Below are 121,896 nucleotides of genomic sequence, written 5' to 3' on the forward strand. Positions count from 1 at the left end.
AATAAAAAGATGCTCCTAAAATGATCAATAACTCTTTTGCTGTTAATTGTTTAACTCAAGTAACATTTTTATTAACAGTGCTTTGCTGGAGCTACTTTCACTTAACTGATGATTGGAGTCACAGTAACAGAAATGCATTTCCCTTAACACTCAATCTATTATCAATTCTTTTTAGATTTTTTAAAAATATTTTTCACGTATTCTTTGAAGACATGGCATCAGCCTTTTCATTGTTTTTCTTCTGTAACTGATGCTTATTGTTTTGTTTTGTTAGGCAGTGAAAATTTGATTCCAAAACTCTGGGATATTTTTGGGAATAGTATAGAAAATCTGAAAATGCCCAACTGCTCTACCCTGATAAAGGATGCTGAAGTCAGTGCATTTGTAAATTATAACACTTGGCTAGCAGCGTTACCTTTGAGTATCCCATCCCCAGGCCCCACCCAGCTCTTCCCAGCCAAGTCAAGACTCAACCCCACCCCGCGCTTCTCACACACAAAAAATAAATGAGTAATCGGCCACAAAGTGTCAGCCAGCCCTAATCCCCTTTTAATTTCCTTGTGGGGCCTGCGCCAGGGCTCTGGCTGCAGAGCGAAGCTGGCCGCCGATGTCAGGATGGCCGCAGTGACAGGCAGGCAGCGCAGGCCTGGGGGTCTTTACTGGGATCCAAGCAAAGAAAATACAATAACCACGCACTGCCACCACTGTTTGCCTTTCACTTGAGCAGGATTTAGGCTTCCCCAGCACACTGCCGAGAGTGTGTGCGAGCACACGCGCCCGAACACTCAATCGTCATGCAACCAGATTGCTCTATGGACATATGCATGCTCTTTTTCTCTTTGCTTTCCTCATGTTGTTGCAGACGCACACAAACACACACCTACATGCATATATTAAGCATGTGCTTGAACACTCAAGCACACCCATGGTAATACTGCACTAGATGAGGCTATTTATATCCTAATTTATACAGGATGGTCTCAGCATAGGGGTGCCTGCCACACAGCTGCCCATTCCTCTGCAATCCCACAATGCCAAGAGTTTTATCTCCTTTTGAACAGCAATTTATTCTCTTCACTGTTATTTAAAAGTAAAGGTCCCGTCATTAAAATGTATGCTTTCTCAGTGCACTGGCACCAGAAAAGGGCAGCCGGTGAACAGTATTCACCTCCCCGTTCACATAATGAAAGGCGTAACGGAAGAACGAGCTGCAGGCAACGGAGACGCCTCGCATCTTTGTAACACATTTGCCTGTGAGGTGGGTTCAGTGGAACAAAATGATGAAGGTTATTCTGGCAGATGAAGGAATTTTTCATGACATTTACACATAGCAGGGATTTTCTCCGTGGGTGCACCCTCATAACACTCTGTACGCAGCATATGAGCTGTGGCATATGCATTAAGTGTACAAAATATTAAAAGTGCCTCCGTGTTCCAGACGGAGCCCGTTTTCAGACGAAACTATAAACACTTTTTAATGTGCTACTTTGTGCCAATTATACTGTAGAGATGTTTGTAGGAAATAGTTAACATATTCAGACTTGCATACAAGTTGGCAATCAGTAAAGGCGCTCAGATAGCACACCCCAGCCAAGGCCAGTGCTCTATTTTGCAACATAATGAAAGAGATTCAGATGTGCACCAAATTTAATAATTTCTGCCTTTTTCCATGCACCACCTCTCTGCCGAGGTTAGAGAAATTTGGTTAGGCAAATTTGCAACTTTGTAGTTTGGAAACGGTGGTGCCATTACAACGCCTGACCCTCAGAGAGGAGGGACAGGTTTATTTTTCAACTGATAAGTGCACAAAATGTACACAAAAATATCCACATGGATATTTTCTACATCATTGGCTAATGATGTTGCAAACAATCATGCTTAAGCATGGTTTTGATTACCTTGGAGTCATGTCTGAATGTTAATTGGGGTGCCAGTAAAGCAAGTAAAGACAGAAACTAATATAATTGTGGGGCGGTTTTCCCTTCCTAGATTCACATGCTTTGATTGTTTGCTTTTTTTCAGCGGTAAATGTATGTGTCCTTCAACTTCTTCCATGATATGCCTTCACTAACATCGATTCTGGTAGCTTCAACAATTTCTATGTGACTCCTCATGTGGAAGCTATGATTATTATTCTTTATTTTGAGGCAATGATTGTTATTCTCCCTCTGATATGTTCAAAAACATTGGTGATAGAGTTACTGGAAATGCATAAGAGGAATCAGTAATACTAAATGAGCCAATAAGCGGTGCTGATGTCATGTGCAGTTACATTTCCAGACAGGTGCATGTTGGATCATGGTGTAGGGTTTTAGAGGAGTAGATTTAACATAGAAGTCTAAATCACCTGTCAGTTCTGGAGATAATAACTAGCAATATCTGCTTCTTTTGCTTAAAACCAAATGCTCTTTTGCTTTGTTTGTTCACAATGTCCCCCCAAAAAATATGTTTAAAAAAAGCTTTTCATGCATTTGGACCCAAAATATCCACAAACCTCTAGTGATATGAATTGTTTTACTTCTGCTAAATAGCTGTGCAAAAGAAAGCAGCTGCACACTTTCTTTGAGGCTTGTGCTCATGATAGCATAACAGGATGTAAAGATTAATGGCCTCATTCCTGGGCTGAGCTAGTAATGTTGGCTAGCTACACAACTTCTTTTGACGGGTGGTTAGACAGTAGAAAGAAAACATGAAACTGCAAAGTTTTTTCTTGTTGCAAAACAAGATGAGAGCCATCAATTTCCATAATATTTAGCAAACTGCAAACATCTCTACAGCTGATATCTCCAAAACTGGGCGATCCTTACCGAAAATGTACTTTTTCCTGCACTATTCATTACGTATGTCACAATAAGTAAATATTTAGGATTCATTTTAATTATGCAACATGAGGCAGATGTAGTTGCCAATGCAGATCTATCCATCTTCTATGCTATTAACCAAAATATAGATGAAAATAAAATGTTTCAATAATTTAGTCATAGAAAACTATTAGCTGTGAATGTTAGGAAATAAATGTGTTAGTCTCATAGCCCGAGGAACAAAACTGTCCTAGGAAGCTTTGATTACCCGCTACAGAGCTGTTTTGGTGTTTGTGATGTTTCCAGTTAGGATGTGTTCCATCGCTCTAGTGCACAATAAGGATTCTTTATCATTGTTTATATTTAACAATAAACAGCTGATGTACCAGCCTGTTTCAGTTCCCAGGGTGTTGAATACTGCCGTTTTGTCAAAGCTGCTGTCGTCTCACAGATTCGCAAAAGTTGTCCTTTGGTGTCCCGCTCCCTACTCAGCACATATGGAGGCTTAAAGGACGTCTTGGAAGCTCACTTAAGCTCAGAGATAAGTGTAATTTTTATAGAATGCAGGGTTAACTTTGTGAAGAAGTGGATTTTAGCACAAACCACAATTTTATTCTAAAGCCAAACAGGTAGCCATAACCAGCGAGTGAGACAAAGCAATAGCTCCCAAATTTGTGACAGAAATATAATGAACATAACTTTCACTGACAAATGAAAACATGGTTACGTCCCCGTATAGAGAAAATGCAAAACATTTACTTGTTTTTAAGATGCCAGCTTGGCCTTCGGGAGTTTGCTACGCATTTTTAGAAGGTTACAAACATTTACTCGGTTGATTAGAAAAATGATGATGAACTTTATTTGGATTTTTCATTGTTAGTTTAGCTGAAAGGAAGGGAAAAGAAAGAATGACACCACCTTGGGTTCTGAAAAGTTGTGATGGCAAATTTTCACCATTTTCTGACGTTTTATAAATTAAATGATTTATCAGTTTCTACTCTACCCGCCACTTAAATTTATATTTCAGCATCTGCTGTGTTTGATTATAAATAAAGCCCAGTAAGTGGAAAAGAGAATTTTCAATCATCATCTACTTTCCGTCTATAAAGGTTTTTCTAAGCGCCGGTTTTCACAGCAAAGGTCTTTATGGCAACATAAGGGGTTAGCCTAGATTTCCAGTCCAGTCTCATTTAAGGCTAATTCCTGTGTGGGTCTGGATGTTTGATCCCATTGCCCATCTGAAGTAATTAAAGGGTTATTAGTAAACAGATATTCACGCTCGCTCACTCTTGCCAACTGTTTCATGCCATCTGCTGCCGGCGCACGTGCTTTGACATTGGAAATATGCTGCTGAACTGACACGGATGTTACAACGCATAGGGAATGAACCGAGCTTTCATCAAGTCTAAACACAGTCAAACAGTGTCATTTTTGCTCTGTGTGTGTGTGTGTGTGTGTGTGTGTGTGTGTGTGTGTGTGTGTGTGTGTGTGTGTGTGTGTGTGTGTGTGTGAGGGCGTGTCAGAGAATAATAGAGAATATAGCCCTCTTGTTAATTTCAATCCCTTTTAACAGGCTCTACTTTGGATAGCAGACGACCACTATTCATATCATCTGTTCCTCCTCTTCTTCTTCTTCTTCGTCTCTCACCGCCTCTCTCGCTCTTCTCTCTCTCTCTCTCTCCTCCGGCACCAGCTCTGCCCTCCTGTCTGTTTTTATCCTTTTTTTATTTTCAGTAATATAGAAGGGATTAACCCTGCTGCCCCCTTGGTGGTTACTGTTTCATTTTATTCTTATTAAAATCTTAAGAACCTGCTTTATTATTCCTGTTTGATACTACCTCAATAATCCTCTGCCTTTCTGTGCGTGCGTGTGTGTGTGCGTGTGTGTGTGGGAGTGTGTGTGGGTGAGTGTGGCATGCAGCCACAGACCCATAGGTGTGCTGCGTGATGGATGTGTGTGCTTGTGTTTGGGCTGGCAGGAAGTCCAGGACACAAATTTGAATCATGGATTCGCAACATATAGATGGAAATACACAATTTTATACAAGGACTTACATCCAGGATCCCCCCCCCCCCACACACACACACACACACATACACTCACACTAGGACACAGACACACACACATTTAAGACCTTAATAATGGAGAGAAGCCTTGTAATATGACATGTTGTACATTTCAACTCATTGTCTCGTGTGTTTTCTGTAATTCACCGCTTCTGACAGATGTATTTTTTCTCTCCCTGTTACGTGTCGAGATGGCTATTACCGCTGATGGGTCTCTAGTGTTTGCTGTGATCTTTCTTACAGTGCGCTGCATTGATTTTGTGAAACCTCTGATAAATCTCAGACAGAAACTAGACAGGAGTTGTTGTCACAGCAAAGCTTCCCTGGATCATCCAGTGATTTCTCCTGCAGTTCCACTGACCCAGGAAGGTTTATTTAGAGAATCGGTGCAGAGTGGCACTGTAAGGTGCTATCTGGTAGTGTTTTATTGAATCCGCTGCTAAATATTTTAAATCTGCTGAACATAAATGGTAAGATGGTAGGGGGTATCGATTGATCTCATTTCTTTCGCTGAATCTTCATGCGTGTTTTGCAACAGTTAAGGTAAATGGCAGCCATGCAGTTGCTCTTGATTTTTATGAGCAGTCACACAGGAGGGGGATAAATTAAGATTTGCTTTCATCCTGGGTGAGGAATAGCTGATGTGACGTTAACCTATCATTTAGTATGCTTTTGGAGAGCATCTGTCTGAGTCCAGATGTAAGCTTTTCAACCCGGAGGCTGATCATCTCTTCATTAAAAAGTGTGATACTGTTCAAGCGTCTCCGCAGGCAGCACAGAAAGCACAGAGGATTACTCTATTGATTTAGCAAAAGGTCAACGCTATTTGATTTTCTTAAAGGTTACTATTTATACCCATTTATCGACTGCCATCTTCCTGTAACATGTTTGAGCGCTACGCGAGAACGTCACGCATAACTCGTTTCCCTCTCTTTTGTCCTCTTGTTTGAGAGTCGTCAGCAAAAGTGTGTGCATCCTAACTTCTCATTTACGATGTATTAAATTCAGATGAGGGGAGGATTGGTGGGGACAAAGCTGATCGTGCTGCGTGAGATGAATCAGGAACTGAACCAAAGTGTTTCATTAAGAGCTGCTGGCTGGCTGCTAGGACAACATGGGAGGGCACATCCTTCCTTCCCTCTATCCTTCTTTTCTTTTCCACCTTTTCTTCCCGCTCTCCATCCTTTTTCATCACTCTCTCTCACGTCCTCTGCAGGAACTCATTTTGTCATTTCAACCCTTGCTTCGTAAAAAAAACACCGCAACCCTCTTGTACTTTCCTTCCTCACCGCGTGCTCCTCTTTCCATTTCCCCTACCTCCTTTTCCTCTGTTTCATCAAGACCTGTGAGAGCACCTCCTCCTTGCAAACAGAGACATAACCAAATTCTTCTCTCCACCCATCCCGCCGACACCCCCCACCGCCCCACCTCCTCCCCCATTCGCCTGTGCACCGGGGTCACACCGTCAAAATGACTCTTTTTATTACAGTTCATAAACAGCGGCTCCCCGGTGGCCCCGGGAAATTTCACATAAACTTTGATCAAACAGACGTTAGCCTCCCTGGTCCTCAACCACCTCTCTCCACGCGTGAAAATAGCTTCGCTCAATCACAGGCAGAGAAAACACACCGAAAACAGTGCAAATAGCAAGGTAGTCACTGATATATCAAGTCATTATTGACCAGAACACCAGGGGAATAGATCTCATATAAAAACAATAAGTTACTCTTTGCCTTTTCTTTTTTCCTTTCCTCTACCCTCTCCTCTTTTAGCGGAGGCAGAAATGTGAGGCCAGGCACTGGCAGTAAACTTTGTGGCTTAGAATTAATAGCTTTGAGGGGAGCTCAGGTGAGCAATCCAAAGTGATAAAAGCATCCAAAATAAAAGCCAGCAGTTGATTTAACTGTGTGTACGCAGACACTAGGACCCGCACAGTTCGTGGCTTTCCCTCTTCTTGTCATCCCTTCCATCTCATTTAGTAGAGCTGTCAAAACGTTTTTTCTCAGCGTCGAGGGCTCGCAGCGCTCCCCTGTTAGTAATTGTGGTTGAGGCCCGCTGTAATGGAGATGAGCAGCAGCAAAGCAACACACAGTTTTGTTGTTTAGCCTGGTTTTTAAGACGCCATTTCACAGCATTTCACCCCGTAGCTCCAGATCTAAAGTAGCATCAGAGTTCAGTTCTTTGTCTTTTTTCTCGGGTCATGCTTCAATAGCCTCCAGCACTGGTTTTCGCTGTAAATGTTCAAAGGGACAGTTGACACCAATGTCAAAACACACATTGGCTTTAGTTTGAGTTGCCCAGTTTTGGAGATATCGGCTCAAGAGTCCACAGTAAGCAATCAGAATGCCAAAAAATCTGTTGGAAAAATTCACCCCTATCCAGAAATCATGACCTCGTGTTTATTAAGTGTATTGAAAACTCCAAGTAGTTTGGTATCATTACATCCAAGAGAAATGTCATATCTTCAAAACTAGGGAATCATGTTTGCCTGCTCCAGCAAATGTGATGCAAATCAAAACTTATATATGCATATTATAATTTAACTGATTCGTTTTTAACTTCATCAGAAGACTCACTAAACACTCAATTTATTTTTTTAAATTAGAATTTTCTGGCAATTACTTCATGGTTCAGGCTTTAAAGGGCTCAAATTCTCTCATATACATATATATTTTTCAAATTGATAAAAATTCAAGACTGCAGATTCAGAGCTGAAATCAAGATCATTAATAAACAAAGAAATCAAGATTTCTGTATCCTTGGATACTGTGCATCTGGAAAATATTTAAGGCCTGGATTGCAAATCCAGATCAGATTTCTGTTTGGTTTTCTTTGATAGTTTTTGTTAACCAAAGAGCTTAGAAGTGCCAGAATCACTCTCTTTTCACAAGGTCACTTCTTAAGAAAATTCCTAATTTTTGAGAACAGGTGCATCTAACATGCATCTCACTTTCCCATAGGAGCCTCAGCAGGTTGGTGTAGGTAAGCTATAGTTACTCCTCTGTGGTGTTTGTGTATCAGCCTCCTTGCCACACTGTGCTGGCTTTGCCTGGGTCTTCATATCAGCGGGTCTATCTTTCCCACCCCCTGCTGACTCCTCGCCTTTCCTTCGCCGCATCTTATAACTCAACCTCCCCTTTCTTTAATACTCCGTTAGCTGCGCCAATTACTCTATCTGCGCGAGCCATCTCCCCACTCCTTGCCTCCCCTGGCTGCTAATCCTCTCTCCGTCCTAACTGAAGGGGACAGCAGCTCTTTGAGGTCACACGCCAATGTGGTGTTAAAACGGAGAGCCTGGTTACAGAGTGACACATCTCTTCATCACGATCAGCTTCTCCTATGTATATATATATATATGTGTGTGTGTGTGTGTATATACGCTCTGTTGCTATTATTGTCTGAGCCTCTTCCCCGTTTCTGCCTCGTCTCCTCTTTCTGCTCCTGGGGGTCAGGAAGCAACCTGGAGCCAGAAGCAGTCTACAAATTGTCAGAGAAGCCCAGAAGAAGAAATGGAGGCTCGATGCCCCTAGTTCATTATGACTCAGGATGTGAGTTAGGCAGCAGTATGTGTTGACATTGTCATAGTTATCACTGGAACATCTGTGTACGGCCTGTCAGAGGTGTGTGTGCGTGTGTGGTGGCATGCATACACATATTGCAGACATGTGTGCTCTCTGTGCATTTTTTCCTGTTTTTTTTTTTTTGTGAGTCCATGTGGAGAATGATAGCTCCAGGTTTGGATGGCGGCGTCTTGGCACCCTCGGGTCTGCTGAAACCTGCCTCTGCGCAGGATCAAGGGGTGCAGGGGCTGCTGCCGCACCCAGCCAGCCTGACTGCACGCCAGCTGCAATCCCCAACGCCTCCGCCACATCCTTGGCAGGCTGCTCCCCTGCCCTTTTTCCTCCCCGCTCTGGCAACCTCCGAGCTTCTTGTGAATTTATTTTATTCCTGCTTCCTCGTCTTCACACCTCAGGATAGGTGACATACATTGAGGCTATTAGATGAGGGGGCTTGATCAGCGGGCAGTTGATAATTGCTCAACCTTTAAATGTGCTTAAATCACATATTTCTGAGTAGTTTCACTGTAAATAGTCCCATCATCTATTAAAAAAATCTCCAACAAGCACGATGGAGCACGGGTATAAATTATGCTGCAGAGCTGTGGAGAAAAATGTTTGATGTGATGGATTTTTATGGGGAGCCTGTTTATCTTTGTACTCATGTCAGTGTTTACAAATATGTTGGAATTATTTTGTATGGCTCACAGTATTTGTCCTTTACTGCGTGTAAGAGGATGCTGATATTCTTAGGTTAAAAAAAAAGTGTTATGAGAGCTGTCAGGAAAAGTTGATTCCCATAAACAGGCTAACTTGAGACATCTGTTGTGAGAAGCACTTGAATCACTATTTACTGTTTTGCAAATTTCCGCTGCACATCATAACTTGTTGGGGTGTTTTTTATATTGTTTATTCTCAGCCAAGTGGGAGAATTTGTTGTGTTTTCTTGGGATGTTATTATGGTTGAGTTCGGGGACTGTCAAAGGGACACGGCGCTGCGCAGTTAAACTGGGACTCTCAGTACCCATCAGGCCCCTGTGAGTCTTTCTGAAGACGACACCACAGAAGGCGCCTTCCAGTGAAAGCGTCACATCCAGTTAGCAGACACCCAGCTTGCTAAAGAGGTTAAACTGCTGCGCCTGGCACAGCCAATTGTATTGATAACCGTTTGAAGCTAGTTTTCTCTCCTACCTGGCATCACGCTTCACATGCTTTATTCAGCTTGCCACTCCAGACAAACTTCAAAATAGGAGAGTGTGTTTTCCCCCCACTCAGGTGTATACAGGTGTGGGTGTCTGTGGGTGTCTGTGTTTATGAGTGTGTGTGCAGAGCTAGGGGCCTTTGCTGTTGTTTGTTTGTGCTGCCTCCGTGCTCTAAACCGGGCCTCTGATCTCCCAGGCAAGATGCCTCCAAATTCCTCTGCTGTTCCTTCTCCATGTAAATATATCGGTGTCAGTTTGTCTGATGATGAAATGCGCATTACGATCGTGAGCAAGGCAGGGAAACCACGGCGCTTCTTTTGCGATTAAAGCCATCCTCTCGGCAGTGTGAGATCTCTGGCTTCTGCGTGATTCAGAGAATAAAGTTTCTGCAGCAGAAAAGTGTCTCCTCTTGACTTCTCGGCCTATTCCTACTTTTGCTTTACTCCTCTCGGCTGTCTTTCTCGACTCTCTATCTCTCACTCCACCACTCTTGCCTTATTGGCTTGTTAGCCCGAGGTCCTCGCTGTGGCCTGGAGTTATGGCTCTGTCGGGCAGGTGCTTGGCCAGCCCTAGGGGTCCTCAGAGGCAAATGGCATGTCAAGAAGTGGTCACTGAGGTAGATTGTCTTCCCCGTCATCAACATCAGCGCCACCGGTCTCACTTGTCCAATTAGGGGCTTTTTGGCTCCCCTTTAAGTCCCTGACCCGTCCACTCTTGACTGATTCTCCAACATCAGTGACCCCAAGACGGACACACCTGACACCCTCCATGAGTGTGTGAGATACACATAAATTCTGTGTGTGTGCAGACAAGTGGAAACAAACACAGTAAAATATTGACCTCTTGTTTTTATGTGTGTGTGGGTACATATACACACGAATATGTTGTTTATGGACAGCTGACATTACGCATACATAAATACTACTAAATTAACCCAAGAAAAATAGCATGTGGGTTTCAAATCCTCACTGATTCCAACTACTTAGAAAGTCATTTTATGTCATTGCTGCGTAAAAACAGAATGCAGTGATTTGCAAATCTCATAAACCCAGAATTTTTCACAATAGAAGACAGAAAACACATCAAATGTTTAAACTGACACATATTAGTATTTCATGGATAATATTAGCTTGTATTCAATTTATTGGCAGAAGCACGCTGCTGGGACGGGAGGAACAAAAGGCTGGAAAAGTAAGTACTACAATGAAACAATTAGACAAAGATTTAGCAACTAATTAAGTTCATTGGCAACAGATCAATAACATGATTGGCTATAAAAAGAGCATTTTAGGCATTTGTGGTACAGTTTAAAATTGCGAAAACTTTAATATCTCATAATCGACACTACATAATAGCATCAAAGAGTCCAAGAATCTGAAGAAATCTCTGTGCGCAAAGAACAAGGATCCCTGTGACCCAAGGGCCTTTAGTCAGCACTGCATTGTTCCTGTGACATCCACAAATGCAGGTTGAAGCTCGATCATACAAAGACGAAGACATATGTGAATATGATCAAGAAAGGCTACCGTGTTCTCTGTGCCAAAGCTCATTTAAAACAGACAATCAAGAAAACTGTTCTGTGGTCAGACAAATCAAAATGTGAATATCTTTTTGGAAAACATGAGCACTGGATTCTCTGGACTAAAAAATGAGAGAGACAATCCAGGTTGATCAGCGCTTATTCAAAAAACCTGCATCTCTGATGGCATGCGGGTACAGTAGTGCCTATGAAACTGGCACCTTGCACATCTGGAAAGGCACAAACATTGCTGAAAGGTGCATAGAGGCTATTTTATCCAGCTGGAGTCTTTTACAGGGAAGGATTTGCATATTTCAGCAAGACAATGCTAGACTGCATCTATTACCATGTATACAATGTTAAACACGGATGGTCCCAACTTTACTGCCATCAAATTCAATATTATTTTTCTTAAAATGATACATTTGGTATGTTTTCTGTGTTCTTTTGTTCAGTGTTCTTTTTAAACAGCATCCGGGTATTTTCAAGTTTATTGAACTCTGATATAAAATGGATGTTAATTTGTTTACTCTCAGTTGAATAGAGCTGAACACTAATGGGACAGTGCTGGTAGTCTTGTATTAGTAGCCTAACAGCTGCCTGCCTTTTGATAATGACAATAAATCAGTGGGATCTTTTTACATGCAAATCAAACTAAGGCTGTGCTAGTAGCCTTGCCTGCCATCGCTGATCGAATCGATTGTTGTGTGCTCGCTCGCTCGCTCACTCCCCTGTAGGCTGCAAGCGACATCAATTACTTCCATTCCTGACTGAAACCACGCCGTTGCTCCCTTGACGCATCTGCAACTTTCCCATAATTTATCCACAGCCACGACTCGAGTCAATCTGACTAAATCCTAAGAAGAAAAATCAGCTGATCTATACCAGCCTGTAAACCGTCATGCTTGGCATATTTAGTTCTCTTAGATGTAGATTTCATTTTGTTGCTTTTCTCTGTTTTAGCTTTAGGCGCACATCATCATTATATATATTTGGATGGTCGAACAGTATCAGATCAGTGATTTTTATAATGCATCTTTAAAGACTTAATGACAGAAACCCTGTAGGTGAGACACTTGATCATGATGACTGAATTTCTCCTATTTACCCTGTTTCCAAACTCTCTCATTTCACTAATGAAGCAATCAGCCCGCTGGCAAAGGTGGGTACCTGTTATCCAGCGACATACTACTTTTTGGAGGGGCTTTTTTTTGCCTCCACCCTTCACTTACCCACTTCTTTGTCCTCACCTCGACACGCAGACAGGGAGTGAGAAAGGCCTAATTCAAAAAAAAAAAAAAAATGCGTGGTCTTGCTCTGCTCTCTGCCCTCCACCAGGAGACAGAATGTGAGAGAACTGCCAGACATCACACAGAAGCAGCACTGAAAAATACATGTATACCACTCCTCATCTCTTATTGATGGCCTCTCCTCCCTTTATGTTTATGAGGTGAGAGGCCTCCCTGTGGCCCTGACAGTGACCCAGAGGATCCACTGGGGTGTGCAAGAAACTGCCTGTTCCCTCTGATTGAGCCCTCTTTCAAATCAAACCACAGTGTGCACATTCTTCCACATGTATAAGTACATTTATGCTGTGCTGAAGAGGGGAAAAAAAGGCTGCTTTTCCAGAATTTGAAGGACCAGCTTTATTATGAGATTGCTGACCTTGGTTGTTAGATAGAGGAAAAAAATATATTTTTAAAGGTCTGACCTGTTGTGATTAAATTTTTGCCACCTAATCAGGACCGTGAAACTTCCCAGTTTACAAATATGAAAATGGCAAATGTCTCCTGTTGTCTGGCAAGTGAATTTCTTATTTGTCTGCATCCGTTTTCTTTAATTTTGCGTTTTCCTGCTGACGTGTAACATGTCAAGGCTGAAAAATAGAAAGACCACCAATAATTTGTTTTGATTTATTTTTTATTTATTTATTTATTTCCCATTTTCTCAAATGTCTTTGTCTAGACTGAACAGTGTAAGATTTACTCACTGTTGGTCCCAGAGGCATTTGTAGCACTTGCTGACCGTTGGGGGTCAGGGCCTCGGGCTGTTTTTTTTTTCTCCTTTTGCCATGTTGTTTGACCGGAGTGGTTGCAGAGAGGGCAGTGTGGCAGGTGAAAAAGCCTGACATAACAAGGTATTGATTGGATAATCGGCGTCATCTGATAGTAGTGTGGCTTACACCAACCCCTGCTGAGAACAACACGGCTTTAAACACTGTATGGGAAAAGTGGAAATATATTCTAAAACTTGACTGGCCCTGGTTTCAGGACAGTTTGTTAAACATTAAAAAATAAAATAAAACAAAAAACTGTCATTTAAGAAATGTCTCACACTGATAGAATACAAAAACCCTGCTTTTTTTTTTGGGGGGGGGGGGGGGGGGGGTGTAATCTACATCATATTAAACTGAAACATAATTGGCATCAGGAGTTTACAAACATTTTCCCGCATTTATCAGAATAAATAAATAAAGCTCTATAAAGTTAATGCTAGCTATTATTATTATTGGGGTGTGTCATGAACTAATGAATCTGTCTTTTAAGAGGACAACAGGCTTAACATATTTCGAAACTAGTTTGCATTGATTATTTGTGTACAATTAAAAACAAAAGATTCAGATTCAGGTGTCGACTCAGACAAAGCTCTGTATGGTGAAAACTGTTCAGAGTTGAAGATATGGGAGAAATTTCCTGTAATATTTTCAATTGGCAGACGTTGACAAGAAGAAATAAATAGAACGCAACATTACCGTTAATTCATTTAATCCTGCTTATTTAAAAGCTGCTAGAAAGAGTTGACTCCATGCCCGGGCTTGCCTTTGTCCCGCTAGCCTTTGTTACCCAGTGAGCTCTGATTTAGCGCTTCTTTCATTGGTCTTTGTGAATGAAACAGTCGCATTATTGTGGGTGTTTCCATAATCTAAAAAAGAAAAGACGACTTTTCAAAAACTATTTGAAAGCTTTTACGAGTTACATAAACTTTAGCTAAAATTACTTTGTGAACACAAAAAAACTACAGCGTCCATCAAACTGCCACCATGCCATTGTTAATTTGTCTTGTGTACATTTTTTTCTTGTTTCTTGTTGAGTCAGGATGTTTAACACAAGAACATCCAGAGGTTGTGGGAAGTTGTCCTGAAAAGGCTAAAGAACATTTTTTTTGGTTCTTTTTCGAAAAAAGCTCTTTAGTTATGAGCTTACCGTAGTTGAAAATATCAGGATTGTGATTTTTTTTTGTACATCACACGAAACCATTTTTTGTGTGTTAGCGACCTTTTTGTTTTGTTTTTGTTTGTTTTGCTGACTAACCAGTGAAGGATATGTAACACTATCAAATAATGGTAATTTAGCTATTATAATAATGCTGGAAACAAGGCAATTTATTGATCTCTTACCAGCAGTACTTTAGTAAAACATTAGCTTGCGTTTTGATTACCATACTTTAGGACTAATAGCTGGCTAGCAAGCTAGGTAGCCTTCACCAGACTAATTAATAAGAAACTTTTGCTGACCTAACTCAAATAACACGATCCAAAATGTTTGCATTACTGTTGCTTTAATGACTGAAATCTTTGGCTGATACCAATGACGATGTTTAAAATGACAATTTAGCTGATACCTAATGTGGATACAGCTTTGTTGCTATTTATCTCTTTTTTTTTTTTGACAACGAAACAAGGACGTCTAAAAAGTCTCTCCCCCTTTTTTCATACTAGATTTGGAAGACAAGATTTGGAGTTCCTGGTGTATAGTGATTGCGAAATTGATGCTTCGCAACATTAAACATCATCCTGTATGCTAACTGGCTGATATTAGCCTATTGCTGGATCAATAAATTTCTGTATCTTTAACTTATTTTCTAAGCTTCATCCAATTTTAGTGAAAAAAAATAGAGAAGGAAGGTTTTTTAAATACACTTTCAGTCAGTTTTTATCAGTGGTACTGAAGTTCTTGGTGGTTTTAACAATGCCAGAATGTATCGTCCTAAAACTACAACATATGCCAGTTTCAGTCAACATATTGGCATGTGTGAGATATTCTTTCTCCTCTGCAGTCCAGTGGAAGAAAATACAGAAATTAGATGTTTCAACTGTAGACTGTGTGTGTGTCTTCACTGAGTCGATCCCCCAGTTCTCCTCTCCTGTCTTCCTCCCTAACCCTCCTTGTGATCCGAGAGGAAAGCTTTCATTATTTGCTGAGATTGGGATGTCAATCCCCGCGCCCCTGACCCAAGTTTGTAGTTCTCCGCAGTCATATTGGGGAAATGATTAGTGGGGTTATCTCCCCTCCACTCCACGAGGCTTTCATTCCTCCTCACGGCCCTCTGTACGTCCAGGCAAGGAGCGGATCTCTAACTGGGAGGCTGCTGCTCTCCTTTTACTCTTTCTCACTCCCTCTTTACACTTACTGATACTTCATCATGTTCTTCATCTTTTTAAGCGTCTCTGTTCATTGCTGTGTCAGATTATTTTAAAGATAACCTCTCCTTTCTCTTCAGCTATTGGGCCAAAGGAAATTTTAGTGGAGTGAATGAAGTCGTGGGTGACTCTGCATGGAAGCGAGGACTAGCTCAGGCTAAAGTGTGCCTCGTTTTGCTTGCTTTTTATACTGAAGCAACACGCATAAAAGATCCCTGCGTCAAGCTTTGGTTCATTTATATTTTTGCTGTGAAGACTAAAGCATTATGAGTCTTTTATATTTTTATATAATAGACTAGTTTGCCATGTTTTTGGAGAGATACAAATATATATTTTTAGATTTCTAATTTCTCTTTTATGTTCCAAAGAACAGGTTTAAAACACCACCCTTTGTGGAAAAACTGGCAGAAAAATCTTTAACATTCTTTGTTTTTAACAACCAAAGTCAAACACTGTGTTTGGATTATTACACACATGAGGATCTGTGTGTAATAAAGCGATTTTGCTTTGTTTTGAAACACTTGTGTGCTATGATGGCTTCAAACGTTATTCCAAAATGACCCAAATGCACATAGCATGTGGGATGGAGACTTTAGGGATGTGGGGATAAATTGATATAATTTCTTATCTGACTGAGCGCAGATATAATGGCCCAAATGAAAGCACATTTCGCTTGTGCGCACGAAACTGTAAAATTAGAGCTTTTCTTTTATGGCTATTGTTCGAGGGGGGGAAACACGGCAAATTAGGCCATGCGTTTCTTGAACATTTTAATTGATCTATTTTTCATCTTCCCTCGCGGATTTTTTTTTCTTTTTTAAAAAAACAAAACGCTGGCAGTGCATCGCAACAGTCTTACTGCAAGCTGCACATGTGCCTCATTGGTCCACTGAAAGAAATAAAAGGAAATATAAAAGCTTTCACATTACGAGCATAATGCAAATTACGCTTTGATTGTCTCTTAATTTCATCAAAAGGTTGATGGTTTCTTTTCTTTACTTTTTTTTCTTTTGAATTAATATTATTAGTGGGGTCCGTGGGATTAGGCAGAGTCACTGATCTTTTGGGTTTAAGCCTTTTTTTTTTTTTTTTTTTAATGTCAGTCGGGAGCTCAACGAGACTCCATCCGCACTTCATTAACCCTGAGCCCGGGACAATCCACGGTAAGAGCCGGGGGATTTACCACCAGCCTTTCACATGCAAAGAATAGAACAAAAAATCTCCGAGTCATCCAACAAGACACACGGGGGCTTTTGCTTATATAATCAGCTGTGCACTTTGCAAGTATACCCCCCCCCCCCCCCCCCCCACCTTTTTTTCCCTCCCCCCCAAAAATGTCTCGTTGTTAACTGAATCGGTCACGGATCCTTGTGATGGGACTATAATGATCTTTTGGCAAGTTGGGAGGTGATTTTTTTCTCCTTCTCTTCACTTTCCTAGTCGTCAAAACCCGCCGGGCCGGCTAACTGTATTTTTAATGCAATTTTACGCATCATGAAAGCGCACGTTATCGGGCCGTCAGTCTGATATTTCACGGCATGGTCAGCCACTAAGTGGAGCCCCCAGATAACAGGTGCCTTGCGTGGAGGACAGCAGGGGGAGCTGGCTATCAAACCCATTATCGACTTTCAATTAAAACCTATTAAAGTCTTTTGTCTAATCGTTAACATCCTACATGCCAAGTCGTGTCCGTCAGCCTGAACTCCTTTAACCCCCAAAGCGCCATGGCCGAATAACTTGGGTCCACACAGACTTGGAGGATGAGAGTGGGGTTGGTGCATGGGTGGCTGATTGAAATTTGTAAGGATGAAGGGAGGGGTTGTGGTGGTAGTTGTGGTGGAGCCGCTGACCAGCTGTCCCCACGCTGATCCCCGGTCTGCAGTCAGCTCCAGCCCGGTCACCAGCTGTTGGAGCCGTTTGGCAGAGGAGCTCGCATCCAGCACCCTCAAGGAAAAAAGAAGGATGGAAACAATCAATTTCCAAATGGGGATCATTTAAGGCACTTAAACAATTGCGCACATGACATTAATATTTCATCTCCTGCATTGTTTATGGAAAACGAATTGGAGTCGCTGCTGTTAATTTAGAAAAGTGGGAATGAGAGAGAGAAAGCGAGAGGGAGGAAGGGAGGGAGGATGGCAGGAGACAGGGGCTCCATTTTGGACAGAATACCCTTCTGCTTTGTTGGCCCTCCTTTAAAGACATTAGCTGGAATTGATCTTTGATTGCACTTTTGAATGTGTGTGTGTGTGTGTGTGTGTGTATGTGTGTGCACTGTCCGCGTGCGCTTTTGTTCCTTTTGTTTAATTATCTGTAAAGCCCTTTGCTGTCAAAAAAGGAAACGAAACACCCGATGAGCGCAACTAATAATAATATTAAGTGGAAAAAACCGCACTAACATTTCCAGAGACGTCTGCTTTTTTTTTTTTAAAGATTAGAAAAAGTGACAACTGTCCACCTTTCCATTAATTAAAATCAACACCACCAAACCAAACAGAGGAGGGATAGACAGTTTTTTCCTATAACTTCTTCATGTAAAGTGATTTAAAGCAGCAGGATGCATCTCCCCAACTTTTGCTCAATAACACTGACATTCCTTAAAATGTCTTTTTAATAAATCCCACTGACGTTTCGCTAAACATCAAACAGGACTCTGCTCATACCTTCATACTGCTCATACAAAATTCTTCTTCTTCTATGATTATTTAAATTTGCTAATATCCAGATTTCTATTTTCGTTTTTTTAAAAATGCCAAATTAAAAAAAAATAGTCAAAATAATTTTTTTGCTGTTTAAATAAGCTGTATTTGTTTAAAGATACTTTTTGCTATGTAAGCGGGTAATACGTTTTTTTTAAAAAAAACAAACAAACAAAAAAACGGCGCATGTGTACACAGCGCAATCCGAAATAAAGAGTACCCCCCCCCCCCCCCCCCCAAAAAAAAAGAAGCTAATTCAGCACAACACGATCCCCCAAAAAATCAGAGCTTCATGGCTGCATCAGACTGCACCAAGTGTTGCTGCTGTTTTTGTCCACCTCGTGTAGCTTCTTCTGCTTGATGCCCCGCGTCCACGTGTTGATTCCACCTGAAAAGCCCTCCCGTCACACACTCAAGCAGCCACTTGATTAAATGAAAGACTTTTATTTCCACATTTATAAAAGTAATTCTCTTTTACATCAAATCCCCCCTTTTTTTCTGTCCAACTTTTGCTGTGAATTTCACCAGAAAAAAGAAAAAGAAGAAAAAACAGAACTTCACGAAATTGGGGAGATAATTTGGGGGAAAGCTAGAGGAACGAAATTTTTATTATTATTATTATTAATAATAATAATAATAATAATAATAATAATAATAATAATAATAATAATAATAATTAAAAAATATATAATTAAAAACGATCCAGGAGATATACGAGAACCACTCCACAAGTTTGATATCTGCAATATACATTTTTTTCACCAAAGGAGAGTATTAACAATTAAGGGTTATCACGGGTTTCATATGAAGTAACATAAGTAATCCACAATGTTCAAATACATCTATAGCAAATCAACAGGCGGTTACACCTGTATGCGGACCCGAGTCCAATCATTTATCGAAAAAAATACAAAATGAATAATCACTGAGGTGATTGCCTTCCCCTCTGCGGGGATCAAACAGCTTTTAAATAAATTACTTGACAACTTTACTCAGCTAAAAACTTCAACTAAGAACAAGAAAAAGACTTTTATAGATTTCTTTCTTTTCTTTCCATATCTCTCCTGTATATGTGCCTACACGTGGGTCCGGGCAGGTAGTCCATCCTTTCTCAGACAATATGTGTTTTTGTTTTTTTTGTGTGTTTTTTTTTCTGTATAATTTCTGATGGCTAATCTAGCCGATTATGTTATACTGGATCACCGTGGTCTGAAAGAGACGCAGTAACAGATCAAACAAACGGGAAAAGTTTTCTTTTAAAATCAGTCTTTTTAGGTTAAAATGCAAAATATTCTTATTTACAGGTTCATGACGGCTTCACGTGTAAAGAAAAATCAATGACAACCTAGAAAATCAACGAAAATAGAAAGAAAATCCCTTCATTGTTCCGTTAGCTCTTCAAATAAGCTATTATTCAGATTACAGGGGTGGTTGTTCGTTTCCACCTTTTTAATAATAATAATAATAATAATAATAATAATAATAATAATAATAATAATAATAATAATAAAGGTCTAATTAGCATTGGAATGAAGGTCAAAGTGCCACCGACAAATGCAGTGTATCTGTTTTTTGAGAAAAACACTGAATACTGTAATTGGGTTCAAATAAATACATAACTTAGATGCTTTGATTCATATTGAAAAATAAATAAGTTATAAATAAAGTTCCTGCCCCCAAAGACACAAAGAAAAAGAAAAAAAACTTCCATACAGGCAGCGGGGGTCTCAGTCACAAAGGTCCGTCCGTCTGGGTTCATCGTGGATCAGTTTTCACCATTTAAAGGCCGAACAGTTTGTTTTAGTCTTAGTTTTCTTCGGGGTTTGTTTTTTTAAAACTCTTTCTGTCTTTGTTTCGTTTATTCTAACGAGTCCCAAGCTGCCAGGATCGGCGAAGGAAAAACCAAAAAAATAATAATAATAATAAAAATAAGGAAAAATAATATCTGCAGGGGCCCGCTCACCGCTGCTGAGCTGGCCGGGGAAGCACGCCGCTCATAGGAGGCAGGGGAGGCGGAGGAGGTGGCGGCTCGCTGGCCCCCTGCAGGCCGTGGAGCAGGATCCGAGGAACCAGGGGTCTCTGCAGGGCCGGCGGGGGCGCCGATGGGCCTCTGTACAGATAGAGGGCAGCTCCGGGGTCCAGGTTGGACACCAGGCTCTGCGGGTAGAAGTACGGGGACGGGAACATCCTCTGCAGGGCGGAGTAGTTTCCAGCTTCGGCCAGAAGCTCGAGTCCTACCGCCGTCTGCCTCTTCCACTTTGTCCTGGAAGAGATAAAAGATGTTTTTAGGTTTTAGCTTCTTTTTTTTTTAAGTGTGGAGCATATGTATATCTGAATACGTGTCTCGTGTTTGACACACCAAAATATCTCCCATCTGTTTACCTGGAATCCAATTAACATTCAAGTGAGGTTTTTTTTCTTTCTAAAATCACTAAAATCTCCAACCTGCCACATGTATTCACACCCAGCGATGTCTGTTAGGTTGCCAGTGTGCACTCCATGCAGGTGAATAATTCATACTAAAGATAATTGAGTAGATATAGTAGTTTGTTTGAATTATTAATATGCACACATGCAATGATACATTATTCATAGTCCAAAGTGTTGTTTTTATATTTATGTCATTTAGCTGCCTCAGAGACAGACTGCAGATAAATAAAGTTATCTGAACCCAAAAGTATTTTTATTTATTTTACATTTGTTTCCTGTGCAGCTTTGCTAATGTATTTGAAAAGCTGATATAGAAAATATATATTTTTGAGGTCAAGTGACACGTCTCCATTATGTGATGCCCTTTTAATTGTTTCTTAAGAGTATATAAAATACAAATATCCAGCACTAATCCACAGAAGTGCTGCCAGTCAGTAAGTGCTCCCGTAGATGTATACAAGTTAGAGCTGAAATTTTTATCTAATAAGAAGAACAACAACAACAAAAAAATAAAAAAAATAATAAAGCAATTTGTCCCTCTACTTCAAACGTGAATGCTGTTTTTATGATTTGGGATCAGATGTCAGATATATTTAGTTATTCTAACATTTTATGGACCACACAATAAATCAATTAATAGAAAAAGGCAGGCTGATCACTAATCGAAGTTAATGGTTCGTTGTCGTCCCGCATTCACTCAGATATGAGGTGAAATCTTGCCACCTTCAGTTGGAAAACATGGCGTCCCGGGTCATGAGTCGGCCGTGAGAAACGAGATTAACCCCCACCCCCCTCCCTTTTAGAAAACAGCAGCGTCTTTACCTCCGGTTCTGGTACCAGGTCTTGACCTGCGTGTCGGTGAGGTTGAGGGAGGCCGCCAGCTCCATGCGGTCCTGGACGCTCAGGTACTTCTGCCGCTCGAAACTGCGCTCCAGTTGGGCCAGCTGGTGGTCTGTGAAGGCTGTCCGGGCCTTCCTGGGCTTCTTCAGCCGGACCTGAGGGCTGTCTCTGCTGCTTGAGATCTCTCTGTCTCCCTCCTCTTTCACTGGTTGACAGAAACAGAGTGAAACCAGAGTTAAGGCCTCTCCCACGGCACACAGTAGAAATTTTTTGCGTGCAGCCTCCACAAGAAGAGGGGGCTAATAAATCTGTGCACGACTGTCCTACAGGGCAAACAACTATCAGTAAACACAAACAGAATAAATGGTTTGCCCTGTTACGTTGCGCTTACCTAATGTAGGATTTGAAGACGAAAACCACAAAAATACAGAAAAATTAATTTGACTTTAAGGATTTGTCAACATTTTTCTGTTTTTTGTGTGTAAAAGAAGCAAAAACTTATTTTGGAAAATTTTGATTGGAAATAAAATACATATCTATATCTATACAGATATATACATATATACATATATGTTTGTGTGTGTGTGTGTGTGTGTGTGTGTGTGTGTGTGTGTGTGTGTGTGTGTGTGTGTGTGTATTAAGCCGAACTTTTGACCAGAAGGCCTTGTTTTGTTTTTAAAGTTTCATTTTTAAATGAACACAACACAAAATCACTTTCTGCGGGCTCCAAAGTGCACCGTTTAATCTGCAGATATAAAAAAATCAATTTTAAAAACATTTCTAATGTGAAAATATTTTATAATTTATTTTTTAACCAGCGATGAGTTGTATCTACGTTTTAGAAGAGCTGTCATTTTCGAGTGAAATCGCGCCACTGGAAACTGCGCCTATAGGCTTATAGAGCTGTTTGATTTGGCCTTAAATTGTTATGAAAAGCTATTCCAATATTCACCCTTCCAATTTGATATTTTCCTGTTAGCAGATCCACAGCCTTTGTTCTTTGTACACGTGGTGTCGTGTCAGGACGAGCATTGATATGTAGTCCTTATAGTTAATTCTCTGATAGTTAAAAAAATATAAAATAAAATAGAAGAAGAAGAGAAAGAAGAAGAAAACAATAGAAGCGAGTAAGGCGAGAGATCTTGGTACTTGAATAGTTGAGTCGTCTCAAGAAGCACAATAATCCGCCTAATTGAGCCACAAGGGAAAGGACGAGCCTTTCAACCGCGACCGGAGAAACTTCACAGCACCGTGGACATGAGTGGAAATCAAGAGCTGGGCGGCCGGGCGCGGTTACAAATCTGATTAGCGCCGGGGACAAATTGCATCAAATCCCTGATATATTACAGAAGGCGGATTCGTGGAAATCAAAGTTACCGTGGCGGGAGCCGCGCGTGGGACCCGCGGCTTCTTCAATCAATCAGCGCGTCGCATCCACTCTGTGATGCACGTGAGCGCACGGGCGGAAAATGTTGAAGAAATCAGTGACTTTACGTTTAAATGAATAGCTTGCGAGAAAACACAATAATAATAATAATAATAATAATAATAATAATAATAATAATAATAATAATAATAATAATAATAATAATAATAGTTTGTAGGTGTATTAAGTGTGATTTTGTTTGTATTTCCTGTTGTAGCCCACAGCGGTGGAGTTCTTTCCAGGCACTGCTTCATTAAACTGTCAGTGGAGGTGGCACGTCTGTTATGGCTGACATGATTGGAAACAGAGAGGCCCTTGATGGCATTTATCTGGAGGCGACCCTGTCATCTCTACCATTCGTGCCTCACTGACATCAACAGATGCTTTACGGATATTCTGCTTAACGCAGAGCTTGAAGCGGACCCCGCGTGTTTGCGTGTACAGGCAGGCAGCCGTTTTTGTTTTGTCTTGTTTTTTATTTATAATAACTTGATAAAAGGCTCTGGTCTGTCACCATCCAGAGGTAACCAATCGCGACTCATTTCCACGTCGATATTTTGCTTATCGTTGGTCATCGTTCCGGTGACCTGCTACTAATCACATAAGAGCAGTATGTTTGTATGATCACCTGTGTCTGCATATTTTATTAGAAAATAGATGCCTCGATTTTTGTTTTTATAGTAAAAAGATTGATTATCATGAAATAATTTAAGACGTTAAAAACGGAACTTTTATTTTATTTTTAATCACCAGTCAACACTCCAAAATATCCAAATTAGCCTTTATTTTGAAAAGCTGATCTGTTGTTGTTCCAACTTTATGCTCTATATTCTTCCACATTACACTAGCTTACACATTTTGTGCCAGACCTTTACATGACCCTTTTACTTTATTTATGACTATCGTATGCAAAATAAAAAGCGAAGAACAATAAATCAAACATAAACATCAATCAAGATAAATAACTGAATAAAGAAATAAGTAAAGGTTTTAAAGTGTTAAAATATAGATTTGAAAAACTCATTCAGTGGAATTTTTAACTACCAAAAGTTTTTTTTTTTTTTTTTTTTTTGATGTTGTCTTGTTTGTGTGTCTGTTTGTGTGTTTGTTTGTTTGTTTGTTTGTTTTGAGCCAAATATGTATTATGACGTACAGCAGGCTTGCCTCCATTCTCCTCTGTAGAGTAGGCAGTCAGTGTGGCACCCTTACCTTTATATTCACTGTCTGACGATGAGTTGCTGTGGATTTTCTCCATAAAGTCGTCCGCGATCTTCGAGGCCAGCCTCCCCGCCTCCTGAGTCGGCTGTCCATTGCTGGAGTAAGGAGCGCAGGCAGCCAGAGGCTTACAGTCCGCGAGAATATCTCTGATGAGAAACGACGAGGTCACGGTCCTCTGCTGCGACCCAGCAGATATCTGCGCGTGTTGCAGGTGCGGTGGTAGGCCGACGCCGTGACCTTGCCTCTGGGCTACCTCATCCACGCACTCCCTCCTCGGCGACGGAGGCGACGAACAGCCGCTCTCCACGTCTGATCTGGGGCTGAACTCCAGAGGGGAGCGGCACTCTCCCACCAGACTGTCCCCTTTGGACACCGGACTCCCAGGCCTGTGGGACAGCAGAGAGTCGATGCCAAAACTGGACCCATTGGCGGACGCCTCCATTGTCTTGATGAGACCTCCTCAAACTGACATTTGGTATTCAGGACAAGTTTTTATTTTAGGGCAGAAGGGGTTGTTTTAGTCTCAGCTGATCCAGAATAGAAGTGACCCCTTTCCGGCATCAACACAAATATTTTTGGATATGCTACAAATGAAGATAATTCACCCGCTACTTCCAGTCCCCCCGCCCCCAGCCGGCTTGTCGTTATTTTTAGGCCAGATATTTCCACGCTAAGATGAGTTACACGAATGGTCCATGATTCCAATGTTCGTCTTTCGGAAAAGTCTAAAAAAATAAAAGAGAAAGAGAGCGCGTGAGAGTCGAAGGAGTCTCTCTGAAATCAACCGTAGGAGTCACAATCGATTCGTTTGGCTTCCTTCGGGATCAACTCCTTCTGTTTTGAGTTCAGAAGCCTCTCCGGGTAGATGAAGCGATCATTGCTGACATCTCACCTGCAGTACCCGAAAATACCCAGAAATACGGAGGATTTGTGGAGCAGCAGCCGCAGCTCAACGGCGTCTTCGGGAAAAAGCTGTTCAGCACCATGGACAGGGACAGCGTCAACCCCGAGATGGGACCGGGGGACAGTTTTCAGGGCAGCTGGTCATGAGGCTTTGCGGAAGACAGAGGCAAACTGCTCGCATTCCTTCAAGGGGGTCGGGCAAACCTTTAATAAATAAACAAATCTTTTAAAAAAGAAACCCAGTAGAGTGTGAGAGAGAAGCGTCCGAGAGCTGCTGCAGGAAAAGAGAGCAGCAAAAGAGGAAGAAGCGGAGGACGCAGGACGATGAGATGCGCAACGCAAAAGCAAAAATAAAAAAAAGCTACGATAAACTGGGTTAAACAGTCACATCTGGCAAGTAAATTGACGAGATGTGGTTGGGGTGGGAGGGAATCCCAAAAAATTGAACTTGAGGAAAAGTCAGGAGCTAGGTTTTAAGAGCGCCTCGTCCACGTGAGTCCCCTGTGACAAGCCTTCATTGGTTGAGGGGAGCTGGAAGTGGACCTCCCCACACGCCCACTCTCTCTCGCTCCCCCCCCCCCCCCCCCCTCTCTCTCTCTCTCTCTCTGCCTCCCACCCTGACTCCCCCATCCTGGCTCATCCTCACTTTGATAAAAGAGACACTGAATTCATCAGGAGACTCGGATCCAACTGTTTACAGGCAATTTTCACACTGTTTGCTTTCATTACATCATTGATGAGGCTTATAATGGGGTTATTATGTGGGGCGGCTCGCTGTTTTTCTTCTCGACTCCTTTTCTTTGACTGGATTTGTTTCCCACCTCCACAGATTCCATTTATACAGTTTTCTTCCCTTCAACGATTTAGTTTTTTTTTACTCTCACTAATTTTACTTTTAGTTAGTTTTTTTTATTTGTAGGATTTTCAGGTTTAACCTCGATTACAACGATTGGTGGGTTTTGACATTGCACTATTAGTCTAGAGCAATGCCAACATTATTATTATTATTATTATTATTATTATTATTATTATTAAGTTATTATTATAGTTATTAAAATTATTGTTTGCATTTTTATAAACACAGCCCTATTTATTTATTTATTCAATTCAATTCAAATCAATTGAAGTGGGCCTTTTTGTGTTTTTAAAATCTTATTTTATTTTATTTTTTTCATTTACCTTAAGTTGCAACTTTACAATCATATATATATATATATATATATATATATATATATATATATATATATATATATATATATATATATATATATATATATATATATATATATACTAAAAGTTGCTTTTCTTTTCTTGGTCTCGCGGGTGAACAGTCATCATTTAGAGCATAATAATGATCTCATTGTCGCTGGTAATTATGCACAATATTCCGAGCAGCGTGACGCCAAAACTTCAAGTCGCCTCAAGTGCCATTGTGCGCACTTTTCACCTTAACACGCGTGAAATGCCATTGTGTGCGCGCCTTGAGCTCCATCCTGCACAACAGTTTGCCCCGTGCGACGGCCTCGACAGCCCCTAATAATCTAACTAACCCCCCTCCCATCATCACCGACACCCCACACCCCCCCTCCCCCCTCATCTTCCACCCCATGTGACCACCAGATTGGAGGCGCGCGTCGGTCTCAGACACCGGCAGGTTAGTGAATCCGCTCCCCGCTCCCATGGGGTCCCATCACGGCTGCAAGCTGTCACATATGAGGCGGGGACAACACAGATATAAGGCAACACACCCACCCTGACTTAGCTGTTTCTTTCTCCTCTGCTTGTGCATGAAAGGAGCAGTGGTTTGGTGCTTTCTCGATTTTTTTTTTTAACTTCCCCTCTTTATTCTTACCGTGCCATGCATCCACAGGCTCCAGCGATGTTGTTGTGAATTAATCATAAGGTGATTAAACCGACTTCTTCCTGCTTGGGATCATCATGTGGCCTTTAAAACTTAAAGAAGCTTTAATTATTCCTGTTTGTTTCTTTAAAAAACCCCAAAGTCCTCTTATGTTTAATTTAATTTGAGTTGCTCATTATTGTGTTTTTATTTTTTGACCCATAATGTCGGGAAAAACACAATAATTACATTTAAAATTAATATTTAGAAATGGAACCAAAGCTCCTTTAAAAAAAACAACAATAAATTTGTAGGTAATCAATGAATCAACAATTTAATTAATTAGTTAAAATAATAATGATAATAATAAAAACTGGGGGTAAAAAAATCAGTCCATATGTGTAAAAAATAATATGTATGTATATGTATGTATATATGTATGTATATATATAAAAAAACACCCAGCACGCCCCTGCGGGCGGTTTATCCTTCAAGCTCGGGTCCTCTACCAGAGGCCTGGGAGCTTGAGGGTCCTGCGCAGTATCTTAGCTGTTCCCAGGACTGCGCTCTTCTGGACAGAGATCTCCGATGTTATTCCCGGGATCTGCTGGAGCCACTCGCCTAGCTTGGGAGTCACCGCACCTAGTGCTCCGATTACCACGGGGACCACCGTTACCTTCACCCTCCACATCCTCTCGAGCTCTTCTCTGAGCCCTTGGTATTTCTCCAGCTTCTCGTGTTCCTTCTTCCTGATATTGCTGTCATTCGGAACCGCTACATCGATCACTACGGCCGTCTTCTTCTGTTTGTCTACCACCACTATGTCCGGTTGGTTAGCCACCACCATTTTGTCCGTCTGTATCTGGAAGTCCCACAGGATCTTAGCTCGGTCATTCTCCACCACCCTTGGGGGCATCTCCCATTTTGACCTCGGGACTTCTAGGTTATACTCGGCACAGATGTTCCTGTACACTATGCCGGCCACTTGGTTATGGCGTTCCATGTATGCCTTGCCTGCTAGCATCTTGCACCCTGCTGTTATGTGCTGGATTGTCTCTGGGGCATCTTTACACAGCCTGCACCTGGGGTCTTGCCTGGTGTGATAGACCCCAGCCTCTATGGATCTTGTACTCAGAGCTTGTTCTTGTGCTGCCATGATTAGTGCCTCTGTGCTGTCTTTCAGTCCAGCTTTGTCCAGCCACTGGTAGGATTTCTGGATATCAGCCACCTCCTCTATCTGCCGGTGGTACATACCGTGCAGGGGCCTGTCCTTCCATGATGGTTCCTCGTCTCCCTCCTCTTTCTTGGGTTTCTGCTGCCTGAGGAATTCACTGAGCACTCGGTCAGTTGGGGCCATCTTCCCAATGTATTCTTGGATGTTCCTTGTCTCATCCTGGACTGTGGTGCTGACACTCACCAGTCCCCGGCCCCCTTCCTTCCGCTTAGCGTACAGCCTCAGGGTGCTGGACTTGGGGTGAAACCCTCCATGCATGGTCAGGAGCTTTCTTGTCTTTATGTCAGTGGCTTCTATCTCCTCCTTTGGCCAGCCTATTACCCCAGCAGGGTACCTGATCACGGGCAGGGCGTATGTGTTGATGGCCCGGATCTTGTTCTTACCATTCAGCTGACTCCTCAGGACTTGCCTGACCCTCTGCAGGTACTTGGTGGTTGCAGCCTTTCTAGCGGCCTCTTCATGGTTCCCATTTGCCTGCGGGATCCCCAGGTACTTGTAACTGTCCTCTATGTCTGCAATGTTGCCTTCTGGTAGTTCAATCCCCTCAGTTCTGACTACCTTCCCTCTCTTTGTTACCATCCGACTACACTTCTCCAGTCCGAACGACATTCCAATGTCATTGCTGTATAGCCTGGTAGTGTGGATCAGTGAATCGATGTCTCGTTCACTCTTGGCATACAGCTTGATGTCATCCATGTACAGGAGGTGGCTGACAACTGCTCCGTTCCGTAGTCGGTATCCGTAGCCAGTCTTGTTAATGATCTCACTGAGGGGGTTCAGGCCTATGCAGAACAGCAGTGGGGACAGAGCATCTCCTTGGTAGATCCCGCACTTGATGGTGACTTGTGCTATGGGCTTGGAGTTGGCCTCTAGTGTTGTACGCCACATCCCCATTGAGTTCCTGATGAAGGCTCTTAGGGTCCCATTGATCTTGTACAATTCTAGGCATTCCAGTATCCAGCTGTGGGGCATTGAATTACAAACGGGTTATATATATATATATATATATATATATAACCCGTTATATATATATATATATATATATATATATATATATATATATATATATATATATATATAACCCGTTTGTAATTCTTAATTGTTTTAAATGTGACTTTAAAAATAATCATTAAAAAAATTACAAGTTTGCCAAAATTTTATGTTTGAGTGTCTTAATTCATTTAGATCAGTATAAAACTGGAAAAACACTGGAAACAGAAGATATTTTATGTCTCTTTTTTCCCCTCATTAAATCATTTTTGGATCAAACAAACCACTAATATCGACTACATGAGCATCTTGGTTTTAAAATTAAATGTGTTTTTGAGTTTAAATTTAACATTTTAGGCTGTTGGTTAAGTTTCTAAATCCTGGAGTATGTGTTTTTTGGCAGAAGACAGTGGAGATAGACTGTAACTGTAAGTGTGTGTGTGCTTGTGTGTGTAGTGTAGTGAAATGATTTGGCTCATGCTTCTGCTGGTTTTGAGCAAGTGTCCCTGTGGTCAAGTAGAGTTTTTTTTTTCCCTTCAGGAAGTGGTCAGAACTTGAGGGCCAGTGCAACTGTTAACCTGGTGTTGATACACAAACACACACACACACACACTTTCCCTTTTTCACGATCTTTTTCTGACACACGCACACACACACACACACACACACACACACACACACGCACACACGCACACACACATACACTGACTTTGTAGGAGGATGTTATTGATCCATGTTAAAGGAAGGAAATGGGGATGTTTTCAGGAAATGGACACTGAATGATCAGTTGCTGCCTGTCTCCGCAGCACTCACCTGGTTTAATAATACTTTATAATTGACCCACATTAAACAGCCTTCCACTTAGAAAACAAAATTGGCACCCTTGGGCTATTTTTTGAAGTGTAGACTGTTTTTTCTCTGGCTGGAATGACAGCTGTACAGTTCAATTTAATTCAGATTATTCAAGGCCAGTATGGATGTAAATATTTTATGCTGATCAGTCTTTTGTGCAGAAGCTTCAGTGGGTTTACATAGAGCCTGAGACATGATAAACTGACACCAAGTGCAGTTTCATCATAATAGTCCATACTGACTTGTCAGTGTTAATAATCTATCTGCAGATATGTGCTTTATTTTAACCCCCCACCCCCATTGTGCATTACTAGATTCCTGTCCATAAGCTTTACTACTAATAATGCCTGCTGGGCCTTCTCAGCTTTCCATGCTTTTGCAAGGAGGAGGAAAAAGAGGAAACATTGTGCTACATTTTATTTACTCGCTCAATTGAGCAGACGTGTTAAATATGTATCTAGATATGTTTTGTAAAAACGTGTGTCGCCTTTGAATAAACTTTGGCATCTCTATCGTTTCGGAACATCGAGTAAAGCGCGTCTTTCGAGGAGGATGTATGTAAAAAGATGACTCCTTTAAACAAACAAACAGTGTTTAAAAAAAGAGGGGAGGAGGGAAAAAAGGAAACAAAAAAAAGCTTGCTCCGGTGCTGGTGCTGCACCTCGGACCAGTCAGGGATGCAAATGATGCACCTTAACGGCATCAGGTACTGGAGTTGACAGAAAATAATGAGAACCCGCTGAATCTTTTATAAGGTTAACACTCACATTTCCCAGTCAGCTGTCACACAAGAAAGAATTTAGCACATGCATGCGGGCAAAATAAACCTTCATCGTCTCATTAATGCTGACAGGGCCCTGGACCGGCAGCTCCCAGCGCCTGCACCGCCACCACCTTCGTTTTGTGTCTGTAATTTGCAGCGGAGACAGACCTCCTTCTCCTGGAGAGAAAGAGAAAGGTAGGAGGAGGGAGATATTACGGAGGAGAGTGAGAGGGAAAGAGGGGAATGGTAGGGGATCGAGTGCAGAAGAAAAGAGGGAGGGAAGGTGGGCCGGGGGGGGGGTGAGAGGAAAGATGGCTAGCGCGCCAGGAGTCTGATTCTCCCCTAATTGGAAGCATTGGGCATTGTCAACGGAGGATTTTCAGCTGCTCACTGACAGGTAGAGCCGTCAGAATGATAGCCCACTTGTCAGCGCAAAAGACCAATAAAAACAAACCACTTTTGATTTAATTGGAGGCCTAACCATGGTGTGTGTGTGTGTGTGTGTGTGTGTGTGTGTGTGTGTGTGTGTGTGTGTGTGTGTGTGTGTGTGTGTGGTATAGTGCATGTGTGCATGTGTTGCCTGCAGGGCTGGGGCCATGGGGAGGTGGGTGGAGTTGAAAGGATGAGTGGGGGCATTTGTGTGTGAAGGAAATCATCACTCTAGCCATCAATGTGCTGCTCGCCCTTCCTCCATCTTTGCCACCTCTCCTCGTCCTCCCTCTCATCCTGACTCACTCTCTGGGGGCGAGTGGTCACCGGGTGCCTGTGGTGAGAGGGTATCAGAAGAGGAAGGGTTTTGATTCTGTCCCAGGAGGGCTTCCTGAGCAGCAAAATCAGAGCCACAAAAAAAAAAAAAAAACAGTTTCTCCTCCTCCTTCATCCTTCTCAGTTTCTCTTCATCTTCTTCGTCCATCAATAGACTTGAGTTCAATACAGGATGAGCAGTGTTTGACATTTCTTCTGCTATACTCTGTCGAATGAGACTCACACAACTAGAGGAAACCATCATAAACTTTCCTTCTCCCGTGAAAGCAAATGTCACAGACATCCGTGACAGCTTAATGTCCACGATGCTGACGTGGCATGTTCAGCAAACACCAGGTCACGCGTCTACTTGTTTGCACAATTTTAGCCATTTTTCTTTTTTTCTTCAAGCAAAGTAATGACCTTAATTTGTTGGTAATCATCAAATTTTGCTAATTCATTATCAAAGTGGCTAGGTGAAGCACTCCTTTCTTGGCAGTTTTGAGTGGAGAAGTTTGTTTAGCAGAGAAATGTGGTAAAAAAAAAAGGAGATGTTGTCTTCGTGGTATGTTTAAGTTAAAGTACATCCAAATGTGATTACATGACCATTTAATACAATTTCAGTATGTTGTGTTTCTCATTAGCATCACACCATTGCACTATTGATCGTTATAATAATTAGGATGCCTCATTTGGATCTATTAGCTTTCATCATTGCATGTTCATGCATCTGACTATGCAGCTTACCCTCCCGTCCTGCTCCGTAGGCTCGGTGTGCATGCCTCTTGCAGCCAGTGTTTTATTATTCCTGACAGAGTTCAATGAACACATCTGGTCAGAGGATAAGAGGCGATGGAGGGATGTTGCCAAGAGGCAGAGAGGTGAGTGAGGAGCCAATGAAGAGGGGTTTGGGGAGGTGGAGGACGAGGGCCTACGACCATTCATCATAGCTGTCCCTCATGAGCAATGCCAGCTCTTTCAGGCAAGGGCCAACTTTCCCCAGCCTTTGACCCAGAGAGAGGACCTAAACCATGACGCATAAGTTTAAGGAGCTCTGTCCTTTAGTGCTTTTGTTGATATTTTGTTTTAATAACCACTTTAGTTGGTTGTTAATCCTCCCAGGTGTTTGTGTTTGATAGCGATGAGTCATAAATAACAGGGCAGACAGATTTCTAAGCGTCAACAACAGCAAAAGCAGAATTATGAGGATGTTGTTACAGAACCATAAAATGTTACTGGGAGGAGGAGATGCAGGCAGATGGTTGGGTCATCAAAGTGTATCTGAACACACTTTGTTTCACGTTATCTTTTAACAGTAAGTTTCAGATTCTCTAAATTTCTTTCAACCACAATCCTGCATTCTTGTAAGTGATAACTGTAACTCATAAAAAAAGATTTTCCACTAAGCCAGACTAGGTATTTTTTGTGCAAAAGCAGTAATCTGATTACTTCTTTTCAATAATTTGTGGCGTAAATGATGAGAATGTGTAGAAGGAGTTGGCTTTTTGATGATACACAACATGACAGTAGCAAACCAAATACAGTGCAGGCAATGACTTTGTATTAAGCAATCTTATTGGATGTAAAATCTTGTCAAAACAAATCTTTTTAGACCAAAATGTCCAATATGCCAGAGAAAAAGAAACAAAGATAATCAACTTAATGAGCATGGGCTGAAAAATACACCCAACACTGATGTGTCAAAAACTGTAGTTCCTCAAGTGGCTGGCTCCAATAGCATGTTAAAATGCCTAACTTTATGTTTATTAAGATTTTTGATATAAGGGAGAAAAAACAATCAGACAACACAACAGCAAGGGCAAAAACACACAAATAAGGTAAAAGGTTACACAGCAGCAACAAAAACACTACTTCAACACTGGCAATAAACAGAAGTAGAACACTAGGGTGGTAGACTGAGTTATTTGTGATTGATCAAAGAGAACTTTGTTTTAATACATGATCTAAAAAAGGTTGCCACACATTACTAACTTACTAAGTTTGTCCTCTAATGTACACCTAATCCTCTCCATGTGCAGTAGAGGAGTCAGTTCTGTTTGCCACATTTTGAATTGAGGTACAGTGTCAGACTTCCAGAGAGTCAAGATCATTTTCTTAGCAATACCATTCCGAACAAAACTGTAGTTTGTGCAGCAGGGCTGAGGTGTAAAAGGGAAGAGGAAGATCCAAACAATGCAGTTATTGGGTCCGGCTCTAATGTGCAATTGTACATATCAGAAAAACATTTAAAGATGTCCAGCTAATAGTTGTACAATTTGGGGCATGTCCAAAATAAGAAGAAAAGGCCTAACTTTATAGCAGAAATAAGCATGTTTACAGCCTGATATTTTTTTAAAAAAAGTCTTAATATTCTTACAAATTCTGAAGCTATATTAAGGCTTATTGTTATGCAATACTCAGGAGTTAGTGAGGGTGAAAATGTTATGCGAATTCCAGGCACCAAACTGGAATTTTCAACTTTGTGTTGTTAGTAAACTGCAAAAAAAATTAAAATAAACCTTTCTAAGAAATCTGTGCTCCAATTTTAGTCATTAGAGTCTCTCTTGCGCTCTCTCTTTTAAAAATAAAATAAAATTCTATGTTACTTACCCAGACCATCTGCCCCTTGCTAACCAAGCTTGCTAACATCTGCGTTAGCACTACACCTACTTGCTTAAAATGGTCATTTCTTGTAATTCACTTCATGGTGCTCATTTATACACAAACTTTGGATCTAATGTTATCTCTATTTCATGTTGTTCCTTATTAGCCGACATGCAGCCAGTTCTGCCTACATTTGATTTGTAAGCCTCCGTAGCTGTTTTTAAACAGCAAATACCGTCTAAGTGTAGACACAGCCGGTCTACACTTTTTGTTCCTGTGCTTGGCAGAAAAAAATGCAATCAAGTCACTCAAAGTAGAGATTAGTAACAAATCTAATGTATTATTTAATGTACATCCTAAAACAATTAATTGAAAATAGGTTTTCACTAAGCAATGACAAATATTATTTAAACACCTTTCTTTTCTATTTTGACAGAATCACCTGTAACACTTCCCAAACTAGTGCAATAATAATTATCCCCCCTATTTTTTGCCCATTAAGTGCAAAGCTCAAGAAGTTCCATACAAAGTTTTAAAAATGCTCATGTAAATTTGCCGGAGCCTGAGGCGATGTCTTCAAATAGCTTGTTTTGTTCAAAAAGTGCACATTTACATTGATCTAACGCAGAGAAAAGCAGGAAAGTTTCACTTCTGTGCAAGTGGAACCAGGGATTAGTGCATTCCAGCAGCCAAACATGTGCCAGTAGTAGTCAGAGAGGCTGGTTTTCCACATGTATTTGTGTCATAGTTCAATGTTAATCTGTCGTGTAGTCTCCTTCTGAGTGATGGTATATTGGTGGGTTCACATTGAGCAGGGGGTCTCCTGCAGCTGCCACAGGGAGACACACACAAGCTGGTGGAGAGCCGGTGGAGACATTCGGCTCCAGCTACTGCACCTTCAGGAGAGGCAGAAGGTCCAGGTTCACACCCCTACCCCCTGTCCCGCCAGGGAACACACAGGCGGGTCGGGCCCTTGGCCTTTTCCCTCCGTGTGGGGAAATGGGGGCGCTGAAGAGGCCGTGCTTCATCCATGAATCACATCATGATTGTCACTCAGGACAAGCCCCTCCACAGAGAGACACACACAAATGAGCATATGCACAAGTAATTAAAACCCAGTGCTTGACAAGATGCTGTAGAAACCTGTTAAAGTACCTGATGTGCTTCACCAGGAGATGGATTACGTTGGGTCCTGCAAACTATTTTAGTTATTTCATCATTATCTTGTAATGTCAGAGAAGTTCGAACATTCCTATTATGGCTTTCCAGAGACCTACGTAATCATTTTGTCCCAACAACGGTCCTAACCACCAAAAAGTATTCTTATTCTGTTTTATTAGATGTTGTTGTTTTTGGCCTTACATTGTTTTATATTTATTAGTAGTTTTAGGACATCTTTGGTAAGTTAATTAACATGTCTTGTAGATGGTCTGAGGAGCACTTTGATGTGGTCATATAGCTTTAAATTGGAAGACGAATTGTATACTCTAAAGAAACTGTGTTATCTTCTATTGCTCTGTCTTTAATCAACCAGCTGTTTCCAGTATGTTAAATAAACATTATTTAATACATAATGAGAAAACATATAAGTATTTTAGAAGATTTTCCAAGAGAAAAACCCTCAGAAGTACAGAAGAACTTCTCAGTTTTTCCAACTTAAAATTAGTTTTATGAAAAATGATGAAAAATTCACTTTTAACTTTGCTGGCAAATTAATTACACTTACAAAATTTGCGCGCATCTCTAACTGTGCAAATTCAACCAGATAGCTGTTCCCACTGGAATATTAACATTATGTCAATACTTCATTTTTTGAATATCACAGCACATCTAATTAGCCTAGCTTACATTTTAATTCCATGACTACAAACTCAAACTCAAATACTTTTTTCATACTAACTAACCAGAAGTTACTAAAAAAATGTCAGACTCTCTTCTACTTTTGCACACACACACACACACACACACACACACACACACACACACACACACACACACACACACACACACACACACACACACACACACACACAAGGTGGATCACTGTGGGGGGTCTCCAGCTCTCTGTCCTGTCCTTAAACTCCCTGCTTCCTAATTTGGCCAATATGCAGGTAATATGTGGGGTCGCAACATCTCAATTATCACACCTCCTGTCAGCGACTCCCAATTCTCCACTCGCCACTACCTTCCCCTCCAACATGCCTCCAACCCCCACCCTCACCCCTCCCGCCGTCACTTTTATTGCTTCATTAGTATGCTCCACATGCTCCGCCGCACACCCACACTCCGCGAGCCTTCAAACCCTAACAACTTTTGGCACATCAGCACGTGATGAGGGGATGATGAGGGACTCTTTCTACTAAAAGCCCACCTGCCTGGCGCAGTGGACCATTTTTTATTTTTTCTGAGCGCGCGGCCAACCTGGGGATGCAGAAAGTAAGGGAAACAGTTGTGCAAATGAGTGTGAGGCTATTTCCAGGCATCACATCTGAAAAGTCATAGCAGATGAAATGATTGGACTAGAGGTATGGGCTTTATTTTAAGTTTTTTCAGTACTTGTGGCAATATAATGACTAAGTTTTAGTGCCACAGACTGAGAACATTTTTTTAAATTTGAATATTTAATTCTGTGTCATCATATAGCATCTATTCGACCAAACAAATGAAAGTCAGTGTGGAATCAGATGGGTTTTTTTATAATCTTAGAGCTACTAATAAAATTAAAAGAACAGTGATAAGGAAGGTGGATGATGTCTTTGCGCAGTCATCTATTGAAGACCTTTACCTGAGTAAAACAAGTAAAAGGAGTAAACAAGAATGAGACCAATCATCCAGTGTCCTCTTCCTATACTTGACAGGTTTGATGGCTGATGCTACAGACGTATTGGGAAAAAATACTGAAGTTGGATGCACCTGCCACAGTTCACACCATACATGGATCACTCATCCCTTCCCCGCTCCCATGTGCACCTGCCCTCCTGCAGGGATGCCTGATTTCTGCGTAAAATACCTGTTGGGATGCATGCAAGCATGCTATATTTCCTGTCACAAACATCCATCCCACAGCTAAGCAGGTTTGTCCAAGGTGTGCTTAGAAAGCATGCGCGCACATCCAGGTCGGGCGAATGTGTGTGCGTGCGTGAGTTGGGGGCCGCTCGGTGCTGAGAATAAGACCCCAGAAAATGCTCATTAGAGTTGACCTTGGCACTTGGAGCGAGTGTTTGATGGATCGGGTACAGGGCCAAACAAGCCCCTAGGGAGCCATGATCTTATCTCTTATTGTACACACACACCTCCCCCTCTGCTGACCCTACTCCACCCCTTCCCTGCTCACTCACACTCCTCTACTCTACACGCATCACAAGCAGAATAAATCTGTGTCTGACACTACAGGAAAAAAGAGAGAGAGAAAAAGAGGGAGGAGGGGATGGGGGGGCAAGAGGCCTTGCGGGAGTAAAGGAGAGAAAGAGAGGGAAGGCAATGCTTGAAGAAAGGTGGGGGGAGGGAGGGTGACAGGAGGAAAGAAAAAACACACAGAAGGCCGAGGAAAAACCAATAGCTCACTGAGGTGTCATTACCTACATAAGTCAGGTCTGTATGTGTGCTTTTAAAAAAATGAAAAAAAAATGTCTGAAGCTCATGGCCTGTTAAAGGGAAACTGAAGAAATTGGCTGAGTGGGGGAGGAAGGAGGGAGAAAGGGGTGAGGATCAGTAGATGATGAGTCTGGGATGAAAGACGAGCCTCTCAGGTGTCTCTGTCTTCATGGTTTCTTCTCTTCCTCTTACTTGTCCTTCTTTTCAATAACACACACACACACACACACACACACACACACACACACATGCTCACACAGACAGGTAGACAAACACACACATTCACAGTCTTGCCACCGCAGCCCTCATGTCTACCCACTACGCTCCCAACCGGGGGGACACACCAAACACACAAAGAGACATGAGGCAACATCCACCTCCAGGATAGCAAAGTTTCTCCCCCACCACCCAGCATCCCCATATTCACAGGGGTGGCATCACAGGCTTGTGGGCTCTTTGTGTTCTCTTCTTCTGCTGCAGCGCTACGGGGAGAAAGTGACACTCTGAAGTCTTAATTGAGGTTTACCTGCTGTTTTTTTCCTCAGTGTTGTTGTGCGTTAAAGTGTGGTTAAACTTTATAATCAAGCCTACAGGGTTTACGGTGTGAAGCGCTGAAAGCGAGGAGCGTGTGATGACATTACAAACACAGTTGTTTACTGGGCTGCTAGCAGCTGCTGCAGCTAGCTCGCTCACCTGCACCTACAACAACAACAAAACTCTGCCACACTCTCACTGTCAGTCAACATCCCTCTAAACAAACCGCTGAGTGTTCCCAGAAAAGGAATTCGAGTAGAATGCAACTATTTACTGAATCTTTGGGAATGCTTGAATGGCTCCCTCTCTTTTCACTTTGCACTTGGTCCCCCCAATTGCTGTCTGTCAGTCTGTCTTTGCAAGATCTGGAAGGGACTGAGAGACTGATGTCTCAGCTCCTCCAGGATCCCACCAGGAACGCCTTTTGACAGTTGCAGGAGCAGCAGGATACAGCGCAAAGATGTTGCTGTAATTGCACCTGGTTGCGTCATGAAAAAGTAATAATTTGCTGTCAAGGACGTCAAGGTGTCAGCGTTCGGCAGGAGTTGATAAGGTATTGACTGCCTCCAGAGTGCTCACTCACTCACTCACTCTCAGTCACACTCCTTTATAAAGTTGACTCCCAGAGAAAGAGGGAGACAGCCGAGGTTGGGGAACAGAGGAGAAAGAGAGAAGGAAGTAAAAAAGAAGGAGTGGGGTTAAAAGCAACAAAGAAGTGAAATGAGCAAAGCAAAAATAGGCTAAAGACAGTCAATGTGCACACTCCGAGCTCCGAGGCATTAATTGCACTCTGTTTGCCACTTCACAAACCCCGTTCATTCATAATGCATGCACAGATTGCGTTAAATTATACATAAGCGATCAACAGGCTAAAGCGGCGTGGCATGCTCTCCTGGTAAGTTGAATAATACACAATTACCACCTGGCTCACTCTTCCATTCACTTTGATTACCGTCACACGGGTCATAACTCACTGCTGAGTGACACTCACAGCCTAAAAAAGACAAAAAGAAGAAGAAGAAAAGAAAAAAGGGAGACTTCTTGTTGTGAAAATGACCCTACTGTTCTCTTGAACCTCAATCTTGAGAGAGAACACAAAACCTTGCAGGAAGTTTCCACCTCCACTAAAAGCAAATACACCCTTGTGTGGTGCCGAGCTGGGGTTGAGAACAATGTGATAATGGCTCCAATGGTATTTAGAGAGACTTGTGAATATGAAGTTTGGATGAAAAAAATATTTAAATATTTAAAAAATGTGATGCTTTAGTTTTATAATAAAATGATATGCAGAAACTTTATTCCTTTAAGAATATTCAAAAAAGCATTTGAATCTTTGAGTGACCTAGAAAATGAACTTTTCGACATGTGGTTAAGATTCAAGATTAATTTTATTGTCATTCAGCACTACCTCAAGGATGCAATGCAGAATGAAATGATGTTGCACAAGCATGAGCATAAAAACATATAAAAGAAATCTCAGTACAAAGATTAAAAAGAGGCATGTGGAATATATAAATAAATACAGACGCAATGGTACAAATTTAAAAACACAAATAAAAAAAGATTTAATTGTTGCACATAAGAAATGCTGATTGCACTGAAATTTTTGTTGACTGATTTGTGATGTGTAATAACCTACAGAATAGGATCTGTTTCTGTGCTGTTCAACAGTCTGATGGTGATTGGAAAGAAGTTTCCACGGATCCGCACCGATCTGCACCTCTCGCTACAGTAACGTCAGCCGGTTCCGGTTATGCTCTAAATTGATGTATTTTAATCTAAACCATCATCTTTCTCAAATTCTATCCAAGTAGCTTTGCTACCTAACCAAACTATGAGTGAAAACAGAAGTAAACACTGAGTAAAATAAAATTTGAGACCCAAACTCCAATCTCACCACTGCCACCACCACAACATGGATTTTTCATGGAAACCCTTCCGTGCAAATTTAGGAAAGCTCTCTGTTTAGATGATAATGAACAACCATAATAATCACTTAGTTTGAAGACTAATATGCATATTTTATTGGTACATTTACTGGGTGCTGCAACACATGTGGTTTATTACCAGCTCACTAGCAGGCACCATTGACTCAAACATGATTATATAACAATTATAGGTAGAGGGAACAGGAGAAGCAACTATTCATATGTTGGTTCTGATAAATGATCTTTAAAAAAACAAACAAAAAAAGATACCCAAACCAGGTTATTGAATAGCTAGAAGATATTTTTGGGCAGCACTTAAGCCATTGAAAACCAAGTTGTCCATGGGGTACAGCCAAACTGACACATTTGGTTTTTAATTAATCATGTAACTTTTACTATTTTTACACCTCACTACTCTGCCACTTTTAGAAGCCCAGAAACTGTGATTGCTGGAAATGTTATTGACCATGTTTTGTTTAAAAAAAAGCTGCAGGTTTGTTTGAGTCTGGACGGCCAAAAATGCAATCTGCTGGAAACAGTGATATAGAATCACTGATTTACTAAAGTTCAGTTGAAACATTTCAGGTAGACTTACACACCTTTTGCATTGTTACTCTTCTAATTACCACAGCTTCCTCTGGTGATGGATAATGCTTCTGTCTCTGCTGTAATATGTTGCTATATTTGCTTTGCAATGACTCACACGATTTCCAGTGCCATGACCATGGGCACTGGTCAGTTAGTTTCAGTAATAATTCGACCTCATGGTTGGCCCAAGCATGAAAACATGTGAGTGTGGATATACCCTTAAACAGCTATTCCCAAAAAAGACAAATTGATGAATTTGCTCTTCTCTTCTGCACTTAAAGCTGCTGGATACATCAAACATCTAAACCAGGGGTGGGCAACTCCAGCTAATGTGTTTAGATGTGTCCTTGAACCACCCCAGCTGATTTAAATGGCTAAATTAGCTCCTCAACATGTCCTGAAGTTCTCCAGAGGCCTGGTAACAAACTAATCATGTGATTCAGGTGTGTTGACCCAAGGTGAGATCTAAAACCTGCAGGACACTGGCCCTCGAGGCCTGGAATTGCCCACCCCTGGTCTAAAGATTGGAAAGAGAAGAAAAAAAACACTGAGCTTTTCTCTGATTAAAAAATCTTGTCATAAATTTGAATTACAAATTGCAGAACATCTGCATTTGGGGGAAAAAAAGTTGCCACTGGCACAGGTTTTTCTCAACTTTACTTGGTGATGGAAAACTGTGGTTTTCAGCAGAGGCAGAAAAGGGGAAAAACTGAACAGCAAGGAGGAAATCGCTTAATTGATAAGCTGAACCGCTAATACGAACACTCTCGCACTGAATGTCTAGACACTGGCATCCTGTGCTGCAGTATTTCAAGACAAATCACTTGTCATCACTAGCCACCCACTGGAAGTGAGAGTAATTTTCACCATGAGAAAGACAGAGGATTTTACTGTTGTTAGAGCTATAAAAAAATATAGCTACCTTGTGCTTTTCTCTTTTTTTGTGGTTCAGAAATTAGCCAATTACACTTCTTTAATGGTAGGCTGAAATAAGTATGACTCTCATATTCAGTGATCTCTAAATATATATTTACTGTTGTGCAGTTTAGCTACAAATGGTAATCAGTCAGTGAGGCTGATGACCAGAGTCAGCCACAAAAACTACAGATGCTCGACAACAGTAGGCAAGCGACTGTTGGCTCAGCATGTCAGAGACACTCCAAAAGCATTCATTAACAGGTGCTGGCATGCTGGCTACTACGGGGATCAAACCTGCAGGCTTCATTTACAGGACTGTCTATTTCTCTTCCACCCAGCTGCTCTCTGATCTATGACCTACTGCTCCATCTTTGATCAGGGACAGGCCTTCTGAAGTGGGATGATGCCCTGGGCTCGAGGTTTAATATCGAACTTCCCTCCATTTCTCTCCTCTTTGTATAGTCCCAGTCATTTCATCGTCATAGGTAGATGAAAGACAGATTGCTCATGTATGTTTGACAGCTAAAGCATCCACATGTGTGAGGAGAATAACATCTGCTTCAGTCTCTGCTGCTTGCTTTTTCGAATGAGGCTTAGCGTTAAGGAGGAATGCCCTCTCCTTCAAAGCTGGGCTGACGTAAGATAAAAGCTCTCACTAAGAGTAAAGAGAATCAATGCAGCAATGAAGTAGTTATCTGTCCTCATTGTCACTTAATGAACCGTCAATGGAGCAGCTTGGACCAGCTTATAGACTTCTCATTGTTGCACAGGGGCTCCCAGGGTTGATAGATTCAACGTTAAGGGTCAGGATTTGTGGAGTTGGAGGCACAATCCTTCGGCTATTTCCCAGAGATCTAAAAGCTGGTTAATCAGCTCCCCCCTTCATGATCTCCCTGGCTGTTCATCTTCCCATGGACGAATTCTATCATTCTTTTTACCGCTAGCCTCTGCGTGGTTTCTGTGCTTTTCTTCTGCTGTGTTTGTGTTTGGGATTTGCCCAAGTGGCCCCCAGATCAGTTGACCTGACCCCTGCTTGGCGGAGAATGGTTCAGGTCTTAGCTGAAGCCTCTCTTACATTTTAATCAGAGCCCTCTGGTTTTTCCACTGCCACACACGCAGAAACATAGAGAACTTTTTTTTTCTTTTTTTTTACTCAGTTAAATTATCAGCATGATAGTTGCTGTGCTCCTTCTCTTTAACCTGTACTTTTAAACTGTGGTGATGATGAACTAATCTCTCGCAGTACCTCCTGTAATTAAGCTTGCTGTCTTTATTTCTCTTGGATCACCTTGCATAAAAAATTTCCCCCTGGATATCAAGTCCCCCCCCCCCCCCCCCCCCCCGTCCCCTCCCTCCTCCCCGTCTCTCTAGCATCTCCCCCCTTCCTGTGCTGTTTGTCAGCTGAAGTGATTGCCTCCCTCTTCCACCCCCTCAGTGGCATTTAGCTATTCTCATTTGCATGTACATGCCCTCGCTGTGCGGCCCATGGGCTGGCGAGATTGATCAACAATGCCACACCGTGTTTTATTACACGTCAGTCGGAAAGATGGGTACCGTGCGTCGCGTGAGAGCATGCAAACGTGCATCTTGGTGGGTAAGCATGTTGTGTCGGTCGTGATGCTTGCAAATAAAAACACGCACATAGCTCGTATGTCACTTCAAGATTGTGACAAACGTATGCATACGCACACGAGGCACACTTGAGACCTGGTTAAAAGGTATTGAAAACACACACATCATCTTGGACCCTGTGGGAGTTGATGCAACTGAACATGTATATTCTTGCTCGGTGAAGCCTGTGTTTACGGCTGTACTTTAGCGTAGCCTAAGCTTTCATCTCCTCATATTGCATACTGAGCTGACAGATATTAATATGCAAAATAGGAGGATGCTGAACAAAATGCTGATAATTAAGCGAAGATGTTCTGGGTAGAATCGCGCTTAAGAGTGTGCATGTGGGACCCAGCACATGGTAAGCCATATGCCTCTGCGAGGTTAGCGCTATCCTTTGGGGTAGAGGGGGTTGGGGCCTGTTTCCACAAAGGCACAGTACAAAGGGCGCATGGGAGACATGAACTGTATCCTTATCGTGCTTTTATAGAGTCATCACAGACGAAAGATGCTCATCTAGGAATACAATGATGCTTTATGTGAGACCGGCACAAAGGTCAAAGGTCACTAGGATCTCCTCACTCTGACATCACTGGTGTGACCTTATGAAAACCGGTGCCTGCGTTTTATCTCATAAAGGCGCATCTCTCCTATCTCAGGTTGGCTTCCTTACCCAGCAGCTCCTACTTCCTTCCCATCCCCTGGCTGATCTTGCCTTCCCTCCCCAGAGGGAGTGAGGGAAGTAGGGAGGATTTTCGTGCTGCCGGGGGCGACAGGCTCTCTGTGCCATCCACTTACACAAACGGCAGGATCAGCGCTCCACACAAGAATAATTAGAAGATAATGGGTAGTAATGCAGCCCGATCTGTCCCGATTATCTCCTGGCACCAACCGGCACAGCGCCATCTGGTGCCAGATCTCGGGGCAGCGGCTGCTCTGCCACATGAAAAGAAGGTGGGCTTAGGCTTAATCTCACACCCCATTCTGTTATTGACTGTCTGTGTGGTGCTGTATTCAAAAGTGAGCGTGTGTGAGAGTGTGTGCGCATGTGTGCGCATGTGTGCCAGTCTCTGTCTGCTCCTCTGAGCTGGTTGATATATATCACAGAGAAAAAGTGAGGTTGCATTTATATTACATGCATAGGTGACAGGCGGTGTTGCTGAGTGTCTTGGTGATCGACAGTAAAGCAGAGTGTTGTTGAGAGCCCGGTGTGAGTTTCTGCAGTGCTGTTACATGGACAAGTGTCTGTCACACTGGGCTCTCTTTCTCAGCTTAACTCCCACCCTGCGTCTTCTTAACCAGCCTCTCTCCCACAGCTCTGGGCCAATTCAATATGACAGTCCATTGTATGGCCAGTGTGGCCTGAGATTTAGCATGTTAAGGCGTCTTTGTGCTTTCTGTTTACAGACGCTTTATGTGCCCGGCAGAATTCAAAAGCCCCTCGCACACCCCGCACCTTTACACAAACCAAACGGTCTAATTCCCATAATACCCCTGCTATTATCTGTTAGCCTGAGCAGAGGCACGTTGCTTTATCAAATCATCCTATCACGTACGTCCAAGCCAGCCGGTGCCATTTAGGAGAAGTTCTGGTTTTGCACTTTAAGGGAGGGAAAGTCCTAAAAGTGTCTCATTGTGTTACTCACCTGAGAGCAGTCATTTTTTATTATTATTTGAAAAAAATGCCAAACACTCACTCATTTCTGCCTGTGAGAAGTGGCTTTTGCTTCTCCCAGTGTGACATCACTGTAAATTTAAAGACAGTTGGCAAAATAAAATCAGCATTTTATGTAATTTTCTCACACTGTATGGAGTATTTGCAGTCTAGAAATGTACACTTGATTTTGTGCTCATATTATTTTATTTGAAAAGTACATTAATTTAATGGCTACATCACGTTTTTTGCCCGAGGTTATTTCCTGTTATAAGAGAGGTTTTCCTTCTCTCTGTCTCCAAGTGCTTGATCATAGGGAGTAATCTGATTGTTGGGGTTTTCTCTGCATTACTGTAAAGTCTTCATGTTAGAATAAAACAGGCAAGTGTCCATCTGATTAGGCGCTATATAAAGAAAATTGAATTGAATCACACTAAATAAATTGGGTACAGTCCATTTAATATTTCACAATACATAAGAAAAATAAATTATTATTTTAGGAATTAGCTCTTGGTTGAATGTTCTTACCAGTATCCAGTGGCAATGATTAAATGGTTGCATAACTCACTCTTGCAGCCGGCGGTTCCCCTTACAGCTGCTTTTCTTATATTATTTGTTTATTGCCCTCGTCCTCTATCAGACAAACAATATCTGAACGGAGAGACCATGATGTTTAAATTAAGTAAAGGTCCTGGGAACTGAACCTGGAACCAGTTGGTATGCACTCTAACCACTTGGCTTTCATCATCTATACAAAATACACTCCCCCCAAAAGTTGGAAGCTCTGGCAGATTTCTGGCAGAAAGCAAAAACACATCTGTTTTTTGCGTTCTGACTAATATACATAGACTCTGCATAAAAGAGAGACATAGCCACGGCAATGACACCCACTGATTGAAGTCCAGTCTTGGGTCATTTTCTCCAAGAAATTTATTATAGTAGTACAGGCCCATACTCAGTCCCTGCTCTGCTATATGAATATCACTTTATTCTGTTGGTAGGTGGTTGCTAATCAATAGGATGAGATCATAATATCAAATAAAGATAATAACATAATATTACAATTTTTGGGACATAAATTGCATTGCTGTCGTTAAAATGAAATGATTGTCTTATAAAGTGTTACAGGTGTATAAACATTACAAATGAGTCATTTTAACCTGTTGGTAGGTGGTTGCTAGGCAAGATGATGATGTCATAGCATGTGCCCCTGCTGTTTATTAGAAAGATTGCAGCTTTAAGCCTTCATTGGCTTCACTAATATATAAGTATTATTTTAATAATTTGTGTGATTAAACATGAACTTGTCAAAATGTAAACATTAAGAATTATGTCATTTATCTTTAGGTGTATTATCACCATAGATACACACATTTAGTGCTGCATGGTGTGCATATTTGGGGACAGATCTACTCCTATAATGTAACATCAATAAAACAGTTGTCTTGATCCACACTAGGAATGCATAGAGACTATACTGGAGTCTGTCATTTTTCTAAGTCAGTATCTTTGACCAGCAGGTCACTGTGCAACCCCTAAAAGACAGAATGAAGAGGTTGCATGTCAGGAGCTACCATGTCACCCTTTAAATTGCCTTGATAGACCACAGTCACATGCAATTTGGTACAGTTCGGTAGATCATAGTTTAACCCCACCTGGTGCCAGTTCATATGACTTTCTTTTCCTTCCTCCATCCCACTAATTTGCTCTCCATACACAATCTTTGCTTTTTATTGAGATGCTAACTCTCTTTATGAGCACGTAATCCCGGGGCAGGGAGGATAATTTATGAAGCATTTACATGAAGAAGCCCAGCTAATTGGAAGCATGTGTTTGCGTAAGCCTCACCACTGAAGAGGCACACTGCAGATGAGCAGGCTAGGATTCTCATCGCCTGAAACATAAAATAGTAATGATCGCTACACCTCAAAATAAAGAAATTCTCCATGACTCTACAAGCCAGTGAAGTGCACACTTAGTGGTGCCATATGTCAAGGAGGCCAAGCTATTGCTAGACAGTCCGGGAAGCTGTCTTTTGTTTGCCTGGACACGAACGGAGGCAGTGTTCTTCTCAGGCTAACTGCCCCATCAACAGAGAAATGAGCCGTCGGAGAGGTACTCAACGCTTCTCTTAAGGCTTGACCCACAGTCTGCCAAGTCCAGGTTGAGGTCAAAGGTCAGGTAGGTCAGTCTTTGCCAGCCAGCCAAGAGGGTACTGGCAATTTTGATGTCAGATGACACCCTCCACTCTTCATTTGCTGCACCCCAGCTTCCGTGGCCCTATTCTCTCCAAACCGAGCCTCCCTCGGAACACCCCCATCCTCATTTACATCAGGTCGTTTGTTATGACTTTATGATTATATATGGGGCTTTGTCTGGCTGTGCATGTACCTTCACCACTCCCAGCTGGTCCCCATTAATAACAGGGCCCCGGTGTAGACAGAGCCGGAGAGACGGAGGAGCTTGTTAGCGTCATAACCGAGCGCAGAGGCTCAGCATGTGAGAGTGGAAGGGCCGACAGGACAGGAGGGAGATGTACAGTACACACATATACACACAAACACACACACAGAGTCACCTGGAGTATCTTTTTACACTCCAACAACAAATTTGAAGTACATGACATGATGTCCGGCATTTGTCCTAGCAATTGCACAAAGCCATCACGACGTATTTCTGTGGAGCTATATGTGTAAATGTGTCAGTCTGCTTGTGTCTGTGTTTGTGTGTGTTTGTGGGCAACTGGGCATGTGTTGGGGTGAAATCATAATGAGGCTCACTGGACGAAGTGGGCTGCCATGCAGACGGGCTCCATTGTGGGTCCCAAACGGCGGCAGAAGCCCCTAAAATCTGCGTCCCTGATCTACGCTCCAGGAGTCGGTGGGGAATAAAGGCGTGGAAATAGGATTTATTTAGCACGCCTCATCAAAAGGGAATTAGCAGGGTTTGGGGAGGGAAGACGGGGCTCTGTTTAGAGCTAGGATGAATGGCAGGATCATCTCTGTAATCCTGGCCACCCCCCCACTCCTCCTCCTCTCCTCATGCACCCAGGAAAAAGAAGAGAATCACCCACATCGGCTCTGAAACTGCCTTCTGTACCCTCATTCTGAACCTCAAACCAGCGATCCAAAAAGAAAAAACAGTTTGTAAGATCTTGGCAGGTAAGGTTAAACCACAACACCTGGATCCTTTCTTCCTTTTTTTCCCACCCATCCCTATTTTCTAATTCCTCCTCTCCCTTCAAAACATGGCCGCGAAGCTGTCAGACGTGATGATAGCGAGGCTGACGGCACAGAGCTGGCGCACCAACATGCAACAAACAACGAGTGAGCATGTAAACTAAAGCAAACAAAGCCCCTCTCCGCTCCTCCAAAGGCAGGATCCCTCCCACCTGCCACCCTGCGCCGCTGATGAAACATACAGTAACAGAGAACAGCCATTAAATGGGCGAGCAGTAAAATCGGGTTGTACAATTTGAGGGGGGCTTGTTGTGGCACATCCCGCTCCCAGTCACTCGCACACACATGCACACACAATCTTGTTCATTATTATCCCTGCTCGTGTTTGTGTTTTCCGACTCCTCTTCTGCCTGAGACAAGGCGGCATGAGGGGGATTTGATACCTGGGAAAAGGTGACAGGCTAAAGGGTGCTTGACTGGCAAATCTCTGTCAATGAGGCAATAAACTCAAGTTTTGCTCAAGTTCCAGACAAATCTCATCGACATTCCTTTCAGTGTTTATATAATCAGATTTGCAGGCGGGGGTATCAATAATTGACAGGGAGCTCAGTTTCCTGCAGTTGGGCAAAATAAGGTGTAACCATCCATTTTTAAAATGTCACAGAACAAAAAAAAAGAAAGTGTTGTTTTTATTTCTGATGAGCTGCAAATGCCTCCTGGTCAATGTCTTAATTTCTCCCTTTAAAAAACTACTAAGCCACCAAAGCTTAAATGAGGCTAAAGTCCACACATTTAGACAAATGAAGTTTTAATTGTGCTAAAATATGCAACAGTATTAATCTACATTTTCTGCTCCCAAGGGCTCATCTCAATCCCTTGCCGCGTCTACCTCCTCCACCTCCTCTTCGTCTCACCAGCGGGGCTGATATAATGGGCTTGGCCAGAATAAGCAATGCTACTGTGCCCATATATATCTCATCGCCTGGGTAATTCCAGCTCAGTTTATGTGTTCTTGAAGCTGCGACGGAGCCCCGGCAGACCCATAGTTCCTTTATGTAACACCCAGGAGAATCTGCCCCCTGCACAGGTACAGGCCTGTGAGAAACAAACACCATCAGTAACCTGTCTGCTGTACACAAGGCTGCTGGGCCCACCTACACCCCTCTTCCTCCTCCTCCTCCAATCCATCCGTCCTCTCTTTTCGCTTCTCCCTCCATCTCCGCACTCCACAACCTAATCATCGCCGGCCCCCATTCCCATGATTTATCGCTCGGCACGCTGCTGAGAACCAATAGATCAGGCTTGCAGCAGGGAGCCCTGGAGGCAGAGAGGGACAAGGGATGGGGATGGTTGGTGGCAGGGGGGCCGGATGGAAGTGGAGGGGACCTGGAGAAAAACCCACCTAAGATGAAGTGCTCTGTGACGCCGAGGAACATCACAGCTCACAGTTGCCGTCCTTTGGTTCCTATGAGCACATTTCTCTTTCTTTCCTTCACTCCATCTCTGTGCAGCCCTCTCTCCACTGTCCTCCTCTGTGTCGGTGTTATTCTCATTTTTTTTCTTTATGGATAGCCCCCCTTCCTTGTTAGAGCCCTCGCTGTTACTCCATAAGGAGCACATGGATAATTTCCACAATTAGCTTGGATCAGCGGCCTGTGCTCAGTGATCACTGATATGGAATAGGGCCATGGCCAAGACTGTAGTGCAAATGTTCTCCCCGAGCCCAGCCCGCCTGTGAAATAGCCAAAGAAAACCCCTGAAGTTATCAGAAAAGACATGACCTCAGTGTTCACAATGGCAGCCGTTTAACATGAAACCACACAATTGTGGTGTGTGACCGCTGAATATGACACAAGCTCACCAAAGATCTACAAGACGCCTATGTGTTCATCCTTTCCTAATCCTGTCATGCACTTGTTTTCGGTAGGCCATATGTCATTTTACTTGTGTAGTAACAGAAATGAATTTTATCTAGAATGTTCTAGATAAAATGAATCTAGAATATTTATTCAAAATTTAGATAGCAGCGTGGAAATGGTCCTAGTGGAAGAGAATGGATGGATGCACAATCTTTGTGATATTTGATCACATTTTTATTAGCTGTAAATCCTTCTCATTTCACCAAAGTGAAAAATATATTATAACTGATGAAAAATGTGAAAATGTATGGTTGTATGTTTGACATCGTTGGTGTAAAATTTATGTAAAGTAGTGCTCATCACAGACTCTTAAATTGTTTCAATTTTATTTGATCAAAAATCCAATTTTTTTTTTATCAAACTAAAGCGAGAGCATTAACAAAAGCTAATTTTTTCAGTGATTACAGCTGGTATAAAAGTTAAATATATGACTATAATCATTATTTTTCTTGATCAGTGAGTTTTATGAGTTTTTGATTATCCCAAGTAAAAAGTAAAATACATCAAATTTATTGTTTACTATCCGTTTATCTAGTTACAAAGTTTTGTGGTTTACATCCATTAGTGTTTTTTCAAAGGTGTAAACCAAACTCCTTCATCCTCAGGAAGCAGAAGAAATCCTCACTTTTAAAAGTCACGCAGGTACATGAAACACTTGACCTACTGGCCACCTGGTGTCTGCGTCCACAGCAGACGCATGGTGTTGGTCCTTAGAGAGCACACTTTATTACAAACATGGCTTGGATTATGTCTTCCAAAACAGACTGACCGTGTCCAATCACTCTACTGCGTCTTTGAAAGAAGAATATTCACCTTATGTCTGGACTGGTGGATCGGGAACGCTGACACGCACACACATGCTCAGAGACCGGCCCTCCTGGGGACTGCTACATGGGGCTGATGGTGGAACAGCGGGGCATGAAAAGAAGCAAAGGTGTGTGTGTGGGTGGGGGGGGGTGCGAGAAAGAAAGAGAAATGTCTTTTAAATGACATTACCATTGTGAGCTGGAGCAGGACGATGGCACTTTGCAAAACTGCTAACAATGAGCGTGGTAGAAATCCCTTATCCTACAGGGGCCTGGCAGCATGCTCACCATTACCATAGTCATTTAAATACAGTAATCTCATTTTCTGCCTCAGCCGAGAGGGCATGCTAAATTTCCCAGTGTGAAAGGAGGAGGGAGGGGAATGCACAGTGTTCAGGGCCAGCAGGATTAGTGACTTTTCCCAATTTGTGTGTGTGTGTGTGTGTGTCTGAGTTTATGAGCTTGTAGCAGAAACACACTGCAAAAAAACAAAAAAAACCACAGTGTTTTCTAACCCTTAAACTCTGATTCTCCTGTATTTGAACTTAGACCACCGTTTTGTGGTTGAGTCAAAAAGTCAGGCTTCAACTACTTGAAATACTCTGTTTTAACAGGTTTCTTTAATCTGGGCTCCCTGTGATCTCAAAGAGAGTGGACATCTCTAACGAACACAGAAGCCCCACCCATCTGTTTGCAGGGGGAAAGCAAAACACAGAATTTGGTATAAAAATGTGTAAGTATAAAAAAAGTATAAGTGGAAGTATAAAAAATAAGAAAAGAGTTCCCCAGTTCCCAACAGATGAACTTGAAGACTGCACGAAGACCCAGTATACCATTAATAAAGACTGTCTGTCCAGTAATGCCAATGGATCCAAGTTCTGTGTGATGCCAGTGAGTTGACTGAAAAAAAAATTGCACTATTTGACACCACAAAAATGAGACTGTATTGAATGACTTAATCAAAAAAGATGTTACACAGGTCAAGAAACACATGAAGTCGGATTTTCTTCTATTAGTGGCGGACAAATTAATGAGAATGAGATTCAGTTTGTCCAAATTATCTTTTAAAACATGTTTTTGTTTCAAGAATAAAATAAAAAAAACTAAACCAGCAATTTGTTTGATTAATTCCTAGTCTAATAAAGTGCAAAGATTTATGATTAGATCCCTGACTAAAATTTAAAAGTCCAAAAATATTTAATTTACACTATAAGAAAATTTGCTTCTTTTCCCCCCCAATTAAAGGGTCATTTAATCAATTCAGAATTAAACATCTAAACAGGTGCATTGTTTTAACTTTGAGCACCTCATATGATGCCGTCTCAGATAAAGTTGCATACACCATTAATTATCAATCCATCAATCAGTTTCCAACTATGGTTGTGTGGGTTTGGGTTTAGAGCTAACCCCCGCTGACAGTCCTAACCCAGAGGGAAAAATCATCTGCACCTGTGGTCAAATTCAATTCACCAGATAACTTAATGCGAATGAGATAATAGAACTAACGGCATCTTGTCTTTGAAAAATGTCAGTCAGATTTTTAAGTATCTAGTCTTTAATTCCAAAGAAAAAGAATACATCTAAGGCTAGAAAGAGCCTTCATGAGACATAATACGAATCTGAAATAATGAAAATCAAGTATCTTTTTAACTTTTAAGACTCACTGACATCTTTTGCAGTGCAAAGCGTGCCTTTCAGGAGTAGAGGTGAAGTGTGTGTTTTTGTGTGTAGGGGTGGGGGTGGTGGTAGGGGCTGCTGCAGCAGCTTTGGGGATATCATATCAGATCGAACAACAAAAGAGGAGCTAGGGAGAGAAAGCTGTTTCCACACAACCTGTTTTCATTCTTCTCTGCTTCCGGTCCAGTGGAACAGTTGATGAAGTTTAAATGAAGCAGAATTAGGAGATCAAGCAGACACAGGAACCAGTGTCGATGGTATCTGCGAGCTCCACCTGCCTTCCCTGCACCCAGGAGAATCGAGCCACGGACAACTGACCTGGATGAAATTGAGAGAAAGAGAGCCGCGGTGGAAGAAAAAGAAGGGCGAGGAGGAGCAGGAGGGGTGGGGGGAGTCGAGCGGGGCGGAGCAGAGAGAGATAAGGGGATGAAGTATCTCCTAAATGTGATAATCTCCAATCACCTCTAACATCAGTTCTGTCAAGGCCTGGGTTAATGAGCTCATACCCGATCAAGCGTTATGCACCACCGCCCCCACCATCCCCTGATTCTCCCTTTCTCTCCCTCGCAGTTGCTCTCATCATCATTGTTGTTCTTTTGATTTAATCCCTCTTACTTCAGCTGATTTGAGCAAGAGGAGAAAGAGGGATGGAGGGAAGGGAAAAGCCTATTACCCAAGCTCCTCTGCTCTCAACTATCTAAATGCTAACGATGTGAGGGGGCGAGAGAGAGGAGGGAGGGAGTGTAGGAAAATGATGATAGGAGGAAGACACCGAGGGGAAATGGAAACGAGAGTGCGGACGTGTTGGCAGGAGAGGACAAGACGCAGCAGAGGGGGGCTAATCTGCTGTAGTACTGGGTCTCCGGGATCAGTTTGGTTATTTTGAAAGCAGGTTAGCTGAGGAGAGAGACCAGTGTCCTGTGTCCTGACCTTTCATCTCTGGGGTCAAACCACCTGTTCTCGGCTGTTTACTTTCACTCGAGCAGTTTTGACACAGCAACACTAAGAATCTCCCGCCGTGTCTGTGCTCATTTTTACCTGCTTTCACTTTTCTATTGATTAAAACACCGGGGGAGCACGTGTGCGTGCCGCACTGAATCACATCTTATATGTGTCTGATTCGCTTTGGCTGGTGTAGTTGGTTGGAAAACACTGGGGTAAAAGCTGCGGGTCACCTTGAACTGAGTAATGTCTGTTTCGATCTGGTTCTCTGTAGCGCACCGAGGGACCAGAGTCATTTTCAGATTATGTCGTTATGAGTTTCCACTCCTTGCTCCCTGCCTCCTGGACAATTGTTTTCTTAGTTAGGCTTCTTGATACAGTACCCAGAGGCCCCTAAAAACAACTGAGTCAATATTTGGCAATAGCTTGAAATGATGATTATGGTTTGGCACGACCACACCGATGCAGTGTTTGTGCGCTGAGCTTTAATTGGACTACAAATTCTCCAAAGAGTGTGCGTGCAATTCCAGTGTTCCCCGTCTATAATTTCACTTTTAGTGAACTTTGCAATCATGCAGCGGTAGGTAGCGAATCACCTGCGTGTCACAAATTAATTGCCATACAAGTTCACACAGCAGCTCAGCTAATTTACAAGATGACATGAGGAAGAGAAACACGGTGCCACGTGCCACTCTTTCAACTCGAACAATCATTTTGATTTGTTTTCACTGTCTGGCACTCAGCATTTCAATTCATCTGGAATACACAAGAACAATGGGAGGAATTTGCTCGAAAACACACGCACCCGTTTCACATCTCCCCGAGAAGCACTTATTCTGTGCATAACAACTCTACCTCTCAGATACTCCTCTTTCAAAAAAATAATAAAAAAATCCCATTTGATTTCACATTGTCCAATGAAACAGTGGAGGGTGAGAGGCAAGTGAACAATCAATCTTTGTAATGTGATCCATGGATTGAGCGTGGTGAGTAAATGTTTGCACAGGCATCCATCCAAGCCTGCAGTCAAACGAATTTTGCAGAAAAGGAATCTATCCAGGGCAGGCCTCTCTCTTTATCTCTCTCCTGCCCGACAGCAGCAGGGTATCAAGCACATTATATTCCAGCGCTCTGTGCATTTTTCATATAGGCTCGCCTTTTATGTTTTATGTACGCCAGCTCAGGGGAGAACAGCTGTGTGGGCGCCACATCCTCTGTAAGTTTAGAGGGAGAGAGAGAGAACTCATTTCAGTGGGAGAAGTGGAGCAGAATGCCAAACGCAGCAAGCGCAGTACCTGCGAACAAACAGGAGCTGCAGACCAAGGCCTGCCTCAACTATTACATTACCATAATACACGGAAACAACACCTCGCATGCTGTTACTGCAGTAATTTGAAAACAGATTGACAGGATTTACAAGTTCTCAGCTTATCTTCACCGTGACCTCTGTGACCTCCATCTTCGCTGTCAACTTTTGGAGTAAACTCGTGTGTTCGAGGCTTATTTGCAGACTTTTCCAGGATAATCTGGTATTACATATACAAAAGTAAATAGATTTTTCTTTTTTATCATATTGCATTTGATTCTTTGAAACTATATACAGACCCCTTCCCCCCGTCCCCCCAAAAAAGAAGAGGAAAAAACATATACGGTAGTGTGATTTTATAATTGACCCTACTTGCTCTTCCATGCAGACTTGATAAATCCCCTCCGGCTCAGAGAATAATGCACTGCTTATATGGAAGAGCTCACTACAAGTCTTTGAGAGATTAAGCTGCATTGGAAATTAGTTTCTGTGCTGTCTGTACAAAATGTTAACATTTTTGTTTGCCGCTAATGCCAATCTGCTCCCAGTAAACAAAAGAAAAATAAAATGAGACAAACATTGTATGTAAATAAGTCTGAAATGCAGAAGTTTTGAGGTTTCTAATATTATTTAGATTAAAAGATTGATTAAACAGTACAGTGGAGTATATTTGTATATCGATTATGTGTTGCCCAGCCCTGAGTACGGCATATCGATTATAATATGTCACAAAAATCTCTATTTTTTTAACAGTATTTTGAAGGTGAGGAAAACTAATTAATAGAGACTCGGACCCTGTGGTAAGGTCTTTTGTGGAATATTTTTGCCTCAGTTAAGCTTCAGAGTGGTCAAACCTCAGTGCCTCTCACAGACTGAGCTCCTCTGCTGGAGGCAGGAGGTGAAATCTTTCCTGTTTAGAGGTACACACTGCCACCCAGTGTTATCGGGTCTAAGGCAGGAAGAGCTGAAGTCCACTGAAGTTTGTCCAGTGTGCTACTCGTTGCTTCGGCTTGAGCCATCTCTGCTTTTATGTTCCCATTTAGCCCACCAACACTGACTGTGTGATGCTTATGTAGAGTGCATTTAAAAAGCTTCTAAATTAAACATCATACTTTGTTAGTTTTCTTAACGGATGTATTAACTCATTGTCAAAAATGTTCATCACACATGAAGCGGCCTGCCAAGTCATGACAAGAATATATGACTCCATCATGGTTTAATCTTATAATGGGAATGTTGCAAGGTTGCTTCACATCATTTCATCAGTCTTTGCTTTCTTTTGGATAAAAGAAACAAGGTGACCTTTAGGAAGCAGTCATGAGTTTAGACAGTATAAGGAAAAATGTGGCTTAGCAGTTGCTGAAGCATTTAATTACCTCCATCTAATATTGTTTGGCAATTTGATTGTTATTAGGTGCTGATTGTTTTTGTTGGAAAACTAAAATATATGTGGATGTATGGATTATAGTGATATTAGAGGAGTACAGAATTAAAAGTAGGTCAGAACAATGAAGAATAGTAAGTAATTATTTTTCAACCACATGATTTTGATTTTTCTTTGTTTTGGCTTCTCCTACATATAACTCAAGTCTACCCTGCTGACACAGGGCTTGTGGCAGGTTCGTCCATCACAGGATAAGATATTTAAATTTCAGTGTGCACAGTATCGCAGAGGTTGTTGATCAGTTTTTAAAATGCGCATTCCATTTTATTTTCTGGATTTTTCTATGAGTGAATTATCAGCTCAATGCCTGGTCCTCATTTCATTCCATGTTACGGCCCTGGGCCTTGGAGAGAGTGAGACTACCCTTTTGTGTTTATGCAAATCTAAGTGTGCTAGGACTCGTGGATGACTGGCTGCTGGGAGTCCTGTGCCAGCCTTCTTTTATGCAGATCACAGTGTGCCAGACCTTGCGGACGATTGGCTGCCTGGAGATCCCATGACACTCCGAGACCAATTGACTGGCTGATTGTCTGCACCTGGGAGTATAAAAAGGCTGAAGATTCTTCACACTGTGGGGGATTGTTGTGCTGATGTGAACATGCAGTGGCCTTCTTGTCTGCCTAATAGTTGAACCGTGTTTGTAACCTGATATACAGCTAACCTTAGTTTTATTAGACTCTTGTGTTTGCTGCCCACTTTAGTTAACCCTTAGCTTTTACTCTTGCCTGTTCTTTTCTTTGTGTATTAATTGTTTCCCCGGTGGTCTGTTGAACAGCCCCGTCGGTTTTCAGTTTGTTTGTAATAAAACCCCTTATTTACTCTGATTTTGTGAGAGGGCTTGTGTATGTTTATCCCCTCCTGTCGCCTAGCAGAGGGGGTCGTAACATTCCAACTGATTAAAGTCGTTATTTACGTATTTATGTTCAGTCATGACGTTTCTGGCAATTCTGAGTTGATGTTGTAACTGTCTATCACTGTTGCATTCAAACATAAAACAACTGATGCCCCAATGGGTATATAAATAGCTGGAAACAAGTTGAAATACTTTATTCTGATTGGATCAGACAGTGAAATTATTCTTTATGGAAAAATATAATGACTGCTGTCTAGTCATGTTATTAATCCAAAGCCGTTTTCATTTGCTCATCAGTGTTATTCCTGAGATATATTGGCATAAACTACATAAATATCCATATATCAATAAGAGGATCCTCTGTACAGTGAGGTCTATAGCAATTCTCCTGTGCAGTGCGTCAGACAAACTATGCTCTGCTTTCAGTTTTTTTCTGTTTGTGCTGCACCAGCCTATGTTTGACGCCTCAGTTTGTATTGTAACAACTTGCCAGCTGTTTTTGTAGTCATATATCTGCCCATTCACTTCTACATCCAGCACATTTTTTTGTCATAACAGTTCACTCACTGCTCTGTGTGGCTGCCTGCTAATAGTGACACAGTGGATGAGGAACCACCTCAATGACCCCTAGTGGTCAATTATTAAATCGCTTACCAAACGTCTCTAGTCTTATACTTTTGCCTTATACTTTTGTTTATTTTTATTTGAAGAAAACAGTGCTACTAGGATCAAATGTAACATTTCCAGACAAGTTTTAAAAAAAACATTTATTTACACCTGCTACTTTTCATTTTGGATAAAGTCTGCAGGATGCTGATGTGGCTCTCTGTAATTTATAATTGATCACATTTCTTTGTACTGTGATACATCAAACTAGCTAATGTTAGCCCTATCTAGACACTTCAAGTACTTGTGTGGACTATTTGGATCCTAATTGATTCTTTTGTTCACCTTAATCCCCATCGGCATGAAGCTGAACCTCCATTATTGGCTAAGAAAAGGAGAGACTGAGAAATGGGCAGATAGAGCATGAAGAGAGATAGTTAGGGATGAGGAAAGATAACGAGGAGGACAAAGTACCCTGTAGGATTAGCAAAAAGGGTGGATAATAGGGAGCAAGTCTGGCTGCAGATAGAATAGCCTATCAAGTGAGAGTGAAAATGGGGGAAGGATTGGAAATGAGCGAATCATATGCTGTAACTTATCCTCCCAGTTCACCAGAGACCAAAGACACTTTGGTTTCAGCTGCAGGAAGCCCGAAGCCCAGGTAGCCTCGGGGAGATGGAGGGGTATTTTTTCACACATGAGAGGGTCTTAGCTGTACCTAACTGGCCACATTGGCCACCAGTCTTGTACACTGGTCCCAGCTTGGTGCTTTGTCAATGTGCTGTGACTAATCCAGAAGGGGTTCCACATTTTCTCTCACCCTAATTAAAAGAGGATTAGGTGAGGTGGAGCTCTAGACCACTGCAACATGCACAGCCACCATCCCTTAGTTTTCCCCAGGATAATTGCACTTTGCCTGGGTTTTCTGTGCATGCCACCACCTGAACTCAACAACCAGCTCTGTCACTAAAATGATTGGTGTTAATACTGAAGGAGCTTACAAATAAGGATTGATCCAAAAGAAAAAAAATACACTAGCACTTCGTCAACTGGTGTCTACATATGGTCTATACGCTCTAAATCTGCTCCAATTTTGTATTTCATTACTGACTGTAAAATTTAATCCTGATGGCTTTATCTTCATTTGTGCATGTTCTGTAGGGATCTGTAAAGGGATTTAAAATACCGTGGCCTATTAATTTTTCCTCAAAATACCGTTTTCTTTGATAATTATTAATTCTGATTTAGAGCAAAAGAAAAGAAAAAAATCCCAGTTTTGATGCATTCACATCCTTCAACATTTCATTATTGAACTCGTAGGTGTAGCAGTGTTAAAATGAATATAAAGATAATAAAATAAAGTAAGCAAACTTCAGTGCCAAATTCAGGATTAACTGCATAAAGATAATGATTCTTTCAGCCACAGATTATATCAGAAGTGTTCTGTGGATAAAACCTTTTCCAATTATTTGGTGGCTTGTGCAGTCTAGTCTTTTTTTTTATTTGTTTGTGTTTTTTTTTTTTTTTAGGATTTATTTTTGCCTTTTAATATTATTATAACATAAAAATAGAGCTTACAGGAAAGGACTCAAACCTGGGCCCCTGCAATAGTCTTTTGGTACATAGGTAGTCTTCCAGCCTACAGAGACTGACCAACTCTCATGTTTAGTATTCAACAGGTTTTTATGGTTGCTTTTTTTTTTAACCTGTAAATCAATCTCATGTCATTTTGAAGCATGTCTTACTTTCTAAAATGCCTCTGGAGGCAACAGTAACAAGTAGAGAGGAGGCTTACTGGAGAAGCTGTAATCAGGTATTTACAGATGTGCCCTTGGCAGAAATGTTCTCCATTGATGAAAGAACAATGCCAAAACACTGGAACACTTGAACCACGTCAGGTGGAGGACTCTAAATAGCTAAATAGCTAAACAGGTGTGCCTTTATCAGGTACACCTGTTTAGCTGCTTGATAACTGCTGCTTGGGCTTACAGAGAATGATCCAAACAATAGAAGATTGAAAAAACACTGCCTGGTTTGATGACTGTCGATTTTTACTGCAACAGTTGGGTGTTGGATCAGAACTTGGTGTAAACAGCATACAAGTATGGATCCATCCTGTCTTGTATCAACAATTCAGGCTGCTGGTGGTTTAAATGGTATGGCAGACTTTGGGCCACTTTTTATCAATTGAGCATTATTTAGACACCACAGCCTGCCTAAGTATTGGTGTTGACCACGTCAGTTCCTTTCAAACCACAGTGTACACATTTTCTGATGGTTGTTCCCAGAAGGATAACACAAAGCTACTGCAGTCAAATAGCAGATCTTAACCCAATAGAGCATCTTTGGGATTTTATGGAACAGGAGATTCACATGCACAGCCAACAAATCTGCCGCAACTGTGTGACGCTATCATGTCAACGTGGAATGAAATCTCTGACTGCTGTCGCATAAATTCACTGAAAATATTTCATTGCCTGGGTTATTAATGGAAGCTACTTTCAGTTGTTAGCAGGTTAATTTAAATAGGCTCCAGCTGCCACACTGAGTAGACCAGGGGTGTCAAACTCAAATACACAGTGGGCCAAAATTTAAAACTGGAACAAAGTCGCGAGCTAACGTTAATATTTATTGAAAAAAAAATCTTCCTCCAGATTTAAGAATGAATCTTTTCTTATGGACTCAAATAAGTTTTGCTGGAAAACTGAATATGGAACAAGCAAAGCTTAATACTAAACAATATATATATTAGCTGTATAATACCAGTAGGCCAGCTCTAACAGTAATTTGGTATGGCTTCGCGGGCCAAATGTAATTAGGCTGCGGGCCAAATTTGGCCCACGGGCCAGAGTTTGACACCTATGGAGTAGACTGTTACTTCCACTACATTTTTTGTATGTGAGGAAGCCATAAGAAAGTCAACCTTGCTGATCTTTCTTTAACCTCATGAGGCGGTGCAGACTACATAATGTTTTTAAGCTCATTTGCAGTTGAATTGTCTGACAAGGTCTATTGGTGTATCAGACCATCTTAAATAAAAAATGTGAGCTCCAAGCACTGAGCTCAATGTCTCACTTAAAGGTTCTGCCATTTTTTTAAAATATTCAACTCATCTCATCTCAGCTTCAGATGCCAACACCTACATGCACATTTTTAAGTCAAGCACATATTTGTGACATCATTAATGCTATATATTAGGCTTCAAAATGTAAGCAAACAGTATAATATTGGAAATACAGTATAAATATTGGGTCAAATATGCTTTGGACTCAAAAGTTAAGTATTAGCTTTTGGTGGTCACAGGATACTTTGATCTGTGTGAAAGTCTAGAATATGAGAAATTTTTTTGTTTCAAACCAGAGGCGATGCTTATACATCTAGTATAAATATCTCCCCATCGAACTGAACACATTCAGTTTGACTTGACATGTTTTGTTTCTTTTAATGAGACTTCAGTAGGGATAAGAATGACAAAGTCAGGACAGATCAATCAAATTAGTTTTACAAGTCTTGAGCCACTCCTCACATCTTTATATTTTGCTTCCAAGGACCTATAATTTGTTGTAATTTTTTTCTTATTTATTCCTATTAATTTTTAAGCAATGTTTTTTCAGACTCTAAAATGTTTCTTTTGAAATTAAACCAGTAGAAAACAAAAGAAAAAGTGTCGGGCATAAAATACTTTCTACAGCAGATAAACACAATCTGAAGGTCTTACAGAAGGGCATTAGGGAAAAGATTGTATCGGTATGCCAAATTGCACAAGAACTCGACCAAATATTAGCAGGTCTTATTGAGTGATGAATCCAAACTTGACATTTTTGGTTCAGATCATTGTTGACATGTACATAAGAGGTCAGGAAAGAGGTGCAATAGTGAGCGTCTACATCAATCTGTAAAACGCAAAGAGGTCCTGTGATGTAATTCATTTAAAGCCTATGGTGTTTGGGGACCTTGATAAAATTGATAGTATTGAATGCAGAAAAGTACTCTTAGATTTTGATCCACTATGCAATGCCTTCATTTTTTTCAGTGCGACAGTCCCAAACACATTGTCAGTGCAGTGAAAACATACCTGGATAGAAGAAACTCACAATGGAAGTCGATGATGGATTGGCCTCCCCAGAGCGCGGAACTCAACATTACTGGCATCATCTTGACAGAAAAATTTAAAAAAGGAAGTCAACATCCAAAGGAGAGCTCTGAATGTCCAAGAAACTAGGAGAACTATTCCTGAAGACCACTTAGAGAAAATACTGGAAAGCTTTCCTGAGAAAGTTCAGACTGTGAAGAATGACTGTGGTCACACCAAATATTGACTTTCAAGGTAATTAGAACAAACTGTGTTCACCTTATACTCTGTTTTGCCGCATATATTTAAACATTTCTTAGCAAAACATTAAGAAATGAGAAGTGACTCCAGACGTTTGTATAGCATGAACAATAGTGAACTGAATATGAAACTTCCTCGTTCTCTTCTCCGGGTGGTTTTTCCAATGTTTTCTACAGTTATGGGGTCTTCCAGGACGTGGGATGGAGCTGGTCTCAGCCACGCCCCCTTGCGTCAGATTACTGCAAGTAAAAACTTGGGTAAACGTCACCTCGCACTAACTGGCTGTCGCCCATAGTGAATCAATATATCGCTATCATTTCCTGCTGTCACTGTTAGTTATTTATTATTTGGCCGGGACTATGGCTGACGACAACGAAGATGCTGAAATGAAACGAGCCCGAAGTCGCGAACGGCAGTTAGGTAACGGCTGCTTAATTTTCTACGCCTTTTACTGATAGCTGGACAGAGATGGCTTCATAAAGTCAGTGAACTTTGGCCCAGCCGAGTTATTTGGCTTTTTCTTTAAGTCGGCACTTAGCTGAAAGTTTTACTTTTAGATTAGCGTGAAATTTCTAATTAAATGTTGGTAGAAGTACATATTTTTTTTAGTGATCATTACTTAAAAAACGAGCTAGCTAGCTCTGACCGTTAATAAGCCGTTAATAAGTTCCACTCACACCTTAACCGTCCAGTAATGTTTTACAAGACAGTAGCGTTCAAGAAACAGTATTAAACCACGTAACATACATGTTAATTACTGTAAAAAAAAAAACACAAAAAAAAATTATTGTAAGTTAAGTATAAGCCGTTCATGGCATTCTGACTTCTAATTTTGTCTGTTGAATGGATTGACAGAAGTAGAGAGCTGATTTCTTAATTTGTTTGCGTTACATGTTTCAGGTTATCAACAAATTTTCAGATTAGATAAAGAAAACCACAGCAAACGCAAAATGCACTTTCCATTTATGTATTAAGGGGGAAAAGCCATCCAAACCCTACCTGTCCTATGTAAAAAAGGAATTGCCACCTAAACCTAGTAACTGATTGTGCCACTCTTAGAATCAAGAACTGCAGTCAGGTGTTTGGATGACTGGCCACATGTGTTTCACACAAAAAAAGCCTTTTTGTTCAGCATTGTGTTTTTTCCTTGGCACTCTTGCTGATATCCTTCTTATTGTTGATTCATGAATACTGTTCGTTAGATGTTGTTTTATATTCTGTTGTGACCTCGTAGATGAATCGTTGATGTGCTCTTCCAGTAAATTTGGTAGGCAGCCTCTTCCTGGGAAGATTTATTAACATTACAAGTTCTCTCCATTCATTGATAGCGTCTTTCAAAATGGTTTGCTGGAGTACCAAAGCTTTAGAAATGGAGCACTTTCCAGAGTGATAGATTGTCAATCACTTTGTTTCTTTAGATTGTGGCATGTTGCATTGTTTTTTTGTTTTTTTTTAGATCTTTTAGCTTACCTGCTTTGTCAGACAGGTTCTATTTAAGGGATTTCTTGATTCAACTATTTGAAAGGCTGAAAGGGGGCAATTACTTTTTCACATAGGGCCAAATAGATTAGGATTTTTCCCTTCCATTTTACCTTTGAAAAATAAAATAAATAAAAATAAAATCTAAAATATAATTTCTTAGCATCTAGAAGAATATACATGCAGATATGTCCAAATATACAAGATTCACTATGCATTAATATATTCTCATAGTTGGTACAAACCAGTTGAAATCATGCTGTCTGTCTTCTTTCCCCAGCTTTGGAGAACCCAAACACTGACATTGGCTTTTGTGGCAGGATTCTGGTTGGGCTCTCCCTCATTTTCCTGCTGATTACTCTGCCCATCTCCATATGGATGTGTATTGTGGTCAGCTACTTAAATTACAGTGCTATTTGTTTTATTTTAGAAACACCTTTTAAAAGCTGGTGACGCATGGTTGTTTACCATTCACCCAGATAAAATGCATCTTTACTTTACAGGAAAACTCATTTCTTTTTAAAAGTAGCATGCATAAGAATACCTCCATATCTAGCTGCAAGAAAAAGAAATTACTCATACTTACTTACATATTATATATGACCTTGGGGTTGTTTTTCTCTGTATACAGATTGTGAAGGAGTACCAGCGAGCTATTATTTTTCGCCTGGGGCGCCTTTTGTCAGGAGGAGCCAAAGGACCAGGTAAGAAGTCATGTTTTATTTCTTTTTCTCTTTTTATTACACCATCGTGTTTTTTTTTAAATAGTCATCTAAATATACAGTTCCTTTATTGAAATGTTAGTAGTCTTTAACTCATAGATAATATATTTTTCATGCTCAGCTGTGGTTGCATGGATCATCATTCAAATGTCCTGACATTTCTTTGCAAATGTCAGTTGTTGGACATTTGTTTAAGTGTTTCAGTGGCTCACTTTTAGCTACCGTAATACAGAGCTGCTTCAAATGGGCGGGAGGAGAACAAGCACTAGTCAGTGTCCTGTTACCAGCGATTTAGATTGTCCGTTATTTTAGATGCAGTCAATAAATTTAATATTGATTACTGCTTTTATTGGCAGACTTAATGACATCAGTTGCTATCAGCTGAGCTTTAAATTGGAGGGTTTTTTTCTTGCATTAAATTCAGACAAACAGTGTAGGAAACTTACCCATCGTCACACAGCTGACCACAGTCACTGGACTGATTGACCTAAACATAATTTTTTCATATATGATGTGTATTGTTGAGTTACATTTTTTTCCACCCTATGTTTTGTAGAGCACACCAGTTGTTTGGTTGCTGTTACTTTACTACAAAAACCTCTAATTCTATCAGTCTGCAAGGGAGCGCAAAAAGTTACATAATGTATATCCAAGTGTCATTACAGTGTGGTTGTTAAAATGCCGACGTGAAGAAAGTACTGATTAGATGTATGATCCGTTTTGTTCATATAGCAAAGTATTGGGCAAATTATGCACCCTGATGATGGCACCAGATGACAAAAAGAGTCATGAAATCACAGAAGCAATTGCTGTTGATTCTCGGGGCATATTAATGCGTGTACCAAATTTCATGGAAATCCACTTAATGTTTTTTTAAACAACTCGACTCAAAGTCGCAGAAGCCAACTTCATTTTGGGGGATCACAGAAACATTACCATGCATCATCTGGTAACCAAATGTAGTGCCAATTCCTCCAGTAAATCCTGAGGATTTCTCATTTGGGGGGGGGGGGGCACGTAATGTGTGTTACTTACTATTTTGTGACAGTCCATAGTGTAGTTTTTGAGACACTGATTGACAGTCCAATATTTGTGTTGTTAAAACCATGAAAAAAAAAACCATAGGAAGAATCAAAGAGAAGCATGGGGGCAGTGGGTCCTGTTGTGTTGTGTTTACAAGAGCGTTTTCTTCCTGCTGTTGGGCAGAATGACACAAGGCATGTCATAGCTAAAAATTAAAATGTGATTTTTTTGGTAGGCTTTATAGCAACAAGACCACAGACAAAGTGGGCATGGGTGCAGGTTCACTCAGGCCCCACACAGGGGCCTGAGTGAACCTGCACCCACAGAGCTGTTCAAGCGCTACAGCATATTTTTCTGAATGCCTTATCCATGCGATCAGTTATGTAACTTGTGTTTTGAATGGCAGCAGATTTGTTAGAAGCATAGAAGTAAAAAATACAGACTCCCACGAGGTACAATTTGCATACACCTCACAACTCACTGTCTCTTTATCTTTGATTTCTTGTTGTACTAGATCTAAAAACCAAGCAGTGTCCTCTCAAAATGCTGAAACGTGGCTCCTCAGAGAGCCCCGGGCTTGAGTTTATGACAACATGGGGTTAATAATAGCACCTGCAACCTGCAACTCTTGGCTTCTCTATCTACGGGCTCACAAAGAAAGTGTCACGGAAAAGAGGGACCCAGGCGCGGTTCTTGCTCACAGAAACACAGTGCGTTTATTTACAGTGAAACAGATAAGTCCAACAATCCATTCAAAAGTGCAATTTTCCAATCGTGCTCGTCCCTTGCTCCCAGTGCGTTCCGTGTAGTAACTCCCTTAGTGTGTGTGCTCCCCAACTCGCTTCTCCGCTCGCCCCTCCTGGAGGAAGAAGGAAAATCCAGCGTTAGCCACACGCTAGCCGAATAACACACTCACACTGCTCGCACAGACTATACCAGTTCGGAGTAATAATCCCACGTCGACTGTCGCCGCGAGTCCAGGTTAAATACCCCTTTCTAGCCTGGAGGAATGATTACCAACCACTGGTCAGGTAATCAGCTGCAGGTGGGCCGGCAACAGCGAAGAGGGACTCCCAATGACGACAGTCGCCAGGACACGCCTCTCCCACGGCGCGCACTTCCGTAAACAACCCCGAGGGCCAGGGAGGGAGAAGCAAACATATATACAGAAAACATAAACACAAGCAGGGTCGTCCGGAAAGGGCCGTCCGACCGTGACAGAAAGTTTACTGTAAAATCTTTCATTCTGCCTGAAACTGAGATTTTTATCGATAAACATGCTTATGTGCATCACAAGATGTTTTTCAGACTGTATTAGACCAACTGGGACCTTTTTACTTGTCTGACTGAGAGTGCTTCAGATTTCATGGTGGAAGTGGCACAGGGAGACTGTTGTTATCATCATTGCCCCTCCTGAACAGATGTCTGTGATCTCACCATTTAAATTTACAATATCTTGACAGGAATGGCATCCAACCACTCTCTATCCGGTGTGGTGTTAATGTTTGCTAAATGATTGCACACCTAGCACATGTCTATTTCACTAGTATTGTTTGATGCACTAATTCAATCATAGTGACTTGAAACAGGCTAATGAAAGCTGCAAATATCCACGGCTTTGCCTTGCTGTCAGTACAGCTGCAGTCTCATAAAGCGAGAGCTTGACTTGGCCTCCTGCCAGGATCTCATTCATCCTGGTCTTTTCAAACATTTGTGAGGAAGCTTCCTCATTATTGTGTTTACTGTAGCGTTAGTCTTTGTTGAAACTATTTGCATTCTTGTGATTTCACAGGCTTGTTCTTCGTCTTGCCGTGCACTGACAGTTTTATTAATGTGGACATGCGCACCGTCACCTTTAACATCCCACCACAAGAGGTACGACATGCACCCTTCCAGTTACATTAAGCAGATCACTTTCACTGGAATTCAGCTCATGTAATATTAACTGTGCGTAGTTATTTTATTTGTAGTTTTTTAGCTTATTACACAGTATTGTGTAAACACTGTTCTTCTCTCAGGTTTTGACCAGAGACTCTGTGGCAGTGTGTGTTGATGCCCTGGTCTACTACCGGGTCCAGAATCCTACTCTGGCCGTGGCTAATGTCAGTAATGCAGATGCTGCTACGCAGCTTTTGGCCCAAACCACCCTGAGGAATGTTCTGAGTAACAAGAACCTGGCAGAGATTCTGTCTGACTGTGAACACATTGCACATTTTATGCAGGTAAACTCCTTCAGCTTTTCTCTTAGCTGTAACTGTGACCCCAAAACATGCAAGAAATAATTATATACTTCCAAAATTTACTTCTTTTTTTTTTTTTTACATCGTTTACATTGTCCAATAAGCCTTTGAGCTGTCACTCTAAGGGTGTGTCCAAGGGTATGACCTTACACATTTGTTATATGTGGTATATCCAAAAGGTATTCCCTCATCTCTGTGAAGTCCTTCTGTCTCTATTGGCTCATTGTTAAGGCATTTTGAGATGCCATCTTGCTCTGAGCCTTGTTTACCAGGTGCATAATGCAGCTGTCACCCGAACTGTGTGTTACTGTTAAACTAACAAACTGCTGTAAACTGAGTGAAGCTTAGCTAATCCCATGTTTCTATGACGAGTCCAGCTTTTAGTTTGCTTTAGAATTTAATTATTTATTTTTTCCATTAAACTTTTACTTCCAGTTTATGCTGAGCTGCTGTAAATGATTAAATATTTATTTCTAATTCAGAGTCACAGAGACAGTGATCAGGAGGTACTTCAGGAAGTGGACAAATGTCTGTGACCACACCTCTTACTCGCTGAATTCAGCACTGCCGTTGGATTGTTTAGCTGGGTTTGGCCTGCGCCTCTTACGTCCACTTAAGGGAAATCTCACTGCTTCAGCTTAACAAGACATTTTGGACAATTCTATGCTTCCAACTTTGTAGGAATAGCCTGGGGAAAGACCTTTTTTGTTACATACTGTGCCCTAGTATACAAAGCAAAGTCCACAAAGGCATGGTTGGATGAATTTTGTGTTGAAGAAGCTGACTGAAAGTCCACTGAATACCACTGGGATGAACTAGAATGGAGTTTGTGAGCCAGGCCCCTTTGTCTAACACTGGTGTCTGACCTTACAAATGCTCTTCTGGATGAATGGGCAAAAATTCCCACTGGTAAATCTTTGTAGCAGTAACAGCTTCCACTCTCAGAAGAGTTGTATAATCATAGTATGATCAACAATGACCAATAGACACTTTTTCATGAATTCTTTTGCTCATAAAATGTAAAAATAGACATGCAGTGTGTGACAGTGTGTAGATGTAAAATGTGTGTCTGTTTCTCTGCTTTGTGAGAGAAACGTGTCACCACTGTCAGCTCCATCTGCTGGACAGTTCTGAAAAATGTAAAACTTTGAAAGATGAGGGACATCCTTCTCATTCATTTAAAAACTTTGCGATAAAATCTATTGTTGTTGAGGGTTTTTTAAACATACGTTCTATTTTTACAGATGTGGTACTACAAACGGTATATTGCATGGCTGTCTCCTCAGGTCACTCTGGACAATGCCACAGATGACTGGGGAATCAAAGTGGAGCGGGTGGAGATCAAAGATGTGAAACTGCCCCCTCAGCTACTGAGAGCCATGGCATCTGAGGCTGAGGCCACCCGTGAGGCCCGAGCCAAGGTAAGGCGGTTCTACATCTCCATATCACTGTCTAAACACAAGTCTTTTAAGGGAAATGTCTTCGAGGACCATCTGAGAGACGAAATGCTGCAAATTAGCAGCAACTGAATTTCAAAATAAGATCAAGTGGATTGTCTGGCCATTCATTTCCTAATGTGTGGGAAACACTGACCTATTTTGAAAGTATTCAAATAGCACTCAGCTTTTTGCCTTCCAGTTTCCTGTGTCCTTCTTTTGCATTTATCGATTGTTGTTATCTTTCTACACTTCAATTTCATAAAAAGGAGAAAAAAGTAACATTGGGAGATTTATGTAGTTTGTAAGGTTACATACTGGTCTAATCCTTTTAAACAATAGGTTATTGGAGATTTTAAAAATTGGTTTAAAGGAGATTTACAAATAAAACAAGAAATCTATCGCAACCCAGAAAAAAGGAATTCTGCAAGATTTTGTAATAAGAATAGTCGTAACTGTGGGTGTAGAGGCTTCTTCCACTGGGCTGTGAGATCAAGGCGCTCTTTTCATTTTCTTCCCTCCTGTTTCTCCTCTTAAGGTGATCGCAGCAGAGGGGGAGATGAGCGCATCGCGGGCGTTGAAGGAGGCGTCCCTGGTGATTGCAGAGTCTCCGTCAGCCCTGCAGCTGCGCTACCTTCAGACCCTGAACACCATCGCTGAAGAGAAGAACTCCACCATCATTTTGGCACTTCCACTGGAGATTTTGCCGAAATTCGTCAATACATGAGAAAGTGTCTAAAAAAAGAAAAGAAATGCACATACTCCCAGCATGCATCACTGAGCACATATACATGTGTAATCAACTTCATTGCCTCACCGTCATTACATCTGACAGCAGCCAGCTTATTTTCACATAGGTTTAATTTATAACTTCTTTTTATTTTTTTCCAACTTTATAATCAAAGAAAAAAAGTGACACAATCTAGGGTATCATCTCCTAGCCCACAGGCCTTCTTTGAGAATTTACCCTTTATTACAAACCTGTGAAATTTAGCATATTCTCTGTTTATCAGAGCTGGAGTTGAATATTTGCTTTGCCTCAGGTGCTCTGGCAGCTGAGCGGGTAGCTTGAGCCAGCAGTGGCAATGCCCCGCAGTCATCTGATTCAATATATTATATAACATATATATAATAATATGTAGTATGAGTTTTTAGTCTTAGCATAACCTTTAACTTGAAGTTTTATTTATTTAATTGAGTTTTCTTTAGTTTTTGTTTTAAGTTGTTTATTTATTTGCAAGTTTGTTCATTTAAAGCTTCAGAAAGTGTCCAAGTATCAGGAAGCTGAAAAAATGAGTTATAATTGATCATATTCTTTCTTTCAGCGTGTAAATATTTAAACATGTTTGAATTTATATATTGTGAAAATGACACGTTCTGTTTTAATCTGTTGTTCTGCTTTCCTACTTTTAACATAAGTGTTTGGACTGTTTGACCAAGAAGTGATTTTTGCCTACAGCCACATGTTGTTGTTGCCACACAGAAGATTTCTTTGTTAGGAAAGGGAAAGGTTGTTCGATTTTACTTTAGTAAGTCGTATAGGTTTCTGTTGTGGTAACAATAGTGACATTTAGGGAATTTTGATACATATGGAAACACAACCAGTGGACAACACTGTGCTGCTGTGTTCTCTAAAGACTGTTTGATTGATTGTTGTCCAGTTTACCAGTTTTCATTGTAATTTAAATGAATTTGTTTCTGTAAAAAAAAACCTCAGACACATGAATAACTTTTTGAAGTTTCGTTCAGGATTAATGCCTGTGTTTGCTTTGTTGTTGTTTGTAGCACACATTCTTTTGTGCAGTATGATTTGATATGATTTTATTTTGAGTTAAGTGTATAAGACTAAATAAATCTGAAAGCATGTTTGTGTTGATTTTTTTTCTTTCAGGTCAGTGTGAGAAGTTAAGTGTTTGTAAAAGCAGAGGCAGAAAACAGCTGGTATATTTTAATTTGGTTTATTGAATTGATTACAGGAAACCTTAGAAATTGCCACAGAAAGTGGAGCTAATAAAGAAGCAAAGCAGTGGTTTTCCACTAAAAGACACCGCAGCAGAACACAAGCTTCCTGGGTTAGAATCTGTGGCATTATTTTAAAATAAATATAACATCTAAAGGTACAAAAACATCAATAAAGACAGTACCCTTTAAAAAACAAGCTTACTGTAAGCTCAAGGAAATCATTCTAAGGCATTGGTTGTATTGCTTTTTATAAGCTGTTTTCTTGGCAGTAGCTTTTGTAATATTGCAGGAAAACCAAACTTTAAACTGTCTTCTTTTATGTTTGTTATATTTTGCTAGTAAACAGGTTTTTATTGTCAAACATGGGAAAATCGCCTTGAATGAGAGTCGTAGTTTGAGGCTATATGTAGTGCAAATCCTAAAGGAAAGCCTGTGTATCTGTTGAAGTTCTATTTGTACTGGATGATTTCACTGGTTTCAAGGCACAACAGTAGCATTTGAGACAAAGTGAAAAAAAAAACAGTGATTCGTTAAAAAAAGAAAAGGGCACGTGTAGCTTAAAAAAAAAAGATCTTGCTACACGGTGACAGGTCGGGGCAGAGAGGTGGGAACAAGGGAATGTTCAGATGTTCAGTTCAGCCATAGCGCGCTCCAGAGGGTCGGTGGTCCAGTAGTCGTAGTCCCAGCCCAGGAACCAGCCAGTGAACGTGGGCGGCTCGAAGCCCTGCTTGATTTTGACAATGGGCGTCCTCGGGTCTCTCTTGGCCGGATCTGTCTCGATGTAACGGACCGCTGAGGAAGACGAGTTTGAATTAGTACAAGGATTAAAAGGGTAGCAGAAGATGCTTTATGCTTTGACTCTTGGTGACACTGCTGCTCTAGTTATGGGGCACTTTGCTGTTAATGCATGTATCAGTAATTATGATGTCTTTTAAATAAATACATTCTGTTTTTTGATTAAGTTTTAATTTTTTTTATCTAATGATTGATGTTGTGTTAGATAATTTGCAATGCCAGCTGTATTTCTCGTCTCCTATTCCACATGGCATTGTTCTTTCTCCTCATATTTGCTCACCAGATGCCATAGCTTCAGTCTTCTCCTCCTCTTGGGCCTCATTTCCAATCCAGACAAACACCTAAGAATAAAAAAAAACCCAAATAAATAAAGGTTTATTGTGGAGTTTATTCTTTTTGTGGGCACTGATTCTGCTCTGAATGCATATAGTACAGCAAAGGCAGTCAGCTTGTTTTTTACCTGCTCCCAGGTGTCCAAGATCATGACATCATCAGTGGCAAGGTCATCTTGGGTCATCTCACCTGGTACCTCCTCAATCTAAGAAGAAGAAGACGGATTTAAGGGGGCTTTATTTTTATGTACACGTAACGACAAATAAAGACACAGTGCACTGTTTTCAGCAGGTACTTTGAAATATTCTTGACATCCTGCACATGCTCGTGCAATACCAAAGACTTGAAAACTCGAGTCAGAATAGGACAAAACCAATCCAGCAGGAGAAGAAAACGTACTATAAAGTTTCCAGTCTTATTGGAACAAGCAAAGAGACGGGGTGGATGAGCATCCATCTTGTCCTTGAGTCTAGTGGAGGTGCGATACTCCGTCTTTCCACCCAGAGCCTCCCAGAACTGATCTGTAAAACGACAGAAACACTTCAAGCTATTACAACCATCAGAATTTGTAAGAGGGCAAAGCAATAGTTTGACATTTGGGTAACTCTGTTCCTTTTTTGTTGGTACAAAGCCAAATCAGGTTTTTAGTTTAGCATAAAACCTGGAAGTAAGTCTGGTTCTGTCTAATGGGGAAGAAAACAAAATGCTTGGTTTACATTATCAGGTTATCACTATTTTTAACTGAGGTAACTGCTAGAAGTATCTGTTAGTGGACAGATGTTCCAGTGATTTCACTGTCATCACACACAAATTCCTCTATTTGCACTGGGAGGCAGTGGGATAAGAGATGTGCATGTGGGAAAATGTGTTCTGAAAATTTCAGGTCAGCCAGTCTGACACTTAAATCCCATTTCTTCCCAATCCTGGCTCTCGCTTCAAATTCCAACACATCATCTTGACCATGCTTTCATGCCTATATGCACTGAGTTGCTGCCGTGTGATTGGTTGATTAAATATCTGCATTAACAACCAGTTGAATAGGTGTACCTAATAAAGTGTCTGGTAAGTGCAATTGCAGTGTTTCCCCACACATAGACTTTAGTTGGGCAACCTTATTTTGCTATTTATTCATTTTATTTTGCCCATGTGGAAACTGGTGGTTTTCGTCAAGTGAGCAGTGGTTTACAGGTGAGATAAGAGCACTGAAAATGTGAGTGCTGTTACATCACCTGCCATAGACCAAAAAAAAAAAATACCTGTAAACATATATAAAGAATGAAACAAACCAGGAGCTAAAAGCTTAATGGACCTGCTGAGGTGTTTGCAATATTGTGTAGTTTTTGTTACAATTATTCTTGCCCTTCCAGCTATACAGCTATTTAATCAATTTTTAATATACAAAATTATTGTTAGAGCATCTTTAAGGGTAAAATAAAGCAAAATAAAACAAAGTGTAAATGTAAATTTGCAACCAGCATCTGTGAAACAGCAGGTACCTGCACAGTACAGCATCAATTTTGAATAGAAAATCTTTTCAACCATCAGAAATAAAATGGTGAATTTCTCGTTTGTCTTTTGCGAGGCCCCAGCCGAGGCCAGTCCTCAAAAGCAGGGTGTTTATGAAAAATTGAATCTGTTATGTTGTAGCCTGAGGTGTTTTTATATGTGAACCTGTTAGCAGGGAGTTTCTTCTTCTTGAGCTTGGAAAGCAAATAGCAAGACTTCTGACAACATCAGAAGGGGTGATGCAATCAAGTCTGCTTTGTTTCAATATGGATGAACATAAGCGCTTAGCCGAAATACAAAAAGGGAGCTATTTAGCCTCGCATTAAAGCGCTATTTTAACAGCCAGACCACACTTTGTAGCTGACACAGATACAGTTCTGAGTATGTTAACAGCTGTTGGGTTTCAGCTTGACTTAAATGCAGCAAAAAAATTAAATAAAGGAGAGAAAATGATAGTGGAGGTAACTGTGTTTATCCTGTTTCCTCACCGCTCTCTCCTCCCTCGGACAGCTCGGAGACAGACACGCCCAGGATGTCACACAGCTGCTGAGCTCCCTGCTTCTCTGTGTCGCTGGCACCCACTCCCACCCACAGGAAGGAGTTGCCGGGGGTCACCAGAATAAAAGCATCATTGGAGTTTAGGTTTGATGCCTGCACGTCAAGCTGCATAGAAACAGAGATATTGCAAGTTATCATGAGGAGCTGTTGTACGTTGACCTTCTTAAGTGTTGGTGGTTTTTCATTTTTACCAATATTCATGCTAGCATAATGCTTTATTTGACATTTTATGCCCTCTAACACCAATTCGAGAGGATATTTTAAAGGAAAGGACATCGGTGTTTTCCATTCTTACTATGCATTTTTCCCTTTTCCTCTTAAATACCCTTCAACCATTTACTGAATACTTAAAAAAAACTTCAAGTATGAAGTGCTTCTGCTTTCCTTTAAAACCTCTAATTGTTACTTCATTGTTAATGGACAGTGCTTATTAGATTAGAAAACAAATATTTCAGAAATCTGTTAGAAACTGTTTTGCAAAAGAGAGAAGAAAAAAATTAAATAATCGAGGAATGATTAAATTCAGGTAATGAATGAGACGTTTCCTCTCACCTCCACAGCTCGTGTGTGTCCTGCAGAGTTGGAGCGCACCTGGAAGAGTCGAGTCTCAGCTGGAGCGGACTGACCTCCTTCTCTGGACGTTCCTCCCTTGTACACAATCATGGGCTTTCCTCCAAACAGACTCATCAAATGGGCCGGCTCTTTCCCCTGCACCACCCTCACCTGATACACAAATACCGAATTTAAATCTCTGCATCTAATGAAGTTGTTGTCACAGCAATTCATATCGAAAAATACCTCATGCATTTTGATGTTACAAGCGGTGCTACCAAATCACTGCAGACACATCCTCCCTAATTGTGTCCTGTGAAATATGCATCAACAAGGTGTGGAAAAAAAGTCTGCAGCAGTTCCCACCACTGACGCAAGATGGCAGCACAGAGCCAAATCATGCCATACCCTGAGGTGAGAGCGAGATCTGTGATATTAGTAACCACGGTGAAGATAAGGTATGTCGAAAACAGTCTGCGGTTTTTTGTAATAAACAGTCATAACTCTGAGGTGTTGCAGTCAGTGGTTCCTCTAATTCAGTAAGCACTGCACATTACACTAATCCTGAGCTTGCTGGGGCAAACAGAGAAGAGATAAATATTTACTGATGAGTTTACAGGGAGAAACTATTTGTATTACATGAAGTTTAACATAGAAAGCCAACATGCTTTTTTATGTTCTGCTGTTCCTTCAAATATTTGACATTTGATGCTTTTGGCTTGCTGCAGTTGCTGATAGATTAAAGTTGAGTTCATAGACTGTATATACAAGTGTGAAAATTCCTTAATGCTTATAAATGCATTCTATTTAATGGTCAGAAGGGGGCAACTTCTCTTAGTGAAAAAAGCCTCTAAAATCTATGAGAAACCAGCACTGCTCCTCAATTTGGATCCACTGGGACTTTGCTATGACCTGAGTAGAAACTTTCCTGACAAGGTTTTGGACAGCGTAGCAAGTCTTACTTAACATAACATAATGCTCATTATCATTATTAATGTAGCATATGCATCTCGTGATTGACAAGTCCCTGCAATGGGAGCGATTTCTCAAATGAGACAGAGGTGAAAGAAAAGCTCAAACTCTGGCTTCAGGCCAGAACTTGACCAACAGGTGACATCACGCTTGCTATGCTCATCCTTAAGTACAGCCTGTGATTCAGTTTAGTTTGACAGATGAGCAAATGCAAAAAGTGTTTGGTAATTGCAAGATGAGGAATCAGGAACATGAGGACAAATAACTGGGACTGCTGCTGATTCCTACACACAAATTCAAACACATACAGAGTCGTGCCACAACACACGGACAATAAGAAGGCCGTACATGCACACGCGAGGAGTGAGCAGTGAATGACCAAAGACTCGTATGAGTTCAGAGCCACTCATGAATATTTAGGCCTCACAGACAGGCTAAGGCATCATAATGTTGGTGTGACATCAGTTCAGGACAAAGGAAAAAAGTAGTGTGGCTTATTTATGCTAGCAGACCGAGCTGGCGACAGAGAAGGAGGGAGCCTCCCATGAAACTCCACAGTGGAATGTCCTGTTTGTGTTTCAACGAGTCGTTTTCATTTGAAATTCACTTTAGCTCATTATTACAGTCACTAAACCTGAAAGGACTTCTCAAAAATGAATAACACAATACCCTCCAGTAATTATAAAGAATGGGAGAATCGAGAGAATATGTCCTTGTTGCTTCTATTTTTGCTGTGGCTCTGGACACGAAACACATGAGTCCCTTAGTGAAGATGAGGAGCAGGGAAGGAATGAAGGAAAAATACCTGAGTGGTTATAGGAGCGCCAACAACCTGAGGAGATAGAAAAGGCCAGAAACCAAGCAAGTGAGGAAATGAGCAGCAGCACGGAAACCATGAGGAAGAGGGAACACAGTGAAAGGATGTAAAAGTCAGACAGGACGTGCTAAGGAAGCCAGACGTGAGCAGAGTCGTTGATGACAGGGAAGATCAAATAATATATAAGCATATGGAAAAAAAAAACAGAAGCACGCTAAAAGAACAATATGTTGTACCTGCACAGGACCGCCGCCGAGTTCTTCATCCAGCTGTGCGCCGAGGATCGCAGAAGCCCCAATTTCATCCTGACTGGAGTCCGCTCCCTGCCTGGAAAACAAGATGAGTTTATCAGCTCAGCATTCAAACATAACAAGAGGAACTGACTTGGACACAGCATATGCTTACAGCCCAACCAATAAGATTTATGACTGTGATTAATCTAATATATATCAACTTTGTGTCTCTCGCTGAACTTTCTGAACTTCACACCTTCTCAATCTTTCCTCCGCGTACTTTTCACAGTGAAACAAAAGTGCAAAACTGAACTATGATTTGTTTATTTCCAGTGACTATTACATTAAATTCAGTGCTACCAAAAAGAAAATATATCCCCCTTTTTATAGTATTGAATGACTGATACTTAAATTTGTGGCAACAAGTTTAAGCTCCAGTGACTGAACTAGCTCTGAAAGGGGGATGCGATGAGTGCAAAATAACAACTTCATAATGTATAAATTTCTATGTGAAATCCCTTTGTGCTTTACAAATGTAATGTACCTACAAATTTATTTCTGACTCCTCAGCCTCGATGTTTGCTTATGAATCAGTAAATCTGATCAGACCCTGCTAATTATCTAAAAAAAATAATACTCCAGCTCCACGCCGGCTGCTTATATTTTAGTGCTATAGTCTGATGACAGGTAACTTCACGATACAGACTCTAATTATGGTTCCACAGTCTTGACAAATTTATGTCTCACCACATGTAGATGATGTGTCCCTGGCGCCCTCCATGAGAGTAGTTGTAAAGGATGATGTAGCTGTCTCCTCCATAGAACTGTCCATAAGTGGATGGATCCACTGGGACTTTGTCAGATCCCTCTGTACGCCAGATCTAAGAGGGGGGAAAAGAATAACATGGAAAACGTAAAATTAAAAAAAAATCACATTTAGTAGGCTGTAGATTTCAAGGTGCACCTGCTCCCCCTACTGGAATGGAAAGTAATGACACACACAGGCAGCACTGAAAGCAAATCTGACACATAATCACAAGCTGAATGACAAACCCCCACCTGTTTCTCTCCGCTGCCATCGTCCACCATGCCATGCTGGGCGGCCATGGCGGAGGATTCATGTAGGGTGGCGGCATCGAAAGGCACCTTCTCAATCTTTGCGATGCTGTTAGCGATGTAGGCCACACCCAGGCCCACAGTCTCATCTTTATCGCGCCAGTCTTTGAAGAACTGCTTGAAGAGCGGCGTCTCGCCCATCTCAGGCAGGATCTGGACCTGTGTGTGTTTGGGGTAACCCATCTTCTTGATGAATTCGTCTGCTGCCTTCATCGCTGCTTTCCGCTCTTCCATGTTGGCGTCTTTGCCTGAAGAGAAAAGACATTAAATACTGGAGAACGAAATGGAGAAATGTTACTGAAAATCAAAAAAGGAGGCCAGAAATTATTTCTAAACCTGGGTGAGAAAGGTCATTTGGTGCATTGACTTCAGCACTAATATAAATATTACAAAAGAGTTCTGAAAGTTGAAGAGTTGGTAACGAGAAGGTAAATAGTTTAACTTTTGTGAAATGCACGTATTTGCGCTTTTGCTAAGAACGATATGAGACAGCTGTGTTGTCTGCAAGAGTGGAAAAAAGCAGCTCAGCCAAGAGCCATTTCTTGAGTCCGCTGCACCACCCTGCACTGACCTTTCCAGAGAAAGATCTTTCCATCAGAGCCGTGGTCCAGGATAAAGCAGTCACCAGACTCCAGGGTGCTCTGAGCGAAAGGGTTCTCTGCTGCCACGAGAGTAATCGACATGGCTCCGGTAGCATTGGACACCTGCAGGGGAGGATGGGAAGGAGGATGAAGGAGCTGCCAAGCAGGGAAAAGTACCGCTTTTCAGGAGATTGAAAGGCTGCTGTAGACGCTGCTTCCTCTTGATCTTTTAAGCCAGGCAAATATGAGCAAGGGTTTTATAAAAGATACGTCTCTTAATTGATGTCAGCTGGCAATTTTACTCTATGAATCTTAGAAATATGACGCTCAGTACTTTATATTTTAACTGATGAATGATCACAAAAAAGGGGCTGCAGTAGGAAACATTTTGGGGGTTAGTTTAGAAAAATTTTATATTTTTCTAAAATAACCCACAAAATGTTTCCTACTCTCTAACACATTATAGTTTTACCTTAATTATTACCTAAATGTGTATTCCTGATAGGGAGTTTGTATTTTTGGACTATATCGATTTACACTTACTAGTCACTTTATTAGGTACACTTTCCTTTTACTGGTTTGGACACTCTTTCAGCAAGGTACTGGAAACATTCCTCAGAGATTTATTGGCAGATAGATTGGTATGACAGCATCCCATGATGGTGACTGTGGAGGTACAGTGAGGCCTGCCCAAGAAACCACTTTGAGATGATTTGAGCTTTCTGACATGGGATGTTACCTTACTTGAAGCTGTCATCAGTTGATGTGTACACTAGTAATAAAGAATTGTCAGCAATATATCTCAGGTATACTGTGGCTTTGTGGTGTGACCTTCTGCTGCTCTAGCCCACCTGCTTCAAGATTTGACATATTGTCTCTTCAGAGATGCTCTTTTGCATACTTTGTTGTGCTTATTTGAGTAACTGTTGCCTTTCTCTCAGCACAAACATTATCCCTTATTCAGACCACTCTCTGTAAACTATAGAGATGGTTGAGTGGAAAAATCACCCCAGATCAGCAGTTTCTGAAATACTCGTACAAACCCGCCATATTTAAAGTTTAAAGTCACTTAAATCTTTTTTCTTTCTCATTCTGATGCTTCAGCAGGTCGTCTTAATCATGTCTACCTGCCTAGATGCATGCAGCTGCTGTCTGGATTGCCTGATTACTTGTGTTAATAAGCAGTTGAATAGGTGTACCTAATAAAGTGTGAGTGTATATATGTGCAAAATTAACAAAACATTTACTACATTTTTTTTAATCTACTTTATTTTTAGTACTTTGGGTGCATCGTTCTGGAACTAAACTAAAACGTTTGTGGTCACTTGTAAATTGTTGTTGTTCACAATGAATCATGAATATATTAATTCATCATAAATAACTTTATTATCCTTTTATAATGAGGTTTCTGTATTGGTGTTTAGAGGTCCATTTCTAGCAACCAACATTTTTTATGTTGAAGAAGCCACATAATCAGCCTGTGCACAAACACAGGAACAAAAACTTTCCTTGCTCATGTGCCAGGCACGTTTCTAAGTGAGTGAACGCCATGTTTGTTTCTGTGTTGTTGCTTTTTTCTTAACAAATCCATGCTCTGACCTTGTAGAGTTTAGCCCTCATCCTGTTTGAAGCATCAGCTTTGATGTCATCCGAGTCTCCAGCTGGTAGATCTGGTTTGGGACCTAACACCTGAGGACAGAGGCAGAGATTTTAATAAAAAAGCGACGCCTGAAGACCTAAATTTGATCTCATAATGCACTGATCGCACCTCTATCATCTTCTCTCTCTCCACCCCCTCATCACAGACATAAACTCGAGACCTCCCACTGCGCTCATTATCACGGATCCCCTTGGCAACCTGAGTAGCCTTCAGCTTCTCAAAGCGGTTGCTCTGGGAGCCACACCACTGGTAAATCTCCTGTGGGGTGAAAGGAAAGACAGTGGATTGAATGAAGAAGAGCTTTTACAAGTCATTTTTTAAGATAAGATCTATGTATAAGATTTACATCTCCCAGGTCCAGGATGAAACAGTCTCCCGTGTTGAAGCTGTCCCAGCTGACCGGCACCTCCGTTGCCCTGACCACGCGGCGTCCTTTAATCTGGAGCACTCGCTGCACCGACACCTCATTGGTGACAACGTGCTTGAAACCAGATGCCACGCCTCCTTTCTGCAATATGAGCGTCGCATTTAAAAGTGAAATAAAATAAATAAATGAAAGTAAAGTCACTCCAACTGTAAATAATAAAATGTTTTTTTGAGCCCTGTTCTCTCTGCAAATTTACTGCCCTCTTGACACATCTGTGGCAAAAACGTACATACACATAGAAACTGTACAGAAAAATCCTCATATATCAATATTTCACTTACACAGCTTGAACCCTTATCAAAATGATCAAATCTTCTATTTTTGCACCTTACAGTATACTATGGAGCCAACTACGGGGATTTGTTTCTATGCATGTGAAACATCTAAATTTACAGCAGATGTTTCATGTAACAGTGAACGAATAAAGGAACTGAGATTCTGTTTCAAAATATGTGATAAATATAAAGTATTTCTTTACATGAGCCTGGTTTTAAAAGCATCAAAAAAATAAAGGAAACACACCCCTCTAATCATTTATCATATTCCTCTTAGGTAAATTCAAATGTTTCTGCTAGTTCAACAGTGACATCTTACCATGTATTTGATTCCAGACTTGAAGTAGCCCAGAAAGGTTTTGGACTCGTGTCCCTGCACCTCACGGTACTGGATGGGTTTCCCCCCGAGGAAATCGTCCATTTGGACCGTAAAGATGGCTGCTGAGCCGCTCTCATCCTGGGTGCAGAAATCACCTGTGCGAGAGAAACCAAAGAAGGGATCCATCTTAAATCCAGCCCTCACAGTTCTGCTGAAAAATAACCCAGTTAGCCATATTTTGTGTCTGACCAGTTCTCCCAGTGAGGACTTCAGTCAGTTAGGAGATCAATATGTAAGAGCAGCAGCGGGTCACATTAATACATGTAACATTGTTTTATTTATGGGCACACAGTGTAGTCCATCAGCATGTGGGTGGATTACATCACATCCTGCTTATTGGTAAACTGTCTGTGCCAAGATCAATCAAGCTTACGAAAACAAAATAAAATTAATAATCTGACTCAGCAGTGTAAATAATGCGTTACCTAGTAATACCCATTTCCCATTATTAATACCAACACACACAGCACAGATACAAACAGTGACAACTAACTGGGATTTGAAATTGGAAATGAAAATGTTTGGTGATTAAGATGATTATCTTACCAGAACATCAATGTTGGTTTGGACACATCCAATACACAATTATAACTTTTGCCCTGTCTCCCTCATGTGCAATGTGCACACAGACAGGGCAATTTTCCCCATTTTCCCTATTTAACAAAGTATTTTATTCTATTAGTACAGTATTGTTTTCTATTTGTATAGTACTTATTCTATTGTATATAGTATTCTTTCTATTTTGTATAGTATGTTATTCTGTTTATCTTATTCTATTCTATTGTTTTTCTCTTTTTCTCTTAATTTTTTACTGCTCTTGTATTTTCTGCCGTGACCAAAAATTTCCCACGTGTGGGACTACTAAAGGTTTATCTTATCTTATCTTATCTTATCTTATCTTATCTTATCTTATCTTATCTTATCTTATCTTATCTTATCTCCCAATTTTAATCAAATAAAGAAGTATATAGTATATAATTAATTTAGTTTTCTCTGTAAAGCTCCTAGTGCTTTAAAATTTTCCCTTGACATAAAGGTTTTTTTTATTTTAAACCGTCATAAATAGTTATACATTAAACTGTATTGGGTAAGTCGTTGGTGAAATAATCTACAAACTTTTGCATGCACGGTTTAAATTTTCAGCACTTCAATGTAAGACATTATGTTGCATTACTGGCAGCACTTCCTCCTCTTTCCTCTGCTTTTTTCCCCCTTTCCTCCCTCTCGGTTTTGGGTTTGCATGTGTGAGTGTTATTGTGCATCTGGGAATGACACCGACTGGTCATCTCTCCAAAACACCCGCTGGCTTTTCACTTCACACTCAGCCAAACAGATCGGCATCCTAAATGATAGTGCGCAATAGTAAATGGTTATACCAAACTCCTGTAAAAATACAAGAGTTTGCACAGCAAATTCTTTGTGAATACTGGTAAAGGTGTGTTTTTTACAATATGATCTGTGATTGATTTTTATTGCTGTGGATGGAGATGTAGAGCTTTATCGTAAAATCATAAAATCTCTATGAATATTATGTATAATAGGAGCTAATTGTGTTAGAAAAGGGAAACCTGTAATCTATACAGCAAAGTCTTCTTTCGTTATGTAAATGTTATATTACCTAGTGGCAGATAACAGCTGACACAACCAGCTGCCAGTACAGTGCTGTACTGTAATTTAACAGGCAAATTCTCATAGCATGCAGTCAGGCTACGTTTTAGTTCTCACTTCCAGGTATTTCAATTTCCAGGAATTTATTTTCCTTTGCACCTGTGCACCAGGTCTTCACGTGGTATTCAAAACCAATTATCTGCAGGGCGGCTCCACCTGTCACATTCTTCTTTGGCTGACCTGCCTCTCACCTTATTTGCTCTTCCTACTTCAGCTCTCCACTCTGGCCAAGATTGCCTGGACTCCTGTGCTCACCTTCTCACTAACATCAGGCTGACCTCCTCTACAAAAACCACGAATCATTTTAAATATGCAATAAAGTAAAATAATTTTCATAATAATCCTGTTTATGAGTTCAAACTCATGTTCACTAATACTTTAGCTTAAAAGGTCATCTTTTACACTAATCAGCTTTTTTAGGGATCTCCATACTTCATTTGTCACTGAGAATATCTACATTTAGTCCTTATTAGGTTTTAAATGCATGAAAAAAACATCTACTATTAAACACCAACCCTCATTCGTTTCACAATCTGATAGAAATGATACAGCTTATTATCTGATAAAACTGTTTGCCAATGAGCCATGTGGCTTTCTGTTGCTTTATGGCACATGACTCACTGTCCTGACTAGTTTCAGCCTCTCCACTGCAGCAGCAACAACGGGCAAAATTATTTTCCAGGGCCTTCATCCTCGTACTGTTCCTCATCTGCTTTGCAAGTCAAAGAAGATCACACTGGAAAACTGAGATCATCTTTATTTTTTGCCACATCACAATGGAAACAAATACAAAAAGGCATGTCTCCCATGTGCTACTAGGGGTTTTGTGCTCAGCCTCAGTGTGACCTGTGATATTCGTGGTTTACTTTCACATTTGAATAATCCAAAAGAAAGAACAGCACTGTATGGTATCCCTTCCAGTTATAATGGTCGACTCTGAGTAATAACCCAGAGATCATTTCCCTTTCACGGCACTCACCCAACCAGAAGTGGAGGTCGTACTGCAGGCTCCCGGAGCGCTGTTTGATAGTATTGAGGATGAGGTAAGCATCTCCGGTGTAAAATCCCCCGCGCAGGTTCTCAGGGACAGGCACCAGGTCAAAGTTCTCCACCCTCCACACCTGGAGGCCTGGCTGCTGTCCAGCTCGCTCAAATTCTGGGTGGTGCGCTGCCATCCTGCATTCAGGGAAGTCACAGACCTTAAGTTAAGGGCTTTTGCTACTGCACAGGCCAAAAACAAATGCAGGTCAATGAGCTAAACAATAAACTTAGTTGGTCAAAAGGCTACTGCACCAATAAAACTTGCAGAGGTTGTAATAACTTTACAAAGTGAAGCAGACACTGCCCACATGAGAGCTATAAAAGCCACTCCCCTTAAAGCTCAGTGGTTGCCATGAATATAAAGATAAAGCTTTGTTCTAGTTAAGTATTAATACAGAGCAGAGTGATTCATCCACTGTGCTCAGGGTATTTCCTCTAGAGAGCAGCAAGAGGAAGCCATGGCAGTTATGACTCATTGTTATCATCATAAACTGTTAGTGATGGTTGGCAATAGAAACACTTCTGTGTTTCTGTATAACTGTCTATTTGTATATCCTGCAACCAGGGGTTTAAAAAAGCCTTTAAATGTGTCTTTAGATAACTACATAGTGGACAAATCTGCTCAGAGACATCTGTCCAATCATAAACACACACACAGACACACACATAGACCCATTCATTCATGTCTGACATAATGCCACCCACAAACAGTTTCAAGTAGGTGCCTGTGCTACACTAGATTACTGCCTACTGCCTTCTGGAACGCCTGAGCGGATGTCTCAGATGCTAAAATGAGAGCGGGGCATCCTGTTTAAAAAAAGAAAAGTGGTTAAAATTTGAATAGTTTTTCACTTTTTGCAGCTGTTATGTTGTTTGGGTAAAAAATTCTAATGCCAACAACACAATTCATACCACGACGAGGCAATAATTTAAACAAAATTATGCTACAAATTCTGCAGTAAAGATCAACAGCCCACACAGTCACAGCATCCTATACCAGCTGCTTGTTACGACATAAACACTACAGAGGTAACATTTTTTCTGCAGTGGAGTGGAGTAGTGCTCTAACCCAAACTACAATATCAAGTTTAGATGTTATAAAACTGTATAAACTAGAGTTCATGCAGTTCAAAACAAACACAGAACCTAGTTTTCCACAGGAATGCTGCTCGTGTACTGCCTTTCAATTTGCATGCACACTGAAGCAAGAATCGGCCATTCTTCTAGGCAGGCGCCTGCCCACAAACATGGCAGGAATCTGTTATTGACCCGGGAAGAGGAAAGTGGCTCCGAATTCATGCAACCAAGCCAACAAACGTGGGGCTTCTTTCCCCCCCATCTGTGCTCTCTTCTTATGTCAAACTCAGTGCACATTACTTTGTAGCTAAGGAATGGTTTGAGATGGAAAAGCAGGCGGATAATTTCACAGTGAAACACATGCAGTCAAAACAGAAGCTTCCTGGAGTCATACGAGGCCAGGCACCACCTGACCTTCCATAACTACACACAGGTTTGGCTGGACGGGAAAGATCTGAAGCCATGAGGCGATGCCATCACAGCATTATACACAGTCCTTGTAGATTTCCCCTTGTGAGAAGCTTGACGGTCACAAAACCATAAATGATGCTTCTTTAGCCACATAAGAAGAATTAACTAACGATACCAATGTTGAATAGCCAGTTTCTGAAAGCTTCAACACACATTAGTGGCTTGGGTCATAAAGTTCTCATATGTTTTATTTGATAAAAAACAGTGTAGAGAGTTTTCATAACAATTTCACAACAAAAGTGACCCAGAAACTATTTCTAATTTGGATTTTATGTGTCTTGGATCACCACATGGGCTAACCTCAGTCTTTCTACTTAAGCTGTCAAACACGAGCCAGCCAAATTTCCTACTGAATTCCTGTTTAGATCTATTGCTGTGGTCTGGAACATCAAAATGACACAGTTCAGCCTTTACATAACCAAACTTTTGAGTTCAGTAGTTTCTGTAATGCTGTTGTTCAGGCTATATAGTGAGAGTGTATATCATCAGTACCTTTTGAATTCGTTCTTGCTTTCTTTCCATAAATATCATAGGAAAAGCTGAAGGTTTGCAACTTTTTTGGAGAGCTAGATGAGAGTTTCAGAGAGCTACCACTTCCATGTAGCATGTTGTATCCTGGCCTAGCATGATAATTTAAAGCAATGGAAGAAGCTAGCGTAGCTCTGACGAAATTAAAAATGCAGGGCGTTGTAACTTCCTGATGTCTTATTCCCACACTGAGGTTTTCCTGTACCCCCAGAGGCTGTAACACCCCCTCTAAGACCTCAAATTTCTCTTTTAACACTTTCCCAGTGTTTCATAAACTTATTATAGCACAAAGCCAAGCGTGTCTCTTTTCTTTATGCTAAGCAGCTAATCATCACCTTGCTGCCAGTTCATCTAAAGGTTGAAAAAGAAGAAAAAAAGTGATATTTCCCTCCCCAAAAAAAGTTTGGTTATTTCTTAGAGCTATTTTTATTATATCAGTGAGCCCAGATAGCATCCTCAAAACACACCTGATGATTCATATTTTTCAATTATGTATTTTCAAAAGTCATCTAAGTGCAGAAGCAAGCACATCCTCCCAAGATGGCTACTTCCTGGCAACTAGCAAAACACTGTAGTGACATACAATAACACTGTGCTCTCATGCAGCTGGTAATAAATCTGGTGCAATGCTACAGCATTTCTTTAATGAAACCAACATACCCAGAAATCTGCAAACAGCTTCACTTTAATTTGAAATCAAGCGGTAAAGGGAATATTTTTACCCCAAGCTGGCCATTACACAATCATTTAATATTCTCATGTAGAGGGTGCAAGTTTTATGAGCGGTTACCTCCTAAATCACATTCTCAAAAACATACCTGAAAACAAAGCTAGGTTTCCTTAACAACTGAAGGGTTTTCATTTAGTAGCTGCTGAGTAGGCTAACTTCCCTCTTAAACATACCACTTGTGGAAAAGACAGTATCACTTCTGTGCAGCTTCATATTCTGAAGATGATCATCTCTGTGGCACTAAATAAACATGACTGGCTGTGACTGTGATCTTCTCCTCTGATGGAGAAAAATGTTCTGTCTTGTCTCCTGCACATCAGAGCTCTTTCATCCTAGAGTTAGGTACGATCCCTGACTTAATAAAGCAAACATCAGAGGGGATACACTCAGCATCTGAGCAACCTTTGAAGAATCAAAGCCAGTAATGGTGAAAAAAAGAAGACGAAAACTTACACGGGGAAAAGGTTAGAGAATGAAGTTTAAGGCACAATAAGACTCTTACAAATACAAATGTTTTTGCTTGTATGAGGGGCAGCAGCTGACTAAAACAGTCATTTACTATTCAGGGTTGCTTCACACTGGATAAAGTGACTCAAGGAACGGTGGTTTGTTGACTCAACACAGCCTAAATAGAACCGGTCACATGACCTGTGGTCAGTCACGGGCATGCTGAAGAAGGGAGGCGTCTGCCACCAGCCGCACACTGGCAGTTTGTACCCCCTCATCTGTGGACCCACCCACCACCCCTTCGCCTCCTAACAAACAGGGAATGAGAGCTCATTCCAGCTCCAGTTATCTGATCCCCTCCCCCAATCCTCACCAACCTCTCTTTTGTGTCTGCCTTCGCTCGAGGCCCGAGTGAAAACTCGAAACTTGTGCAGGTCACAGCATTGGATTCATATGACAAGAAATAAACTGTTACATAAGCCCTTGTGATTTGTCTGCTGGTGTCCATTCTTCAAAAACAAACTCAAAATAGCGTTATCTGGAAAATCTTGATTCTTGGGGGCCATGGCAGCATATCATTCCTGAGTTTCTCCCAAATAAAACAATATTCCTCCTTCAGGAATGGTGTGTGTGCGTGTGTGTGTGTGTGTGTGTGGGGAGGGGGTATTTCTGGTGACTCATTTCCTCCATGCATGCCACTTTCAGCCTCTTCAGGGCTGCTGAGCTGCCATGTAGCTTGTTCAGGACACATCAGATAATGCTCTGTACAGACTCTGTAATAGCCACTCTGCTTCCCTACCATCTGTTGACACTGTGTAAGACAAGGAGAATCAAAATGGCTGTTTATGACTTTGTAAATAATCTCCCTGATTTATGGATGGCTGTCAAATGATATGAGAAACTTATTTCAGGAACAATCAATATGTGAGTAGCCATAGCTGAAAAACTCTGTAACCACTTCTCTTCTCATGTAATGTGCAGAAAGTTTTAAAGATGGGATTTCACTCTGTATGTGCGCATATGAAGTGAGTTCTCCAGTGAGTAATTAAGTAACAAGTAATGTGTTACACATTACTTTCTTTTTCAATTATGGCCCCAAACAATGCAATTTTACACTTTTAAACAGGAACATTCCTGATATTGTGTGGTCAATTTCACAGTAACAAAACTACAGTAAAATGTTTGCTTTATGTATCAGTTATAGAGAAGTCATTATGATTGTGGTTGCACTGCTGCCTCAGGAACTTGGCAGTTTGCAATCATTCGTTCATCTGTGCACTTAAAGTACCCAAAGACAACATGAGGCAGAAAGCTGAAGTTAAAAAGTAAGCTGACCGTTATATTGATGATCCTACAAACATAATTACATCCACCATGAAATCATTCAAAGCTAATAATTGGAGAGTTAGAGGAAGAACTACGAGAACTTTGCATGTTTAAAAAAATCAGAAGCCATTGTGAGCTACACATAAGACTTACAAGAAGTCAATGCTGCTTAATGGGACAAGACTGGCTTCTGGGGCTTGAGGTGTATTCACATATATTCATATACAATGATGATCACTTTCACAAGTCTAATTTAAATGGCATTTAAAATAAAATATTTTATAAAATTACCTAGATCTAAACTTAACTTTAACTTGTGGTTGAAGGCAGCCTAGATATCCCTAGTCGTGTTTGATTCATTTGACAGTCAAATCATAAAATAAAATTTTGCGGTGACTGAATGCCAAACATCCATCCATACCCACCATAGAAATGCTTTACAACATTGACACACAATCTCAACTTTGTAAAGAATGGGACAATAGTCAATACTAGACTGCATGACCACAAGAGGCAGCTGGTCAGGAAATGGATATTTAAAAAACACAAGACATGCTCTCATTTTTCATGCAGAGTCAATCTGCCAGGTTGTCTGAACTTAGCAGCTTACAGCTCTCTTGGCCTTTTCTGACATAAAAGGTTGTCTTTTTCTATTGGTTTTGAGCCTCAACAATGCAGACTGAGTGCCAAATTATAATAATAAAACTGCTATTGAAATTATTTTACTTTAATCCTACTGAATGGGGCTGCCCGGAATGTGTAATTTCTATTAAATCTCACAGGACCTTTATTTTACACAGGTAAAATATCCACTCCTGCTTATCTTAACAGTGTTATTAATTGTTAATTGAGTTCATGTTTGCAATGAGTTATAAGTATCAGACACTTTCAGTGGTTGGGGCACTCTTACTTTGACGGGCGCTGCAGATTTAGCATACAAAAATGCTCTGCTATAAAGACACACAGTACTCTCATTAAAGTAAGATTCTGTTAAAAGTTTGATATACAATATAAAATTTCTAGTGCTGTCAACGTTAACGGGCTCGCTCCATGCGAGGGCTGCATGGCATCAGCTCGTTAATGCGTTAGCGCCGTGTAGCAACTCGCATGGGGCGATCTGCGTTAACTCGCTAACGGAGATTTGCCGCGTTAATGCGGTTATGGCGTTAACGTCATTTTAGCGAGATTAAGGCTGACAACACTAATAATTTCACAATGAAATGATTTCTGAGTACAAATAAAATGTTTATGATCTATTGCACAAAATAAGACTGTACAAAGATTAACATTAGCCTGTTTTATCCATTCCAAAACCAGTTTTCATGTGTGTTTGGGAGCAATTGTCCTGTTGGAACATCCAACTGTGACCACGTTTCAATTGTCTAGCTGTTGATTTGAGGTGAAGTTGAAGAATTTAGAGGTAATCTTCTTTCTTCATCATTCCTTCCATTTCCTGCAATGTACCAACACCACTGACAGCAAAACAGCCCCACTGGTGATGCTAACACCACCATGCTTGACAACTGGTACCGTGTTCTTGAAATCCTCACTTTTACTCTTCCAACCATACCTCTTGTCATTGTGGCCAGATAGCTCAAAATTTCTCTCATCTGAACATAAAACTTTTTTACAGAAGGCATGTGGCTCGTCCATGTGGGCAGCTGCAAGTTTCAATGGAGCTTGAAGCTGTCGATTTTGGAGCAGGGGCTTCTTTCTTGGTTGGCCCCTGGTCAGTCCATGGCGATGTAAAACTCGTCTCACAGTGGACAGTAATGGTGGTGTACCAGCAGTTTCCAGTTCATGGCAGGCTTGAACCTGCCATGAACTGGTGAGTCCTGAGTTATTCGTGAACATCTGAACTAATTTCCTTTCATCTGACGGTGACAGTTTGGGTCTTCTTCCAGACATCAGCAAAGTGGTGACACATCCGAGTAACTTGTACTTACATACAATTGTTTGAACTGATGATCTTGGAATTTGTAGTTCTTTAGAAATAACTCCAAGAGACTTTCCCAACTTGTGTAAATCTACAATGCTCTGTTTTAGATCTTCACTGAGTTCCTTGGACTTTCCCATTGTTCTGAGTATTGGTCAATCCAGCCAGAATTTTTGCCAGAAGCTTGTTGATGGCTACCAAAAACATCTGGTCAAGGTGGAACTCACTAAGGGACATTTAGCCAAATATAGTGAGCGTAAATACATATTTGAACCTGTATATATATACTTTTGACTCTGTGTGCAGTAAAGAAATCCAAAATAAATTCCAACTTGTGCACCCAATTCTTGTTTTTGAATGGTATTAAAGATGTATGCTGTACAATCATTCCACCCTGGAAAAAGAACAGTTCAAAGACATCATTGAAAGCCCAATATTACCATAACATTCATGCCCGGGATAAGTGTATGTAAACTTCTGACCACAACTTGGTATGCACTCATTCTTGTTGTTCCCCAGATGAGCCCTAAAGAAAGCATGCACACTGTTGTTTAAGGCGTATAAATTTGAAGTAGGGTGTAGTTCAGACACCACTTAATCTCTGGAGTGAGGAGCTGACTCAGTTCTTTCTAACTTCTGCACACATCATACAGTCTGATGAACTCAGTATATGCTCGCTACAACTGTCACGAAGAGGATGTTGTGACGGATCTGCTCATAACTGTTTCGTCATTTCTGTGGCAACCACAGCACAGTAACTAGTGTTTAGGACAGACGGGTACACTCAGTTTAGTCCACGGGTGATACATAACCCATTTTAATCTAAGACCAGTAAAACTTTTTGTATAATACTGCGTTTGTGTGTAGTGATATTAGCTACACCACACCATGAATAACGGTGCACTTTATTAATAAAACTCAAATTGTTAAATGATTTCTGTAATTTTCATGCTTTGCAACAACCAACCTTTGGTCATATGTTCGACACTCCAGCTTTAGGATACAAAACTGCTAGGTAGAATCTCACAGTTTCTACCATAGATCCTGAAAAACAGCATGTTTCTATAGTAACATGTTGTTTGGGTTTTTGCATCACATCATGAAAGTCACTCTAAATACAGTCAGACAGAGTGTGACGTCAGTTTTCATCCACACTGCATTTTCAGGAAACATTTCAGGTTTCCGTCGACTTGTCCTTATATGGCAACACTGCCTTGCATTATAGCTAATTAAAAGCTAAGTTTAGCACTTTTTCTATTTATTAGATAAGAAGAATATTGGTTAAAGTATAACAAAAACCGTAATTTCACCCTGTAGGTTAGTCTCTCTCTGTTAAACCTATAATCCAGACAGAACTAACGGGCGTTAAATAACGCATCAAATTACCATCCTGCAATCTGTGCGTCAGGCTACATATTTTCTTCGAATAACGTGGGTTAATAACACAAACCTTACCTGAACGCGGAGGTTGTGATCTGGGTCTATAACGGACGGACGGGTGTGGACCTGAGCTGCAGCAGGAGCACAGAGTCGGTAGTTCAGCAGAGCGCAAAGCAGCTTTTTATGGTCTGGCCCGGGACTCACTATATGACACACCCTCTCCGCCTGTCTGCTGCACCGCCTGCTGCATATCTGTCTGTCTATGTATAATGTAGCTGGGACAAGATGCACAGAATAACCGGTACAAGTAATAGCTGCTTACATATTTAGGGGTTCCGTACTGGCTTGGCTATTTTAATATTTTAATTTATTTTAATATTATTTATGAAAGAAAAAGAAAAAAACAACAACAACAGCTTACAAAGGTGTTTTTGTTTGGTTGATTGGTTTTGTGTGCCTGTATGTGAGACAGTTTATTTTTATTGTATTTTTATTTATCTTTTGCTACGGGTATTATAATAGAATCTCTGCCACAACTGTAACTTCCGGCCACGACTCACTCTTCGTTCAGGAGAGGGCTTCTTAAACAACACTGCCCCTGTCTGGTACTACTATACTACCATACTATTACCTATTCTACTAATAAAAGCTCATCAATGGCCCTCTTGTGGCCTAAAAAGCAAAGAGCAGGCTAGTTTTTAGTCCCCTAACTGGCATACTCAGACAAAGGTTGTTTGAGTGACTGAGCAAGAAAGGTGGTTGGCTGGGCAGTTAGTTTAACTTTTGAGTGATGTTTAACAATAACAAACAGACCTTAGAAATTTCCCTTACTATTGTTAATATTATTATTCTTATTGTTATTATTTACTATTCTAGGGGATATTTAGACACAGTTTATGTTGAATAAATGTTGTGATAATGAGTGCCTGTAAATAAAGCATGATTGCTTCTCGTTCACACTATCTAATATGATGAACATAGTTTAGCATCAAGGCAGCATAAAAATGTGCATCAGCCAAAAAGTGTCACATACGTGTGTTTTTGAGACTTCTACAACATTAGTGTGGTTATTTTTTCAGGAAAAAAAAAGAATAAAATGCACAATACATTTTTAGTCAATAAACTGCAAATAACTAACAAACTAACTAAATGAATAGATAAATGAATAAAATGCCCGATGTAGCAAAAAAAAAATGTTACAAATGAAAATTCAAATATGAAAATTGATATTAGATTTCTTTTGTTTTTGATTTGTCAGGTGTTCAAGAAGTTCTCCAGTTAAAAGACAAACAAACAAACAAAACAAAGTATTTAATTATTCCAGGTTAACATGGTTAATAAAATATTTATGAAAAGAACAAATTGCTTTGAAGATATACTGTATTGTAAATTGCTTTTAATAATGTGCATTTCCTTCTTCTTGCTAATATTTGGAGCTGGACGATTTACAAACAGAGGAGCGTCCAGTCATGGATGAAAACATCCCAACAAGAAAGTCTTGTTTTCGTGCCATGCTTTTTCAGAGTGACATATGCTGCCCTCAGCCTGGCATGCAGGAAATCTGGTAGCTGTATGTTCTTTTGCATGTTTTTATTTTTAGTGATATCTCTTGGCAGCTGCTTACAAAGCTCAGAGGATGACTGCTAATGACTCTGGCAACATCCTGATCAGCAGGTCGGCGTTTTCCATTTTCCTCATGAAATACTTTGGTGCTCCTTCAGTTGACCGGCACGCTAATCTGTACAGGCATGCATTGCTTAGGAGGACAAATCCTAATAATTTGGGTGACCCCAGGCTTCCCTTGTACTTGAATGTCACCATTCATATTTTTAAACTCCCATTTCCACCAAGTGATGGTGCTGTTGACCTCTTAGTTCTTCAGCTATCATTGCTTTGCTAAAGTTTTCATTTATTATTCTTTTGCTTTATGATTAAATATAAAATTGAAGCCTCAGCTGTACTTTGTGTTTAATGCTAAATATTATGAAAAGCTTTAGCGTGGTGGCATTATCATCGACTAAAATTCCTGCTAAGACATGATCCCAAGACAGTGATGGAAAGAGTTGTTTTTAGAGAATACTAAATATATAATCCCAGTGGAAACAGCTAGCTGCAGGGTTTGTGGATGATTCTTAAAAATAGACTTACATGAAACTTTGGCTGCCAGCTGGTCCGTGCAAAATCAGAGGCATTCACAAGGGGTGTCCATTACTCCCATCTGCTGTCCTTAACCTCCCCAGTTAAACTTTCTTTGTCTCCTGCTTTCTGATGAGAAGGTCAAGCAAACAGATGCACTTTCGCTGATAATAACTGAGATGGGGTTTTAACTGGAAATGTCTAATACCGGGCTTGAAAACACTGACAGGTAAAGTGGGTCAGAAAGAATTGTCTTGCAAAGAACTGACAGCTTCACTAAGTCTAAGATATTATATTTGGCAGTAGTGTCTCTCTCCAGCTGAACAAGCATTTAGAAACAAAATATTCATTTCAATCTCTTTCTTCTTCAGGCTTGTCTTTTGATGGTATTTCTTGCGTTCCTGAATTAGCACAGATAACGGAATGGTGCATTTCTATTTTCTTCGGTAGGCATACTTCCCCTGAAGAAGATAAAGGATCTCAAGGATCCATGTAGGTGGTGAAACGATCTCTTTGCCATCTGAAGGCCTGTGTGTTTGCAGTGCTAACAGACACTGGTTCCTTTACAGTACGCATAACTTACTGAAAAAATAAAGGAAGAGGCAAAGAGAAAGAGCTTGTTTTGAAATTTTGACTGCAGTAAAATTTGCTGTGAAAAAGAAATTTTGAAATACATTAGTCAAGACACATAAAAAAAACATTTATAAAAGTGGAAGCAGGGTACTGTCAATATATCAATGTCCAACACCTCTGCACCTCTGCATCTAAATAATTACATTTACTGGTTCCTCATGCTTCCATGCATCCATCCATCCTCTTCCACAAAAGCAGTGATTAATTAGTTGCTAATCCGAAGGTCACCTTTCACCTGACTGTTTCTCTGTCTGATCTGGCCTGCGGTAACCGGGTTTCCTACTTTAGGTGGGACTGTAAAGCAGTCTGCCACATTAACTGCATGTCCTCGTTCACTACATCTTCTGAGGCACTCCTATTTTCCTGTATATCCACTTTTCTTCTTCTGTATATGTCCAGAACATCTCAACCATATCTCGCTAACCTCATCTCCAAACCTGCATTCCCTCTGAACCACTCATTTCTAATCCTGTCCATTCCAATAACTTCCAGTAAAAATCTTAGCATCTTTAAAATCTGCCTCATACCTTTTTGCAAACATCACACATGGACAGCTCTTGCTACCATCTTTCTTTCCTTTCTCTACCTCCCCTTTCATTCTTGCTCAGGTCTTATGTCTAAACTGTGATTCCCTCACTGAGACTGTAAGTCATATTTTCAGGAAATGTACATATATATTGACACAAGTTGTGGCAACACACATTCAGAGTAATCGTATTGGGAAGTGATTTATTATTATTATTTTCATAAGATTCAACCTGCATGCTGATTTGATTCAGATTTGGTCATCCTTGTAACGGAGTACAAGTAACTACAAGAACTATTAATACTTCCTTAAGGTTTGTATCGAGTTGCAGTATTAATGCAGAATACGTTTATACCCTCTTCATCCAGATGTGAGTACGCGCGTGCCCGTGCATCTACTTTGCTGTGTGCGCGCGCATTATAAAGACCTTTTAGTTCACGTGCGGAAGAGACTGTGGTGCGGGGTGGGGAAGAAATGACTTGTGGGATGCGAAGTAGCCGGCGGCAAGAGAGGCAGAGGAGGTTGATTGACACACAGAGAAACGTCAGGGAGCGTAGCGGGAAATAAAATAAGGAGAGTTATAAAACATCCAGCTTTACGGTTAATTTAAAGCCTCGCAGACATTTCGATCTGCGCACACAAACAGCGGATACCGAGCGGAAGAAAAAAAAAGTTCAGATCCCACGAATCAGCGCGTGGGAGTGGGAAGCAGGATCGTGACTGACTGAGGCAAGCTCCACTGTCTGTCTCGTTATGGCAGGTAATTGACTTTAACCGTTACACATAAAATAATATGGACGGGCTTGAGTCTTTACAGCGAGACCCCGCTCCTAGGAGCTCTTAGCTGCGGTAACTGCGAGATTTCGCAGTCGAGTATCGGTTTAGCTAACGGTAGCTAGCTAGTGCTAGCGTTAGCTAGCCAGCTAACTCAAGTGTCATCCTCCATCTGGCCTGCCCTTACCGGCTAATGCTAGCTAGCTAGCTAGCTGGCTGTTTACCGGCCCGGGACCATTTTCGTAAGCTAACTGTGCACGCCGTATATGCTAGCTATCCCCAAAACCTCAGTGCTCAGATTTTTAGTCTAAGGTTGATTTTTTTTTTTTATTTCGAGAAGATTAAACAAATGCCCAGAAGGGCAAATTTTGCCTAGCATGCCGTAATTGGCTTCGCTCAAACTTTGACATTACCCACATGCAGGCTAGCCCTCCAGGCCCTGCTGCAGACTGAACAGTTTTTGCGTAAAATGAGTTAAAAGTCATCAGGCTTGTTTTTTTTAACACGCGCATGCTCGAGCGGAAAAACGAAGAAAAAAAAAAAAACAACCTCAAAGCGAAAGAAATAAAAGCACTATGATCTAAACCATGACTCTGGCAGAAATGGGTTTATTTAGCGCAGTGTTGATTTTCAGTTCATTCATCAGCTCAGTAGTTGTTTGAAATCGTGTTGGCCTTTAGCTCCCCCCGTAGCCAGACGGGACTGATACTTGTAAAGGAAATATCTAGTGACATATTTGGTACATGCATTTGATTCATTAGGGTGGAGAAATTAATGACACTGCATGTTATCCTGCTTCTAAAACAGATTTTTGAGTTCATTTTGAACGCCTTTTTCTTTTCTGGGATCTTTGTCTTGCAGAAAGTGCAGGCACTGTGAAGCCATTACATTTTGTCCAGATCAGTACTTTTATGATTCAGTCCAGAATGTGTATGTGTGTGTGTGTGTGTGTGTGTGTGTGTGTGTGTGTGTGTGATGAATCCGTGGTGACTCATAGATGTCCTTCATTTTTCTTCAAAGCGCGTGTGTTTCAATGTTGTTAAAGACAAATCGGACCAGTTTCCACTTAACCAATAAGAGAAACGATCATCTGTGGAAAATATGCCAAACATTTTTGTTGTGCAATGAGCTATGCTGATGGAGAACCTGTTGAGGCAAGTGATTAGAAGTTATTATTGAATCAGACAGCAAGTTTTGTCTTGTTGATATAGATTTTAAAAATAAGAGACGGCATTAGGAGACCATCTGCCTCCTCAATTGACCAGGCCTAAAATAAAGAATGTGTAATTACTTTCACATCCAGACCATTTGCAGTTTAGTTGGTATTTGTGAGATTTGAACCAGACTCTGTATCTCAAAGTGAGAAACCACTACCAACTAATCATGGCTTAGATCTAGCATGTTTATATTTATTTAAAAATCGCCGGTTTCTACTTGTTGCTTAATGTGCCTGTGACCCAACAGTAATAGCTTTATGTTAATGTTAGTTTGGAGAAAAAATTACATTTTTATCTGTTTTCTTTGAGGCTAGAATTGCAGTAGTTGTGAGAGGATATGTGCACATCTGTGACCACACGCATTTTGCAAGAACCCTGTCTCTTTTAATTTCTAACATCTTATCAATTATCCCTTGCTGTCACAGGCAGCAGGGGACACTCAAATGATAAGTTTTCTTAGGAACTTGTTTACATTGTCCAGAATGTGAAATGTTATGTAATAAACCTGCCACCACCCAGAACTAAATATTTATAATTGTATTTCTGTAGGTCCTGGAGGTGACATGCAGTGGTGCTTCTCTCAGGTGAAAGGAGCAATCGATGATGACGTAGCTGAGGGTAAGTGATTTGATTAATTCAGACTAATGGATATTGCACAATTTAGCCATAGTGGGGTATGCCTTGGTGAAAATTCAGACATTTTTTTCTGTTTCCTGTTGGCAGCATTATGCAAAATCTACCAGAGAGTGAGTCTGAGGCTAAGGCAGAATCGACAAAATATTGGTGCTGATGCAAATCCCGGTTTTTCTTTTCATAATTCAGTCATACTAGAAGCTTGTGAACAGACATTCCAAGCAGCTGTGGCCCCAGGCTTTTAGGAGACCACCAGGAGCTGACAAACTTTCCTCCTTTAACCAATCAATCTAGGGATGTGCAATGATATTTCTGTAAGAAACCTCCCCAAAGGGGCCCCACATGGGGGTGGGGGGTGCAGAGTACACCAGCTGTTTCAGAAACCGTTACATTGAACTGATCTAATGTTCCTCCTTTCCTGCTCAGACATGTGTGGTGTAGTGATTATAAAGTCTGATCGGACTGTTTGCCATGGTAAAGGACTGTGCTTTTTAAGTGCCCTTCTAGTTTCCACTGAAGAGATGCAACCCAAACACTTGATGCTGCTCCTGCTTTACATTAAAGGCTTTCCATTGGTGAGTCACTGGAAAGCTCTTTTTGAAAAAGGCAATGCAGACATTTAGGTTGCTGCTGGAAACTCGCTACTGGGTCCTTCTGTACCTTCTGTACATGGATCAGCCACTAGATTTGGAGGTTTTAGCATTTTCAAGAGGAATGCTTAAAAAAAAAAAAAAAGGAGCTGAGTCAGGCGTTTGGATAATTACCTGCTGATAATGCAGGGCCACTTGTGCTGTTCCATGCACTCTGTTCTTGGTTGCTCATTGTGGGAGTATCGTACTTTTCAGGAAAATTGGAAAACGGGACCTCCAGATGGCTGATGGACAAAAGCTCAGAGGCTGAAAGGATAAATCAATAGCTGTGAACCACTATCAGATGCTGTAGAGTGGTTTGCACCTCTGTTAGATGGGATTTTTGGTTAATTATATCATATTATAATCTTAATTTTTGTTAAATAATTTTGGTGATGTAGTTATATGGAAGGTGAGCATCAATATTTGTATTTAATTAACTGGTAAGTGAGTGAGCATTTAAAAATATATATTTAAGTCCGTCTTTCTTTATTGCCCCCAGTATTTTGCGAGAGCGCTGTAGTGTTACATATTGTTGAGCTTGTGGGTAACTTTTGTATCTAAAGAGTTCGTGGATTGTTGCAGTCTTTAAACTGTGTGGTAAGACTCAACAGCAATGGACTCCTATAAACAAGTCATTGATGTCAGCAAAGTAGGGGAAGGCCATAAAAAGATATGAAAACACTTCAGCTCATATTTACAGCTTTTAAAAAAAAAAAATTATTTGAAGGAGGAAATTATGGGCAAATGTGGAAGTCAAAACAAGATGGAAGAGCAACATGACTGCATGTTTCCTTTTCCAAATGGAAATATTATTGCACAGGCAGGAGTTGCAGGAAGGTTTAGCTGAGAGATGGGTGGACTGTACAGCACTGGTGATATGAACTATGGGCCATCATATAGAAATACAAGAAGAGTTTTCTAGCACAAACTAAAGGCACGTTCGAAGGAAAAAAGGAGCAGGATTTGATTAAAAGAGCACTTAGTCAGATGTTAGGCATGTGGATGGAAATATTCTGTTTTGAGGTGGGAGGGCAGTCTGAGCTTGTTTTGCAGGCAATGGTGGAGGAAACAACTAAATAATAAGCTTATTGTGGAAATAACCTGTAACGTGACATGGCTATCACAGATATGAAAATGATGGATAATGAAAGTCAATATATATCCACACTGTATGCAGTGAAGTGAGAAATGTACTGTCTTTACTGACAGAACATGTGAAAGGATTGGGAGCTGTCAGACTGCTACAGAGTTCCACGTGAAGCATGTTGCCATTCTCTAGATGCCAGGTACATGACCATGCCTGGAGTTTTGCAACAAAAAACATACAGAGAATACCATAGTACTGATATAGTTATTTCACTGCTTTACAAGTAGCAGCATGCCCAAGCTTTTCAGGTCATTTCAAGTCACATTCTAACCTTATTTTAGGATTTGGCATTTGTATTTTTGATGTCTTTACTTTAAAAATTAACCAAATACAGTCTGTCAGAATGATTTGCTTGGATATATTAATCCTTACTCTAGGCCTCAGGGACTGTGTCGTTAACAATGACCACTCGCTGCAATTTCTTGGAGCATTGTCTTTCTGCTCCAGTGGGCAACAAAGGGTTAAACAACTGTCTATGTGTGAGTGAGCTTCAGTGTATAAAGCAGCATACTGCTGCTGGGGGGGAAAGTGTAATTCTGTCAGAGTAAGAGGGAAAGAAAAGATGAAAACTAGGTTAGCAATCGTTTTCATTCTGCCCGACGTGCTGTGACATCCTCCTGCATCTTCAGGGCCACTTGCCTGTCTCCTCTCTGATTCTCACAAAGATAAATCCAGGGTTAGTTGAGAATAACTAAGTGGTTTCCTGGTGTACTTTCTGAGTAGTAGAGGGGCACATCTGTCTTGGTACGCCACTTTCAAAATGTTAAAATTGCACATGTAATCTTATGTCCTTTTTATTTTATTTTTTTGCAGCGGACATTATATCTACAGTTGAATTTAACCACACAGGGGAGCTGCTGGCCACAGGAGACAAGGGTGGACGCGTAGTCATCTTCCAACAGGAAATCGAGGTACAGCTGCGTCGTGGTTAACTTCTGCCTAGTTTGATTCCCACACATTTTAGAAAAGGTCATCCTCTGAACTTGGTGACACAAAGTCAGAACAATTATTCTAGTTTTTGGAAGCATGTCTGTAAACAAACAATAGTGGGCTTTATTTAAAAGATGGTTTTGTCTGTTTTCATACAAAAAACCCTTTAAACAAATTTACTCATCTCTGGTTCTCAACAGAACAAAAATCAGCCTCAGTTCCGGAGCGAGTACAATGTTTACAGCACTTTTCAGAGCCACGAGCCAGAGTTTGACTACTTGAAGAGTTTGGAAATAGAAGAGAAAATCAACAAGATTCGCTGGCTTCCTCAGAAGAATGCTGCTCAGTTCCTGTTGTCAACTAATGGTAAAATTCTCTCTTTAATTAAGCTGATGATCAGATATTTAACAACAGTCTGCAGTGAGTTTAATTTTGAATACAGGCATTAAAGAGAAATGAGTGACTCATAGACCCCGTCACACTTGACTCAGATGTGAAGAGAACTAGATATTAAAACATAATATTATAATTTCCTCCACAAGATGGTGAAATTAATGAATCTGCTTGTTAGTTAAGAGTAGTACTTTGTCTATCATAAAATTGCTACCTGACTCTTGTGAAACCACCATCGCATGTATGTAGACACCATACACTTGCATTTTATAGACGGCTCTGAGCAAAAAGTTCATTATTTATAGCACCAGGTGAAAAGGCAACTTTTTCAGAGTACAAACAGTTTAAGAAAGTCTGCTGTATATTGACTACATGAAGACCTGAATTGCTTTAAAAATCTCATAAATCTATAAGAAAATAACATTTCCATTTAGTGTGCCCGACAGTTGGTAATGTCATTTAAAATGTCTTTTTTTTTTTCCACAGATAAAACGATTAAATTGTGGAAAATCAGTGAACGAGACAAGAGGCCAGAGGGCTACAATCTCAAAGAGGAGGATGGGCGCTACAAGGACCCTAACACTATCACATCTTTGCGGGTCAGTTCTCAAATCAACCACTGGCTGGTTCAAGGGTGTGGTTAGTCAGACAAACCAGTAGTTCTTTGGAAGCAAAACTTTTAAAACCTGGGTGTGTCAGAAGTTGGGAAGGGCTACTGGTTTGTCATCCTTTGCTGTTGCTGATGGTAAAAATGACTGTTATTACTAATCCGGGCTGTCTTTTTAGAACCTTGTGTAACCTGTTATTGCAAAGCTAAGACTGTGTTCTGTGTTCCTGTATAAAGATATGATGGTGCTTCTTATTTTCATCTAGCTAATAGCTTGATGTTGTTTCAAATCTGTGAAGAGCTTTGAGCCAGCTAACTCTCACTGCCTTTTCTCATCACAGGTACCAGTTTTAAAACCCATGGACCTCATGGTGGAAGCCAGTCCACGGAGGGTGTTTGCCAACGCTCACACCTACCATATCAACTCTGTCTCAGTCAACAGCGACAACGAGACCTACCTGTCTGCAGACGACCTCCGCATCAACCTCTGGCACCTCGAGATCACTGACCGCAGCTTCAGTATCCTTAGATGCATGCGGGCATGTTTGTCTGTGCACCTGACTTGCGCATTAACCTGTCTGTCATCAGCTTGACGTTTTTGTCCAACTGGGGGTGAACAGTGAACATAAAAGCATCATTATTCCTACACCTCAGCACAAACCGGCAGAAAGGTTCTGCCTCACTCACTCTACTGTGGCTGGTTTGCGTGTGTGCTCTCACCTCTGACACAGAACAGAAAAGATGGGGACTGAGATGTAACCTGGTCCATTGTTTTCTAAAGTCTTGCATGGAAAAACATAGCTGTAGCCATGTCCAGTGGCTAATATGACTGTCCTTTGTGGGTCTTCAGTGCAATGGGAAAACGGAAAAGACAAACCAAGAAATCTTGTAGTTCCATGAAAAAAACATTTCAGGACCTACATTGGGTCACACTGTCCTGCAATGGCTCTGCAGAGGTCCCAGAGGGATAGTTCCTGCAGTTCCAGCATGCACATATGCAAGGTACAGGTTGCCCTGAAATGGCCCATTAACTCTTGTGGTAGTAAACCAACTGTAATCGCCCAGTTTGAAAGTCACTTCAGCTTCTTTTGGTAGGTGTCAGAGTATGAAAGACGTTATCCCTCCTTACCCGCATGCTCCTCAGATATTGTTGACATTAAACCGGCTAACATGGAGGAACTTACAGAGGTGATCACAGCAGCAGAGTTCCACCCTCATCAATGTAACACCTTCGTTTACAGCAGCAGCAAAGGAACCATCCGACTGTGTGACATGAGGGTTTCAGCTCTATGTGACAAGCACTCAAAGTGTGAGTACCTACTCATCATACTTTTATATGTCCCTTCTTCTACCCTGACAGGCAGATTAAGTACTGGATTTGTTATGCAAAGCACTTTCATGTCACAGTAGACCTTTTGGTGAACACTGCAGTTTGACTTTTTTCATCTTTCTGTCATCCAGTGTTTGAGGAACCAGAAGATCCAAGTAATCGCTCCTTTTTCTCTGAGATCATATCATCAATCTCAGATGTTAAATTTAGCCACAACGGACGCTACATGATGACTAGAGACTACTTGTCTGTAAAGATTTGGGACCTGAATATGGAAACCAGGCCTGTGGAGACATATCAGGTGAGAATGACAAATAGAAACTAGTGTGTGGTGTCAGGTTTACTACACAGTTATGAACAGTTATGAAACGACTGGCAGTAGGTTCATACACTGATGCCCTGGTTGCCACAGAATCTTCAAATTGTGGCGATTAATTTGTTAATAACTTTGTGATTTTGCTGCTAATATTTTACTATCAAAATGATTACAGATCATTTATTGTCATTATTTTGCATAGGAAATAATAGCATATAGATTTTTTTCATTACTGGAATGTAATAATCTCAGGTGGGCGCTTACTGTTTGCTATGTCTCTCAGCTAGAAAAGGCTATAGGCATATTTTAGGAAATGTGATTGAGAGGTGATGCATGGAAAGAGGAAGGAGGATTGACACCTAATATTGTCTGATAGTGTCCACAGCCTGTTAAACTCTGGTTTTCATATTTACTCATTTGATTTTAATGTACTTTTAGTTTTTATTTTATTATATGCAGTGGTAATTCATGTCACAGTTGACAGTGGCCATTCTTTTTTCTTTTTTTTTTTTTTGCCCAGTCATTCCTGGTAATGTAATATAGTGGCCACTAGGGGGAACCCAACCCTGAAAGATAGGGTTACAGATAATGACAGGCATTTTAGATGTTCTTTTTCACAGATTCAAGCACCTTCTGCTACTTTATGGGGGTGCAGGAGATTTTGAATATTGGAGGTTTGTCTTTTGGAAGTCTCATTTAAAAATTTCTTATCATCATGTTTCTGCCCCCCCCCACCCACAAAAATCATTACAGGTCCATGAGTACCTGAGAAGCAAGCTGTGCTCGCTATATGAGAATGACTGCATCTTTGACAAGTTTGAATGCTGCTGGAATGGCAATGACAGGTAAAAGGTTTGAGACACACAGGGGGTAAATGCAATAATAACACTAGGAAATTACATAATCTTTCAGGTAGCACTTTGTTTATTGCTGTCATGATTTTAAAGATTACACCCTGCAAGTTTTTTTCCCCCCACTCTTTCTTTTTGCTTGGTGCACTGCACATTTGGCCTCGATCCATCAAACCCTGTTTGTGTAGCACCTTTCATTCAGGTTCAAAGTGCTTCACAGATATCTGCCAAAGCTGATAAGACAGAACAAATATATAGTAAAACTAATAATATGCAATGATAAGCAATTAAAGATAAATTAAAAAAAAAAAATCAAAGAAATGTAATAAAAATGACTTAAGTGCATAGAGATTGCATAATTTAATATATTTGAATGAAGAAACATGAATGGAAAGTACAGCTAGATAAAATGCAGTAAAAAGATAAAAATGATAAAAGGTAGGAAAAATAATATGCTATAATCATTGGATATAAATAAAATAAACCAACGCAATGGTACATAAAAATAAAAAGCTTTCAAAGAACAAGTGATAAAATGATTATTAACCCTTGAACACTAAGGTGCGGTTTTTGTAACACCATCACTGATGTTTTCTGTAAAAATATATTAAATATATACACAATGGATGGGATTTGTTTGTTGCTTTAAAGCTGATTGACTTTTCAGCCTCCGGTTGCCTATGTAACCCTATAACATATTTATTACCACGTCATGTGTCAGTCAGAAGTAGTCTTTATCCATTGGTAGACGATTCAGTGACTTGCCAGGTTCTGCCCACTTTGTATAGCCAGTGGTCATTTCACCCATAAGCCTGGTTGAAGTTATCCTTAACTTTCTTATGATTTCTGGCAACCACGTACCTGGGAATCACTTCTGATGTGTAAGCAGTTTTAGAGTTGTCCTCTAATTGCCCATCACTTGTAAACTAGTGGTGCACAAAGTTTAAACTTTATTTTCTAATGGACATTGTTTTTGGATAACTTGATTTGATGACTCTCACTTTTCCCACGTCTCCCCACCTACTCTGGGCAGTGTGGTGATGACCGGCTCATATAACAACTTCTTCAGGATGTTCGATCGCGGCCACAGACGGGACGTGACATTGGAGGCGTCCCGTGAAAACAGCAAGCCCATGCAGGTCCTGAAGCCCCGCAAGGTGTGCACAGGCGGCAAACGCAAAAAGGATGAAATCAGCGTGGATAGTTTGGACTTCAATAAGAAGATCCTGCACACTGCCTGGCATCCCCAGGACAACATCATTGCGGTGGCAACGACCAACAACCTCTACATATTCCAGGATAAAGTGAACTAATTGCAGGGTGAGCTTGTCACATCTGGCGCGGGTGATGTCATTTGTAACCACCCGCAGCCTCACAGCCTCATCCAGGGCCATCTGTGGTGGTAATGCCAACAACCAGCATCCCTGTCCGGCCCTACTGAGTGACCAGACTTTGCCACTAGATGTGGACAGAGGAGGACTTGCTTTTGCCCATCATCAGTCTGTCTGTGGCAGAGTGATGCCTGCCTTGTTGTTAAGTGATGTTGTGCCAATTTCTTTCTCTTCATCATCTTTTTTTTTTTTTTCTTTTGCCAACCCGCCTGCCCTTTACTTTTCTAATGTGGGTGAAACAAGTTTAATTTCCTTAAATTTCTGAATACAGACACACTTATTTTTATAAATACCCCGTCCCCTAAAATGGTAGAAAATGAAAAACCCCTAGTTTGTCCCATTATTATCCTGTGCCATTGTAGTGTTTACTTTTCTAAGAAAAGTTTGACCTTTGTTTTGTGTACACTTTTTTTTTTTTTTTTTTCACAAATTCATCAGTTCTGCTGTCTGTTTTTGAGTGTCTTCACATTTCCTTTTTTTCATTAAACCATACATTCATCACAACTTGCTGCTCATCTTGGACACATCCAGGATTTTGAGAAGTACAGTGGTTTTTTCTTTTTTTTGCTGCTTTCTGGGGGTTGTTTTTTTGTTTTGTTTTTTGTTGTCCGCTCAGATTTGGTCCAGTGAGATTTTTGTTCTGCTTGCTGTTTGTCACTGTGCCTCAAGCTCTGGTTGGCCAAACAGGCCCAAACTCAGTAAGAGCTCCTCCTTTGGTTTTTTTTTTTTTTTTTTCTTGTTTTTCTCCCCCTTGGGTGTGTGTGAGTGTATCGTGATATTTTTGTGCATCGGCTCCTCTTCCTCCTGTTTTTTTTTTTTCTTTTTTTTTCTTTTTTTTTCTTTTTTTGTTTTCTCTTGTCTTCAATAATAGTCAGGTATCAGAGAAGGCCTATTCAAAGATAATTATGATGGTCATATTTATATTAAAAAGGTTAAAGAGTCAACAGGTTTGTTCCGTCCTATTTTGTGAGATGAAGCCTAACCTCGAAACGTGACTTTTTTTTTTTTTTTTTTTTTTTTTTGAGGGGGGGATGGCTTTTTACCCCCCCAATCCTGTACCACAACATTCAGCTCAAGCTGCACTTCACAACAGGGAATAACATCTAATTTGACACTGGACTTTGTTGCTGCACCAACTCAAGTATTTGGATGTCTGTGATGTGAGACTGCAATTTTTTTTTTTTTTTTTTTTTAAAGAAAAGATTTGAGGCATTACAGTGTTTAAACTACTGCAGACGTAACTGATACTGTAACTGTGATGGTGCAATGAGCCTCACAGAAGATCTGCAGCACTTGGATGTCTCCACACCCTATTTAAAAAGTGGACACTTAAGAGTATATTGATGCCTCTAGTAATGTATAACTACAATTTTAATCAATGACAGTGGGGGGAGGGGAAAATAAAGGAACTACTTTTTGCATCCTTGTGAATGCTTGGTTGTTGGTGGGATCTCATCACTGCTCAACTGATGTTATGCTAAGCGTTACAGCTGGATTATCACAGAGCATTGTTGTTGACCTCATTAAACTCCTTCAGTTGGTAAGGGGCCTTTTTTTTCTTTTTAAAGCTGTTGCCCCATCATTCACCGTGCAAGACTTACGTGCAGTTGTGATTAAGGGAATACTTGATGAACGTGATAAAATTCAGCCGCTGAAAGTTTATTGAAATCAGCTGAAAGGGTGTCCACTTGCTGAAAGCCGGTAATAAACATTCATCTGGCTCGTGGCTTGACCGCGTGTGTACGTGGGGGCATACACGTCCCGTCCTGCATGGCAAACGCAGAGCCCGTGAGCAACAAATCCCGATGCTTAAAAAAAAAAAGAGAGAATTTAAAAAAAAAAAAATACTTCGGATCTTCTGTTTTCCAATTATTGATGCACGTAATATCCTGAGCTTTTGTTTTGTTTTTTTCCGCCTCGTTATGTCGACTCGCCCTCTCTTCTCGCTTATCAACGGGAGGCTGTGATGTCATCACCCAGCTTCCCGGAGAGAGGGAGGGAGCGAAGGCGTGAGCGGGCTCGCGAGGAGACTGGCTGCTTCCAGACCAGCTAACGCTCGAAAACAAGCGACAGCTGTGCTGTAGCTTAGCTAGCTGCTGTCCCCCTCAACCCCCATCTTAAAGAAAAAAAAAAAAACAAAAGGAAAAAAAGAAGCACACGACTCGGGTCTATTCTCTTATTACAACTCTGAATGTGTGCAGCTAAAACACTGCGCCTTTTGCACTGACTCGAGCCTTTTATGCAACCCATCCTGCTCGCCAGGCACGACGATGTCCGACGCTAACACTACTTCTACAGACAACAACGGAGACTCGGGGCTAAACGGTAAGCTAAATCCTAACCAAACTGCTCAACTGTGACAGCTACCCGGTCTATATTCTTTCTAAAAATAATTTCTGGATGTTTTTATAGTAGGTTTATTGCAGGGCTAACCAGTAATTTTGTATGCTTATGTATTTTTTTTTTCACGGCGAAGCTGCCTACAAGGGGACGGTTTACAGAACGGTATGTTCCGTGTGTTTATTGACACTGTTTGGGCCAATGGTGTTTTAGTTGTACGCGCGATTGACAGGATCCTAAGCCAATCAGCGATTGGTAGGTAGAACGTAGACGTGGGGTTTAAGCTTTGTCAACAAGGCTAGATCGAAAAAGTTCAAAGTGGCAAAAATGGGGAAATGCATTTTGGTAATTTAACCTGAATCGTTCGTGTCGTGGAAAGTAGCAAAAAGAAATTTAGAAGACTTAAGTACTGTCTTTAAGATTTTCGTTTGCTTGGATTTTTGAGGTTACTTCTGTCGTTCATGTAACTTTTTTCCCGTCGACATAAGTTTTTGTTGATAAGCGGAATTAAAACTTAATATTCTTTCCTTTTTTCCCCCTCTGGTTTTCATCTGCTTTAATTTATTCTGCCAAATAAATGTCTGTTTAAACATTTGCACTTTGTTTTTTTTTTCTAAACTTTAGTTTCGTAGTTTATTAACTAAGTCCATTGGTATTTATAGAAAGATATGAAATAAATATTTTACTTAAGACCATTGTTTGCATTGAAATCAGAATACTTTATTAATCCCAAGGGCGAATTGTTTTGTTACAGATGTTCATTTATACAAATATGGAAAATCTCTAAATATATAAAAAAAAATTCCAAAAAATACCCAAAAAAATTAAGTAAAACTAATGTTAAATTAAAATTAAATGTCCCAAAGTTAAACTAATGTTATGTACAGTATAGATGTGATATTATAAGTGGAAAAACACCTAGGTTTCATCAGGAGCATTTATAAAGTTTGATTTCCTGTGTTTGAATGAGTCTTTTGCTGAACTTGCCTCTATGGCTCTCCATCTTGTGCCTAACAGCTACAAGGGTGTGAAGGATTGTCCAGTATTGACCGCAACTTGGCTAGCATCCCTCTGTCTAAAACATGCCCTTAAAGGTGGTGTGATTAGAACGCTGACACTCCGGCTTACTTACTTGAGGGGGGGCTCTGCCTAGACAGCTTTTGTGATTCAAGTTTTACAACATAAATAGCATGCAATGACTTGGCATGCCATTTTTGGCCACAACGACAAGGGGACAGACCTTATACACATGACGAAAGAAATTGGTTGGGGAGGTGAGGAGTATGATACAAGAGGCAGCATGTAAGAACACAGAGGCTGCTTAATTTTAAGCCAAAGTCTGCTGGATAGGAAACAAACTTTCCAGCTGGTTTACACACACACATCATTTTGAACAACCAGTGGAGATTAGCTGCTTCTAAAAAAGGCTAGAAAATTGCCAGTTTTTGGTCACTGGATGGTAAATGTATTCCACCCGAGTTCATGGCAGACATTTTTAATATATATATTAGAGATGGCACGATACCACTTTTTTATGTCCGATACCGATATCATAAATTTGGATATCTGCCGATACCGATATGAATCCGATATAGTGTTTTTTAACCAACAAAACTGTTTTTTAAATTATCTTGCTGCATTTTGCAAGTCTGCAAGTTCATACTCAAGTTTAAAACAACAACTACACTAAAGCTATTCTGTTATACCAGTATACAAAAAAAATATTTCATAGTTCAGCAATACTGATCAATCTAATAAACTTAAACCTACACCATCCTCCCTATTCTGGTATTTTAAAGAGTACTTAGTGTAAATATTAAGCAACCTAACTAATAGGGTTCCAACTCCCAGCAACAACAAAAATAAATAAATAAAAAATAGGGAACCACCCCTCACGCTCCACCTCATGATGCTTAATCGACGTAATCAACCTTAATTTGATGCAGTGCGAAAAAAAATGCACAGAAATCAATTATTTTTCAAGAAATATTAAATAGATTCAACATCTTTCTTCAACAAAATTGCAGACTGCACAGATGGTACCTTCCCAAAGTAAAGAGTACTATAGCTTACTAGGGTATATATATTAGACTTAATAGTCACTATATACAGTAATTGACTTCTATTCATTTTACATCAAATTAAAACTTTGGGTGTCAGATAATTATTTATTAAAAGCTAGACATTTTAAATGAGAATAAGAAAGAAAAGTATGTCTTTGTGCCCCCTTTTCCCTGTTCATGCCCTATCGGCCCCCCTGGCTAAACTTTGCAAGATCCGCCCCTGCACAGTTGCCAGCGTCAGCTACGTAGAAAAAGATCCTCGAGTAGAAAGTAAGATTAAATAAATTCTAACAACAGCTTATCAAGCTTAAACGTTTTGCTGTTGTTCAGCCGCTGGTTTCCTCTTTCTGGTGCAAAGTGGGCCAAAAACAAACAAGAGAGACGGACTCGTGACAGAAAAGCCGATCAGCTGATCATTAAGCAGTTTCATGATTGAAGTAGCAGCCGGAGAGCGAGAGGCAGTCGCTCGTTAAGCTTAACGCAGGAATGCTTTACAAACATTCAGAGATGGACTTACACACTTGCTTTACTTCTCTCGGGGATAACTTTGTCGGAGATGAAATGCCGGGTTGCTAGCGAAGCTCCAAATGCTATCCAGACCACCGACAGGTCCCGCATGCCACAGCCGCTCTATCACGTGATGCATACTGCTCCGACGTGCTAACGTTCTGAGGTGAGTTACGGCGTGTTGCAAGTTTTGTGAGGTGCTTTCGTGATATTTAATGGATCGGATTACATTTTTTATTTTTCTCCGATATCCGATCCAGTAATTTAGGTCAGTATCGGACCGATACCGATACGTAATATCGGATCGGTCCATCTCGAATATATATGAAACAGCCTGTTGAATATCATCTGCCCAAATTAGAAGATCAAAAAGAAAAAAATGTGGATCTTAGTGCATGTACTGTTTGTGTTGTCACAGAAAAACCTGTGACACACCTATAAGGACAGCTAGCCCTTGTGCTTATCACAAGGGAGAGGCCAGCAGTGCACTTTGTAATCTGATTCTTTTTAGGTGTTTTCTCACTCACACCAGTGTCATAAATATAGTTATGTAATCCCAGGGGTCTTGAGTCCCAACATGCGACCATGGATAAGCTTTAGCCTTAACATCATGTCTCACCCCTATGAACCCCACCAACAGCTGATGGCTGGGCTGGGCCAGAATGTTCGGATGCATCAGCACCATGGTAACGTGGTTTTAGTCCACAGAGTGGAGACAATGGCCTGTCAACAGCAGCTTGGCTTGCAGTCCACCGTGTAATCTGCAGGATGAGTGTGAGTGCTGAGTCGAGGCCTGTTAAGAGGGGGGGAGGGGTGTGTGTGTGTGTGGGGGGGGGGGGGGGGGCTGCACCCTTTGCTTTTAACTGACCTGTTGTCTATGAAATTCTATGCCACATGGTGTTTACATACTGTAATGGTAATATTTATGAGGACTTCTCCTCCTTCTTTTTTTTCTTTTTTTTTCTTTTTTTTTTTTTTTTTGGTGGAGTAGGAGGAGAAAGTGTTTTAAAGCTGCGTAAAGATTCCCCCCACCCCCTTCTCAAAATTCTAGACTTGGGTAATCTGCCCCCCTCTAAATTTGTAACTCATCTCTGACATGCTGTACTCTTTAGTTACCAGTTCATGTCAGACATCACGTACAAATGGGGACAGCGTCATATATCACAGCCACAGCACATACTGTACACTAGGTGCTCTTTCACCACAGGGCTGTGAAAATGACATTACTTTTTAACTTCTTCAACTGCCAGTTTTGGGCGCCCAGCTTGTCTCTTTCCAGGAAATTCCCCTCAGGAAGTGATTGTTGACATGCTCTGTCTTTGTTGTCTTGCATGTTTTTGCTTGGATTTCCTAGTAAAGGCCGCTTTACCTTAATCAGAGGGAATGCTGTGGCTTTGTCACACCCTGTACCAGCCATAAAACAAAAGGCAAATATTGTGACAGGTCGTGGCAGGATAACAACAGGTGCAATTTATCATCTGAATAACCAGTCAGATGCCAGCTGAGAGTAATGTCTTCCAAGGCTCCAGCTAAAACTTTGCCGCTTTCCCTAGTAGTTCAAGGAATCTGTCACCCTGTGGGTGGCAAAGAGACTTCTGTTGTCATAACAGACATAAATCGGTCAAATTCTGACTAATGTATGTAGACATGCAAAACTCAAAGATTAAAAAAAAAAAAAGAATAAATAATAATAATCAGTGGCTTTAAAGACTTCCCCGTGTCTATGGGGAAAGGCCTCCCAGACCTGACGTATAAGCACTTTCCTGATGACTTGATGGACTCAAATGGTCATTTCAGGTCACACTTGTTGTAAGTTTTGGTCACTCACAGCCCTGGACCTCGTTCAGACATCTCTATTTAAATTATTATAATAATATCTTTTTGATGATGGTTACTTGTTCTACACTTTTACTTAGTACATATGGGAAAAAATGTTATGTCATTATAAAACCATTCTTTGCGTATGTTACTGTGCTTTCCATATTATCATGATTGTGGAGATAAATTATGATTTGAACAGGTTCTACAGGCTTATAGAGTGGGAAATTTGAAAGCTTACAGTTGATTCACTTCCTCTTTTTAAAAATGTAGATGATGAAAAATTAAAGCCATCGATAACTCCACAGTTTCGATAACCATCGAAACTGTGGAGGAGAAGGGAAACAGTTTTCCCTTCTCCTCAGGTTAAGAGCCTTGGTGTCATCCTGGACAGTTCGCTTTCCTATAAATCTCACATCAATAATCTCACCCGTTCTGCAATTCTCTTTTGCATGGTCTCCCCCAAAAATCCCTCCATAAGCTTCAACTGGTTCAGAACTCTGCTGCTCGCATTATCACCAGAACCCCCTCCTACCAGCACATCACCCCTGTTCTTCAGGAACTTCACTGGCTCCCTGTGAAATTCCGGATAATTTTCAAACTTCTTCTGCTCACCTTCAAGGCCATTCATAACCTCGCTCCTCCTTACCTTTCTGACCTGTTAACCACCACCTGTTCTGCCCGTTCACTTCGTTCTTCTTCTTCTATCCAGCTTGCTGTACCTTCCTTCCGCCTCACCACCATGGGAAGCAGAGCTTTCAGCTGCTCTGCTCCCAGGCTGTGGAACTCTCTGCCCCCAGAAATAAGAAACACTGGTTCTCTCCCCCAGTTTAAATCCCAACTCAAAACTCATCTGTTCAAATCTGCATATTCACTGTGAATCCACTGTTTGTTAATTTTATCTTGTGCTTTTATTTTATTGTTCTTATTCTGCAATTGTTTTACTAAGTGTTTTATCCTATTGTAAAGTGTCCTTGGGTGACTTGAAAGGCACTCATAAATAAAATGTATTATTATTAGAACTGTATTTAATATGAGATTTCCTTTTAACAACTCTCATTTTTCTATATGAGGCTAATTAGGAGAGAGTTGATAGCTGTATGCTTCTATCAACACACAGTGAGTTGGTAACAAATAGTGTTTACGGTTTAGAACAAAACATAAATTTTTAATGGATAAAAAATGTTCTGGGGCATTAGGTATACCCATATATGATATATACTTTTATGGCTTGAATGCAATTCAAGCCCACACCAGACTTCCAGGTTTTTCCTGCAACTGTAACTTGAGAGCAGGTGAACTACCCCCATCCCATTTGAACAAAACTTCAACTATCCATTGTTGTTTATCTCTCTACGAGCAAAAAAAATTTGACAGTGGTCTGCTCTTTTTTTCTCTCCTGCTCTCTATTGTGTGGTCAGACCTGCTGAGCTGTTTCCTCATGGAGAGCCTGCTTGAGGTTCCTCTTTAGCTCTGTGCAAGCCAGTAACGGGTATAAACAAGTTTACTTAGAACCAGCAACAACTCGAAACTCATTACTGGGCACGGCAGTGAGTTTCAAAGCCTAAGACTGCTTAACTTTAATCAGGATAGTTAATGACCTATCCCGCACAGCTCTAGGATCTGGCCTGTTAACTGCAACCCATCAAGGTTTAGGGTTGGGTTTTATTTCATTCACAAGCTAAAAAGGCACATTGTTGGAAATTTACATTTTAAACATGTCCTGTCATTGTGTCTGGTTCGTTTGTTTGTTTTAAAGTCTGTAATTATTTTATAAAAAGTGGTGGATGTTAACTTTTTAAAAAACAATTTGGTTAACTGTTTGATAACCTGAATACTTGTTTTCAAGTCCATGCACAGGGAAGCATGTGCACGCGTCTCCCTTTTTGAAAAGCAATGCAAAATTTAATCTAATCTTTAGCTTAACACATGTCCATAGAGTCAACTGGATTTCTAAAAATAGAAGCTGGCTCATGTTTATACAAGAAGATTTAAGATAACAATGGTTCTCTTATCACAATATAAACAATCGTTTTGTTTGTAATTCTAATAGAAAGAAAAGATCCAAGAATATTTTACTGTTATTTTTTTGCAAATAAGTAAAAGACCAACAAATGGAAAGTAAATGGTGTTTCTTGAACTATAACTTTGGCCATTTAAACTCAAAGTTCTTGTAAATTCAGAAGCCGCTAGTTTTCTATCTGCTTGTTGCAAGAACACATTTTATGAGAGATTACAGTTAGCCTAGCAGCAAAACTCTTCTCTGTTTGAGTGAAGATGTTTTAAAATGAAGCTTTAACTCACATCAGAAAGAAACAAATACTGAATAATATTTCTGTGTTTTCTCCCTCAGGGTCCTGGGTGGAGTTGGAGATGAACAGAAATCACCAAGCCCAGTCATTGTCAACAGTTGACTCTGTTTCGGGCCTGCTGCCGCTCCCTCAGGTGGAGGAAGAGGAGGCCATAGTGGGAGGCTTGGAGCATGTCCCATCCTCTTCTTCAATCCACAACGGAGACATGGAAAAGATCCTTTTGGATGCCCAGCATGAATCAAGCCGCAGCAACTCGTCCTGTGACAGGTACTTTTATGAACAAACATCGCTCAAGCTCCTCCGTATATCTCTAACCTATTCAGTTTATTCTTAACAACAAAGTTTCATTTTTAGTGCAAATATTAAAACTTTCAGAATAAAACCAGCTAAGTTGCAAAGCTTCCTGTATTCCCAGATCTGTTTGACATTAAACACAGATTAGGACACGGGAGTTTAATCACGATCAAGAGTCAAGAAAGTCATTGGTTCATAAAGGCCTGTATTTATAGAAGATTTAGTCACATGAGGAAGTTGATTCCTCTCCAGCTTTTTCCTGTGATTTTTCTCTCAGTGTAAAGCTACATGCTTCAGAAATGCAGATTTAAAAAAATAAAATAAAATTATTTTTTGCTAAAGCCATATGAATTGCTAAAATAAATTTATGCATATTTATGTTCTTATTACGTATTATTCTTAGAAGTTAAAAACTGGAAACAGTTATCTTAAATTGCACAATTGAAGCCCTTTTTACACTAACCTAACAGGCAGCATGTATTAGCAAGTCAAATGCCTCTGAAGTAATACTGGGTTTTGGCTATGATGACCTTATTTTCACCTGATTCTTACCAGTGACATGCTATGACAGGGAATAGTACTCGATGAAGTGTTAGCTCACTGTGCTAACAGCCTATCAGATGTGATATCTTCAGGGCACAGTGTAAACACACCTGTCACCTGACTAGCATGATGGTGTTAAACCAGAAACTATGCTGCACTTTTTTTTTTTTTTTCTTCTATTGTTTTTCCTGGCATATATTTATTTACAAAACCAGCTTTTATCTGTGCATTTTGGTGTGAAAACCCTACAACCCTTGAGAAAATTGCTTTTAGGCTCCATTAAGACTTTGTGCAACATAAAAACTCTTACAAGGTGTTAAATACTGGGCAGTTTGCTTCTAAAAGCTCGTTGGGAGCGGCTTCTCTGTCACAATAAATCAGATTCAATTCAGAGTTGAAAGGGTCTCAGTCGACTTGCTTCTTCTTTCCTTAGCAGACTTCACAATTTATCTGGCATGTAAGCAACAAACTGACCCTTTGCCCCACAGCCACATCGTGTGCTTGTGTGTAATGCTCAAAACTGTGATAAAAGGGACCTTATCAGTCCGCTGTCAGCAAGTCACCTGAGCACGATTTCAGATATTTGAGCTGAGAGCAGTGTATCAGCAAACCGCTCAGAAATGATCAGGGACACAAGCACTTGACATATATTTTGTCATAACACTCTCAGAGCAAGGCTGGTGTCATTTTGCTCAGAGGCAATTAGGCAAGTGTTTTCTTTACTTATCTTTCTGAGATGCTTTGCACACATTTCATCAGAGGGGTCAGAGTGAAGGAAGAGCAGCACTTTAAAGGACTTCTAACTCATAGCCAATAAATACAAGCTACAAGTTGGCATTTTAATCCTGTTATTCATATTAAGTGATTCATTTGTTTAATATTTCACAGATCCATGATGACGATGCATTTATAGTGCTTGTGGTACGGCAAGGCGGATGTGCTGTGGAATAGGCTTTAGTGGTATTTGTTTATAGATTGTGTGAAGTACACTTTAATATTGCAATACCACCCAAACCTGGGGGCTTTTTTTCTACCCCAAGGTTAAAATAATATAGGGAGCCTTCATTTTTGGATTTTGTTGTCTTGGGTCATACGATCCAGTCCAGCCTAGTGTTGCAATGTAAACTAATGCATAAAGACTGTGTATTGCTGTGTGTCAGATCAATTTGATAAGGATCCGCCAGCTGGTACTGGTACAATAAATGCTGATATTAAAGTAATATTTTTTCTGTATGTAGAACACATTACCACAGCATATATGCGCTTTTGTACTGCTTTGATAACTGGTGACGCAAAAACATGTACATCACTTGTTCACTTTAAAGTTACATGAGGGAATTGTCAAATTGTTGTTATTATTATTATTATTATTATTATTATTATAATATATATATATTTTTAAAACCACAGCCCCCCACGACCTCACTCTCCCCAGGATGAGGGTCAGATCATCTTTGACGCGGAAAGAAGAGACAGCCAGGTAAGACGTAAGCATATGTATGCCTATCATATGCTTCATCAGTCTGTTGCCATGGCAGCTTCAACCACTGGCCCTGGAGGGGGATGACAGCCGTTGCCTGCCTTTAGTTTCCATGGAGATGGCTGCCACACCCAGTGTGTATTTCTGTATCGTCTGCACAGCCTGTCATCAGCATTATAGTTTTACTTATGTGTTTTCCTGGTGTCAGACATCTGAAAACATGGCGTGCACATGCTCAAATATTCCAAACAAGTCTCGTTTGTCCTGACAGACAGGTTGTGAGGGTCCTAAAGGCTGCAGGCTTTTATTGCTAAACTACATGTTTTTATGCCTTTAGTCTGAAGAGGATGTCTTGGACAAGGAGAAGGACATGGACATCTTGATGAAGGATGCAGATTGGGTTGCAGACTGGTCTAGTCGACCGGAAAACATTCCCCCCAAGTAAGTCTGAACTCTGTAAACATCAGCCTTCTGCGTGCAAATGATCATGCTCAGCTGCTTGTTTGTGCAGAGAAAGGAAATGATCATTATGGTAATAAAGTCACTCTAAAGAACAAATACGAAGCCAGCTGCTATAAGGTGTCAGCTCTGATGCTGGAATAAAAACTATATATTACTTAAACCCTTGAAAACCTAAAGGTTTCTGTAATGTATCTCAGATAAATGTGCACGACATCTGTGATACAACCTAAGATCTCATGCATACATGACACATCTCTTTTAATTGGTACCAGCTTCGAAAATGCTGTGGGATTAAAACTAGTTGATTAATCACTTAGTTTTCTTCACATCACAGTGTTTTTCAAATTGCTACTTTTCTCCAACACGCGAGGTGTTTTAAGGTGTGCAGGTATAAAACAAAGAAAAGGTGCAAACTCTTACCCAGAAAGAGCTTGCTTGCTTCATATGTGACTGAAAGTTATGTTTACAGCTATATTTACCTTTTATTGAGAGGCATTAGGTTATGAAGCAACTGTTCTGCATCTATAATGCGTCTGTTTTTAAACAGGGAATTTCATTTCCGGCACCCCCGACGCTCAGTAACGCTCAGTATGAGGAAGACTGGGGCCATGAAGAAAGGAGGCATTTTCTCTGCCGAGTTCCTCAAAGTCTTCATCCCCTCGCTGCTGCTATCACACATCCTCGCTCTGGGGCTGGGGTAAGAATCAAACACCACAGATCACCTGTGCAGCGTGTGTTATGTCTAAAGCAAGACTGACAGTAGTTAGTGAAATTTGCTCAACTGATTTATTGATTTATTTTTTTAAATGTATGTCAAAAAAGGATAAAATCTTTAAAAAAAAAAAACCATGTTGTTGTACATAACCCCAGCAGGGGGAGCTGTATAACCACAGACGAACATCAGCTGCAACCACTCTTTTGTATGTTGGCAGAACAGCTGCAGACTAAAAGGCTGCACACCTGCTGCTTCATAGTGACACTCCCAGGGGTTCCATGTGATAACACATGGTACAATAATCTTGGCTCCCCAGTCAGACACAATCATTACACAGCATTAATACTTCAGACATCATTTGCTGAACATGATGTGGTATTCAGTGGGAGATATTAACGAACCAATCATATTGGGGGGGGGGAATATGTCTGCTGGGCATTTGCATTCAAACTAAAGGGTTGGTTTTAGAGCGAAATGTATCCAATGCAAAACAGTATTTAGCATTAAATCTGCAGATTAAGCAGTCATTGTGGCTTGGCAGTCTCCAGGAGTTGCTTTGGGAAGTTGTTTAAAGCAGTAACTAAGTAACGTTATTATAATGGGACCCTTGAAAGCTATAGTTCTAGCACTGTCATCTACCTTCCCCATAGAGTTCAATTCAGTTTGACTTATGTAACACCAGTAGTTTTCAGTCTCGTGTGCAGCTGCTTGTTTCATATAAACTGGCTCTCCCAAGTTTGGAACCACTGGTTTAATGTCCACTTACTTTCAATGGATTCATTGAAAGGTGACAGAGTAATTGAGGTACCCCTACCTCAGATCAGGCTTTAGGCACCTTGCCTAGCTCATTGATTAAACCACCACACCCAGTCGTGTTTAACGTCATTTACCTTCTTTTCAGGGTCTACATTGGCAAGAGGCTGACCATGCCACCCACCAGCTCTTTATGAGAATGAACATGAAGAAAAGTGCCTCAGAAGTGGGCAAGCGTCAGAGGAAGTTTTTCTGTCGTGAGAAGAATGCTTGTCTCTCCTTCCTGTCCTGCTTGCCCCTATTACCCCTCCTAAACCCTGAGATATGACATGTTCTCAGGCAAAGTGCATCCTCTTCCTCCTCAGCCTCCCCTCCTTCCTGCCTCTTGTTTTGTTTTTGTTTTTTTCTTGATCTACTGTTCTTACTGTCTGTTGATACTCCCCTACTCTTGACCTCCCCAATATCTTTCACTAATTTGCATAAACTTTTCAGAAATGAAGGTCATATTTCCTTTTCCTCATCAGTTGGAATGTTTATAATGCATGGGTTTCCAGGGAGGGTTGCAGCATCAAACCAAACTCTTCTTCTACACATGCTGTTTTAGTCCCCTTTTGACTAACTGACAAGGAGGGAGGACTGTTATAGAACTGACCAGAGATTGTGCCACCTGCAGGTGTAGCCCAGTACTCGACCTTGGAAGCAAATTCAGACTTGGCTACGCAGACTAAAAATGTGACCATGCCTTTTTCAGAGTAGCCATTTTATTTAGATTATTATATTTTTTTTTTAAATAATTTATTTTGTAATGATGGTGGTTTACTGAGAAGTTTTAAATAATGAAAGGCGTTTCCACAGTGGCCAACCCATACCGCAAGCTCTCATGAAATTCACTGGAGGAGTCTGGCTCTGTCTGCCGTTAGATTTATGTGACAATATGCAGTTATGTGCATACGATTGCATATTTTGCTTGGTGACAGGAACTGGAATACAGGTTGTAGATGGAAAGGCAGGCAGCGCGTCCCATTCGGTGTGTACACGAACAGTATTTTACATACACCAATATGGTTGGGTAACAGTGGTGTATGTTTCAGGAAAGGTTCATCTGTCTGTCCAAACTGTGAGCGTCCAAGTTGTCCTTTCAGTGAGCCTCCTGGTTTCTGCGGAGCATAACTGATCATTTCCTGCATGTGTGGTGTTTTTTTTTTTTTTTTTTTAACTCTAGACTGGGCTGGACTTTACGCGATTATAGTTTCAAATTAGTGCACGCGTTGTATTGTTCAAAGGTTCGATACCAAAAGGCCTAAAAGTGAGATTTTGATTTGAGATTAAAAAAGAAGTTAGATATTTTCTTTGAGAACATTTTTGAGTGTTTAGAGGATATCTCATGAAACAAGTTACTTTTATACATGGAAATTTACTTCCAAAGATTTTAGAGCCATTAAGGAAAATGATACAGCCAGCCGTGCTTCCTGACACTCCAACAGGTTTGCCAAAACAAAAAACGAGGAGAATTAACTTGACGCTGCAGATGAAGGGATCAATTTGGATAGGCAGAAGGTACCCAGTGGTTCTCAATCTATCTCTCTTTCGTGATGCTGCAGCAGCTTCTGACTGACTGGAGGAAAGTTTGTGTAAACACAGGCTCTAATGTTAGGACGGCTGTAGCATGCATGGAAAACTTTATCTCTGAAGCTGATCAGTTTGTCTGAGCCAACCTGGGTCCAGATGACTTGAAGTCAGTTAGCGTTTCTGCAGAGTTGATTTGGAGTCGATATGCACTCCACCTGCAGTAAATGTTTTTTATTTTGTAATTATTTTTAGTCATCGAGGAGTAAGCTGAGTGCTTTTAAGTTTTCTTCCCCTTATCCACTTGCTCCGAGTCTACTCTGTTGATGTTCGCGTATCAGCATATAGCACCACAATGAGTTCCTGTAAGTCGCCACACAACACGTTTGCTTTAGCTTGACCGTTTCTTCCCGTTTATGACACAAAGTCAAGCATAAATGCAAAATGTTAACAAGGACTTGTTCCCTTTTCAAAAATGAATTTCATTGTGAAATTTTACGGTACAAAAGAATAACATACAAAATCTTAAAGGATACGGGGACAGTAAAATTTGACTCCTCATCATGCATACAAGCTGATTCAAAGACTGGCTAAGAACCACTTGCGGGGTGTGGATGTTCTCGTTTCAGCCACAGAGATACTAATGTTTTTCTTTCTGCCTATGTTTGTATGTGCAGCATTTGAAAGTGGTAATCCTTCTCTCCTGTGTAGTTTGTTTTTGAAATGTTTTTGTTGTTTTTCTCCTCTCTTGGTGTTGGACAAAGATTGTGAACGCACAGGAGTCATGTTGGACCTGGATCATGATTTAAAGTGTGAAAACAAAAGACCTCCATTGTTGATGGCAGGGCCTAATGTGAATAGAAATGGAAGGAGCTGAAAGACTCGTGGTATGAAAGTGTTTATTGTAATGCTACATTTGCTTTAATCTCTTTTTTCCCCACTACATTGGAGAAGATAATGGACATTTTCGTCATTAAAGATTACCTGAATGAAGCAATATGATTGTACTTCCTTTTTCTTTATCTTGAAAGTTGACAACCTGAAGTTTAAATTTTATTTTCGGAAAGAGGAACCACCTTGCAGTTCTTACAAACCTCAATTGAATATTCAGATAATTTTCAACTGCTTTGTTTTGATGTTGGCTTTGCAATATTTAAATTAATCTTTTGAAGCTGTTTAAAGTAGTCTAATCACCCAGTCACATGGCAGCAACCTACTGCATTTAGCCTGTACATATGATCAGGACCTGCTGAAGTATAAACTGAGGATCAGACTGGGGAAGACAGGCGATTTAAGTAACTTAAACCAGATGGGCTGGTCACAGTATCTCCGAAACTACTGAGCTATTGAACAGTTTTTACAACCAAGGCAGGTAGAAGGGCATATCTGAATGCACAATGTATTGAACCTTGAAGTGGATAGACTACAAAAAATCTATACCAGAAGTTTGGAAAAATGTTGGCTGGTTTGAGTCTTGATCTCTGCTGTGATGTTTGGATGGAAGGGTCAAAATATAGCGTAAACAACATGAAAACGTGGACCTGCCTTGAAGTTTCAGGTGTAATGGTGTGATGCTATAATACCAGCCTTGGTATTTGGTGAGCATCATGTAAATGTCACGTCTTACCTGAGTATTGTTGCCGACCATTTCCATCCCTTTATGACCACAGTTTTCCCATCTTTTGATGGCTGCTTTTAGAAGGATAACGCAACAAAACTCACGTAATCTCAAGTTGTTGAACATGACTATGAGCTCACTTTACCCAAATGGCCTCCGCAGCCATCAGATCTCAATCCAATTGCGCTGCGGGACTGTTTTGATCACGCGGACTGGGAAATGTTTCACGTGGCCGCCA

At 40.8% G+C, this 121,896-nt stretch overlaps 5 protein-coding genes and 1 long non-coding RNA gene across 7 annotated transcripts; 3 read left to right on the forward strand and 3 right to left on the reverse strand.

The window, feature by feature from the left end:
• Positions 1 to 16,866: 16,866 nt before the first annotated feature.
• Positions 16,867 to 25,594, reverse strand: barhl1b (BarH-like homeobox 1b). The gene is made up of 4 exons (XM_085463247.1): positions 24,171 to 25,594; positions 21,518 to 21,740; positions 20,229 to 20,528; positions 16,867 to 17,510 (listed from the first exon to the last, which is right to left on the reverse strand). The coding sequence occupies exons 1-4, from the start codon at positions 24,619 to 24,621 to the stop codon at positions 17,195 to 17,197; spliced, it is 1,290 nt and encodes a 429-aa protein (XP_085319373.1). The 5' UTR covers positions 24,622 to 25,594; the 3' UTR covers positions 16,867 to 17,194.
• A 28,809-nt stretch (positions 25,595 to 54,403) lies between these two features.
• Positions 54,404 to 62,027, reverse strand: LOC146705545 (uncharacterized). The gene is made up of 2 exons (XR_014921378.1): positions 61,744 to 62,027; positions 54,404 to 54,673 (listed from the first exon to the last, which is right to left on the reverse strand). It is a non-coding gene; the product is annotated as an uncharacterized LOC146705545 (long non-coding RNA).
• Positions 62,028 to 62,181: 154 nt separating this feature from the next.
• On the forward strand, positions 62,182 to 70,767 carry LOC146705546 (stomatin-like). The gene is made up of 7 exons (XM_085463249.1): positions 62,182 to 62,421; positions 63,761 to 63,870; positions 64,112 to 64,184; positions 67,018 to 67,100; positions 67,244 to 67,447; positions 68,752 to 68,886; positions 69,440 to 70,767. The coding sequence occupies exons 1-7, from the start codon at positions 62,361 to 62,363 to the stop codon at positions 69,626 to 69,628; spliced, it is 855 nt and encodes a 284-aa protein (XP_085319375.1). The 5' UTR covers positions 62,182 to 62,360; the 3' UTR covers positions 69,629 to 70,767.
• Positions 70,768 to 70,843: 76 nt separating this feature from the next.
• On the reverse strand, positions 70,844 to 91,875 carry gsna (gelsolin a). 2 transcript variants are annotated; one of them, XM_085463245.1, is made up of 17 exons: positions 91,747 to 91,875; positions 83,715 to 83,911; positions 81,008 to 81,162; positions 80,333 to 80,494; positions 80,095 to 80,244; positions 79,926 to 80,015; positions 78,317 to 78,449; positions 77,689 to 77,993; positions 77,377 to 77,510; positions 76,633 to 76,723; positions 76,385 to 76,411; positions 74,608 to 74,778; positions 73,986 to 74,160; positions 72,391 to 72,512; positions 72,119 to 72,196; positions 71,939 to 71,999; positions 70,844 to 71,655 (listed from the first exon to the last, which is right to left on the reverse strand). In XM_085463245.1, exons 2-17 carry the CDS (start codon positions 83,908 to 83,910, stop codon positions 71,486 to 71,488), a joined length of 2,220 nt encoding a protein of 739 aa, XP_085319371.1. In that variant the 5' UTR covers position 83,911; positions 91,747 to 91,875; the 3' UTR covers positions 70,844 to 71,485. The 2 variants fall into 2 exon arrangements, with proteins under 2 accessions (XP_085319371.1, XP_085319372.1); XM_085463246.1 differs by lacking the exon at positions 76,385 to 76,411 and having other exon boundaries at positions 91,747 to 91,874.
• A 3,530-nt stretch (positions 91,876 to 95,405) lies between these two features.
• ppp2r2ab (protein phosphatase 2, regulatory subunit B, alpha b) lies at positions 95,406 to 106,131 on the forward strand. The gene is made up of 10 exons (XM_085463250.1): positions 95,406 to 95,726; positions 97,507 to 97,575; positions 100,183 to 100,280; positions 100,500 to 100,665; positions 101,179 to 101,291; positions 101,641 to 101,818; positions 102,444 to 102,608; positions 102,761 to 102,930; positions 103,699 to 103,790; positions 104,830 to 106,131. The coding sequence occupies exons 1-10, from the start codon at positions 95,720 to 95,722 to the stop codon at positions 105,107 to 105,109; spliced, it is 1,338 nt and encodes a 445-aa protein (XP_085319376.1). The 5' UTR covers positions 95,406 to 95,719; the 3' UTR covers positions 105,110 to 106,131.
• A 1,267-nt stretch (positions 106,132 to 107,398) lies between these two features.
• bnip3lb (BCL2 interacting protein 3 like b) lies at positions 107,399 to 121,037 on the forward strand. Its single transcript, XM_085463251.1, has 6 exons — positions 107,399 to 107,512; positions 114,269 to 114,494; positions 116,475 to 116,544; positions 116,882 to 116,985; positions 117,554 to 117,703; positions 118,623 to 121,037. The coding sequence occupies exons 1-6, from the start codon at positions 107,458 to 107,460 to the stop codon at positions 118,669 to 118,671; spliced, it is 654 nt and encodes a 217-aa protein (XP_085319377.1). The 5' UTR covers positions 107,399 to 107,457; the 3' UTR covers positions 118,672 to 121,037.
• Positions 121,038 to 121,896: the final 859 nt, after the last annotated feature.

This window comes from Copadichromis virginalis, linkage group LG7 (assembly GCF_057382275.1).
Source record: "Copadichromis virginalis isolate Kocher_CV1m ecotype Utaka linkage group LG7, C_Virginalis_male_GT1.1, whole genome shotgun sequence".
In the NCBI taxonomy this organism is placed as follows: Eukaryota; Metazoa; Chordata; class Actinopteri; order Cichliformes; family Cichlidae; genus Copadichromis; species Copadichromis virginalis.

Coding starts and splice junctions, on each gene's coding strand:
- barhl1b (XM_085463247.1), bottom strand. CDS start 24,621: ATGGAGGCGTCCGCCAATGGGTCCAGTTTTGGCATCGACTCTCTGCTG. Junction 21,741..24,170: donor GTCAGACAGTGAATATAAAG/GTAAGGGTGCCA, acceptor TCTGTCAACCAG/TGAAAGAGGAGGGAGACAGA. Junction 20,529..21,517: donor ACCTGGTACCAGAACCGGAG/GTAAAGACGCTG, acceptor TATCTCTTCCAG/GACAAAGTGGAAGAGGCAGA.
- LOC146705546 (XM_085463249.1), top strand. CDS start 62,361: ATGGCTGACGACAACGAAGATGCTGAAATGAAACGAGCCCGAAGTCGC. Junction 63,871..64,111: donor CCATATGGATGTGTATTGTG/GTCAGCTACTTA, acceptor CTCTGTATACAG/ATTGTGAAGGAGTACCAGCG. Junction 67,448..68,751: donor ACATTGCACATTTTATGCAG/GTAAACTCCTTC, acceptor CTGTCTCCTCAG/GTCACTCTGGACAATGCCAC.
- gsna (XM_085463245.1), bottom strand. CDS start 83,910: ATGGCAGCGCACCACCCAGAATTTGAGCGAGCTGGACAGCAGCCAGGC. Junction 81,163..83,714: donor CGACCTCCACTTCTGGTTGG/GTGAGTGCCGTG, acceptor TCTCTCGCACAG/GTGATTTCTGCACCCAGGAT. Junction 76,412..76,632: donor TCGGCGGCGGTCCTGTGCAG/GTACAACATATT, acceptor CTATCTCCTCAG/GTTGTTGGCGCTCCTATAAC.
- ppp2r2ab (XM_085463250.1), top strand. Junction 100,281..100,499: donor TCTTCCAACAGGAAATCGAG/GTACAGCTGCGT, acceptor GGTTCTCAACAG/AACAAAAATCAGCCTCAGTT. Junction 103,791..104,829: donor TGCTGGAATGGCAATGACAG/GTAAAAGGTTTG, acceptor TACTCTGGGCAG/TGTGGTGATGACCGGCTCAT.
- bnip3lb (XM_085463251.1), top strand. CDS start 107,458: ATGTCCGACGCTAACACTACTTCTACAGACAACAACGGAGACTCGGGG. Junction 107,513..114,268: donor CGGAGACTCGGGGCTAAACG/GTAAGCTAAATC, acceptor TTTCTCCCTCAG/GGTCCTGGGTGGAGTTGGAG. Junction 117,704..118,622: donor ATCCTCGCTCTGGGGCTGGG/GTAAGAATCAAA, acceptor CCTTCTTTTCAG/GGTCTACATTGGCAAGAGGC.